A 144,179-nucleotide genomic window follows, 5' to 3' on the forward strand; every position below is an offset into this window, starting at 1 on the left:
CAGCGCTGCATACACTGACCTTATTGTTGCTTGAAGGAGAGGTATGCAGGGGACCCGGACCACACAGCCACCAGCATCAGCGTCCAGCAGCGCTTGCACATTACTAATAAAATGGCCGCTGAGGAGCAGAGAGGAGGCGAGCACCGGGGGAGGAACGCTGAACACAGCCCGTCAGACCGCTGTGGAGGCACTGTGCAGCGGGGGAGGCGCCGGCTGTAAACAGGGAAGGCGCACTCCCCTGGCATGCATTTAACCCCAGGGACGCCGGACGTTTTCCGCTCAGTCGCGGCCCGCTGTCCCTGGGGTTTGTGGAAGCGCAGGTTAATACCTGGCTCCACTCGCAAGCCAGTCCCCAGGGAGCCCCCTGGTCCCCTTAGATCTGGCCACAGTCCACCGCTAGCCGTGACCCCAGACCCCCACCAGCAACCCCGGATCGGTACCGGCGTTCTGGTACCGGCGGGGTGAAGGAGCGACAGCATGGACGTCTGTACAGACTGTCCATGCTGTACTGCTCAAGATGTGCAGCAACAGCTGCTTTTGGAAGTCTTCAGGGGCTGTAAGAGCCCCACTCTGCTACATGTGCTCCGACTCCTGGCCGGGCACTGAAAAAACTGATGGCCTTGGCTGGGGGGCGGGATATAGAGGAGGGACCCCAGTGCACCCTGGGAGGCTGAAGTTTTAACTCTGTGGTGCCCGTGCTGCTGCCGCATCGCCTATACCCCAAGGTATCCTGTGGATACCCTATGGACCCTGAAGTAGAAAAATAAATCACAATGATTACAAGTATTTTGTCAAATTATTGCCAAACCTATGTTTAATGGTGCGTATCCACTAGTAGACTGAAACGATTGAACGATTAGGACATTGTAATCGTGCAGTCGTTTCAGTCTGTGCTGTGCCTAGACTGAACGATCAGTTGTTCAGTGTAGGCACCCTCCCTCATCCCCGAACATGGCTAATCTGTCATTATTGGCAGATTGACCAGCATGTTCTGGCGATGATAAATGTCAAAATCGAACAGGGGGAGCGCACAACACTGGTCATTTTCGACATGAAACTGCCCAATTTGTGTCCAATTAACAATTAAGTTATCGTTCAATCGCTCTGTTTATTCAGGTAGGGGATACCCGCCTTAAGTTTCAGATATTTTCCAATGTCAGCAGACATTACTTTTTTATCTTTATAGTCTTTATTTCTTTTTTGGGGTGCTGGAGGGCAACAAAGCAGTCTATATTTTGGTAGAGATTTTAAATTACTTATTTTATATGAGCAAAAAAATGAGAAGTTAGTTTTCATGATGGTTTCCAAAATTATTTTCATGTAATCACTGCAGTTTTCTGAGTGGCTACCCAATGCTTGTGCTTTTTGCAAATGTTTACAATTTTCACCACAGTTCTAAGAAAACTATATAATATTTTATTATTTTAGTCCCAGTGTAATTGTAACTAAAGGTGATTCTAATCTTAAAATTAAAACCACGGGGGCGAATACATGTTATAACCAATTATTGATAGATTGTAAGCTTGCAAGCAGGGCCCTCTTACCTCTATGTCTGTCTGTTATTACCCTGTTTTGTTCTATCAATGTTTCCAATTGTAAAGCGCAACGGAATATGCTGCGCTATATAAGAAACTGTTAATAAATAAATAGTTTTGACATGTAGCTAATGGAAAAAATATTTTAACACCTTTAACATTACTTGTTGATCAGTGGCAAGAATGTGTTATTCCACAGAGCACAATTATCATTTTTCATGTGATGTCTTATGCTTGGTGCACCCTTGAAAGATGAGACGATGATCTAGCGATGACCAGTTACTATAGAATGATATATAGTGTCTGCATACACACTACACAAGCTCCCATATGATCACATGATATCACACGCGGGGAAAAACGTTACAGTACCGCATTGATTTATCTAATGTGCAGCACATCAGATAGGACGATGCGATATACTGTGTGTGAACCACAAATTGGGAGTACACACTACTTATATGATGGTAGTGCAGAGTGGTCACAAGTACCTTATTGCACGACAGATCGTGTAGTGTGTACCTAGTTTAAGGTGCATTTGGCAAGTGACTGATGCATTCCAACCGAACTGCACCACAGAATCTGCATTGGTACCTTCTGTACACAGTCTAATGAATCTACAAGCAGACTTGCAACAATAAATGAACTAATCTATAGGTTACTCTTGTCGTCGTTAGCACATTTAATGTAAGCTAAAGGCCCCCATACATCAGCAATTGATCGCAGCAATCGATTGAAAAAGGGAAAGATTTTTTTAAACAATCGATTGAAAAAGGGAAAGATTTTTATAAACAATCGATGTGCTTTTCCTTTTATGGTGTGTTGTAATATGCTTCTGTGGTGTCTCTACATAATGTAATTGTACAGTTCCTCTGCAGATCATATCTTTACACACAATGTACTGCACTAAACTAATAACATGTTTAGATGAGGATGTCCAACTAAACTCAAGAGGAAAAACATTAACATCTGTATAAAGGTCAATGGAAATGACTAATATCAGGGTATCCATTTCCTTCAATGATCTTGAAATAGCTTCAATCGCCTGTTTTGTTTGGATCACAAAACAATAAGTAATGTTTGCATTTTAAGTTATTAAAATTACGTAAGTATCTTAAAAAGAAGGTTGTAAAAGAGAGCTGATAGTGAGTGTGCAACATACTTGAATTTTTTTTTGTTTTATCAGGTCCCCTGGGAGATGCTGGATGTGGAGTCCATGGTAAGAGAATTAAGGGGCCTATCCATTAGCAGATCTTTCTCTACGATGAAAGACAAAAGATTTATCCCTTGAAAACTCCTGGGGCTGCGGTGACAGATATCTGTCAGGTACATGACAGATTTTTGCAAACGACGAACGATATTGCATGACATCATCCAGGGAGTGGATTTTTTTTTTCTTTAGGTTTCTATTAATTTTCATTAAAAATATCGTTCGTCGTTTACAGATTATAAACTGACAGATATTTCTAATATCCGCCAGTGATAAGCGATAATTGACCAACATGTTGGAGAGACGAAAGACACAATTTGTCGGCCGCAGGAGTGCGCAACTGTCATCGTTCAGGGCAGATACATTTGAATATATCATTCAGTCGTTCAATTTATCTGCTAATGGATAGGCCCTGAACGATATATCATTCAAATTTATCTGCAAATGGATAGGCCCCTTTAAGCCCCCGGACTGCTCACTTTTCTGGGGATGTGTGCAAATTCAGGAGACTAGTCTACTTTCTCAAAAGTTTGTGAAAGCTACACATAATTTAAGCGTCTCCCAGAAATTCCTGGAAAGTGTTAGAACAGTGCTACCTAGTTACAGATACACAGATATGCACCAGTCTAGGAAGAGTTCCAGGGGGTAGATGTATTAAATCTTTACTGGAAAAGTAGCGCTGTAACTAATCGGTTTCTAGATATTTTCTCTTTTTTTTTTTTTTAAAGTTTTTTTTAAACCCCTTCACTGCTGAAACTACTCTGACACGCTTCACATTCCAACATCAGCAATTATTCATACAGTACCATAGCAATTTTTTTCCCAAAAAGCTTCCAGAAAATACCAATAGTATGAAAGTGAACTCTAACTCTCACTAACTGCCACCAAGAAATACTTTGTGGTTCTAACTCTGATAACAGCAGAAAGCAAGATTCTAGACATAGGTTTCATAATAAAATCTGCTCTTGAGAATTGAGAACGAAAACACAGATAATGTGTAGTAATAATAAAGCACAGCATTTTAAAAACTAGAAATCTGCTGCATCAAATAATAGGCACCCCAAAATGTATTCAGGTTACAGAGGGGAAGTTCTGGGCATTTACTACTAGGAGGAAGATCATTTGAAAGAGTGGACTCCCCTCTTTCAAATTGGGGGAGCCACAAAGTGCACAGCTGGCATGATGGGGCGATTGGGGCATTAAGTTCACTCCCCATCCCCTGGCACTACTAGTATTTTGGCAGTGCTGTGTAGAATGGCACAACAAACACAAAAAGGGATCACATCATTTGAAAGAGGACAATACCTGCTCCAAGTGACTCACACCTGTTACACTTCTGAGCACCATGTGTCATTAAGTCCCATTCCTTCATCAAATGCAGCCAGCAAGGGTGGACTTTCAGATAAAGAATACAAATGAGGATAATTTTAAGTGATTAAGACCAGTAGTCCTTAGCATTACAAGGGCATTGTTTCAAGTTCGAAATGAACAGGGCTGATAGTGTCCTTATAACTTGAATGAATTACCTTGGTTACATCCATGACTTCTAAATAAACATGACTTCATTCTCCGGTTAGATTGACCTCCAGATCATATCTTCAATAGCACAGCTATAGCTGCAGAGGTCGATCATTCATACACACTGAACGACCATTATCGGCATCTGGCCGTGGGTCCCGCTGGCTGGGGGGCTGCTCCCTGCGGCCTCTGCTGCATGTGGACGGGCGGTTGGTTGACCGCCAGTACACACTTGCCGATGGACAGATATCTGCCATCGGCTGTACAGCACAGCCGACACGATAGGTCTGTGAACGACGTCGTTCACAGACATATCGCTGGTACACACTGGTCGACGAGCACCAGATATATTGGCCGGTCAATTGATCATCCAATATATCCATCACTGTGTACCCAGCTTTAGGGGGATGTGTACATCTGGATTAGGGATAGGTAGAGATGGACTAATACTGTTGTAATAACAAGGCACAGCATCACAAAGGAGGGTTAAGGATCTTTCAAAATGACTATTTGAGGTTTTGATGGCCTAGGCCAGGGGTGGGCAATAAGCGGCCCTCCAGCTGTTGAACAGTTTTAGCATGGCCACATAGCAAAACTTTAGAAAGGCATGCTGGGATGTGTTGTTCTACAATGGCTGGGGGGCTGCTAATTGCCCACCCCTAGCCTAGAGTGACTGATGTTGGAAGTTAAGTTAGTTGTAAACTGTATTTCTGACACGAATGGTTATTGTAATAGTTTGTACTGAATAATTTTAAATGTTTTGTAGCGTTAACATACAGTAGTGGAGCACTACAGAGATATAGAAGGCGCTAGTTCAGTATAAAAAAACAAAACAAAAAAAACCTTGATGTGCTCAGAGAGAGAACAGTTCTTGATAGGAGGGGAAAAAAATAAAAAAAACATAATATCCCTTTGTATAAAGTGATGCTGTTCCTATTTTAGGAAATGGTGTGAATCAGTAGTGGAACTTAAAATTATACCTAGCTGTAACAAAGCCCAACCATTGGGGCACTGGAACCAAACTTTGATCAAAAGCATGCACAGGACATGTGCAGAGGTTATTTTAGTTATCTACTACATTTATTTCACATAGTCAAAGCTAAATTGTAATGGTACTAGTCATCTTTTATGCCCCCTTCAGTTAAAAAGGCAAATAAATAAAAAAGTTCCAGGACATCTGAACTGTGCTTCATTTGTGTGAGATCTGGTGACTGTGGTGGCCACTGGAGTAGAAGGACCTCATTGTTATTGTTGAGGAAGCTGCTTTAAAAGCTGTGTTTTTTGACATGGTGCATTCTCCTGTTGGACATGGCAATTAGAGGATTGTTGACTGTGGTCATAAAGGGATGTGCATGTCAGCAATAATACTTGGGTAAGCTGTAGTATTTAAGTGCTGCTCAGTTTTTATGAAGGGGCCTAATGTATGCAAAGAACACATTTCCCACACCATCAGCTTGACCCTTTGACACAAGACAGGATGGATGTTTATGCCAAAGGCTGACCTCACCCTATACATGTTACAGCAGAAATTGATTAGACAGACCAGGCAATATTTTTCCAAAAATCAACTGTCCAGTTTTGGCAAGCCTGTAGCGTCAGTGTCATTTTTGTAGTGGACAAAAAACAAACCCATGAGGTCTTCTGCTGCTGTACCCATCCACTTTAAAGTTCAACTTAATCTGCCCTCAGACAGAGATGCTCTTCTACATACCATTATTTAAACACATGTTATTTCCATTACAGACATACTAATATATGATAGAGTTTTAGATGAATGTAGTCTACATATGGTTAGCTTTAATCTGAACGTTGTATAATTTTTAGTGGCTATAACAGATTGCTATATACTGTAGTTACAGACATGTCAAATTTACTTGATTTCCTACTGTACAGATTTCTATACTTTGTGTGGCTCCAAATGAAACCATTATTCCTATACATTTCTCTTTAAAGAAAGGTGGGCTGAAAAAGCCATTTACAAAAGGAAACCATTTCTCTAGCTGTAACTGCATCTTTTTCAGACTTAAACCGTATATTGACTACCTAGTGGGCAATGTCTTAAGAAAATTTATGTAGGAACAATTCTATATAGTAAATTTAGTAATATGACTGTACAGTATAGAGTACAACAAAACTTACTAACACCAATAAGTACTTCCCATGGATACAATTTTATTTTGTTACTGAAAATTGTACCAGAGTGGTCAGGCAGTTATTTAGGATATATACTTCCTGAAAAGAGACAAGTTGATGGTTTTCCTAACCATTAGGGACATTTTTCAAATGGAGACAATCCATGTATGGAGTCAGGAGGACAATCAAGGAAGTTTGCTTATTATTAACAGTATTAAAGGTTTGTAATGAGCTCAAGTTATAATTAATATCTTTGTAAAGGATTGTCATCAGACCTGTGACCCTACAGAAGAGAAAGGCCTTAAGCTGGCCACACACTAGACCAACTTACATCCAACCAGCCAACTTGTTGATTGGTTGGAATGAAAAACTGGTAAGGTATGGGAGTAAATGATGATCAGCAATTTGCTCATAAATGACAGAAAACAGATGAAAATGGTCGTTCAGACAAGTTTGTTAAATGTTTGATCTAAACTATTTATTCAAACAACAGTTTTGGTCCATTTTCCAGCATTTGGGAGCAAATTGCTGATTGTATTCCTTACCAGATTTTCATTCCAACCAATCAACAAGTTGGCTGGTTGGACAGATAATCTTTAGATGTGTGGCCAGCTTTAGACTAGCCATGAAAGGTAGCATGTGCCCAAAATGGTAAGGAATGCTGTGTCTATAGTGCAGATCTTTAACAAGATGCATTTTATCATACTAAACATATCAAAAGTAGTAGGAAAAACTCAAGGAATTACAGGCTTGTGGTTGCTTAGGTACATTCATACGTTCGTTTATTTGGTCATGTATTAGTATGTCATGTCAACTGTAGTTTTAGTCATATGTGCAGTAAAGCACCATATAATTCTGTACCTTTTTTTTTTTTTTTTTAAAGTATGCAAGTTACACATTTGTGGATATAAACATTTATGTAAAGTTATACAGTTGAGCTGACAGGCTTAAAAAGATGAGAATATAGTAGTGGTCTTAAAAGCTTGCACTCAAGTAGTTAAAGAAATCCCTTTTAAGTGTGCTGAAAAATAATTATTGGTGTCTGCAAGAATAGTGATCTTGGCTTCATACCTATAGGTGTAGTAAACAAAGAATGGGTTTAATATATTTAAAATAAAGTTAAACTTCTGCTTTGAGATTTGTGTAATTACCAAGATGAGTTTTCACAGCTAAACCTTGTCTGTGTTTGTGTAAATATACACATTTGAATAATATATAAAGTGTAAAGGTGGCCATACACTATGAGATTCAAAAGTTGGTCAGACCAGTTGTACAATTTCCCTTCAGATACCAGACAATTTGTATTTAAAACGGAACTATTTCACATTAGACCATACGATTTGATCAATCACATAAAAAGGACCTCATTCAGTGGCGGTCGTTAGATGCAAGCGGTCACTTCGGCCGCTTGCATCCTGTAGTGCCGCCTCTTGATAGATCGCTAAGCTGTGGGTTACCACCCACAGCTCTAGCGACCGACCAAGGTGATGGTCAAGAACATCGGGACCATCGGGGCTTGCGATGAGACCCCAAGGTTGGGTCTCAGCACTTGCAAGCCCCAGGGAGCTTCCTGCTCTGATCGAGCAGGAAGCTCCCCACTGACATCACTGCTGATGTCAGTGGGGCCGCCCCCAAACAGCAGGCGTTCCTTCGGGAACGTCTCCATTTGGTCAGCCACGCCCCCTGCCCGCCTCCCAAACGGGGCGAGCTGTCACTCACCATCGACAGCTCGCCCCCTTTGGTGCGAGACCCCTAGCGACAGAGTGCCAGTCACTAGCCGGGACTCGCGCATGCGCACGTCATAGCCGGCTCTGACGTGCGCATGCCCAGTGGGGGAACATCGATTCCGGGTTGCGAGCTATCAACGCTTGCGACCGGGTTTGAATGAACCCCAATCAGTTGATATCTCTCTGCAAAACCATCTGATCTGCAATCCAACTAGACGACGGCGGGGACACGCATCGGGGTCACAGAAGACTAAAAATACAACTATTTTCAAATGATTGGTCTGTCCAACCTGTAGAAACTGCTCAAATCGTGTGATCAATTGTCCCGTGAATGGCCAGCATTAGAGTGTAAAATGTGTGTAATTCTGCAAGGGATGCATGGTGAATCCATGTTCGTGTGAAGGCTTTGACCATTATGTGCCAGATTCGTAAATGAACTTCACTGTTCACTAGAATAGGGGTTTAACTGTGCATTGCCGACTCCATAGCCAAATTTGCATATGCCACAGAGTAAAGGCCTCCATTTGCTTCTTGTCAGAGCAGAGAGGGAAGTGCCATAGTGGCCACAGCATTCAACATAGTTCCGCCACTGCTGGTCGGTCTTATTTCACAGAATTCTCCAGGTCTCTATTTCTCCCATCTACAGTACTAAACTCTCAGAAACCACCTCTACCAAAGTAAATTAAGATGTATAAAACATGCTGACAAACTTTCACTACATGTGTTGAATTGGACATTCCCTACACCATATACTGTACATCATTAACATTGATCACATAGAAAGTTTTATCCTCATTTAGCATCTGTAAAAAATACTATATCACACTGTACTGCAACTCAGATTTCAGGTGCATTCATGAGCCAGACAAATAAGACTATGAATTAGGTTAAACAACATTTGTGCCTAATCATCCTATAGCTGTGTGGACTTTTGCTACTGCTGCCTTTAAAAGTAAAGTCTGATGTGAATTTGTTTTTTGTTAAACAGGTACAAGAATAGGTTGGATAATACACACAATTAGTTTTCACTATTGCAGAGTCTATTTCAAGGCTTATTTGGCTTAAGGGAAGTCAGTAATGATGAACAGTTACATTTCTTAAAAAAGTTAAACCATATGGTGCAGCAGAACACTACGGGGTATACTTACTAGAGCTTGATTTTAATATCGATGAAAATCTATCAACATTAATTTTGTATCTGGAGCTAAAATCACACATTTGCCAATACTTGTACGAACAGACAATTTTTGTTTTTATGTGCGATTTATCCCCAGAAACTATGATTTTGCATCAATCAAAATCAACCTTTAGTAAATATACCCCTACATACATTTCAGTAGTTCTAAAAATGTTTGTCATTTTGTGGTTTGGCCCATTTTAAAAATAAATAGCTGAAAAGCCTGATTTTTAATATGGACACAGCAACTGACAAAAAAAAGTGCAACATGTATAGTCGATATAGATTTTACTGGGTAACATCTAAACCAATGCAAGTCTTTATAATACATATTAAAACTGTATACAATCCCAGACAGCCACAACAGTTATTACACTAAATAAGGCCTTTATATGTATCCACAGTGTATTATCCATTCACAATTGTACTACATACCATTAAATTGTAGTTGCATTCATCATTGACATTTTAAGTAAATTTAAGTTGAAGGACAGGCAACTTCATGAAAACAGACAAAAAACACTCACATTACTGTGTTGATAAAAAAAAAAAAAAAAAATGACCTTAGTCTGTAAATTGATATGAAAAGAAAAAATGAAATGGAAAAAAAACAAACAAACAAAAAAAAAAACCATACACCTCCTATAATTTATATAGTATGCAACTTTTATGAAAGAAAAAAAAAAAAAAAAAAAGTCTGTTATGTTAGAATCAATAAATGTTTTAAAGGCCAGTGAGGTCAACAAAATCTGCCTTGTACTGCACGAGTGATCTACACAAGGTGAGCATGTAGAGGCTCTGTGGCAGCAATTGTACAGACTTGGCCAGTTGTCAGTGATATCAGAACAGGTTATTAAGTTTATGCCCTCCCCCCATCCCAACATTTGCTATAAAAACAGCAGCTTATTGTCACGTTTGGTTTCAGTGCAAGCACACTGGGCTGTAGTCCAAACGTCAAAGGCTGCATGAAAACCCCTACCAGCTGTAATGAGAGTTTTTGGCCAAATGAGTTTGGTCTGCCAGTGTAGGAATTCAGCACGTTGTTGCTCAGCAACAGCAGTTACAAAGAGTTTATATTCCCTATAAGATTACTCTAGCATAGTGGCAGCAGAGAGATCCTAGCACTCACAGGGCGAGAAAGTCTCTCTTATACAAGATATCCAGGTCTGTGGTGTAAGATTAATATAACAGAAAAAACAACATTACAAAAACAAACCAAAAAAAAAACCAAACAAAAAAAAAAAAAACACTTAAACCAGCAGTTTTGTTAATAAAAATAACACTGCCAGGATGACACTGTTATTTGTGTACAATAGTAAAAAAGTGCAATCAAGACAATGTATGTGAAAGCTTACTAAGAAAAAAAAAAAAAAAAATTGTCCACTCAAGTAATTTCAGTATTGTACTAGTGGTAATGATCGTATGTGGGCTACACCGTCCCATAAGACAGTTGTTCATAGTTCAGTATATGAAATCACAGCATCTAGTGTAGTATTTTCAATGTCAGTGCCAAGTGGATCTTGCAGTGCTTCCTAGAGCAGAAAATCTTGGAACGGCTAGTAGGAAATACCTGGAAGAATTTGGCAACAAGTTTCTGCTCACTTGATATGTTTTACAAAATGATTAAAAAGAAAATCAAAGCTCCTACAACAGGCGTTTTAAAGTACATTTGATAAAATTAACTTCTTTATTTTAAAGCCTGCACAATTTTTAGATGGGCTATCCTTCTGAACATGATGATAGAGTGATTACAAGAATCAGCATGCCATCAAATAAGTAACACTAAATCTAGTACCAGTTGGTATGGCTGTATCAAGTTGATACAATGAGCTACTTCATAGACCTCATAGTAAAACTGTACACATACCAAAATAAAAATTAGATTATATACTATACACAAATGTACAGAGGCCTGACCTGCACAATAAGTGTAATTCCACATTCTAATACTGGAATAAAATAAAAAAAAAACCAAACCCTTCATTGCCGGTGTGAAAAGGGGATTTCTATTCAGAGGTAATTTTCCTCATTGCTAAGGCACACCTCTGCATCTGTGGTGGTCGCTCTTGGTTAGCAATATCCACTATTACCAGCGGGACCACTATGACGATTGGCAAATCTGAAATGGTCTGGACAACATGCAGTAGTGTTGAGACTGGTGTTGAAGCAATGGCAGTAGTCTATATGGTGGTTTTCAATGGTAGACTTGCATATAACAGTGGTCTCGCTGGCTTTAACTATGGTAATGTCGGGGTACAAAGGAGCTTTCGTTATAATACAAATCAGGACCAGGACAACATTGTGAAAAATATCCTCATTAGTAGTCCCTAGATAACATTTCCCTTAATGATTTACCTGTAATCTGTTAAGCACCCTACATGATTTACAAAAAGGACCAGGTTTATAACAGAACGCTCTTCTATGGCTCACAGTCCAGGAGAGAGAGAGTGGGGAAAAGAGAAAACATGGTCGTCTAAGCCATTTGGTGGCCAAGGAGAACTGCAATGCACTGCTGTGAAACTTGATACAGACCTTCAGGATTGTGTTTTATCAAAGTTGTAGTTTACAAATTTACAAGCTCTTGTGTGACAAACTGTTTCAATCGCTCAAGGTATTGTCCATAAAGTTCCACATCATTATGTCCTGCTCCTTCCACCCAGAGTGGTTCCACCGGCCTCTGGCAACGCTCAAACAGTGCCAGGCCATGTGAAAAGTCAATGACTTCATCTTCTGTGCCGTGGATTATCAGGACTGGGGAAGTTATTTTGGATATTTTGTCAATGCTGTAAAAAAGAAAAAGGAGAGCACTACTTGTCAAGCACAAAACATTTACAATTCATAACATTAAATTTACAATTCACAAGATCAAAAAACACATGAAATTGAATGATTACAAGTCATAATGTGAGGCATACTAACTACAAACCTAAGTGCAAAAATATTGTGGGGTTCTCCCCAATTAAATCACCATTGGGCAAGTCTCTACCAACCAAAACGTAAAGGGTGGATAGCACTGCACTGGCATTGGTGGCTGTAATTTTACCACCTGAAAATATGCGAAACAATTCATCAAAGATTCCAAAAGAGCAATACTCACTTTGGGAATGCATCAAAACAATAGGTTTTCTTTGTGTCTGGAAAGGCTACCCTCATTCCAGACGTCAGGGGTGAATGGAGAATCACAGCAGCACTTTCATATCGAGCAGCAAGATCCACAGACGGGACAGTTCCTATGCTCTGGCCATATATAATAACATGCTCTGGACGTATACCATACCTAAAAAAAAAATTAAATAAAAATTATTTTTCTTTTACTTTTCATGGTTTAATCAAGTCAAAGTGAGCCATTTATTATCAAACCACTGCAATGCAAAGGTTATCTTCAACACCATGGGCCAAATGTAATTGGGTGAAAGTTTAGAAAATGTGACAGTTTAGCAATAAACTCACTTTTTAAACTCTGCTAACGAAATAGAGTCAGAGAACAGGCAAACTCACATGTTTTTCAGGCTAAAAAAACCTCACGATTTAAAAAAAAACTCATCCAGATGTTTTCCCATTTTGAAGATAAAACTCAACCAATTTGAGTTTACAGCTAACCTCTCACATTTCCTAAACGCTCATCCTATTACATTTAGCCCCAGGTCTTAAATAAAGCTACAAAACTGCAACACACTGAGATCTACCAGAGTGTACTTAAAACAATGTTGAAAAATCTATACATGCCTTTAGCCTATACCACAGATCACACTGTCAACAGACAGTGCTAGTAGCATTTATACCTCTGTGTAGCTAGAGAACATGATGCCCCGGCTCAACATTTAAAATTCTATAGTACATGCATTCTGCAAGTTATAAGTGTGGCAGCGCTGGCATGAAAAAGGGTATAAGATCTGTATAAAGAACAATGATTCCATACATATTATGACTTCTAACAAATCTTAAACTATAAAACATGTAGATATTGTTTTTGGTAAAAATGTTCACCAGTTAGAGAAATTGAGGAATTTTCCCCTCTCATCCAAAGACGCCCCAGCTTTTTGCCATTTGGGAAACAAAAATCTATGGGGTAAATGTAACAGTCTGCGGACTGCAGGCATCGCAGAGTTCTGTGCGAGTCTGCCCGATGTTTTAAAATAGCAGTCATTTCAAAGGCAAAATTAACCAGGTTTTGCCTTTTAAGTGACTGCTACTTTAAAAAGTATTGCATGAAAAAACGCTGATGCCAGGCTATTACAATTACCCCATGCATTTTTGTATTTACTTTTAATTTTTAGGGCAGGCATCCACAATATCTAGGTTTATTATTTTTTTTAGTACACATACAATACACAGAAAAAAAACTTGTACATAAAATACTAGATTAATAAAATAAAATAGTAAAATTGCTGTGAGGCTGCCAGCCCTTCCCGCAAGAGGAGGAAGTTAAGAGGATGCATCAAGTACAGTGGATACATCAAGTACAGTGGATACAAAGTAGCTTATGCAATTTTGTAAACTTAAAGCTAAACTAAAGCTGGGTACACAGACAATGTCGTTACGATTTGGCCAAATCATAACGACATATCTTGCAGTGTATGCACGATATGCGCCTTCCTACGGGTCACATGCAATATGGTTTCTGAAAGACGAAGACCATCTCCTGGATCCACTTTTTCAGGAGGATATTATCCATCTCGCTAGGATTGGTTTGCAGAGCACCAGACTGACGTGCCAAATCTCACGTGGCACTCAATTCGCCAGATCTCAATGTGATTGAAAAAATTTGGGACATGTTGGAATGGGTTGTGAAGAAGAAACAAAACACCCTCCGAATTTGGCTGCATTGAAGGACCACTTAGTCGTTGAATGGGCGCAATGCGTTATGAATGTGATGCAGAGTCATATTGATAGCATGCCTCGGAAAATCCAAGCTGTCATTAAAGCAGGTGGTGATGTAACGCCATATTTTAACATCTAATGTGAGCATTCCATATTATTTTGTTTTTATATTAACTAATCTCTTTACATTGGGTTAAAAATAATTTTTTTCCTTATTCTGGAATATAAATTCATGTGAATACATCTGTATCTTCGATAGCTTGTCACAGTTCTGACAAGTGGCTGATGCTTTGCATAGGTGTGTATGCCAGTGTGACTAGAGACCAATTTATATAAGTCAGGTTAATTTGTGTTGAAGCAAATCTTAATTTCCAGATGGCTACTGCCAATATGACTTTAGCTAGAGGAATAAAATGATCTGTTAATAAGATCAACAAAACCAACATAGTTTTAAAGCCACTTTGTGACCATAACATTCACTGACAAAATGAATAAAATATTACATTTCTACATTTTCAATATAAAATGCATTTAATTTCATGCCATATATCTTTTTTGCACTTAAATTCTGTATTAAGCTCAGGCTGTCCATGGATACTACTGAAGCAGGATTTAATGTTAAATTGTAATAAGAAATCTGAGCGATCAAAGCCAACCAGATGCCCGATGGAGGTATATAGTGGGCGGCCGTACACAGCACGATTTGGTGTATGGCCATGCAATATACCCTTCCATCCCGCATTCACCTGCATGCCGTGGTTGGGCCACCTGCACGCAGCACTTCAGATGGGACGACCCAGTTGACGCACGTAAACACATGATTGAGGGCGCACAGTGAGCGGTATGGACGACATTCTACCCCGCATTGGAACGACATATTGTCCAATATATAGCTTGATGTGTACCCTGCCTAACATGAAGTAGCCAGAGAGACATGTAATGGCATGAGAACAGTGGAAGTGAACGCAGGCAGTACAGAGAGGGGGAGATGCAGAGGATGTATTTAGAGCAAATGTGGAAAGTCCACTTTTACTGTATTTTGAAAGAGTTTCAGATCTTTAGAACAAACTAATTTGATTTAATTCATACTAGCATCCCAGTTTTCAAGGATGTTTAGTACTAAACTTGGGGGGGGGGGGGCGGATTACTGTATACTCCACACAAAAAATAAAAAAATTACACCACACACTATTTCTGTGTTCATCTTTTAAATATTTTAAAACAAGTTCCATTAAGCTGGGTAGACACCCATCAGATATATCTGCAGATGATGGTCGTTCATATACACTAAACAATCTGTCATCTGTCCGCGAGTACCACAGGCCGGGGGTTGTGCGGCGACACCCTCCCCGCGGCCTCCCCTGCAGGTATATTGGGCATCAGCTGTGCAGCACAGCTAACGCGATATGTCTGAACGACGTCATTCACAGACATACGCTGGCCAACGCACACAAGATATATTGGCCGATCAGTTGATTGGCCAATATATCTGCCAGCATATACCCAGCGTAACAACAAAACAATCGTAAAGTTTAATTATTTTAAAATACAAGTAGTACAGTAACAGGAAATAGGGGTTGGACCACTTACCAGAAATACTAAACGCTTGCAGATAGATTAGCAGGGACGTTCTGCTCAGCAAAACTTGAAGGATCAGGATGGCAGATTTTAGCTCAGGACCTGCACTATCCTGCTTTCGACACCAGCACAGCAGTGTTTGTATGGTGTGGGAAGCACTGTGGTGAAGGTCATGGCTAGAGCTGGTATTTTTATGTAGTATGTTAAAAAATATGCACAAAAATGTAATATCAATTAGCATAAAACTGGGTACACACTATACGATGTATACCCAGTGACTGAACGTCACTATGTAACAATATATCGAGTGTGCAGTATACACAAGATCCGGTGTACAACGGCGCAATATATTGTTACATGCTGCATGTAGCACCATGGTGCCGTTCCATCTACTGAGCAGCACAGGAGATGGAACGATGCAATGAGCAACCCCTGTGCATGCGCAGTCGGGTGTACACACTATACAATCCACAATATATCGTTCTAATCCACATCGGAGCGATATATCGTATTATTATCATCATCCTTTATTTATAAAGCACCTTACACAGTATATAAATGAGCACACAAGAAAAACAGTTAATAGTAACACAAAACAATGTGGGACAAGGACATGGTTTATAAACATAGCTGCATAATACAAGCAGCAGGACATGAGCAACCAGGTGTTAGGTGCCGTTGTGGAGAGTTAGGAGTAAATTATACTATAAGTAGGGGGAGGAGAAGCACATGAGGGACGAGGGATCGTATGATATGTCTTCTAGTGTGTACCCAGCTTAAATTTAATAGTAACCACTAAATATTTATTTAAATATTTGCAGAAAAATTCCAGCTCTATCGTGAGCTGTTCTGTCACTTGGGCAGACACGTTTCATTAAGGAAGCACAGTACAGGCTGTCACTGAAGTGAAAATGCCACAAAAGTTCTCAATGTATTTAGAGTTTAAAATAGAAAAAAATGGAATCCCTAAAAATTAAATTAAAACAGATCATTTACCCTTGTACTTGAAGATATGTTTAACCATTTAACAGACCATTTAAAAAAAAAAAAAAACTAAATGTTACTGAAAAAAAATATGTTGATTTCTTAATAAGATGAACTTTTTTTTTTCCTAAATGAATGTAAATATTTTATTGGAAAGAGAACGCCTCTCCCCCTCGTGTTCAAAGCACCCATAGTAAAATTACCTCCCATTGGCAATATACCCCTCTCCACTCAGCAATTGTTATCCATTAACATTACGCCTCACCCCTAGTGGTAAAATACACCTTGTTGTATAAACCCCCACACGTGGTGTAATACATCTGTTCTGTACCACTCACTTGCCCCAGAGTCCAATGACTAATTGGGCAATACCACCCCTCCCCCATCCTCCACACTCAAGTAGATGGGGCATTATCACTTTCTTTCCAACACAGGCAAAGCAGCGAAGGGTGTGTCAGGGGAACTGAATCTGTACCCCCCCTGCGCACATGTGCAAAACGGATTTCCTTTCTAAAAGCCAGGAGTCACAGCAGGGTGGCATGGTTGCATGGGATGTGACCAGGTTAGCTAAAGCCCAGCTTGTTGCAGTGGCATCCCATGCGACCATACCAGTTAAGTGATAATAGGAGACAAGAAGCAATTTTTATGTTTGGCCTATTTTGAACACAAGACAAACCCATTTTTGTAACCAGACTTCTGTAACTGCTCCATGAGGGAGTATAGTAATCAATAAGGGGAAAGGACATTGTTCCCTTATTCAGAGATTATCTTCAGCAGCATTTTATTAAGTTGTATTTTGCAGCATTTAGCATGTATAGTGGATCCTAAGATTTTTGTTAATCCTAACTATTTAGTACAGAGGAGCACAACCTGAGGGCCATAATGTATAATTACTTTTGAGTGTCACGTACAGTTCTGGTCAACATTATTGAAACCCTTGAATTTTAAGTACATCATGCTTTTATTACCAGTTATTTATATCACATCAGTCCGTGCCTCAGTAGAGTTTACAATCTATGGGGTTGATGCATCAAGTAAAGAAATCAGTGGAGAAGCTCCCCATAGCAACCAATCAGCATCTTTCATTTTATAGAATGTACTCTTCAGCCGATTGGTTGCTATAGGCAACGTTTCCACTCTTAATTGGTTGATACATCAACCACATGTACCCACACCATATTCCCACTGATATCTGTGGTGCTGACGGGAAGGTAAGTTTTGTGAATGGGTACAAGGTGCGTGGTGTGTGTTAACTACACACCCTGCACCCATTATAGATACGCTGGCAACAGTCAATTTTATAGAAGATCAATAAACTTATATATATAAAAAAAAAAAAAAAAAAGTAGAAGGACTTTACAGTCAGGTTTAAAATGGTTTTACAAAAGTCAAAGAGTGGGTACAACATCTAACTTGCCTCCGGGCAACGGAGATGAAATTATGACACTGAATGCAGCTGTTATTTTATAAAAGTCTCATATTTGATGCCATTTTTTTCCCATACACTATCTTCGTTCTTTGTTGAACTACAGATTTTTGTTTTTAAACAAAAAAATAAATAAAATATAATTCTCTTTCTGCTACTACAATCACACTTTTTTTTTTTTTTTTAAAACACACCGGAACGCGGTACGTTTGGGTGCAAAGTACAGTGTTTCCCCGATAAGACCTACCCCGAAAATAAGCCCTAACAAAATCCCCATCTTGTCCGAGCCCTGCGCTACACTAAAATGCCCCCAGCTCCGCTCCCCCCGCATGAAATGGATGCCACTGTTAAAGATTTAACAGTGGCATCCAATCACAGCTGCAGTGTCACTCTCACAGTGAGCGCGCGGCAGTTGGCGTGCGTGGCAGCGCCATTTACAGCAGCGCCAGAGGAGAGTAGAGAAAAAGAGGAAAAAAAATACAGGTAAGTAAAGAATTGTAAAGCAGGACGGAGGGCATGATGGGGATGAAAACAGGACTGAGAATTGGGATATGGACACTTATGATGTTGTTGAAGATGAAGATTGAATAAAGGTAGATTTCTTTGTTCACACTTACCTGTTTATTGAAATTGCTGTCAATATTAATTAAAATAAGCCCTACCCCAAAAATAAGCCCTATGGAGTTTTTTTGACCCAAAAAAAAAAAAAAAAAAGAGACTGTCTTATTATCGGGGAAACACGGTAGTTTCTGCTCCGGGAGGTGAAGAGGTAGGATCTCGAACTTGCTATGGTTGATTCTATAACCTAATTTGGATAATTCTCTAAATAGATTGGGAAGGGAAGTGAATGGTTTAGTCAGAGTAAGGAGCACATCATCAGCGTATAGAGAAAGTGTATGCTGGGAATCACCAACAGTGACACCGGTGATGTCCAGGTTAGCGTTAACTCGCCTGGAAAGGGGTTCAATGGTAAGTGCAAATATAAGGGATGAGAGAGTGCAGCCCTGCATGATCCAGTTTGTAATGTCAAAAGAATCTGAAAGCAACCCCTCTGCAAGAACAGCGGTAGAAGGATTATGGTAAAAGGACTTTAATCAACTGTAGAAATGTAACCGGAAACCAAATCTGAGGAGTGTTTGAATTATGAGTGGCCAAGAAACCCTGTCAAGAGACTTCTTTTATAAGGTAAGCACCAGTGAAAGTAGATTACGCACATTAATACGATGAACGTCTATTGTGCACCAAGCATTATCGAGTGCCTGTCTGGACGGGATAAAGCCCATCTAATCAGGGTGAAGAGAGCTGAAAGCCTATTCACAAGAATTTTGGCAAAATTTTTTTAAATCTTCACACAGTAATGAGATAGGAACCAGAGTGTATTTCCTGTGGTTCGCAGAGGAAAACGTAAACAGAAGTTAGCACAATAGTGTCCAAAGACGGGTTAGGAAGTAAACCTGAAACACCTCTAGGTGATGAAGAAGGAACAAGAGAATGTGCAGAGTAAAAAAAATACTTTAAAAAAAAAAAAGAATGGAGGCTAGATTAAGTACAGAGAACTGTGTAACCGAAACCTCCTGAATGTGACCCAATAATCAAAGGTGAGCAATAAAATTGATAAAGTGGAATACCTATAAGACCATGGAGAAGGGAGAGTAGCCCAATACGGGGGCCTAAACTAAAAAAGGTTGAACATTTGGATAATTAGAAAACTAAAAATAACAAAAATTACTTAAGCGTGTAAAAACCCAAAAGACTTCTATGAAACAGAAAATATCAAGATGACAGCAAATCAATATAGGTAAAATGTAGTGCGTATCTTGTACAATATGGAGAGTGCTATTGCAAAAGGGAGAGCGATTTACCCACGGTGAAAGGGTAAATACATAGAGTACCCGTGGCATCTCAGGGACATTGATAAAAAGAGCAAGGGTAAGGGGTTTAATATCCCATACATGACAGCACTCCAGTGCTCTCCACAATTATTATTGATATAGATATAGCCAGACCAAATGAAGATGGAGATGGTTTACCAGTTCATAGTAGGTCTCATCAAGTTTTAGCAAGATGTCCTCGTAGAGGATTGTATGGTTATACTGGCTGAATAGAATCACTTTAAAACAAGCCAAAACCCTTTTGCTTTCAAAGTGCAGTGCAGGGATATCCAATCCTGGTGGCTGTCAGGGTATTGTAGTCTTTGCTTAATGCTTTTCGCTGAGTAGCGCTCAGCTCCTTCAGAGAAAAGGTAAAGGCCTAGCAGTAGTTGGCTGTAACATCCCAAACAGGTACAACAGTCAGGTCATAGGGAGCACGAATGTGAGCAACAAAACAAGGGCAATAGGTCTCTGGAGACTTCAGGGGTCAGAGCAAAAGGAGAGATCCAATTCTTCAAGATGAGTCAGGAGGTCCTTGTCATCCCTGGGGTCTCTGATGATTGACTTGCCACCAAGGCAAACCATAAGCTTGAATGGGAACTAAAGATAGTGGATACATCTAGCTCGCAGGGCCCTGGTTAAATCTGAGATCTTTGCTTAACTATTGTTAAAGGAGCGAGGTCCTGATATATGCCAAACTTCAGTTCTATCATATAGGATGTGAGGTTTACCTGGTGTTTGAGCCAAGCGGAGTTCTGCATCTATATAGGAGAAGACATTTAAAAAAATAAACCCATCTCTTGGAGGTTGGCTCTCTCGAAATTTACGTCTGAGAGCCCGGTGGGCTCGATCATAATGGTAGCTTACATGAGCATGATGGTGAAAGTAAGTTTCAAAGCTGTATGGAAACAAAGAAAGCAGTAGTGTGATGCAAGTTGCAGGGAGCAGTAATGAAAAATGAGAGTTATGGTAAAACTTACCTTTGTTAACTCATTTTTCAAAGTCCATAGGTAGACCTTGGGGTGTAGGTGGTGGTCGAGGACCGGGCACCACTCAGTTAAAGCTTTCAGCTCCCAGGATGCACTGGTCCAACCCCCTAAACCCTTCCCCGAGCCAGAGGCACCTCAGTTCATGACAAGCCAAAGGCCGGAAGAGGAGAAGAGAGAAGGAAGACTAGCAGACACGAGAATCACTCACGTAGGAGACTGGAAAACGGTGACCAGAAACAGCCCATATGAAGCCGGGTGCGTCAGGGTGGGTGCCCTGTGGACCCTATGGACTGCAAAGAAAGTTAAAAAGGTAAGTTTTACCACAACTCATTTTCTTTTTCAGGGTCTATGGGGCCCTAAAGGGAGACCTTGGAGATGTCCCAAAGGAGTCATTTAAGGGTGGGGACGCTCCTAAGCCGAGAGGAGAATCTGGCGCCCAAATGAAGTATCCTGAGAGGCAAATGTATCAAAGGCATAAAACCTCTGAAATGTATGGACAGAGGACCACGTGGCCGCCTTACAAAGCGGTTCAGCTGAGGCGCCACAGCGAGCTGCCCACAAAGGACCCACAGAGCGAGCAGAAACAGTAGCCGGTACAGGAAGGCCTGCCTGCATGTAAGCTTGTGAAATAGTCATGCGAAGCCATCTAGCCAATGTCTTCTTGTGAAATCCAGAGCGCACAAATAAGGAGTCGAATCTCCGAAGGTAACTGGTACGGTCCACTTATATCCTGAAGGCACGGACCACATCCAAGGAGGCCTCACCTACCGATAGGTCTGGTGATTGAAAGGCCGGGACTAAAATTTCCTCATTAATGTGGAAACTAAAACTACTTTAGGAAGGAAGCCAGGGTGAATCCGAAGCACAGCCCTGTCCTGATGGAATATCGGAAATGGGGAGAGACAGGAGAGCGCCCCTAAATCTGACACCCTTCTGGCAGACACCATAGCCAGAAGAAAAGGTCTTCGCTGTGAGCCACTTGAGTTCCATAGAATCCAGGGGTTCAAACGGAGGACCCTGGAGGGTGCAAAGCACTACTGTCAAATCCCATGGAGCCACTTGAGGGACAAAGGGAGGTTGTATACGGAGGACACCCTGGAAGTAGGTGTGGATATTCGGAAGTGGAGCAAGTCTACGCTGGAACCAAATGGCTAGATCAGAGACATGCACTTTCAGTGAGGCCAGGCGGAGTCCAAGGTCCAATCCAGCTTGAAGGAAGGCCAGGACTCTGGAAATCATGAACACTTGGGGGGGGGGGGGGGGGTCGTAGCTTCTGTTACGACACCATTGGAAATATGTATGCCACACCCTGTGGTAGATCCGAGCAGAGGCTGGCTTACGCGCTCTGAGAATAGTTGTCACTACGGAGTTAGAGAATCACTTGGACCTTAGGAGGGATGTCTCAAGAGCTACGCCGTCAAAGACAGACGACCCAGGTCCGGGTAAAGGCAAGGGAAGGGAATAGGTACGCAAACTGGAAGGTCCACTTCACTGATAATGCGTCTACAAAAGGTTGCCTGGGCATCTCTTGTTCTGGACCCGTACACTGGCAGTTTGTGATTGTGTCGGGAGGCCATGAGGTCCACCTCTGGGAGGCCCCATCTGCTCACTAGGAGTTGAAAAACCGCATGGTGAAGAGACCATTCCCCGGGATGGACGTCGTGACGGCTGAGGAAGTCTGCTTCCCAATTGAGAACTCCCGGAATGAACACAGCAGAGATGGGCGGGAGGTGACCATCGGCCAATGTCAGAATGCGTGACACTCCTGTCATTGCTGCCTGACTTGAGTGCCTCCTTGATGATTGATGTAAGCCACTGTTGTGACATTTGTCTGACTGTACTTGTACAGGTTTTCCGTTAAGTATGTTCTGGGCCAGTATGAGGGCCCTGTAGACAGCTCGAAGTTCTCATGTTGATTGGTAGGTTGATTCGACCGATGTCCAGCGACCCTGAAAGGAGTGTGGACCGGGCACTGCGCCCCAGAGACTGTTGTCCGTTGTTAGAAGTACCCAGTCCAGGATCCAAAAGGGGCGACCCATGGTTAGACGAGATGTCTGTAGCCACCAAGAGAGGGACAGATGCACCTCTGGAGAAAGTACCATTGTTTGAGCTTTGATCCGATGGGGTAACCCTTTCCAACTGGAGAGGATCAGCCTTTGCAAAGGCCTGGAATGGAACTGAGCATACAGCACAATGTCAAAAGTGGACACTATGGATCCCAGAACCTGCATTGCTGAGTGGATCGACACCCGGCGACTGTGGAGGCATCTGCGCACTCGTAGTGTAAGTTTGGAGATGTCTGATCTCAGAATCAGTGAATCTTTCTGACAATCCAGCAGGGCTCCCAGATGAATCATTCTCTGTGAGGGATTCAGGGAGGACTTTTTCCAGTTGACTAACCATCCATGATTGTGAAGGAAAGCAATGGTTAAAAGCTAAAAGCAGGAGGTCGTCCAGATATGACAACAGTCGGACACCCTGATCACACAGGTGGGCCGCCACGATTAGCAAATTTATGGCTAACACCCGTGGAGCTGTGGGCAATCCAAAGGGCAGAGCCTGAAATTGGAAGTGTTGCTATAGTATAGCAAACCGGAGCTATCGCTGATAGTACATGTAGGTACGCGTCCTGAATATCCAGAGATACCATAAAGTCCCCAGGCTCCATAGCTAGAATGATAGAGCGTAGGGTTTCCAGCCTGAACCTGGGTACCCTGAGGAATTTGTTCAGGGATTTGAAGTTGAGTATAGGCCGATGAGACCCATTAGGCTTTTGAACCAGAAAGAGGGTAGAATAGTAACCGGTCCCCCGCTGAGATAGCGGGACTGGCACAATTACTCCTGCTTGCAGCAAGGACTGTATGGTTTTCCGGATTTGTAAGGCCATGCTTGGGTCTGAAGGAGTGCCTGTGTAGAAAGACTGGTGGGGTGACAGTCGAAGAAATGAGATGGCGTACCCATGGGAGACCACTTCTCTTACCCAAGCATCCGTGGTGGTTTGACACCAGCACTGGGCAAACTGAAGAAGTCAGCCTCCCACTCTGGGATCCCCCAGAGGGAGGCCCGTCCAGTCAGGCTGAGGGCTTATACTCGGATTTTGAAGCAGGGTGCTTGGTGGTCCAGGGCTTGGCGGCCCTAGTGGAAGCAGACTGCCAAGGAAAGGACTGACCTTTAGGTTTTCCTTGAGGACGAAAAGGACCTAAAAAGATGTAGTCCGAGGATTTGCAGTAGTAGTTGCTGAAGGCAGAAATGCAGTTTTTGATGCTGCCAATGTGGTTACAATCTTGTCAAGGTCTAGGCCAAACAAGATCTCCCCATTGTAGGGTAACACTTCTAGGTCTTTCTTTGAGTCCGCGTCTGCCTTCCACGAGCGCAGCCACAGGAAGGACTGGCAGACACTGCCACAGTCGAGACTATGGAGGTTAGGAGACTGGCATCCAATCTTGCTTCTCCAATATAGGATGCTGCATCTCATATGTGAGTGTCGAAAGACATCTGATCCCTAGAAGCATCTGAGGGAAAGAGTCTTCAAGTGCTTCAAGCCCAGCTCTCTAAAGCTTTAGCCACCTATGCAATAGCCATGGTCGGACGGGCAATAGCCCCTGAAAGAGTATATCAATTTAAGACAAGATTCAACCTTTCTATCCGTAGGGTTCTTCAAAGAGGATAATGCATGGATAGGTAACGTATTGATTTTTAATTAAACGCGTAACATGCGAATCTACCGCAGGGGGGAGTCTCCCATTTTGAACAGTGAGCCACAGGAATTGGATAACAGGAGGTCAGACGTTTTTGAGGCTGAAATCTCTTACCAGGAGTTTGCCAGGCTGCCGCCATGTGTTCAGCTGATTGATCCGAAAGAGGGAATTCTGCTGAAGCTATTGTCGTTTAAACAGTGTGTGTGCTTTGATTTAGGGGCTGGCTCGTCATCTTCTATTAGTAAGTTGGATCTAGCAGCTCGCACAAAGGCAGGAATATTAATTTTAGACTGACTCATCCTCCCCGAGGGGAGTCAGTGTTCGAGAGATCAGCAACTTCTGCCTCCTCAGATGACACTTCAGAATCTGAGAGCTGTGTGGACTGTGAAGATAACACGACGCTTAGGTGGTTTACTGGGTACGGGCTTTCCACCTTGCAACATAGTTTGAAAGGCTGCAGAGAAATCCACCAGGCTCTCTACCGAGCTAGAGAGTACATCTACACATGGAGGGGGCACAGGAGGTACCTGTATTGCCTGAACCTCTTGTGGCAACACCAGAGGCGGAATTAGGGCCTGTTGTGGTAACCCCATAGGGGGAATTACAGTTGGAACCGCTAGGTGGTCCGCAATAGTAACCAGCACCTGAGAAAAGGAAGCCCAGGGGGCTCTTGTGCAGGAGCTTGGGGGGGGGGGGGGGGGGGGGGTCTGATAGGCCTGGTGGAGTAGAACACTTAGCACAACCCATCTTGTATCAAATACTCCTCACTTAAGCCTGCAACACTTGAAATGCACGAAAGCAGTATGGGTGCAGATGTTTGCTTGCGACTCTTGCCTTTGCTAGACATAGCTGTAGAGTAGAATAGCACACAATATGGCACTGGGTATAATGCAACCACTGGGTATGTAGGATACAAGTAGGAATGCAATATACTGATCCTGTCTTAGGCTTGGGCAAGCTGCAGGAGTGCACAGCATAAATATGGCACTGTGCAGTAACCAACTGTATGTGACATCCCTCACAAATACATTTATTGTAGAAATGTGAGGTACTAGGAAAAACCCTGAATACACCTGTATGTTAGGGCTAAGTCAGAAAGAAAGGGAAAGATATATACTGACAGTATAGAGAAATAGACAGGCAACACTAGCATAAATCACACACAATGCAGAAATGCAATAGAACTGCAGAACAGCACTACAATCAACTACACAGATTCTGTGGTCAGTGACTCAACCTCGGTTAGGCTATAGCGCTACATAACCAGACTCCAGGGAGAGGTATGTAGGGGGACCGGACCCTGCATTTCCCTGAAAGAGCTGTGGCTGAGCCTGGAGAAAACGGCTGCCGGAGATCTGACGGGGCGTGGTCAGAGAAGGAGAGCAGTTCAGGGAAGCAAGACCTCAGAGAGGAGGGGCCGCTTTAAAGAAGGAAGCCGACCTCCCCATGCTGATTTTTAACCACCGGGACGCTAGATTCCTGCTCCATCTGTACCCTGGTGGTCTAGTGGATCACTTTGGACAAAACCTGTGTTCACTCTCAGCGCCTCTGGTCTGTCCTGAGATCGGAGGTATGACTGCCGTCCGCGGGTCACCGCAAGCGATGACCCGCCTTACCTGTCCCCTGGAGTCCGGGCTGCAGTCTGGGTCCGTCTGCTGGGCCGGCTAGCGATTACCCCGGGATGCCCACCGAAATCTCCAGCCGAAGCTGCCGTTGCGATACCCAGAGGGGTGACTGAGCGGCAGCTGAGACGTCCTGTGGACAGTCTGCTGCTGCGCGCTCAGCAGAAACCATAAAAAAAAAAAAAAAAAAAAAAATAATCATAAAATAAAAGCTTTTTGGGATGCCTAAGCAGCACACTGCATAATTGTGATCCGACTCCGGCCGGGCACCGACGAAACGGAGGTGGCTCAGAGGCGGGGTATAGGGGGTTGGACCAGTGCATCCTGGGAGCTGAAAGCTGTGTGGTGCCAGGTCTTCAACCACCACCTACACCCCAGGTTCTCCCTGTGGAGGCCTATGGACCCTGAAGAAGAAAATGTAGAGTAAGGGTATTCACAGTACACAAAGAGGCCAACTTATAGACACCCAAGGAGTATAGAGCCAGTTATTTAAACAGTCAAGATTGAGAAATTAAAAGACAGTCCCGCAGAACAAGGTGGCCTATCACAATGAGGGTGGCTGGAGTCTCCGTTTAGGTGTTCAGAGGCATACGAAACAGTAATTACATGAGAGCAGAAGTACAATATGGGCACCTATCGGCTCAGACAGTGGTGGTCAGAGGTAGGGCACAGCCCAGGATACCCACAGGTTCCAAAGAATCAGAGCGCCCAGTAGAAAGGACCCTAGTGTCCCTCTTCTCACTAGGTCCTTTGGGTAGAAGGGTTCCAGAAATCTCAAAGCTGTAGTATGGAGCAACCAGTTATAGGTTTCTGGTGAATGAAATGAGCAGCTCCAGATCAGGGGTATAGGTGCCACGGCAACGAGGTCCAGCTCAGGTTGAGTGTAGGGGAGGGGGAAAATCTAGAGGCAGCAGGCTATGGAGTGGGAGTGATGAAGGCAGCTGCTGGCAGCCCAGGAAGGCAAGAACACAGTTGAAACAAAATTGTAGCCAGACACCTCACAGCAACCCCGTCAGAGTGCTCAATCCAGCGCCAGCCGACCAGATCTCAATGGAGTCCAACAACGAATGAAAGTGGTGTCAGGCGTTCAATGCTTGACAACTCCGCAGGTGTAACTGGCAAGTAGGCTTAACGCATGGTAGGCAACCGGTACAGCAGAAATACACAGGAGCCACCGAGACACAGGTCTTGAAACCGTGGGACCTTTGCAAGCAGAAAGGTCAGAGGGGTGGAACACTCAACAAAGTGACAGTCCCGGACCGCAGCTTAGCCATGCCCCCGACGGAGTAGTTATTTTAAGGTGTTGAAAGCAACATTTATTATGACTACATATGAACTCTCATTTTTGTGGCTTACATTCTACTGCATGACAATCAATACACTTCTTTACGAGACCCATAATTTAATTATATTGATTAACCAATACAATAAAACACAGGATGTGACATATCTATGCATTCTTGATGCAGTGTATGAGCTGGAGCCTGACTTCCTAATTCGTCTGCAACAGTCCACTTCTTTTTCTATCATACCAGATGCAGGCTGGGAGATTTCACAATGAGAGTGCTGCATGACGACATCAGTGTTTACTGCTATATTTTACTTTGTAAAGGCCCCTTATTTTATTGAAAGGGAAACGGAACATGATGCGCTGCGTAATCATCACATAAGTTTGCAGTGAATTACTAAAACAAAGACTGTAAAATGGAGTATTAAAGAAACATTTTTATCCAACATCAGACCTGCTGCTGTGACCCTAGTCCCTTGAAGTGTCCATCAAGCAGTAGGAAGCCATAGAAGCTGAATAACAGAACAGGTGATAAAAGGGCTACCTACAAGTGAATGAAATGTAGCCTTGTTTCAGTGTGCAGTTTATGGTGTGCATATACACACAAAAACCTCAACCAGCCTCAGCATGGCCGGACTGTTACCAACACAGAATGAAACAGATGCACTGAAGAAAACTTCAAGGAATCTGGATATGATCACTCAATTTTTTCATAAGAATTCAACCTTAAGCAACTACTGGAAGACTTCTCACACCAATAGTAGCACAGCTTTATTTATTTCACCTGCTCTACCAGTCACACAGACATGTGGGACTGGTGGACAGAAACTGAACATAGCTCCAGTGTCCGGCCTACTCATCTGTACACGCGTCTCCAGTCATCCGCTGCCAAAAGCCTCAGACACCAGCGTGCAGTTATTAAGGCTTGCTGCATTGGACAAAGGAGAGTTGAGGACGGAGGAAAACTGAGCTGAAACAAAGCTTACATATTCGGCCCCCTTAACTGTACATCCGATTTTCTCTGGATGCTGTATTCAATCTCCAAGTTTATATTGCATAAAAACAGACTGAGCATACCGGGGATCCAAGTAACAAGAGTTTTAGATAAGCACCAAATTAAGCAAACTACTGTACATAAGACATAACAGGCAGTTTTTACAAAACTAGTATGATAGAAGGACACAACAATGAAAGTAGACAAAACAGCTCAAAGGTTTACCATCTAATGGGGAGGGACAAAGTGGAGACCAGATTGGAGCCCACAGGGTTGGGAATAAAATGGCCAAAAGGCTGTATGCGGCCCAGCAGGGAAATCAGGTTTGAGCAGTTGCTTTAAGCTGTAATGGAAGAGCTGAGAGCACATGGCTCAGATGTCCTGATGAAAAGTGTCAGATGCTACAGTGGCATCAGGAAATGTATTTACACAGCAGAGATTGGGCATTGGTTGTTACTAGATCCAAGTTGGAGAAAGGACCTCTGACGTCACAACCACATGACCACTACGGCAGAGCCAATCAGCTACCTGTGTTACTATCCACGTGGGCATTGAGGAGGGAATATAAACCTGTAGCGAGCCACTATGCCCGAAGCGCAGCAAGTCCGTGAGGGGAGACACGGTCCCGTTCTAAACCTTGCTCCTCCCCTTGTTGTCACCAGTCACATGGGTGTGATGTCAGAGGTCCTGTAAACCACTTCACTTTAGACCTACCCATTGGGCGTTTAGTTGTACTTCACATAACAAAAGCTGGATTCATATGCTGGTATGTTCGAGACCACACACTCTGCTCTAGGAACCACTATACTAAATGGGACTCCCATTGTCATAAAAAATTTTAAAAAATGGAAAAGGGGATTATTTCCTCAAGGACTGGTCATTTTTAATAACCAAGAATAATTTAAATGAAACTTCTCTGTATTTTCCCTGGTATTTACTGGTTTTACAGAATCTATAATTCTATCAATTGTATTAACAAATCAGTACAAGTATATTCAAGGTATATGTTTTTCAATGTGAATTTTAATAAAATAACTACCGTACTAGAAGTTGAGCCTTTTTGGAATTTTGTCACCACAAGAGGGTCTTATTGCAGCACGGTTATCACCACTTAATTTATTTAGGTAGATATAGGTTTGACATCACTAACAGCCACAGCAATTACACTAGCACGTGTCTTTTCTGGGTTTAATTCTTTTGCTGAGCATTGCCTCCAAAATATCTATCACTGTGAATAAAATAGGATTCGAGAGCACGCAAAAGCGTGTGAGGTATGACAGTTTAATACAACTTGTCAAGTCTCCCCGATCCCGGAAATGAAATAATAGCCCACCACTTGGATTGCAGGTTGGAGAATTTGTCCAATATGAACAAAGATAATTGTAAAGATTGTCACACTCAGACAGATTATTATAATTGCAGATACACTCACTCCTGTACTACATCGTGCACAACATAGCCACAGGCATGGCAATAGAAACAAGTCTGTAGTATAGGATGCTAGGGAACATTTGGCAATCTAGAATAGATGGTTTAATATTGTGTAACTATTGCTGCTCATTATACTTTCATAGACACAGGTTATCCAGCTGGATTGTCCTTACAGCGGAAATGCCAAAATGTTCTATGAATTTGGTATGACAAAGCCATGACACATAATAAACATTTAGCAAGTGCAGGAAGTGGGTACAAACCTCAGAAATGTATGCAGAGAGAAATATTGATATCAATTGCATTCATTATGATTAATAAAGAAATTCTGAGTACCGTATATACTCGAGTATAAGTCGACCCGAATATAAGCCGAGGTACCTACTTTTACCCCACAAAACCTGGGAAAACTTACTGACTCCAGTATAAGCCTAGTGTGGGAAATGGCAGCAGCTGGTAGTGCCCCCAGTAGTAATCCCTCCTGGTAGTGCCCCCAGTGGTAATCCTCCCTTTCAGTGCCTCCAGTAGTAATCCCCCCCTGGTAGTACCCCCAGTAGTAATCCCCCCTTTTAGTGCCCCCTATAGTAATCCCCCCCTGGTAGTGCCCCCTGTAGTAATCCCCCCCCCTTGTAGTTCCCCCAGTGGAAATCCCCCCCCCTTGTAGTGCCCCCTGTAGTAATCGCCCCCTGATAATGCCCCCTGGTAGTGCCCCCTGTAGTCAACGCCCCCTGGTAGTGGCCCCTGTAGTCAATGCCCCCTGTAGTCCCCTCCCCCCCCCCCCCCCCCCAGTAGAGAGACGTGAAAAGAATAAAAAAAAATAATCACTTACCTGAAACTCCCGCTCCTGGTCCCGCCGCTGTCCGCTCCTCCGGCCGCTTTGCATGGGAGAGACGTCGTCATGACGACGTGTCTCCCATCACCCACTGCGGGAGCCGCTGAGAGTCTGACAGACTCTCAGCGGCTGCTTATTACACCAAACACGCAGCTGCCGGCTTCGGTGGCTGTGTGTTTGGCAGTGTGTAGCGCTGACCGAATTCTGTCCGGTCAGCGCTACACTTGACTCGAGTATAAGCCGAGGGGGTACTTTTTCAGCACATTTTTTGTGCTGAAAAACTCAGCTTATACTCGAGTATATACGGTAATAAGGACATTAAAATGCATCTTTATAAAAAGCAAACTAAATAATAACTAAATAAATAACCCCTTGCCTGTGTTCAACAAAACAAGCACACTCATACTGAAAGTTGTAATTTTCATGACAGAGGGCCTGATTCAGAGCCGGACGCTATTTGCGAATGGACGTTCAGAAAAAGGGGCCGGATATTTAAAGAGAGCGCTCGCTCTTTGAGGTCTGTTGACGCCTCTATGTCTGAACGAGCGAACGAAATATGCGCTCACTATTTTGTAAAGACGCCCCCTGGCCGCTCGCATCCTACGTCATCTCCGCTATTTATTTGATTAATCGAGTACTTGGAAAGACATCTGAACTGCTCGCAGAGCTTGTGGTTGGATTTTCCTACCGCAATCATGCGAGCAGTTCAGGCTAAGAAACCACCAAGTGACGTTGTCGATGACGCTGCTTTGTTAATTATGCACACCCTTAAAACGCCCGTTTTGACCTTTGGCACGCCTGCGTTCGGATCTCCACTCCCCATTTTCAAGCACCTTCCCCTGTTACCACCCACAAACGCCTCATTCTGTCACTCAAATTAGCAGGCATTCGCTATTTTGCGAACACATGGAATTCGACCGCACTGACTGGTTCGCGCATGCGTATTACGAGCCGTACGCATGAGCAGTTGTGCTAACATCGCTCGGAGCGAATGAGCGGCCGTTTACGAGCGGCTCTGAATCAGGCCCAGAGTTCCACACAGCTCCCGTACAGAGGCAAAAAGGACAGCTCAACAATAGACTCCAATGGAATAGCCCCTCTGAGTTTCATTTTATAACAGGAGGTGGAAGACTATATGCTTGGTTTTACAAAGTAATTATTTGTAAATGAAGCTTATCTCAAGCATGGAAATAAAAAGGAAGAATTCAGTACAATTCCACACAGCATATTTATGTAGTGATGATAGTTTAAAATCATTACTTCATGGTAGGTGTAAACGGTGCCTGTGTGGTTACAGCTAGATCCCCTTCTGTAGATTGACCCTGACATTATCAGCCAGTGTCCAACGTCATTTCCTAACATCCAAGTGGGCATAGAGGGGGGCATATAATCTTGTGGAGAGTGCAGCAAGCCACCGAGCCCACGAGGGGCCAACTTTTTTTTGGAGGACTTTGTGGGCAGGAAACTGCACTTCCACCCTCAGTCCACGTCACTTCCAGGTACAATATCTGAAGGGGAAATATGCCTTTCCGTATATCCAGCTTGAAGTACAGTAGATTTCCTAGTGGCTGGTTCCTCCCTCAGGAGCTGTCACTTACATCTTGCAGTTGCGATCATCCAATCCTCCCTTCTCTCCATCGGTTCTCCCCCCACTCCCCACTTTCATTATGTCTCATGTTTGTCAGTGGCAGGATAGAAGTATATGCAAGATACAGCACTGGACGAAAGTGATAAGCAGTGGGGATTGCGGTGAGGTGGCTATAAGCAAATTTTAAGAGTGTTTCAACCAGGCAAAGTGGGCTGCTCTTGATTTGATGTACTGTGGGGTTGTCTACTGTTCATTGCATGGTAGAGTTAATCATTTAATAGTGAAAGGGAGCTTTGTTTATTGGATGTAGCCATTTAGATGATGGCAGGGATTATTTAATTTGAATAATGGAGTTATGGTGGCACATTCATTTAAGGAGGGGTGATGGGGATTAATTTAATGCTTGGGGGGGTTTGGGCTATAAATGGAATGTATTGGTAAGCTTTCTTAAATGTGAATTCATTTTTGGGAGAATTTTTTTTTTTTTTTTTAAAGGAGGATACAGGTTTATTTATTAAATGTTAAAGCTATTATATGTTGGGACTAGTTGCAGGAAAGAAACCCTAAATTAATATTAGTAATTTAATTTTCATTTCAACACTTAAATTTCATGTATCCATCTTTATTCCAAACAGGGTCCCAACATGCCAGGACCAAAAGAGCAGCTACTGAACTTAAGACTCATGGAAGAATAGGTAGTGAAAGCTACAAGAACTGGGAGTATTCAGACTGCCTGGCTTTTGGTGTGTTGTTCTCCTAATTGCAAGGAGAGTCAGGATCTATATCCAACTTTACAATGCTGTGCCCCTAAAGGGGAATCTGCGTGCTCTACTGTTAGGTACATGCAACACCCCATTCGTGACGAATGCAATGTGAAGCAATACATACCTCCCAACTGTCCTTGCAGTTGGGACAAGGTATTGAATGAGTGGTATACCCAAAATTGGCCTGACCCATCATTGCCTGTGTATTTAAAGCAGGTGGGAAGAGTTGTAGAGCAACCCAGCAATGTCTATAAATGCTTGCCAAACCACTTCCATGCTGATCATGTCCACTCTGGCAGCGTGTCGTTGAAATTCCCCTCTAGAAATCCTGTAGTTTCCACTGCAGGTCAGTATCTTGCTTTTCAGGATATAAAATCACAACATTTCAAAAAAACACCCATGTGCCACCAGCCTACTATATGTCATTGAAAGAATATTGAACAAAAAAAAAAAAAGACAGTAAGACATTGATAAAATTGTAACTCAATTCATTAGGAAATTGAACCTATTCAGTAGTGGAACTGCATTTTCTTTTGACAGAACAAATAATGCATTCAAATTAAATATGGGATAGAATGTAAAAGTGAACAGGTTTGCCAATACTAATGAGAGGTTTACCATACCAGGGCAGATTCTGACTGCACAGAGGTGTTCAATCCCCGTTCAAACAAAGCAGATGCATCTTTTGACCTAAATTTGGCAAGGTTAGGAGATGATCACACACAGGTCAATGAAGTTCCTCTTCCAATACTGAGTAACCTGAATTATTGCAGTCATATAGGGCCATGATATGGGATTTGAGACATAGAATGTGGACAGCTTAAATACCAGCACTTCAGTCACTTACCTCGTTCTAAGAGCAATCCAAGCAGCATCAATGTCGGCATACAAATTCTTCTCCGTTGGCTTCCCAGAGCTTGACCCGTATCCAGAATAATCGTAAGAAAATATGTTACAATTAATCCGAGATCCCAGTCCTATGTAAAAGCTGCTCATCTGACCGAGATCTACAGCATTTCCGTGAGAAAACAGAAGTGTGTACTTTGCATTAGGAGAGCAGCGTACAAACATGCAGGCAATGCGATTTCCCCGACTGGTTCTAGTCATGAAGCACTCTATTGCATCTTTTTCTCTGGAGGAATACTGCCAGTCCGCTCGCTCCGAAAGATGAAGAGTCCAGCGGCTCCCGCTCTCATCACATATAAGAGTGTAAGTTGGATCAGGAGGTAAAAATGCAAGCTTTGAGGCAATTTTCCCTGGGCATGGTGGGCAGCAGAAGAGGCAGCACAGCTCACTAAATGAGAGATTATTCATCTTTGTCTCTGGGAAGAAAAAGACAGACATTTAATTTAGTGTCCAACATTATTGCTTGAGGTTAAATGGATTTACTTTGTCAGTATATTAAAATCGTTAGGGGACGGGACCCTCCGATACATATGAATAGTTTATATAGCTTTGTTCCCATGTAATAAGATTACTGGTAACCCATGGTCCATGTGCAAAGGAGACAACGCCATCAGTTGTATGGTGCACCAATGGCATGTATCTGACATTCTAAAAAGGAACGAAGGAACATTTTAAACACAAGAATAGTATTGAATAGAATAGTATTGTTACATCAGATTAAAAAAAAAAAAGCATTAATGAGTTAAGCCAACTCAAATAAAAGTGAATAAAAGCTAGAAATCGGTGGTTTGCTACCATAGTGTATAGAACACAAATTTGATTTGGTGACTAACATCTGGCAAGTGTATGGGAAATACACTTGTCATGGAATTGTATGCAGTAGTCCTTAATTTAGGTCATTCAAACATTTAAAATCTACATAAGAAGTGTGCTGCATCAGGCATTAGGTGTGAACAAACCTTAATATGAAATAGGAGAAGACTGTTTATAAGTATTCTCTCCTATTTTAGATGCAGGGTCACAGTCACGGCTAAAGCATTATATTACAACCTTTCAGCATGTATGTTTTAAAAACTTATGTTTAAAATCAATGCAAGTACATCGTGAAAGTAAGCATTTGAAATGCCTTCACAGGTTGCAATAGGTTTTATCCACATCCTAGGCAGATGTGTGCCACAAAATCACATTTTTATTTCATGCGGATTCAATGGTTTCCTTTCTGTAGGACAAAGAAGCAGCACAAACCAGATTATTATTATTATTATTATTACCAGTTATTTATATAGCACACACATATTCCGCAGCGCTTTACAGAGAGAATATTTGGCCATTCACATCTGTCCCTGCCCCAGTGGAGCTTACAATCTATATTCCCTAACACATGCTCACACACATACACACTTATGGTCAATTCTGAGGGTAGCCAATTAACCTACCAGTATATTTTTGGAGTGTGGGAGGAAAGCGGAGTACCCGGAGGAAACCCACGCAAGCACAGGGAGAATATACAAACTCCACACAGTTAGGGCCATGGTGGGAATTGAACCCATGACCTCATTGCTGTGAGGCAGTAACGCTAACCATTACACCGTCTGTGCTGCCCACACGGCAAAGAAGTCAATACATAGAGAAACAGATTCCATCTGTCGAGACAGGTCATCACGGACACAATCCTTGTTTGGCAAAGAGCAGTTTAATATGCGGACATATGTCCAGAAGTTTTTTTTTTTTTTTTTAAATACGGTGTTCTCATTAAACATAAATGGAACAATAGTGAAGTCAAGTCAATTGTTTCCAACCTACTCTCTTCCATATGCCCAATTCTATCTTGACAACTTGAAAGCTGGCCGCAAGCACCATGGGTAGCACTGCTGTCTCACAGATCTGTAGTCATGCGTTTATTTCACACCAAAGCCCCTCCAGGTGCACTGGATTTATCCATCACTCCAAAAGGGGTTGGGTACAGGATGCTGACGCTTGGGATCCCAGTGGTCAGAATCCTGACGCCCGACAAGTTTAGGATACTGACACCTGTCGGAAGGTATCCTAACCCTCCCACTCCCTGCACCCTAAACCCTCCCCCCCAGTACCTAACCCTAACCTTCCTCCTAACCCCACCACTTACTATCGGAATGCCTGCGCTGGGATTTCAACTACATCCCCTCCAAAGACATTGGTTTCTGTCCAAAAAATAAAACTGTACTTTTAAGTTATGGTGCATACACACGGTCACAACAATTTCATCAACGATGAACGATTTCGGACAGTATTAAAATGAATAAAATAGTCAAAATTTAACTGCAAACAGTGTCTGTGAGATCGTTATCTGACCTGCGGGAAAACGCATCGTTCGTCAATGCATGCCCTACATGTCAAAGATATGAACGATTTTTACAATAGTTATCGTTCATATCTGATCGTGTGCATGCACCATTAGAGGTGTGTTACAGAATTTATACTAATCTCCACTGGGGCAGAGTGTGATGTAAAGGACAAAATATACTCTGCACGCTACGGTGTAAATTGGTGATGCTATATGAAATAATAATCCAAGTCTCATTAACTGTAGTTAATGCAGGGTGTGAAAATGGTTTGTGTGCACTTTCAGTAGGTGAAAGTTTAACTCCACCTATAGTTATGTGGAACGTATATCTGCACCACATGGCGGATGCAAATCAGTGATCACGCTATAAAGCTGCAGAAAACGCATATGTACAAAAAACAGATCGTGACGAAAAACTTAAGGTGTGAATCCACTACACGAGAGTGGAACGACTGTACAATTATAACAATGTAATCATTCACCATCCTGTGCAGTGGATAATGTGCCCACACTGAACGATATGTCGTTCAGTGTCGGAACCCTCCCTCATCCCCGAACATGCACAAAATGACGATCTTGTCAGGTTGGCCTGCATGTTCCGGCGATGACAAATGCCAACAACGACCAGCGGGAATGCGCAACGCTGGTCATTGCCGGAATTTTACTGCACGATTAATGAATGATAATGATGTCGTAATCGTTCAATCGCTTATTTTTCTTGTCTAGTGGATACACTCCTTAAGAAGCTGAAAGCAGATTAGGTCACCTATCTTGTTAATTTTACTTCAAAACAAATCTTGCCAATTCCAAGCATCAACTTTTATAAAAGTAGAAATAAAAAGGAGAAACCGCACATAAAATTAGGGAATCCAATCCTGGGATGCTGGACAGTTTCAGGCACCCAAATTCCCATTGTGGACTTTACTTGTGGACTTAGGGCCTGATTCATTAAAGATCGCTATTGCGATCACAGCTGCGATTACACACGCAATTCAGCTGCGCAAATATGCGAATGTTTGCAACTGCTCAACCAGCATAGACACGTCCACTACCGCTTTCTCACATATGTGAGACCGTGTAATCCTGCGCATACATTGGTAAAATAGGACCCTCGTGCAGAATTATAACAGGTCTGACCTGTCTCAGAATTGCAACTGTCGTTGCACGCAGTGTGCACTCTGCGAATGCCATTGCAGTGGATAATTTATGCACGCAGAGGTAACGCCGTTCAAACGGACCTGCATGCCTGTGTTTCTCCAGCCACTCCCCCGTCACCACTCCCCAAACGACGATGTCCCGTCACTCACTCTGCAATGGCTTTGTCAGAGTGTGTGATCGCAATTGTAACCTGTGCAGTACGCTCCATGGGCCGATCTGCGCACACTGTTGCAATTGCGTTCCATAATGAATCAGGCCCACAGTGCACTGTTTGGTGCTCAACAGCCACAAATTAAAAAAAAAAAAAACTGCCTTACGGTACAGTTAACATACCATTCGTACTTACGGTCTAATATAAATAAAGGTGTGTCACTGTAAAAAAAAATAAAAAAAAAATTGCAATCTTAATTCTTCTTTTCGAAGTGCCACCTTGGAATTTTATAGTATCTTAACACAAAATAGAAAAAAATAAGTTACTTAATAAAAAAAAAAAAAAAAAAAAAGTACAAGACATCTGTTTTTAGGTTTTTGAAAGCAGATGATAATCAAACAACAAAATGCAAAACTTTTAGTGCTATTCTAAAAACCTCAGGTGCTTCTATAAAATGTTTGCATACACATTTAACTGTCAAACATAAAATAAAAGTACGCCCTAAAGAGACCAAGGTCATACCAAGTTCAAGTCAAATGAATATTGAACAATGTCCACCTATGGAACAAAAAAGTTCCTATTATTTTGGGCCTTCAGAAGATACATCACTAGATGCAACATTTTCTACATCACAGTATTTAAAGGCAATTATCAATTACTAAAGGGTATGCTGATTAACCTTCTACCCTGACTGCCATACAAAATAGTGTGAATTATGTCCTGAAAATTAAATCAAGTCATCCAGGAAATAAGTAACTTTAAAGCGTGTGTGGGGGGTGTGTTTCTGCTGCAATTGATGAATGGACACCTACTGCTAACACACAGTGCCTTGCAAAAGTATTCATCCCTCTTTGCATTTTTCATGTTTTGTTGCCTCACAACCTGGAATTAAAATGGATTGTGTGAAGGTGTGCATCATTTCATTCACAGAACATGCCTACAACTGTGACCTTGTGTTTTTTTATATTGTGAATCAAACAACATTTAGGACAACATGCACGCTGAAGTTTCCTGTTTTAAATATTCACCCCCTAAATTTAGTACTTTGTGGAGCTACCTTTTGCGGCAATTACAGCTGCAAGTCGCTTTGTATAAGTCTCTATGAGCTTGCCACATCTTGCCCCTGGGATTTTTGCCCATTCCTCAAGGCAAACTGCTCCAGCTAGTTCATGTTGGATGGGTTCTGCTTGTGAACAGCAATCTTCAAGTCTGACTACAGATTCTTAAATGGATTGAGATTTGGGCTTTGACTAGGCCATTCCAACCCATTTAAAGGTTTCCCCTTAAACCACTTGAGTGTTGCTTTACAACAGGGGTTCCCAACCACGGTCCTCAAGGCACACTAACAGTCCTGGTTTTAAGGATAGCCATACTTGAGCACAGGTGACTTAATTAATATCCCAGTTAATTTGATTTAACCATCTGTGCTGAAGCCTGGATATCACTAGAACCAGGACTGTTAGTGTGCCTTGAGGACCGAGGTTGGGAATGACTGATTTAGCAGTATGCTTCGGGTCATTGTCCTGCTGGAAGGTGACCCCCTGTCCCAGTCTCAAATCACAGGCAGACTGAAACAGGTTTTGCTCAAGAATATCCCTGTGTTTAGCACCATCCATCTTTCCCTCAATCAGTTTCCCAGTCCCTGCTGCTCAAAAACATCCCCACAGCATGATGCTGCCACCACCATGTTACACTGTGGGGATGGTGTTCTTGGGTTGATGGGATGTGTTGGGTTTGCGCCAGACATAGCATTTTCCTGGGTGGCCGAAAAGTTAAATTTTAGTCTCATCTGACCAGAGCACCTTCCTCAATACATTTGGGGAGTCGCCCACATGCCTTTTGGCAAACTCAAATCGTGTCTTATTTTTATCACTAAGTAATGGCTTTTTTCTGGCCACTCTTCCATAAAGCCCAGCTCTATGGAGTGTACGGCTTATTACGGTCACATGCACATATACACCAGTCTCTGCTGTGGAACTCTGCAGCTCCTTCAGGGTTACCTTTGGTCTCTGTGCTGCCTCTCTGATTAATGCCCTCCTTGCCCAGTCTGAGTTTTGGTGGGCAGCTCTCTTGGCAGGTTTGTTCTGGTACCATGTTCTTTGCATTTGATGATAGATTTTTGAAGGTGCTCCAGAGGATCATCAAAGATCTGGATATTTTTTTTTTTTTTATAACCCAACCCAAGATTTGTACTTCTCAACAACTTTGTCGCTGACTTTTTTGGAGAGCTTCATGCTGTGATGCCTCTTGCTTAGTGGTGTTGCAGCCTCTGGGACCTTTCAGAAAAGGTGTGTTTATACTGACAGATCATGTGACACTTAGATTTCACACAGGTAGACTTCATTTCAGTAATTATGTGACTTCTGAAGGTAATTGGTTGCACCAGAATTTGAGGGGCTTCATAGCAAAGGGGGTGATTACATACACATGCCAATTTTCAGAATTTTATTTAAGAAGATTTTCACACACACGCCAAAGTTAATTCTGGAGTTTGGGTCTGTACAGAGTTCACTGATCAAAGACTGCAGAAGAATATCTTGAAATTTTGAAGACACGATTAATAAGGAGTTTCATGTGATGCTTAATAATTATATTGTTGCGATCAGCACAGATGGTTCAAATGGAAATGTGCAAAAAATTTTAGTTGCTGAACACCAGTTTGAAGGCCGTACACCAGGCTACATGCCCTTCACTTTGCAGTATGTGATGTTCTCTACAAAAAAGGGCTCTACTGAACAGTCACAATCTACAAGCCCTCTTCATCCATAACAATGGCTGATCAGTTTCCTCTTTTATAGATTACGATAGAGGATGATGTTGATGAGTGAACACAGGCACAGCTGAATTAGCAGGTGATATCACAGCTGAAGCTATGGCCATGGGCTTAACCGTACTTAAAGTCTGTACGTGCTTTTTCTGCAATCGGGTATGTAGGGAAGAATACCTAAAGAGGAGTTAGCAATGACACAGGATGCCCTGCTTTTTCTTATGTAGCATTTTTAGCAAAAAACCTTCATTTTTCTTAAAATATTGCAGATTCCATTCCATCAGTCTAGTCAACTAACTTTCAACTTCCTGTGTTGAGATTTCAGCTGTTTTACAATTTTTTCCAACATTTTAATTCTTAAACCCAACCCCGAGATTAATTCCTGTATAGTGGCCCGGTAATCCCTAATTCCCAGAATTTTTAAATAATTTCAGGACTGGAATCCCTACATATAATAGAGCAACATTACCTTTCATACCAGTTATGTGTTTATTTAGCAAACCTTTCCAGAGCTACATTATTATGCCCCATCTAAGCAAGGGGAATTTAATAAGGTACAAATCTATGAAACCTGCTTTGTTCGGAGACACAGTTTATGTGTGGGGTGAACCTGTCTCAGCAGAGGGATGGTAATCAAGGCCACTAATGATTCCGCTTTTATTTTGTATTTTAAACATTACAAGGACTAAAGATGAAAATGGTTTGTTTTTTTACTTTGGAACCCTGGTTGCATAACAAATAGGTCTAAAAAGCTCAAATTCTTCTCTGCACACTGGGGAAACCTTGGTAAGGCTGGAGGTTTGAAATGAAATTAGTCAGCTGTAGAATTTAAAACAAAGCCAGGACAAACTACACCTCAAGGCCCCACGTACATCAGCAATGATTGCAGCAATCGTGCAATTTGCAATCGATTGTGTATAAAGATCTTTCCCTTTTTCAATTGATTGTGGCAATTCTGCAATGCAAATATTTTTATACACAATCGATTGCTGATGTATGGGGGCCTTCAGATATTGCCATTCAGTTGTTCACACTGCAGGTATTCAGGAGAGGGGGATAGAAAAAAAAACCTATATATTTACACATTAAAGTGCACAGCAAAATGTATTGCATCTATGTATGGGCTTACAAGTGTGCTCAATTTGTTTGTTATCTAGTTTATGCCAACGGGATATGTAAATGCTACTTAACTGCAAATCATTGTCGTTACTCTGTGCTCCTGTTGAGCTGCATGGAAATGTTCCAATGCACTGGACAAGCGACAGATGCCAGAAATGGAACAAGAGTTCAAATAAGAAAATTTCAATACAAACATGTACTGTCTCACTATATGTAAAATTTCTGTGTATGTAACTTGGGTTATCAAATGTTAAATGCACAATTTTAAACAAGTGTAGATTTGGCCCAGCTCTTCGATCACGTGCATAACTTACTAAGAAACAGACCAGCTAAACGTGTGGGTGGTGGAAACTATTCACTAGTCTCTGCACATCTGTTGTGTGTACATAAACAAAAGGCTATACAACAAAGGCGGAAACACAAAGGTTATACCTAGGGCAAAAATTCAAGACAATGTATAGTTTGCTGCAAAACTAAAAGCTGGGTACACACTAAACATGTGTACCCACCTTAACAGACGCTTATAAAAACATTTGCGTGACCAGTTCACAATGTTAGGTTCATAGATCTGTAAAGTCATTGGTGTACAGATGCTTCACCCTTCAATCCTGTTCTTATATCAAGTAAAAGGTGTAATTAATGCATTAATACCTGGGACACATTTTATGCTGGTTATGAGGTCGCTCAAGCACAAAGTTAAACAGTTATAGAAAACAAAACAAGAGATTGTACAGAAACCTCAGTATGCACTGTATACAATAAAAACCCCAATAGAGAAAACAATGGTTTCTAGCATAACCCCCGTATCTGTCCTTAACATGCAATACAACTTTACTAGTACAAACCCACACTGAGGGCAGATGCAGTGTGGGCAAGGGATGGGAAGAGTCTGCTAACAGCTTGGAAATTATGAGACTTCACATAAAGTAGTGGCAGAAACAACCACCTAACCCCTAAGCTGGGTTCACACCAACTGTATGCACCTATCTGACCGATTTCAGCTACAAACACTCCTGCAGCAGTCTGAACGGGAGGTCAGAATTTTTAATCCTGCTTAAAAATTGAGATCCTTTAAAAGGAAAGCACACACAGAGTCAAGAATAGCTCAGTGTGTACAGGGTGCATGCATACTGATCTTAGACAATCCGATCATCGGTGCGATTATCTGAACTGCAAAGTATTTACACAGCTCTACTCTATTTTTATCTAGCATACATACTTCTCTATGCTAATCACTAAGGAAATTCAAGATTACAGATCCTGCAATTTTGTTGAGAGTTAGGCAGTGGTGGTAGTGACTCTGAAGCGTTGTACTTAGTCATATCCTTTAAAAGGGATCTGATCGATAGATGTGAAGTATAATGCAGACTTTGCAAATAATTCCTGCTAACAAAGGGAGCTCAATTTCAGTTTTGAGCTGCAGGCAAAATAATTCTGAACTTTCCGCAGACATTGTGTTCCTATATTTGGAGCATGATTTCACCACTAGGACGTAAAAAGTACAGTTTCAAGACATTCTAATGAAAAATTAAACCTTAATAATGCTATTACGGTGATCACAAACCACCTTTTGTTTCCAAACTTTTTGCCCCTCCATTAGGCAATTTGACAGCTAAAGCATTACCAAATATCATTACTCTGAAAATACATTTTATATACTTGTAATTATGAGAAAAGTAAAACACATTTCACAGTTTCCACAACAAATATAGTTTACTGCAACAAAATAATGTTGGAACATGTGTAAATTTGTTGGGTGAAGTGCAAGTGAAAACAAAGCTCTGATTCATTTCAGCAATGCTCAGGGTCATTCCACAGTGATTATCCAAACTGTAAATTAATCTCCATGCAGAACATAAGCTCTTAGGGTCAAGGGTTTAACCATTGGTCAAGTTCTGCAAAATGAAGGGATAGATGGAGACATTTTTTTTTTTTATGTAATAGAGATAGATAGATAGATATATCTATATCTCTATAGTGTTCACTCTAGCTCTGGCGGCAGGCAGGGTGCCGAAGCTAGAGAGGGCAATTTTGTGCGAGCGCGCCCGAAAAGGGGGCGTGGCTATAAGACGCGTCCCCTTTTTCATCATACTTGGGGGCGTGCCCGGCACTTACGGACATGCCGGGCTGCCCCCAAGCGCTGCAGACAGGGAGAATAGATGCCGGGCGCATGCACCCGGCGTCTATTCTCCAGCGGTGACCGGGTCACCGCACACTTCTCCACCCGCGGGACACTGCGTCCCACGGGTGAAGACGGCACCCGCAGGCTGTGAGGGCAGGGCACTTTTTGCGCCGCGCCCCGCTAAAACAGCCTAGCGGGAACGCATATACATACATACACATAACACACACAAAAACACACACACATTGATGTTAAAGTGACAAAATGAGATTATGGAACCCACAGTGTATAAATAGTCTCAACTTACAAAGTCAAACCATTTACAGGTACACACTGGAGCAATGTAGTTACACGATATGCACGCTCCCGCAGTCATACGAGTGTTCGTTGCATCCTTCATTAGTCGCTGCAGTGTGTAGAGTCACAAGTGCCGGTCGCACCAGAGTGTACCCGGCATTACAGAGAGAAATGGCTCAATTGTGGCACAACAGCAATTGATACTACAGTGGGCGTTATGTGAATGATATCTAGCTCACAAAGGGGAAGATGCAAGAAAGGGCAATATGGGGAAACCGGTAACTGCGCACGTTAAGTGCTGCAGTAACCGCTTCCCTGCATGTAGTACTGCAAGGAAGCGAGCAAAAAGACAGGAGAACTATGCATCCCTGTCATTATCAGCGCTCCTATACTCAAGAACGCTGATATGCTGCAGCTATTAGTGCCTCACTGACCCTGTGCATACAAACCCCCCCCCCCCCCCCCAAAAAAACCCACTTCTCTTCAATTTTATGCGGGTGCCGCTGGGAGGAAGTTGACTGGCACATGTGCAGTATGCATGCAAGTGCCGGTCAGTGCAAACGAGCCTCCCAAAACAGGGAGAGCGCAATTCACCAAACACGTAAATTAACACTCTCCCTCTGTGGCAACAGATAGTGGAGTAGATGTATGAAGCCCAGAAACGGTATCAGCGCACGTTATGCGTGCGGATACCGCTTCTCCCCGATGTATGATCGGGGATCTGGGCGGTAAATGACAGGGGCGCTATCCGCCCCTGTCATTATCAGAGCTGCTATCTACAAGATAGCAGCAACAAAAGCCTTGGCTATGTACGAACGGTCAGATCGTCTGACCGTTCGTCCGGCTGTAGCTGTCATTATCAACAGCTACAGCCTGGCGCTAGCCTATCCCCACAGCAGGGATAGCGCTGTCCCTGCTGCGTCGGCTGCCGGCTGCCCGTGGGGCTCTCGTGATACTTGTGAGATCCCGCGCATGCTCAGTGGAGCCGGCCGGGACAAAGACACAGTGCATCAGCACTAGGCTGATGCGCTGCTGTCTCTAACGGGTAGCGCCGGAGGGGGGAGTTAATGCTTCCCCCGCTACGGCCGATGAGATGTTCTTACATCTCATCGGTAGTGCTTCCTGCTTCGCCTCGGTAAAGAGGTGAAGCAGGAAGCAGTATAGCGGCACGCTAAGTGCTGCTATTATACATCTACTCCAATATACGATGCAAGGACCTGCTTCGCCATGCTAAATGGGTGAAGCAGGTCCTGACAAAATGCCCGGAGCCTTCCACTTCATACATCTCCCCAAAAGTAAGACCAAAGGCTTTGGGCACAATTTAAAAACTGCAACAATACCAATTGCACATAAAGGTGGGTTCTGCATTTAGTATTATTGCAGTTTTAAAATTTTATAGTGAAATCCGCCACTTAGTAATTAGAGTGGCAGATGTCGAATTTAAAAGGAGTAAAAAAAGAAAACCAAGCACAAGCTACAAGTCATACAAGTCAATTAAAAGTATAGTAATGAAAAAAAACAAGAATTCATTAAGAGCAATTTAAGATAAAAAAAGTAACCAAATATCTGGCAACGTTGATGTTAAAACAAAAGCAAATAAAACATCTGTTTAGATCACAAATAGTTCTCAAAAACAGCATAAAGGTATATTACGTCAATCAAAGCTGTTTACACTCATGAATTCCATTACTTTTTAAATTATGACGTGAACCACCAAAAACTATTTGATCCTGAAGATACAGTAGATCAGGCAGGTCTTACCTTCAGTAATTACACGCTTTTTGAACAAGATCATTCAGCAACATTTTTGAATGTAATACTTCAGCAATATTAAAAAAGAAAATGTACAATATTGCAGATTTGTGAAATAAATGTGGGACCACCAGATGAAAAGGAAAAACCCAGTTAGTACATTTTTTTGTTGAACACAGATTACTTACACCTTCTCCAATGTACTGCACATGAGAAAGGTACAGGAAAGTCTATGAATAAAAGGCTGCACCCATTAGCCCAAAGGGAAATATTCAGTCATTTAAATATATGTCACATTGCTCATGCTCACTGACATCCATGATCTTAGCTTTTACGAAATTAAGTGACACAGATTCCTTCCCCAGGCTACCATACAAGAGAAGCAGCATAAATAAAATAAAAAAAATAGTACAAATAGAAACTAGGTTTTCCTGTTAAAACATGTATTGATTTGTAAATAAAAAATGAGTGTTGGGTCTCATGAGCATCTGATAAATATTAAGCATTGATTTGTTGTTTACCTAATGCTGCATACACACTACACGATGTGTGTATGCGGCGATATCGTACTCGGCATCGGCAAGTGTATACACACATGCCGATGGGCGGAGGCGGGGGGGAAGCGGGTCCATGGCATCACTCACGATAACCCCAGATTGGGCTGCATGTACAGCCAACTGGGGTTATCGTAAATGACCAGCAGGAGTGCGCATCGCTGGTCGTTTTTAGCATAAGCACTAGCTAATATTTTGAACGATGTAGTTATAGATCGTTCAAAAATAGCGGCTGAAATTCTGCCATCAAATATTTCACGGATATTAATTTTTCAGGCGATTGCTACAGCTTTTATCAGGTTCCCCCTAACAAGTTCAATCACAGCGAGGGGAAATCTATGCACCCAAATTTGACAAGGTAAAAGTGGGGAGTACATGGTGGATATTATCGTCATGGGCCTCACCCTTTTTAACATACATCTTTTTGGACAAACCCATCTTGACTTCCATGGCATGTGCAGCTTCAGCCATGTACCATAGACATGAAAAAACGGTCACTCCGCATTAAAGAATTTACGGCTACTATAAATGGTAAAAGCTGCCTATTTTAAGAGTTAAAACAACTTTCATTCTTGAAGCCTCTTACAATAAGTTGATTACAGATAAATGCAAAACCGTTGTCTTGAAATAAAACAGTGTCATAGCTTACTTTTTTTGGCATAATCTGCTGCCAGGAGAAGGTTAGCAGGTATTGATAATTAATAAATTACTATGGGCATGAGTGACATAGTAAAAACGTTGATCTGAAAACGGCTAAAGCCGCCTAAATGTACAGCATATTTCCTACTCACCATTAACTCTGCCATCACAAAGATTTTGTTTAAACTGCAGTAGAATCCTAAATTAATCAGTACACTGTAAACCAGTGGTTCTCAAACTTGGTCCTCAGGACCTCACACAGGTCAACAGCAGGTGCAAACTATATTCATTACTTACTGACACATTTAAAAAAAATCCACAGCTGAACACACGTATCTACAGGTGATTAGGAGTTGTACACAACTCAGCAGCATCTCCACTTTGGACTACAGAGGCATAACTGGGTGGTAATTAGGGGTGTGCACCGGCCACTTTTCGTGTTTTGGATCTGGATTGGTTTTGCCAAAACCACCCTTCGGTGTTTTGGATCTGTATTTTTTTTTTTAAAAAAGCATAAAAACAGCTAAAATCACAGAATGTGTTGATTTTTCTGCTCCTATGCTATTATTAACCTCAAAAACCTTAATTTCCACTCATTTCCAATTTATTCTGAACACCTCACAATAGTGTTTTTATGTCCAAAAGGTTGCACCGAGGTAGATGGATGACTATACTAAGCGACACGAGTGGGTGGCACAAACACGTGGCCCATCTAGGAGTGACACTGCAGTGGCAGACAGGATGGCAGTTTGAAAAACTAGGCCCCAAACAGTACATAATGCAAAGAAAAAAAGGAGGTGCAAGATGGAATTGTCCTTGGGCCCTCCCACCCACCCTTATATTGTATAAACAGGACATGCACACTTTAACAAACCAATCATTTCAGCGCCAGGGTCTGCCACACGACTGTGGCTGAAATTATTGGTTCGTTTGGGCCTCCACAAAACAAGCTGGCAATTAATCTGTCCCTGCACAAACTGGCTCTACGGAGGCAAGATGTCGTCCTCATCCTCCTCATCCACCGATTCCTCACCCTCTTCAGTGTTGTGTACATCCTCATCCTCACAGAGTATTAACTCGTCCCCACTGGAATCCACCACCACAGGTCCCTCTGTACGCTCTGGAGGCTGGTCTCCCTGGAAAAGTTGATAATTCATTTTTATGAACATCATCTTCTCCACATTTTGTGGAAGCAACCTCCTACGCCTTTCGCTGACAAGGTTCCCGGCTGCACTAACACTCTTTCGGAGTGCACACTGGAGGGGGGGCAACTCAGGTAAAATAGAGCCTCCAAACTGCCTCTTTTTCCTGCCAGTACATGTACGGACTGTCTGACATGCCTACTTGGATGCGGTCACCGATGTAATCCTTTAACAGACAGACGCACGCTTGTCGCTGCTGCTTTGAGGATGCAGATGCGGCTACAGCCCACACAATTCACAAAGACAGGAAAAAAAAGAAGAATTTTTTTATTGTTTGTGGAGCGCACTTTGAGGGTTACACCACCCTTTAACAGACAGACACAGGCGCACGCTTGGCGCTGCTACTGTGTTGGTGCACGTGCGGCTACATCGCACACAAGTCAAACATAAAAAAAATAGATTTTTATTTTATGGAGCACTTTGAGGGTTACACCACCCTTTAACAGACAGACGCACGCTTGTCGCTGCTGTTTTGAGGATGCAGGTGGAATCTAGACGGGATTTGGAACCGGGGACACACTACCTCCATCAATTGTCTAAATCCCACTGCACTAATGGCGGATACCGGACGCACGTCTAACACCAACATAGCAGTCAAGGCCTCAGTTATACGTTTTGCTTCAGGATGACTGCTGTCGTACTTCATCCTCCTCGCTAGGGACTGTTGGAGGGTCAATTATTTAGTAAACGTAGTGGTGTTCCTACTTCCTCTCTGGGATGATGAACAACTCCCAGCAGCAGCAACAGCACTAGGAGGAAGTGGTTCTTGATCTTTCCCTATTTTATTTTTATCGGAGAAAGTTTGGTCCTCCATTTATGTTATATTGATATATATGTGCGGCTAAGGCACACACAGACACAGAAAATATTTTTTGATTTTTGCTGGAGAGTAGTGCACTTTGTGGGTTACACCACCCTTTAAGAAATGAGCCAGCCGGCTCTTTACTTATGGGACACAGGCGCACGCTTGGCGCTGCTCATTTGTTGATGCACGTGCGGCTACAGTGCACACAATTCACAAACACAGAAAATATTTTTTTTATTTTGTTTGGAGTGCCCTTTGGGGGTTACAGCACCCTTTAGCGGTCAATCCAGCCGGCCCTTTATTTATGGGACACAGGCGCACGCTTGGCACTACTTTGTTGATGCACGTGCGGCTACTGCGCACACAATTCACAAACAGAAATTTTTTTTTTTTTTTTTTTTAGCACTTGGGGGGAGCACCCCTGACGGACAGAGCACCCCCTGGACAACACTACAGCACCCCTTTAGGACTGGGACACTGCACAGGACTTTGGAGTGGACACAGCCCCTATGGACATCTGACTGCACAACACAGTCCAGCCAGCCCCTATGGACTTTGAAGTAGTGGACACAGCCCCTATGGACAACAGCAGCACAGCACAGCACTACACTACACTACACAGCCCTAACTCCCACCCTCCCTCTTCACTGTCCACAGCCGAGTGAGAAAATGGCGCCGACGTGGGTACCTTATATAGGATCCAAAACCCGCGAGACCTGGAAGGCGGGATGATGACGTTTTGCCTCGATTTCAGATCCGAGTCAGGCGGGAAAAGTCGAGCCGGACTCGGATCGGCCTCGGATCGGGGGGGCTCGGATTTCAGAAATCCGAACCCGCTCACCCCTAGTGGTAATGAGGTGATAACTAGGGAGACTCATAGCAACGGCAGGCTATGCAGAGTTGAGTGTATACAAGATATGCCTGTTTTCAGATGGATCTCTTGCACCAAAGTTGGGACAGGCGTAAGTGCATTATCATCAGGGCAATGAAACCAAATAGGGCTGGTGTTGTCACATAGATTCATAAAACCCCACACACGGGTGAAGACGCACATTGTTTTCCTCAAACACAATGCAGTGTAATTACAGCCGTCTTGTTTTCACTGCCGCATCAGCCCAATATTCTCTATAGCTACATTACGGGCTGGTGTCTGCAGATGACACATTCATGCGGCTGGGTCCAATACAGGGGTATCCCCAAATGTGGACTACGAAAGGTCATGTTTTGATATATTTTCCCAGACATGGAATTTTTCTGCATTGGGAGAGACTGCATTTCTAGCCAAAGAAATTTGACTGGCCTCTAACACCAGGCAACCCTGATAAACAGGCCTCTAAAGTATGCAAGCATCAACATGACTTAACCCCTTTTGTTTACTTAGTGATTAACTTGAATCCATATAATCTAGCACACTGATTTTTTTTTGAAGCAATCTTGACCAAATCTGTATATTATTTTCCTAATTAGTCTGATTTTGCAATAATCGTGACTAGACCACACAATGTAGAGTGGATGGCAAGTTTGGCTAAAAACTACCAAAGTAGCTAACAAGTTCTGTAAGCGTATGGCTGGCATAGAATATTTACAATACTGTCACTGCAATTCCATCAATTTGGGAATTTAAGAACAGTTAAAGCCCCACCTTCTATTCATTTGGTCACCGCTAGTTTTCATGTCACTCTTGCGGTATAAAGTATTTGTAAAAACATAAAAAAAAAACTTTTGTAAAAGATGGAACTTGAGTGGAAAGTTATCTTACAGATTTAGGTAGCTATCAAACTTATTGTAGATAAATATGTGGGTAATATATATAGGATCACCTCATAGGAGAAGCCATGTAGGAGGAACAAGAAACATGTAAAGATAGCTCAATACTCCTATTCCTTTTAGCAAAAGGAACTTTGCTGCTTGCTTATACAAATCCATAGTCAAAAGAGGAACTGTATCAAATTTACTGTTCGTACCTTGGTTACATCAGCAAGTTGAGAATTGACAAACCGTAAGTGTATCGAGCTAGTGGAGGGAGAGATGCTACTACATATTAGCCCAGTGGTTCCCAAACTGGGTGCCTCGTAGCACTCTCAGGGGTGCTTCAAGTTTATGGTCAACTTAAAGGTGCGTATCCACTATGCGATTAAAATGAGTGATTGAACAATATCGTTATCGCTCAATAATCGGTCAAAAATGGAGCATTACAATGTTGAAAACGACCAGCGATGCGCGATCCGGCAGGTCGTTTGACATGTCTGAACATGTAGGTCAATCTGCCGATAACGACAGATTGTGCATGTTCGGGGACGACAGAGGGTGCCTGCACTGAACAACATATCATTCAGCGTAGGCATAGAACAGGATGAGGAACGACTGTACGATTACAATGATGTAATTGTACAGTCGCTCCTCTATCGGCAAGTGGATACACACCGTAAGAGGCAAAAACAAATGATGTGGACAAACAGAAACACAACAATGTCCACAACCACATAACTCAACCTATGGATGTCAGGTATGTAGTGTTCCCGCTAGGCTGTTTTAGCGGGGCGCTGCGCCCTGCGCTCCTTCCAGAGCATCCTGATCTCCCTCCGGAGGGCAAAAAGCGCTTTTACCGTGCAGTGCCCCGCTAAGACAGCCTGCAGGTCGCAGTGTCCCGCAGATGGGGAAATGTGCGGTGACCCGGTCACCGCTGGTGAATAGACGCTGGGCACATGCGCCCGGCATCTATTCTACCTGTCAACCGTGTCCATAAGTGCCGGGCACGCCCCCAAGTGTGACTGAAAGGGGACGCATCTTATAGACATGCCCCTTTTCAAAGCCCTGCCTGGCGCCGAAGCTAGAGTGAACACTATGTATGCACAATTTACTTAATCATTTTTTTCAGAAATTCTTAACAAACCTTCGCTAAGGAATGCCATGAAAAAAAAATGCTGATACTCTAGGGTGCCGTGATTAAAGAAAGTTCGGGAACCACTGTACTAGCCACCAGAGATTGGGGGTTGGTTTTATACTTTACAAGAATGGAATCTGCTTGGTATACTAGCCTAAAAAGCTTGTAGGAAACACTTATTTTTGAGATGGTGCTTGTTTTGATGTTGAAGAACTGCAAGTGTTTGCTTTCCTGGCCCTTAATGGTGGAGAAGGTTAAGTATGGTCAACCAAACTTCTATTAAATTACCACTTAGAAATAAAAAAAAACACATTCATTATATGGGGTAAATGTATTAGCGTTTAGTCCTAAATGTAAAACAGCAATAATTAAGACAAAACCAGTTTGGCGAAATGTGGCTGCTGGCTGTGAATCACAGGCTATTACATTTACATTACATGGACTCCTAACTATAAATACAAAGACGCAATCTCATAGTTTGACACCACTTGTCACTAATTTTTGGACATTATGGAAATGTTTGCACAGTCTGGTAGAATATTATGAAAAGCCCATTCAGAAGGATGACAATGCAGTAATGTTTGCTGGGAAGGCTCGCTAATTTCAAGATGCATTTGGTTTCACCATTGTCTGAGTTTGTGTTTGGATGAAAGACAGCAATGCTAAGCTTATAAACAAGCAGATGCAGTTTTTTTAAATGAGCCTTACCAAAAATGGTTTAGAATTATCTCAATTAAAATATAAATACATAAACAGTATGTCACACATGAAGACTTAATGTATTTATGTATGCCATAAAGTCATAAAACGCAAATGTATCTTTAATCAATTTACACAGCCAATGGTTAATATAAATGACTAAATGCCCCCATACATCAGAGATTGATCGCAGCAATCGTGCAATTTGCAATCGATTGTGTATAAAAATCTTTTTTCAATCGATTGCAGAATTGCCACAATCGATTGAAAAAGGGAAAGATTTTTATACACAATCGATTGCAAATTGCACGATTGCTGCAATCAATCTCTGATGTATGGGGGCCTTCAGATTGCCATTTGCTGTTCATGTTAAGCAACGTGTGCCGTCACATGACTCACCACATTCCGGAAAGTATTTTATAGAGTTCTAATAGGGATGTCTGTGCAACAAGACTTGATGCAGACATAAGAGTAGAGGGTGGATCAGTCTGTGCCTACCACCCACACTACATCCGCCACCTCATCCCAGCCCATGGATACTAATACCAGGCAAAGTAGCTCCATGGGGGAGGGTGCAGTAATACTTCAGAGCGGTGTATACAATGTGGAAAACATAAACCTGCAACTAATGCTGCCATCAGGCAACATACACTGCAGACAGTATTTTTAAATACTATTCCAAATCATTACATGTTCAATGTGATTTAAAGGGATAGGAATATTCAACAGCACTCATTGTGCAGGGCTAGTCAGTCGTAATCAGTGTGTAGCATAGACTATTGCGTGACCTGAAGCAACCTCAAAAGACAAATGCAGCGCTTTCCTGGATAGATGCCATTGGTCACATGAAGATAACCCAATTTCTGCAATGTCCTAATATATTCTTAAACATGCAGTATTCACAGATCCAAGGGTACAGTGTTGCAGCTAAACTGGGATACAGCCCTGAGGGAAGTATAATACTTCTTTACATAACAAAGACCCCTCTTGAGATCTTGCTATACCCAGAATTCCCAGGATTAGAAGTGAAGGGTGAAATGGGGGGAGGGGGAACAAAGCTGCTGGGATACAGAGACTGTGCTGTGTAGACTGGGAGCTTACAGTAGGGTCCTGTCCTTCCTGCCAGTAGCCCGGGGTAATAACACTTCCTGCAGCTTTCCTCACACCCCGGCGGCTGCATATACAGGTGGGAACACCACACACATGACCGAGTACACAGGGCGGTCACCTGACAACCATACACCTGACAGGCTGCTTGCAGTACTACGGGAGATCTAGCGGTCAAAGCTAATGCCGGGCACCATGGACACTGCTGGCCATATAACGCCGTGAGGAGGACGGAAGCGACTGTCACTCGCTGCCTATACCCGCTCTAAGGATAATGTGCGCCCGGTGGGAGCAATACGGGCTAGTAGTACGAGAGTGTGATCAGCAAACCGGGACATCTGCCAGTATGCTATACCCGGGCCCCCTCCATGTATTCCCGGCACTTATGATGAGCGTTATAGGACAGGCTACCCTCTGCGTACCACACTGTACATACTGACCTGGAGAGCGCGGCGACAGATGGGACGAGGGGAGCTGGGCCTCTAGTGCGCTTCCACTCCCCCACTGCTGTGCGACAGGCGGCTCTCCGGGTGATACAGCGTAGGCGCTGCCGCAGTACCACACAGCGCAGCCAGCAGCACTCACCAGCTACTGACCTGTGGGGAGGAGACGATGCAATTGAGGGGCGGGGCACTGGCGTCTCTCACATCCAATTAGGAGAAGAAGAACGTCAGGGGGCTATCATAGAGTGTGTGAGGCGGGATAATGATCTCTCTACCAATCAGATAATGGTATTGTTTTATGCCTCCAATCAGATGAGGCTTTGGCTGAACCTTGACGCAACAGTCGGGCTGTGTGTGCAGTGAGGGGCGGGCTCTGCCGAGCCTGGAATGAGCAGTGATGTCACCCGGCGATTAGCCGCACAGTCATGGGCCAGTGATCAGCCAATAGGCACAGCGGTCCTGGGGAATGCGGCTACGGGTGCTCTAGTAGCTCAAAAATTCTACAACATGAGTTCCCAGAAGGGGAACGTGCACCGCTCCCGGCCGCAGAAGCACCGGAATGTGACAGTATTTAAGAACGACAAATATGATAACAGCTCCCAAACCAAGGTGAGACGGAACGCCGCTTTCACAGGGCTCACATCGTGCATGGGAAGCGCTGGCTCAGCCCAATTCGTGCTTTAGAGATGCTGATGAACCTTCTAGAGTGGAGAAGTTGTCCGTAGCAACCAATCCGCTTCTAGCTATTATTTATCAAGTACATTTTATAATGTGTAGGCAACATGTGGCACTCTGCTGTGGAACTACACATCCCAGCATGGCCTTCCACAGTTTTGCTGTTAGAGCATCCTAGAACTGTACCAGTGGAATGGGTATGAAATACCGCGGGCCGATTCCCGTCAGCGGCAGCCCGACAAGAGCAGAGTTAGAAGCAGCGGAAGCCCGACAGCGCTGGAAATCCCGATCGTGGATAGGTAAGTATGTACTAACCTAACCTTACCCCCCTAACCCTAACCCTCCTTAGGGGTGCCTAACCCTAACTTCCCCCCCAAGTGCCTAACCCTAATCCCCCCCTTCCCCGCTGCCTAAACCTAAGTCCCCCGGGGGGGTGCCTAACCCTAAGTCCCCCCCGGGGGTGCCTAACTCTCCCTCCCCCTAGCCTAACCCTCCCGGGGGGGTGCCTAACCCTCCCGGGGGGGTGCCTAACCCTAAGTCCCCCCCGGGAGCCCTAAACCTAACCCTCCCCCTCCGCGGCTGTCCGCTTGCGGCGCCCGGCATCACTACGATCGGGATGCCGGGCGCCGGTCTCCCGGCGTAGGGGAAATGCGGGCGTCTACATCTAGACGCCCGGGATTTCACCCTTGCCGGGATATGACAGTCGGGAAGCCGGCTGCCGGTATTTAGGCAGTCGGCTTCCCGATTGCTTCCCGTACCAGTGCATTCTGAGATTTGAAGTTCCACTGCAGCTAGAGTGCTGCACATTACCTACCCCTGTTCTATAAAATAATAGGAAGAAGCTGATTGGTTGCTATGGGCAACTTGTCCACTTCTTCACTCTTTAGATTGCTTGATACATCTCCCCATGGCATACCTCCCAACTGTCCAGATTTCAGAGGAAAAGTACCATTTTACAAGCACTGTCCCGCTGTCCCACCCGCGGGCCGCCGTGTCCCGCGGGCGGTGGTAAGTTGGGGAGGACACTCACACCGCTGCTCTGCATAGCATGCGTGCGTCATCCATATACTCATTGCAATGCAGGCTCTTGAAGAGTCTGTGGGACTGTCCAGCAGCTCCTGGAGCTCCCAGTATGATGAAAATGGGGGCGTTGCTCGCGGGTGTATCATTTCCCATTAGACAACGCCCCCTATTTTTTGTCCAGATGTCCCTCTTTCCATTGTTAAAAAGTTGGGAGGTATGCCATGGTGGCATTATGCCTATGTGTGTGGGGGTGGTTCTTTTAAAATCCTAATATATACCTCCTCCAATCCCACAGTCACACAGACCTGTGTATACAAACCAGTTTACTATATTACATCAGACATGCATAGGGACTAGTTTGGAATGGATACCCATAATCTATATAAGGGGTGGCTAACCTGGCCCTCGAGTACCCCTAACGGTTCATGTTTTCCAGACCACCTAGCTGGTGCATAGGTGTAGCCGTTCCTATCACATTTTAAACAATGTGCCTTCATTCATAACTCATTCTACAGATCCACAAGTAGCCTGAAAAACATGAACCATTAGGGGTCCTTGGGGCCACCTCTGGTCTATATAATAATGCACTATAATCTGTCATCAGACTGACATGCAGTGGGAACGTGCACCTCCGTCTCCAACAGCTTCCACTGCCACGCCAGACAGGATAGACCATAGTGTATCAGACAGGGTAACGGCAAGTCCGCAGTGGACAACGGGTTCAAAACGTACTAGTCTGTATAATAAAATCACTTGCTGGCATGTAGTGATAGTTGGTCTGACCTCTGACCACACCCATCGGTGTCAGTGATGTCACTTCCAGAGAGTCTGTCATAGCACACATATACAGTCTCTTCTGTTATTTCCCTTACTTTTTCATGACATACATCCTGCTGACAAATCACCCAATCACAACATTATCCACAATCACAAATATATAATAGTATAGAAAGGAAAATGGCACAGGCCACCTGCATAAAGAAAAACACTCTGTAGCAGAGAAAAAGCAAGGTTGTCCCAAAAAGTACAATAGTAAAAATGAAGGAAAAAAGTTAATGCTAATGATGATCCATATCAGTATTTCCCAAACTTTTTGAATCACTGTGCCCTATAATATCAGTATTTTTTTCTTGGCACACCTAGACTAAAAGTTTCTTATACCTATTTTCCACCAAAAACACAGGTCCGACCTGGGTTTTTGGACATTGTTCCAACCCTGGTCAGACCCAGGTCAGACCCATTTACACTGCACCTTCGATCTGGACTACTCCCAGGTCAGCCCTGTTCACACTGAACTCAGGTCTGCCCTGCTAAACCTGTGTGGTCATAAAAAGTGGGAGGTGAATGCTCCACAACCACCAATCAGCTCATTTTAGACATGACCCAGGTCAGATAACCCTGGTTGCACCGTTTACACTGCACCATCCGGGGTTGCACCGTTTACACTGCACCATCCGGGGTCCAACCCTGGTAGCTACCTGGGTTGGATTGCTGGGTCACTTGACCTGGGTTATTTTTCAGGAACCCTTTTACACAGCTGCGACCCGGGTAGACCCAGCAAAAACCCAGGTTTTTGCTCTGGTGTAAAAGGGGTATAATTGAGAAATTCAGCAAAAATTATTAAATGAAGTAAATTGTGCTTACCTGTAATCCTTAAGTTCATTTTTTTGGTGGTGGTCAGGGTTGCGATTCTGTTTGCCCACATATTTTCTATTTGAATGCCAGCAGCACTTGTTTTGCTTATCACATGGATCATACATAATTTAATTAGTTCCTGAACCACCAACCCGTGGCATCCCTGCAAGTGCCCCAAGGAAACCCAGGGTGCTACGTCTCCTAATTTGGGAACCACTGATCTATAATATGAAATCAAGTGGTGTGCACAGCGCACTCCTTACAGTGTCTGGTCGCTATGATAACAACAGGAAGAACTGAAGATGGGCCTGCGGAGGAGTAGGAGGCCAAGTTTAAAAATCACATAGAGGGGACAGAAGGGCAAGAAACAGGGCAGGAGAGAGACACAGAGGCAGAAGAGTGAGAAGGTAAGATGAGAAATACATGAAGGATGAAGAGAGGGGATGTAGTTAGCATCCTGGCAGTTGGGATGCCAGAGCTCAGATTACTAACACTGGCATCCCGACAGCAGTTGGAATACCGGCAGCAAAATCCCAACCTCTGGCATGCCGACAAGTTTTATGGTTAAGGGTAGGGTTAGGTTGTGGGGGGAGGTTACGGTTAGGCTGCTGGAGGGGAGGGCTAGGTTGCAGGGAAGGAGGCTAGGGAGAGGGTTAGGGTACTTACCTAGTTGGTCCGGATTCTGACTGTCGGGATGCCACTGTCTTTATTGTGACCGCCGGGATACCGTACCCAACCCAAAGAAAATGAGGAATAGAGAGAGCGAGTAGTAGGAGAGAAAGAAAGATGGAAATAGAAAAAGGGAGAAAAAGAAATGGACAAATGAGGGTGGAAGAGAGGTGAGAAAGAGAGTGTGAAGTAGTGCGAAAGACAGGGAAAAGGGAAAAAAAAACGGGACAACAGCTAGTAATAACTATGCATGTTTGCACCTCCAGAGGAGCTAATAGAAATGAGTGTTAACTGCTGCATTGTTTCTGCTCGTGGCTCTTTAATTAAATAGCTCCAGGGACTTTTGTAAGGGGAACAGATCGGACAAGTCAACCCACAGATTATTGAATTTGTCCCACACAGCAAGTAAACTAGTGACCGCATTAGTGCTGATTACACTTTTATGGGGAGGGGTGTCACTCTCTGCTCTTGTGCTTCTAGCACACTCAGCTGATGCAACAAACCTCTGATATACAGACCAGAGTGCGCCAGAGCGTGACACCCCAGACAGGAAAGAAGAACTGCGCTGGTTATGACAGGTGCAGGGTGCTAGAATGAACACTATTTACATGTTACTGCATCAGATCACCCAGCTGGGGATCAACAGTGTGCATGTTTTGTTGCCATCTTTTCCTAATTTCCAGGGACAATCTAAGTTTGAGAAGATATGCTTCCATCTCCTTTATTTATAACTGTACACTACAATTACTATTCTGTTAGTGGATTAAACTGTTGTTATGCTTATTTTTGCAATTATGAATCAATATTCATTGAAGATAAGAATACAAAACAGGAAACTGCTACATGAGACATGGCCTACTTCAAATAGATTGTGATTTACTTTTATTTGTCAAAGCTAGCAGTGACCTTCTACACATGTCTGTCTGTGTGTGTGTGTGTGTGTGTGTATATATATATATATATATATATATATATATATACACTCATACTACAAGTGATTACCTGATGCGCCCCAGCTGAATTCACGCGGTGTCTGATGCCTCCTGATGTCTGTGAGAACATGACTCCAGGCTGTTGGTGATGTCATCTGTCCGCACTCATCAGACGGACCATAGCGTGCTCAACCTGGTGAATCAAAGAAACAGTACAAAGTATTACCATAAAACCCTAGTACATAAATACATTTAAAAACAAAGATGACTTATATATCATAAGCAAATCACTTCCTTATATATTATTGTATATAAAAGAGTATATAGAAATCAATTCTCTATCAAATGTTTCAGAGTGTATAATATGCTGATACTTTTAAAGACACTCTAATTATACTTTTATACTTTTTGGGTACCAATTAAACAGAACAATTATATAAAACCATATTGAAACTTTACAACCTAGACAGGACAATCCGTTATCTAATTCAGTCATATCCTGGGTTAATAAATGTACAACCAGAAGTATGCAAACTAGAAAAGTAGCTAAACACTACTGGCCAATCATTAACACAGATAGAGATTTAAGGTGCGTACACACGGTACGATTAAAATGCACGATATGAACGATAACGATATCGATCATATCGTTATCATTCATATCGTGCATTTTTCGTTGCCTCCAACCCACCAATGACCTGTGATGCGCGGGCACGGATGGATGATAACGATATCGTCCATGTCCCGTGCATGCAGGCCAACCTGGTCGATATCGACCAGGTTACTATTGTTGGCCATCGTTGGTGGTGTGCTGGATGATTGATATCGATCATCCAGCACACACGGGAGATCGTTCAACGATTATCGTTGACTATCGTCCCGTGTGTATGCACCATTATCTTTTGTTGTTAAATACCAGATTGATGTCCAGTTATACTAGAGGCCAAAATTGAAATGATCTACTGGTCACACAATATATATCCACGTTAAAAAAGAAGAAAGTGCAGCATTTTTGGGGGTCCCAGGCAATATACAGACAGTAATTACTTAGATAGACAATGTCTAGATGGACAACAGATGTTAGATCGGCAAAAGGTTGACAGAGACAAATAGGCAACATGGATTAAGGTCAATAGGCTTAAAAGGTCGACACACAAAACATTTTGACACAAAAATGGTCGACACATGTTTTTTTTTTTTTTGTTTGGTTAGGCACTTACCGGAGGGTTAGAGTGTTAGGCACTAGAAGGGATGGTTAGGGTTAGGCACCAAGGGGAGGGTTTGGGTGAGGATTAGGGCTAGAAAACAAACAAAAAACATGTTGCCCATTTTTTGTAATCCATTTCTGTGTCGGCCTTTTGACCCTGTCGACCTTTCTGTGTCTGTCTTTTGTCCTGTTGACCTATTCCCTCTCTACCATCTGTTGTCTAGCTAGACATTTTCTATCTGAGTGCTTCTCAAACTCGGTCCCACGGACCCCACACAGTTCATGTTTTCCAGGTTACCCAGCAGATGCTCAGGTGTATTCATTACTCACTGACACATTTTAAAAGATTCACAGGTGGAGCTAATTATTTAACTTGTGATTCTGAGAGGAGACATAGAAATGTGCACTGTTTGAGGTCCTGAGGACAGGGGGTTTATGCAGGGCATTAAAATATTTCTTTGGCTGGGTGCATATCTAAACATTTTTGTTAAATATATACAGTGACACATGGGGAGGGGGGACTAAATTGGGCACCCATTGTCCCTGCGGGTGAAGGATGGGGGTTCTTTCACAGGGACCTATTACCACTAGGAGGGTGGGGTTTGTTATTGCAGGGGATCTTTTGACACTGGGGGGGCTATTTTTGATGGGGGGTGGGATGTTATATATTAATGGGGTCCTATGGACAGGGTGGTTGGGGGGATGCAAAACATCCCCTAGGTATATGTTATTAAAATAAAATATTTAAAATACTTTTTAAACATAATTTCTGTGTGGTTTTGACGAAAAAAATTGTCAGTTAAGTGGTTATGGAATGTATGGCGCTCCATAAGTCTGCCATACATGCAGCTTTGGACACGGCCCACGGTGACCAGCCTGTGGCCCGACATTGGTGGCGATTCAATTGATCGGGATGTTAATAGCACCAGGATGTTGGTCCCGGAGCTATTCAATTCTAGTACGACTATAAGTCACCAAATGCGTGTTCTTGCGACTAATGCAGCGAAAGTGCTGGCTGCAAGGCTGTTAGCGCTGATCCGGAAAACAGCCTTGTGGGTGGAACTTTAGTTAGATTTCTCCACCATTTAGTTGCCCTAACAGCGTCCTGAATTGAGTAGCTCCGGAAGCTCCTTCCCGGTGCTATCAACAGCATGCTGAATTGAATTACCACCATTGTTTGTTAGCAAAGCATGGGATAGCTAGTATTAGATCAAAAATTATTGACCACCTTCAGTGTTCTCCCCAGGCTGTTTTTGGCGGGTGCACCAACCGGCAAGAAACAGCCTATGACCCGGCACTTTGGTAGCCTCCAAGTGGGGACAGTATCTGGGAGCTGTATAAAAAGGACCAGATCCTACAGACTTTGCAGCTTTTTCATAATTGGGCGACTGGGCCTCTAATAAGAAGAGGAGAATTAATATATAAAATCTTATTTCAAATCATTATAGGGTCAAGGTTTAAAACATTTTATTATTGCGAAGGCCCCCACCCGGCTACTTCTTGATGCCACACGGCTGGAAAAATTTTCTGTGGAGAACACTGACCTTCTAATTAACATCAGAGGGGGCAAGAGAGGTAAAAAACTACTACAGCTAGAAAGCAGATGGATTTTCCAACTTGACACATTGGCCCCCAGGGGCATTAATGAATCTCTGGGATTGCAATGTTTTCTATAATTGTTTAATTGGTACACAAAAAGTATAAAAGTTTAATTAGAGTGCCCTTATAAGTATCAGTATATTATATACTTTGAAACATTTGGAATTGATTTTTATATACTTTGTCATATACCGTAATATACAGTCAGGTGCATAAATATTGGGACATTGACAGAATTTTCATATTTTGGCCTCTATTCACCACCACAATGGCTTTGAAATGAAACAAACAAGATGTGCTTTAACTGCAGACTTTCAGATTTAATTTGAGGGTAATTACATCCAAATCAGGTGAACGGTGTAGGAATTAAAACGGTTTCTATATGTGCCTCCCACTTTTTAAGGGGCCAAAAGTAATGGGACAAACTAAACAATCCTAAATCTAACTTTCACTTTTTAATACTTTGTTGCAAATCCTTTGCAGGCAATTACAAAGTGGGAGGCACATATAGAAACCTTTGTAATGCCTTCACCTGATTTGGATGTAATTACCATCAAATTAAATCTGAAAGTCTGCAGTTAAAGCACATCTTGTTTGTTTCATTTCAAAGCCATTGTGGTGGTGAACAGAGGCCAAAATATGAAAATTCTGTCAATGTCCCAGTATTTATGCACCTGACTGTATAAGGAAGTTGAATGATTATAATATATAGCAGTCATCTTTGTATTTACATTTATTTATGTACTAGGATTTTATGATAATACTTTGTACTGTTTCTCTGATTCACAAGGTTGAGCACGCTATGTTGTCTAGGTAAAGATAAACAAAGATCCCGTATGGTCCGTCTGATGAGTGCGGCCTGATGACGTCACTGACAGCCCAGAGTCGCATTCCAACATTCCTGACAAGGGGTACCAAATGTAATAGCCTGCGAACTCCCACAAGTATAACCAGCCCTGGGTCCTGTTGAGCCTGCCCTGGTTCTTTAAAAGACATGGAACGAGCCCACGGACAGATACCGTCCTCTAAGGACTGCACCTCGTGAATGAGGGCTCAGCCGCTGCATTACCCATAGAAATGCATGGGCTGAGCGTTCATTGGCTGACAGAATCGGGCTCCGTCTCTCTCAGCCAAAGAGCGGTTCCCACTATAGACTTACTAAAGGTTACCTAGTGGTACCCGCCATTGAAGTCAGTGGTGGGAACTGCTCATTGGCTGAGAGGCCCGCCTCTCTCACCAAATAATCGCTCAGTACACTGAGCCTGGTACTGGTTGATGAAAATACGGGGTACCCCTACATCATTTTTCCCCCGTATATTCTCATCTAGGACCGGTTTTTGAAATCCAGGGAAACCCAACACATTTTTTTACCTGTATTTTAAGAACCAGGACAGGCTCAACAGAGCCCAGGTCTGGTGATGCTTTTAAAGGGGAATCCCACATCTAGACTCGCTATCCTGAAGCAGGTCTGTTTTTTTTTCTTCCAGATTTTCAGTCAGTAATAGTGTGTGAGTAAAACGCTCGCACTCTATTATATTGCCCTAGTTGTATCCTCACAATGGCAATACATCTGGATGCGTGTTTTGCCATTGCAATTTGTGGGGGTGTGAGACACATGTGAGTTTGTAAGTTCTCGCACCCTTGCACATTTTCAAAACTCGGACCCTATTACATCTCACCCAAGTTCTGTGTGTGGTACCCAAATCTCCATTATCTGACGGTAAGTATTAGGGTTAGGGGTTAGGATTAGGCTGTGGTGGGGGAGGGTTAGGGTTAGGCTGTGGGAGGGGAGTGTTAGGTTTAGAGGAAGGGTTAGAAAACTTACCTCCAAGTGTCGGTATTGCAAACTAGTCGGCATAGCAGCATCGGCATTGAGACCGCCGGTATCCTGTACCCAACCCATGACAGACTAAAAGGGCACATACAGCATCAATCAAAAAAAATAATTCACAGATTCCGTGATTTCCTTCCCCCCCCTCCCCAAATTTAAAGATTCCTCAATTCTCCAATCTGTGCCCATACATTACGGAAATTTTTCAGTGATTTGCAAATCATTTTCCAGAAGACAGATCTGCCAATCTTGAAAGACTCATCATTTACTAGTAACGGTCTGCAAATCGTCTGATTGTTACCATACACTAGCAATCTACAGCCCCGATTGGTCTGTGAAATCCAACATGTTGGGCAACATAAGTAACCAATTCCAATATTTTTTTTTGTCGGAATCTGAGATGTGTAGTTCCCATACATTACAGATTTTTTTTACAAAATCAGAATTGTCCCAATTGATTGCTACTGCATGGGGGTTTTAACTTTGGGCAAAATTTAGTTCACCGTATGCAATACCTGTAGTAGCAAAACAGTGCCCTCAAAAGTGGAGTGGGTGCAACTGTCACTGACTCCGTGTGCACAATCAGCAGGTGTGGACGACCTTCAAAATTGGCCCACTTGACATGGAATGACCCTATGTATTTTTTTTTTTTATTAATGATATGGATGTTTTTATTCTATCGTGTCTTTTTATGATTTGTTTTTGAAAAGTACGAAGTGCTGAAGCGCTTTTATTTTCAGAATTGTTTTTTTAATCAGCCTTGACTGTCAAACAGGGATAAAAGTGGAAATGATGATAAAATAAGTGCTTCATTCCATTTGTATACAATAATATGCAGATTAAAAATATTATACCAGAACAGTTTTAGAACAGTGCACGTTTTGTAGGGCTGTTTTTGCTGCAAAATGGTTCTTTCACTGTTGAGACACTGTACTGTACATCCCACACACAAGGAGTACTATTGTACTCCCTTACACAACTCTGGATACATCTCTGATTGCTCTTAGCTCTTCATTGTGTCAGCTACTGTAAGTGTGACTTGTCATTACTCCTCTCCCCTCCAGGGGTTTATTCTAGATGCCATGAAGTATCTGATCTTTAGCCAGCTGTTTAGAAGTGCATGGAATACATGTCATTTTGTAAACACATACAAATCAGTTACCACAGGAACATAATTAGTGTTGTATGCAATCCGCTGCTAGTGGGTTTTCTTTCTGATAGAGGTTGTTATAAAATCATGTTAACTTGCTCTCTGTGGGGGCGATTCAATTGTTTTCACCCATAGTTCTGAGCAATAGGCGCCTGATGGAGCAATTCAATTGTTAGGTAAAAGAAGGTGGAGACTGTGCTGGTCCAAGGTGGGTTGATCTAAGGGATAGAGTCAGGGGCGTATCTATAATGGGTGCAGGGTGTGCGGGGCCCACGGGCCCTTGGGCCCATAGCATACTTACCTCTCAGGAGTCCCACGTAATTTTCCCGTCGTTTGCGCATGCGTAGTACAGGGAAAATGGCCACCACGGCCATTTTCCCGGTGACCTGTGCATACTGTATAGACTCTGGGCGCACTCTAGTGCCCAGAGTCTATAACCCCGGCACTGGCCACGCACAGCTCAGTGCACTGCCGTCCGCCGTATAGAGAGGAGGGGGCCCATGTCGGAGACTGCACACAGGCCCACTCCACTCCAGAAACGCCCCTGGATAGAGTGGGGGGAAATGAGTAATAGGAGTAGGTAGGAGGGTGAAGAGTGAACCCGTGGGGCTGAAGGGAACTGGGGGGTGTGGCAAACTGAGTGTGAGAATGAATAAAAAAAAAGGGGCGGGGGAGAGAGAGAGAAGTGCTGCTCCTTCTTACAGGAGTACCTAGTCCTGTCTCTGATACGTATGGTGATGGTGGTCAGGTGCGCTCTTCAATTGTGTATGGGTTGTGGTGTTGTAGATATAGTGGTCGACCTCGTTGTGTGTGAAATAAAGACAAAAACCAATGTAGGGTTTGGGCACCCAAAAGCAGGACTTTTCAGCGATTTCTGCACGCCAGCGGCATTCGCACCCGGACGTAACAATTAAATTGATGATGGCGGTCAGGTGCGTTCAATGTGTGTGGGTGGTGGTATTGTAGTGGTCGACCTCGCTGTGTGCAAAATAAAGACAAACAACAGTGTAGGGGCCAAACCGTTTATTGGAGAGGTCACAATGCTGGTCTGGAATGGTCGGGAGATAGGGGATAAGAGCGTTGGGCTGGCATGCGGTGGGTATATCGGGGGGTGTTGGGATTGGAGGGTGGAAAGAGATAGTGTAGTGTACTGGGAAGATCTGCTCTGGGTGGGAGCATTGGTAGACCCTTTGAGGGGGCTCCTTACCATGCGGTTCTTGACCAGCACGTATTTCCTGCTGGACCTATGGTTTACAGTCTTGGGAGCAGTCTGTATGTGTGCACTGCCAGTGAAGTGTGTACAGTCTCGATGATAGTCCTGAGGATAGTGGTGTCCCGCACGGTGGTTTGGCAGCAATCTTACCCACCGGTAGTTTCTTGCGAGGAGTGATGTTTTGTTCGGCAGTTGTTGTACTGCGATTCGGTGCAGCTCTTCGCAGTTGATGAGTGGATGTGGTGGATGCCCCAGCGTGAAGGAACGCCTCTTGGAGCGTCTGTCCATCTCTTGTTATCGTGGGGTCCTTTGCGGGCTGATGGTTGTGCAGGTGTCTGCGCAGGGTGGGGGAAGTCTCTAACTCCCTGGGCCTGGAGGGTGCCTTCAGCTTGTTGTGCTGATGGCTGGCCTGGGGTTAGTGGGTGACTTTACCCTCTATCGGGCCTCTGAGGGCTCGGTCTCCATGCTGGTGGGCTGACTTTGACCTGTAATGTGTGTGTGGCCAGACCAGCGCTGGGTGCCATCTGCAGGTGTTGTTCGCGGCTTGCTGGGCTGGTAGGCACTCACACAGTGTTCAGGTTGGGAGAAGTCTCCGCCTACGCTCTGGTGTGCGAGAGGCGCGGGTCTGGCTCACCATTGTTAAATCAATCACCATAATACATAAATAATGGGGTTTTGGTTCATGGATTGATCAAAGCATTTAAGCCTGCAGCTTAGATATCTATCTATCTATCTATCTATCTATCTATCTATCTATCTATCTATCTATCTATCTATCGACTTATACACATTAGAAAATGATTTACAACATGAGCACAAATGGGAAGTAAGTGCCTGTGTTGTGTGTGAATTGGATGTATACAGTATGCCACTGTTGCTGACTGGATGAACCAAACACACACACAAACACTTTTTATAAGTATTGAAGTCCTTTATTATACAAAGGTACACAATTACAATCCATGCAAATTGGAAGGTTGTGAACCACAGAATCATAACCATGCAAATAGTTTGAGAAGAGGTGGCCTGTTAATATAGTTCATCTTCACATATTCAACACCATTTATGGGAGCATATACATATGAAGATTTTGCTATGGTGTCTAATTTAAGTAGCGGCTGTGGAAGCAGAGTAACAACACATTTTTGGTTTGGGTTTGTCTAGGTGACTGTTAGGAGCAAAATATTGTTGTTATTATTTGTCTGTCCTATTTTAAAGCAGTTTGGCAGGATTTATTTTCATACTATTAAAATGCACCTGAATTTTGTATTTTGGCCTAGTTACAGTTTATATGCAACTGTAAGTAGGAAAGAAAGAAAGAATGTTTAAGCAAAAACAAAATAAGACATTCTGGAGATGGATGGAAAGTACTAACTAGACATGCAGCCTATAAGCATTCTCCAAATAATAATTTATTATATGGTATAAATAAAATTCAATTAATCACAAGTAAATACAGTAGCTCCCGGGAGTGAAAAAATAAATTACAATATAAATTGCATGAATAAGAAAACGAAATAAATGATAGAATAAAAATGAAAATAAATATTTAAACCAGTCAATTCTATAAAAATACACAAATAACAATGTTGAAGATGAATGTATTCATATGTAGCAAAAATAGAATTAGACACAGTAGTAGAAAGTCTCTAGCACCAATCTGGAAACATAGGACCTGATTCAGAGCCGGACGCTCTGACCAGAGCGCTCGCTCTGAATCAGGGCCCTCCTCCATTAAAATGGAGCGTCCTCCTGGACGCTCATATAGCTGTGGGTGACCACCCACAGCATATACGAGCGTCCAAAAAGATGGTCGCGATGGTCTTGACCATCGGACTTGCGACGGAAACCCTGCGATAGGGTTTCCCAGCCACAAGTCCTGGAGTGATTTTGGCTCTCAGAGCCATGCGCAGTGGGGAACATCGACCCACTTGCGAGCGTACTGCCGATTGCGAGTGGGTCTGAATGACCCCCATAGTTCTCAAAATATGCCTTTAGTTGTCATTCCATATTTGTATTGTGTAAAGAAACACTGTAATGATGAAAATTCAAAGTCTCTGAACTAATACCCACTTGGGTAAAAAATAGGGAATACTCACAAATAAAGGGTAGGTGAGTATCAAGCTCCAACTGAACCTCTGACTGTAAATGATCAGCGGATAGCGGGAGCTACAGTGAGCTCGCACTGCCGAATATGTCTTAATGGAGAGCTGCAGACTCACCCAACAAGATATCAGACCGATAGGCTTCTCAAGTGTCTGTAGTAATGGACACCAGTCTCCGGTTCAATAGTCCCGCCAGCGGCAGATGTAGAAACAGCCAGTATCACGCTTTATACAGGGTCTCTTTCACAGATGGCTGGTTGTGTAATGACTAGCCAGGCAGCACACCGCAGCACTCCAGCTGACGTGCGGTCATAGGGTGAATACCATGGGCTGTAAAACGGCAATCATCCCACAGTGACAAAGGGATCCACGCTGACAGAACCCAAAGTGTAATGTCCGGTCCGGAAAACAGTCAGAGCAGTCAGGATAAAGTGCAGCACAGTGTGGCAGGGATAGTACCACGGTTTTCTTTACACCATAAAAATATGGAATGACAACTATAGGCATATTTTGAGAACTATGGGGGTCATTCAGGACGCTCGCAAGCGGGTCGATGTTCCCCCAATGCGCATGCGCACGACGGAGGGAGCTCCGTCGTGCGCATGCGCGAGACCCGAATAACGACGGCCAAGCCGTCGTTATGGGTCTCGCACTAAAGGAGGCGTGCTGTCGATGGTGACTGACAGCACGCCCCCTTTAGTGGGCGTGCCGGGGGCGTGGTTGCCAGACGGAGGCGTTCCCATGGGAACGCCTACCGTCTGAGTCCGGCCCCACTCACAAGGGTCTCGTCGCAAGCCCGATGGTCGCGATGGTCTTGACCATCGCGACCATCTTTTTGGCCGCTCGCATATGCTGTGGGTGGTCACCCACAGCTATGCGAGCGGCCAGGAGGCCGCTCCATTTTAAGGTAGGAGGGCACTGATTCAGAGCGAGCGCTCTGGTCAGAGCGTCCGGCTCTGAATCAGGCCCTATGTTTCCAGATTGGTGCTAGAGACTTTCTACTACTGTCTAATTCTATTTTTGCTACATATGAATACATTCATCTTCAACATTGTTGTTTGTGTATTTTTATAGAATTGACTGGCTTAAATATTTATTTTCATTTTCATTTTTATTCTATCATTTATTTCTTTTTCTTATTCATGCAATTTATATTGTAATTTATTTTTTCACTCCCGGGAGCTATTTACTTGTGATTTCATTGAATTTTATTTATACCATATATTTAATAAATTGTTATTATTTGGAGTTTGTATATCTTGTATTTTTGAGCGCCACTGAGCACTAAACATGTTTTCTGGTTTTTCATTTTTATGTGTGGAGTCTGGCATTCTCCACGTGGTTAGTGCTTTGGCTGCTAGAGGTACTTGATATAATCACCAACAGGTGCTTCCTTTTAGCGCAAGATACATTTCTTTGTATAAGCATTCATAGGACATGTGTATGCCACTTCTTTGCCTGACCTCTGTAATATTGTGTTTACCTTTCTGCACATGGCAATGTCTGTTGTGTTGTGCTTCTTTGATGGTCACTCTACACCAGGGGTCTTCAACCTTGACCCTCCAGCTGCTGTGGAACTATACATCCCAGCATGCACTGCCATAGTTTTAGCATGCTGTTATATAAAAAATTGTGGCAGTGCATTCTGATGTGTATAGTTCCACAGCAGCTGGAGGGCCAAGGTTGAAGACCCCTGCTCTACACGATCCTCGGGAACCTCTAACTTAATGTTTACCAGACCACCTAGCTGGAGCACAGGTGTAATCATTCCTAACTGACCATCCTAAGGATCCACAGGTGGTCTGGAAACATGAACTGTTCGTTAGCATACCTTGAGAACTGGTTTGGCCACCCTTGTTATTCTTCACCTCCCAGTGATGTTACACATGCCCCTTGTCATGAAGTAACCAGCTTCAAGTTGTTGCATTGTGAGAGAATTCTCACACCTCAATCAGATTTTCTGGGAAATTATAGGAGGCAATATAAAAAAAAATAATACCATCAAATAGCAATCATAACATATGGGTAAACTCTTTATTCAGCTGAGTAGAAATAGTAAAAATAAACACCTTGGGAAGGAATTGTATGTTACTTTTCCTTTAGGATTTGAGGATCTTCCCAAGCTGTCTTACAAAACAAAAATACAACATGGGTGGGTATATTCAGCTACTGTGGAGTATTTCAGGGAAACGTAAATAAATTTTAATAATTCTTCTATTTCCTTTTCAAGTCCATGGCAGCTATAATGTGCAGGAAATATTCATACAGTGGGCGGAATTCAATTGTTTTCGCGGCCCGGATCTCCCGTCTAAAGTGACGGGATATCGCGGGCCGCTATTCATTTGTTCCAGCTTTTCGTGTTGATCGCACCCAAAGTGGTAGGGTTTAGCCGCATAAATCGGCTAACCCCGACCAAAGTGCTGGGCGCGATTGCGAAAAGTGCCGTTTGGGTGCCCAAACAGGTCACTTTTCGCAGATTTCAGATCGCACCCCTCTGGGGCTGCGAGCTGAAATGGAGCGCTGGTAGCTGATCGCAACAATTGAATAGCTCCGTCGGGCGCGATGGGGGCTGGAAACAATTGAATTCTGCCCAGTATATAAAAGAAGATGGTGAATTAAATATAATCAACAGTATAAGTGAAAAATAATTGCAACAATAGACTTCATGACTACACCGTTATTACTGCTGGCACTTCACATCGTTCTCCTTGTAAGCTTGCACAATGACATTCCATCAGTCTTGCAAGAATTTGTTTGGATGTGAAATGTTAATCCGTGTCCCTGCATTCTTTTGTTCTGGACAGAAATTGCCCTGACAAATTCCATGGTATGTAAGCATTCTTTGTGGAAAATTCAATAGTTTTGTCGTGATCTCCTGTCTAAAGTGATGGGGCGATATTCAATTGTGCTGGCGGGCGCTAGTAACTGGGCCCCCATTACTTATCGCACATCTTGCACCAATTTTAGGAGTGTAAAGCTGCTAAACCCATCTAAAGTACTGTGTGCAATGCATTTGGATGCCCCAAAAGTTGGACATTTTCACAGATTTTTGCTCGCAACCCCAGGAGAGTGTGAAATATTGGGCACCCGTGGCACTCGTGCCCATTGGCAGAAACAATTGAATGGCTCCTATCGGGTGCCCATTACTTATGTACACGCAAAAAACAATTGATAACCCCCCTTTATTGTTGGTTGCAGGCTGAGAGAAGAAATTATGATTTCCTGGGGACCATTCAATTGTTGCGTGGGTGGCGATAATTAATGAGCGTCTAATTTTGCAATTCAGTTGTTCTGTGCGCTCATTATTTATCGCTCTCTTCATGCTAATGCCCTCTAAAGTCCAAGTTAAGGCGCCCTAACCACGGGTTTCTCGCACTCAGGAGGGTGCAAGCAAAAATGCCGGCACGGCGGCTATCACGCTCAGACAGAGCAACAATTGAATTGCTCATTCAGGCGACTTAATAAAAAATAGCCACCGGCTAAACAATTGAATCGCCCCCACTAACTGATATCAAATAGGTAGGAAAGAAGACTCCAGAAAGACTCCTTACATATTGGAGTGTTCATTCTAGCACCCTGCACCTGTCACAACCTGTGCAGTTCCTCTTTCCTGTCTGGGGTGTCGCTCTTTGATCTGGTTCTTCTAGCACACTCAGCTAACGCAAAAAAAATGCTGAGATACTGACCATAGTGTGGTAGAAGCACCAGAGCAGAGAGCGACACCTCATGCAGGAAAGAGGAATTGCACAGGTTGTGACTGGTGCAGGGTGCTAGAATGAGCACTAAGCCATTATAGGACATGTAGTTCTCCCACTTGATGTTCAGACTGGATTGGTACCTGAAACAACACCTTAATGGTAAGCCACTTGAGAGAGATCTCTTGCAGGATCAGCCGTTCAGTTATCTGCTACCAGATTAAGATTCCATTGTGCCATGAAAGGCTTGATACCAGGCCGAATTGTCTTTATAGCTTGAAAAAAGATCATTATGCCTAAAGAAGTGAGAGCAAGACCATTGTCTAATGCATCCTGAAGACAATCCGGAATCTATGGAATGGAATCTGAAGCAAGTGAAATTGTGTAGGTTTGGACCACAGAATAAATATTTTCCAAATCATGTAGTAGATAAATAGGGGAGGAATTTAGTTTCCTTTAAGATGTCAATTAATGACTTTGTCAGGGACTCTGTTGCATCTTGGCAACAATTGCTCAGCCCCCGTGCTCAACAATAGAGCACATGTGAGTTTGGATAAAGAATTGGTCTGTGGTGCAAGAGATCTGGCTGAAGTGGCAAAGGCTGTTCTACAGTAGAAACTTTACCCAAGCTACTCAAACATAGACTCAACAAAGCCTATAGGGTGAATTATTATTACCAGTGAATCAACATTTTAAAATGTAATTTGTTAAAACAAGCTTTAAACTTCGTAGCCAATCATAACAAGTTTCTCATTTTAGGGTTAGGGTCACATTGTTCATTCCCTGTTCACGACAGATCGGGGGCAGGGGCGCTAAGGTGCGGGTAGGGCTCTCGTAAAGGGTGCGTGGCCAACCTGGGAGGGGTCGTGTCCTCATGACATGTCCCCAGTTCATCACTCTTGGGGGCATGCCCAGCATTTACAGAGGTGCTGGGCTTCCCCCAAGCACACTCCCCTCACTGTGAACAGTGATCGGAAATCGCAACTTTTCCCACCTGCGGAACAATGCAGCCTGTAGTTGGGGACGGCACAGGGCAGCCTGCTTTAGCGTGGCGCTGCTATAAGGGCAGGACACATTTTGCCACTTTAAAATCAGACAGGGTGAATTTTACCACTTTAAAATTGGGCAGGAGGCGGGACCCTGCTAAAACAGCCTAGTGAGAACACTACACTGTACTTGTGTGTTCCTTTGCTGGCTTTGGGCCTGATTCAGAGATTTACGCATTTCCAGCCACTCTGTGCACACGCAGTGATTGTTTTGCATTTGCGCTCGCACAGAGGATTGATTCACAAAAGTGGGCGACAGGTAGCATTTGTATTAGGTAACATGGGATAGATAGGCAGACGCAGGCGTGTCTGACCGTTTAAACGCTGTTTCATGGGCCTGCATATGTTAGCTATTGTGATCTCCTTCGCAGCATGACAGCTCTCTGCGTGTCAGGAGAGATTTGTGCTGGTATATGAGAGGGCAGCAGTGAGCATCCCAATGCTCGGCTCAGCTTTGGAAACATTTGCATATTTTCGCAGCTGCATTCTGTGTGAATTCGGAGCTGCGTTTGCATTAGCGTACTGAAGCAGGCCCTTTGTGCACTCAGTCACTGGTCATTTCTGCACCTCTCCTGTTTTTCGGTTGTAAAATTCTATATTATTTAATCTTTGAACCAAAAATTTTCTTTTAAAAGTAGACATTGAAATGATGATGGTATATGCTTTAAAATAGAACTGATTCAGAGATGGACGCAGTACACACAGCAGCTGTGTCTTTGGGCCTGATTCAGAGCCGCTCGTAAGCGGCCGCTCGTTCGTTCTGACCGATGTTCGCACATCTGCGCATGCGTACGGTTTGTAATACGCATGCGCGAACCAGTCAGTGTGGCCGAAAATCGTTTGTTCGCTAAATAGCGAATGCCAGCTATTTTGAGTGACAGGAGGAGGCATATGTGGGTGGTAACAGGGGAAGGTGCTTGAAAACGGGGAGAGGAGATCAGAACGCAGGCGTGGTTAAAGGTCAAAACGGGCGTTTTAAGGGAGTGCATAATTAATAAAGCAGCGTCATCGACCACGTCACTTGGTTGTTTTATAGTCAGAACTGCTCGCATTATAGTGGTAGGAAAAACCAACCACAAGAATAGCGAGCAGTTCATACGCTGTTCGATGTACTCGATTAATCTAATAAATAGCGGACATGACGTATGGTGCGAGCGGCCAGGGGGCGTCTTTTTCAAAATTCCGACCGCAAGTTTTGCTCGCTCGTTCAGACTTATAGGCGTGAACAGACCGCAAAGAGCGAACGGTTCATTTGAATAGCCACCCCTTTTTCCAGAACGAACGACCGCAAATAGCGACCGGCTCTGAATCAGGCCCTTTGTGTGTAAATATGCTAATGCTGCCGGATGCGTCTTGAGTAAATAGACGCCTCCTGCAAGCTTCTGTGATCTGCTGGGGACGCAGTATCTGCTCATCAGTGAAAACATTGGCTATCCGAGTAACTTTCAGGTTAGATAGAATCTAACCATATATTCGTATGCAACTGGAGGGAGGATGCACCTGGTAAAAAGTGCAAACCCACAGAATAAAAAACCAGAGAGTTTCAAGCAAGCAGATGAGGGTCCGAAGGCGCCATCTGAGCCCACGCCACTCAAACGCTGTCTAAAATTAATCCAAATAGGTTAAAATTACTTAGGATCACACCAGAAATAAGACGTACTTCCCAAAATACCACCAGATACATGGATAAACATATGGAAAAGATAAATCGCCCAGCTGAAAATCTATATAGAGACAAACATCCAACAATAGTCTGCACCACAAGTAGAATCCTATAGCCTAATAAAACAATACAAGTGCTGTGCCATAAACAGTAGAATAAACTAAATATACAAGAAGGATATACGTAAAAACCCTATCTAAATAAAGACCCACCCTGTATACCTATACCCAACTGCAGCACTCCTTAGAAACCCCAAACAGTCAACCATACTCCTCTACCTAGGCAACACCTCCAACCCCCCCTTTTTAAAACAGAAAAAAGACAAGACATGGCAAAAGTAAATCAGAAAAGTCAACAAACACACACATGGGGGCAAACGACCTGTGCAGACAGGAACATGCACTTGAAGTGCAATACGATAAGGAACCCTCCAGCTAAACTGAAGCCCAAGAAAACTGACCGGATAAGAAGCCAACACAATGGAGCACATAATCGTGAAAAGCAGTAAAAAAAATATTGGCTGTGAGACAAAGAGGTCGATATTACATTGTGTAGCAAAGAAAAGGCACTATGCTGGCATTGCCTTCATTATTCTTTTCTATCTTGTATTAAGTTTTCAGACTTTCGAGAGAGAGAAGTTACCCATAGCAACCAATCAGCTTCTAGCTATCTAAAAGTCTATAAAATGACAGAAGCTATTTGTCCTCTTCTTCAGAATGTGGATTCATCTTTTGGTGTTTGTAAAATTGGGAATGCAGCACTCCATACAATTTTACACTTTTGCTATTACAGAAGACATTTAATTCCATAATTATTAAAGAAAAGTGAGTGTGTATATATTTGTCATATATGAGACATTTATATGAAAGTGTGTATGTGAGACCATATATTATCAAAGACTGAGAATGGGGATGTCGCTTACATAATAGCCTTCCATTATTAACTAAACTGATGCTCTACTGCGCTAATTTCCTACCTATCAAGATCATTAGCGTATAATAATTATAATACACACCTCTTTCCTCCCTGCTGCCTCACAGCCCTCATTGCTTTTTACAAATTAAAAGACAATCTTTTTTGTTGTAGTACAAGTGTTATGCCATACACTTTGTGCATATATGTTCTTGCTCTCAATGAGTAAACATATAGTACTCCCTCCTATCCTGCTTTCAGCAAGTAGAACTGAAGGGTTCTATTGCTCAGGAGTCCTGTAGGGATTCTCTCATCCTGCTTCTGCTGTCACTCTTGGGTCTGATTAAGAGTTGCATGTACAGTAGCTACATATGCATGCTCAGAAATAACCCATATCTGCTTGTGAAAGTGGCCAACATCGCTGTCACTGTGCATTTGCATCAGCCTTATCCTTGGTACACGGGATCCACCTGTAACCAGCTGCATCTCTATGTACGTTCATCTCTATATAGACTGCAATTCCATCAGCACACCCCTCTAAGATGTGTCCTACATGCATGCACACCATTACACCCACTAAGCTGCAAGTGGAGATGTAGCTGAGAAGTGTACTCCACTGAATCACTTGTGGTTGCTCAAAATTGCATATGCTTGGCTATGGATCATGCACAGTTTGATGAATAGTAAGAACCGTATGCAAAACGAACTTGCGTTCAACTCTGGTCTGCCCCTTTGTGTCTGAAGTGACTCAGTTTGTTAAAGAGAAATAACATTTGTTGCTGCTGGTGGGAAATGTGTGTGTAGTTACTTTAAGACTGAAGCATTGCCACCAGTAATAAAGGAGCCATTGTCTGGTTTTGCTGTGCAGCTACTATAGGTGCATCAGTGTTGGAATGAGGAAAGACAACAGTAAGCAGAAACATGAACCAGTCACTGTGAAATCTTAAAACAACTGATGTCAACCATAATTGTACTTGGCTATTTATGTTAACAGAACCTCCTTCCTCTTCTGTGTACATGCTGCACATACTATTGTAGTTATGCCCCAGTTTGGCATAGCTGTGTGCCTGGTGGTGATTCCTTACTATCATTCTTACAGCTGGAAACAGCTATGACTGTTGATCTCCATACTGTTCAACAGCAGCTGCTGGCATAAAGGATCTAGCAGAGGCCATCATGAGTTGAGATGGAAACGGCAATAACTGTTGAGCTCAGTGGGTCCAGCAACTAAGCTGAGATTTGTATTCATTAGATCTTCTGTACAGTACAACCATGTCCTTGGTTCGGTGAATCATTGGTATTACCTGTAATTTCCCACTGCCCTTACAAATTTTAGTGATTTTAATTGTGTGGTCCTCCAGATGTTTGGGCATCCATAGTTTCTACTTCAGGGTCCATAGGGTATCCACAGGATACCTTGGGGTATAGGTGTGACGTCAGTCGCAGGGCACCAAAGAGTTAAGCTTTCAGCCTCCCAGGATGCACTAGGTCCCCCTCCTATACCCCGCCCCCGAGCCAAGGCACCTCAGTTTAGTTTGGTGCCCGGCCGGAGTCGGGTGCACCTGTTGGAGTGGGGGCTAGAAGAGCCCCTGAAGCTTTTTCTTCATGCAGCTGTGGCTGCACATCTGGATGAACAGCATGGACAGTCAGTCCTGACGTCCATGCTGTCTTCCCTACACCCCTCCGGTACCAGAACGCCGGTACTGATCCGGGGATGCTGGTGGGCATCTGGGGTCACAGCTAGCGGTGACCCCAGATGTTCCGGACCATGGCCGGATTCAAGGGGGACAGAGGTAAGCAGCGGGGTCCTGTGGTGGGTCCCCGCTGATCACATGGTCCTAAGTCCCCAGGCAGGGGGCTCCCTGGGGACTGGCTGCAGCGTGGAGCCAGGCGACCAACCTGCGCTTCCACTACCCCCTGGGACAGCGGACCGCAGCAGAGCGGTAGCGCTGCGGCGTCCCAGGGGTTAAATGCATGCCAGGGGAGCGCGCCTTCCCTGTCTCACAGCCGGCGCCTCCCCCGCTGCACACAGCCCTCTCTGCACTGTGCTGACTGGCCCTGTGTCAGCGCTCCTCCCCCAGGCCAGCCTTCTTTCTGCTCCTCGGCGGCCATCTTTTCAGAAGCATGGTGAACGCTGCTGGAAGCCTGCATTGGAAGCATCGTGGTCTGGGTCCCCCCGCATACCTCTCCTCCGCTGTGGTCAGATCTGTGTATGCAGCACTGTGTCCTACCAGGCCCTGTGTCTGTGTAGTTGAGTGATCAGCGCTGTTAGTGCAGGAATTGATTTTCTTTGCATTGTATGTGACTGTGCTAGCGCTGCTGCCTGTAACTTTTCTTCTCAAGACTGTCAGCTTTATTACTGTCCCTGTTCTTTCTGCTAAGCCCTTGCGGTGCGGTGCTGCAGGGTGGTCTCTCGCCTATTTAATATATAATTGGTGAGAGGGGTCACATACGTGGTGCCATCATGTCTGAAAGTGATTTTCCCCTCCGGCTACAGTGTACCACGTGTAAAGTACCGTTAGCGGAGGGGGAGGGTAGCGCGGAGGGCCTTTGCCGGCAGTGTTTGTCCATGGCGCGGCCTCTTACGGTTACAGCACTGGTACAGGAGCCGCCCTGGGCTTGTTTCGCTCAGGCGCTAACAGCTTTAGTGGGCCAGTTAGCTCCGCAGCCCGCGTTTACTCCGATGGGTTTGTCCCAGCAGTCTGTGGTGTCGTCACCCATGCAGGGTTTCCCACGACAATTGGTGGTACTCCACAGTCTCCCTATTTCCCCGCTCCCGGTTTCTCAGGAGCCAGCGTGGGTTAACTCCCTGACGAGTTCTGTACAGCACTTGTTGGATGTGTTGAAGGGGAGTCTGTGATGCGGCCTCATAAACGGCCGGTGGCGTCTCTGTCCGCTCCTTATGAGGATGACGAAGGGACGTCTGATGATGGGGAGATTCTGGATCCTTACGATCAGGAACCTCTCCATACTAAGGACGCTGATGCTAAGTCCAAAGTATATATTCCTGGACTAATTCGGGCGGTCCGCACAGCCTTGGTGATTGAGGACGAAGTTCCCCCAGCGGCTAAGTCTAAGTTTGCCTTTTTCAAAGACGTGAAGGGCGATGCCACAGTCTTTCCTCTTTCGGGTCAGTTGGTGGACCATTTAGAGGAGGCGTGGAAACAGCCTGGCAAAAGATACCAGCCGCAGCGACGCCTGGCGGTGGCTTATCCGTTCGCGGATAATTATTTTGCTAAGTGGGAATCCCCTCCACAGGTGGATTCTCACGTGACCCGTCTTGTCCGTAGTGCCACATTGCCGATGCCATCCATGTCCTCCCTTAAGGATGCTACGGACCGCAAGGTGGAAATCTGCCTGAAGTCCGCTTATTCCCTTGCGGGGGGGGCAGCACGGCCGGCTATGGCCATTTGCTGGGTTGCCAGAGCGATGGAGCGCTGGGCGGATTCATTAGAGGCTTCTTTTGATTCCGACTGTCCGGCCGAACAGGCGGAGTTGATTGGCAATCTCCGTGATTCGGCCAGCTACATCAACGAGGCGGCTCTAGACATTAGTACTCTGGTGTCTAGAATTTCTTCAGCAGCGGTAGCTGCTCGTCGCACCTTGTGGCTGCGATCCTGGAAGGCGGACGCAGATTCCAAGAAGGGTCTGGAAGCGTTGCCGTTTACTGGAGAAGTTCTCTTCGGTCCGGATCTGGATAAGATTGTGGCCACGCTGGCGGCAGCCAAATCGGCTTGTCTCCCGTCGGCCGCTGCTCCTTCTGGTTCTGGACCATCGTCCTTTCGGTCATCTAGGGCCCAGGGCAGGCCCAAACCACAGTCGTTTCCTCGTCAGGCTGGCCCTAGGAAATCGGTCAAGCCCCGGAAGCAGGCATGGAGTACCAGACGTCCGGCCCCCAAGCCAGATGACAAGCCTGCGGCCTGACAGTCCGGGCCTCCCTTTGGGGGATCCCAGGGTGGGAGGCCGCCTGCTGCAGTTCGCCCAGTGTTGGTCGGTCACTACGACAGACACTTGGGTTCTGGAGGTGGTCTCCCACGGGTACGCCCTCTCCTTCCGGCACAGATCCCCGGCTCGATTCTTCACCACGGGTCTACCATCAGACCGGAACAAGACTACGGAGCTGCGGAAGGTATTGCACACTATGCTCCAGGCTGGAGTTATAGTGCCTGTTCCATTCTCCCAGAGGAGCCAGGGTTTCTATTCAAATCTTTTTTTGGTACAGAAACCCAATGGGTCGTATCGTCCGATTCTCAACCTCAAAGCACTCAACAAGTCTTTGCGGGTGCCGATGTTTCGGATGGAGACCCTACGGTCCATCATTCTGGCGCTGGAACCTGGGGACTACATGGTGTCATTGGACATACAGGACGCTTACCTGCATGTCCCTATTCTTTTGCGCCATCAACAGTTCCTCAGGTTTGCAATCCGCAGCGACCACTTCCAGTTTCGGGCGTTACCTTTTGGCCTGGCGACAGCACCACGTGTTTTCACCAAGGTGATGGCGGTCATGGCGGCTTCTCTGCGGCTGCAGGGAGTCCGCATGTTGCCGTACTTGGACGACCTGTTATTGGTGGCGGGATCTCCAGAGCTCCTGTTACGCCACTTGGACCTGACCATTGCCCTACTGCAACGGCACGGCTGGTTAATAAACTGGCAGAAGTCCACTCTAATCCCGTCTCGGCGGATTCTGCACCTCGGAGCCTTATTGGACTCGGGATACCAAAGGATCTTTGTGACGGGGGAAAAGATCTCTGCTTTACAGTCGAGGGTGCGCAGTTGTCTGCACAGCCGCCGGGTGTCTCTACACTCGGCGATGAGGTTACTGGGCTCCATGGTGTCGGTGTTCGACATGGTGGAATATGCCCAGTTTCACTCCAGACCTCTGCAACACCTGATCCTGTCCAAGTGGAACGGGCTGCCTCAGTCTCTGAAGTCCCAGACGATTGTGTTCACCCCGGAGGTTCGCCTGTCCCTTGCTTGGTGGTTACAGACGACCCACCTCAGCGAGGGACGTCCGTTCTGGGTTCCAAATTGGGTCCTGTTGACAACGGACGCCAGTCTTCGGGGCTGGGGAGCAGTTTCGGGTCCACATCTGTTCCAGGGCAGGTGGACGCCGACAGAAGCGGAGCTTCCAATCAATATCTTGGAACTCCGTGCGGTCTTCAATGCTCTCCAGCAGGCACATCGGTTTCTCCAGGGTCACCCGGTACAGGTCCAGTCGGACAACGCTACCACCGTGGCCTACATAAATAGGCAAGGAGGAACCCGAAGCCGGGTGGCTCTCGTAGAGGTGTCTCGGATCCTGGTTTGGGCAGTGCGCAATCTTCCGGCCATATCAGCGGTCTTCATCCCGGGAGTGCTCAATTGGGAGGCGGACTTTCTAAGTCGCCAGGACGTTCATCCGGGGGAATGGTCCCTGCACCCGGACGTTTTTAAACTACTGGTGGACAGATGGGGTCTTCCAGAGATCGACCTCATGGCGTCCCGGCACAACAACAAGTTGCCGGTGTACGGGTCTCGCACAAGAGACGAAGGGGCGTCTCTGGTGGATGCTCTGTCCGTCCGGTGGACGTTCCGGTTCGCATACCTGTTCCCTCCGGTCTCCCTTCTTCCACGGGTAATCCGGAAATTCAAACAGGAAGGAGGGACGCTCCAGTTGATAGCTCCCGCGTGGCCCAGACGGCACTTGTTCTCAGACCTTCAGGGTCTGTCCGTGGACAGTCCTCTGCGGTTGCCGCTACGACCGGACCTCCTGTCTCAGGGTCCTTGTCGTCAACCGGACCTGACTCGGCTGTCTTTGACGGCATGGCTGTTGAGACGGCCATGCAGAGGTCCCGGGGGTTTTCCAGCTCTGTGGTGCGTACCATGTTGCGAGCTCGGAAACCGTCTTCCGCGAGGATATACCATCGCGTGTGGCATACGTTCTTCCAGTGGTGTCGACCGAGAGGTTATGCACCGCGGGAGTGTCGTCTGTCTCGGATTCTCGCCTTCCTGCAAGCGGGACTAGATCATGGGCTTCGCCTTGCTTCTTTGAAGGTACAGGTTTCGGCCCTGTCTGTCGGGTTTCACCGTAGGATTGCTACAATCCCGGATGTGCGCACCTTTATGCAAGGTGTTGTCCGCATTCAGCCGCCCTTTGTTCCACCTGTGGCGCCTTGGGATTTGGCTGTGGTCCTGAGGGCTCTCCAGGGACCGCCGTTTGAACCACTGGGATCAGTGGATCTTAAATGGCTAACAGCTAAGACTGTTTTCCTTCTGGCCATTGCTTCGGCCAGACGTGTTTCTGAGTTAGGGGCTCTTTCTTGTAGACCCCCTTTCTTGGTTTTTCATGGGAACAGGGCAGTACTCCGCACTCGGCCCGAGTTTCTTCCCAAAGTTGTTTCCCAGTTTCATGTTAACGAGGAAATCGTTGTTCCGGCCTTTAACTCACCTGGTCTTTCCGTGGGTGAGGCCTCTTTGGATGTTGTGCGGGTCTTAAGGACTTATGTTGACCGCACTTCTTCGTTTAGGAAGTCGGACGCTTTGTTTGTCCTCTATGGCTTCCGTAAAAAGGGTTGGCCTGCTTCAAAGCAAACTTTGGCAGCCTGGATCCGTATGGCTATTTCTGAAGCTTATCTTCATGAAGGCCTACCGGTTCCTCCTTCTCTGAAGGCTCATTCCACTAGGTCTGTGGGTCCTTCGTGGGCAGCTCGACGTGGTGCCTCTGCAGTCCAGATCTGCAAGGCTGCTACGTGGTCCTCTGTCCATACCTTCATGAGGTATTACAGGTTTGACACCTTCGCCTCTCAGGATGCTTCCTTCGGGCGGCGGATTCTCCTTTCTGCACAGGAGCGTCCCCACCCTTAAAGGATACTGCTTTGGGACATCCCCAAGGTATCCTGTGGATACCCTATGGACCCTGAAGTAGAAAATATGAGATATGGTAAGAACTTACCCTTGTTATCTCTATTTCTACGAAGTCCATAGGGTTCCACAGGACTCCCGCCCTGTCGCACCTGTGCTGCAGATGGGCTTTGCTCTGGTCACCGGTTTTCCCTCTCCCTCTGGTGAGAATGTGATTCTTGTATGTATCCAGATCTTTGTTCTCTCTCTTCCTTCTCCTCCACCGGCCTATGGCTTGGTAACTAACTGAGGTGCCTTGGCTCGGGGGCGGGGTATAGGAGGGGGACCTAGTGCATCCTGGGAGGCTGAAAGCTTAACTCTTTGGTGCCCTGCGACTGACGTCACACCTATACCCCCAAGGTATCCTGTGGAACCCTATGGACTTCGTAGAAATAGAGATAACAAGGGTAAGTTCTTACCATATCTCATATTTTCTACGCTTCTTATCGGCCTGGGTCTTATAGCGAGAGGATGCCTTCAACAAATCAGACCGTACTTGAGTCCAGATGGCAGCAAAATTCTGCACCGTGTCCTCCACGGCCGGATCATCGAAAACAGGCAGGCTTCGGAATTCGGGAACACGAGGATGAAGGCCATATACAACCTGAAATGGCGTTTGGTTAGTTGACGAGTGGTGGGAAGCATTATGTGCAAACTCAGCCCACGGCAGCAAGGCAGCCCAATTGTCCTGGGAAGATGACATAAAAATTCTTAAGAAAGTCTCTAGATCTTGATTAACTCTCTCGGTGGAGCCGTTGCTTTGCGGATGGTAGGCTGTGGAAAAGTTTAACTTCACTTGAAGAACAGAACACAAAGCCCTCCAGAATTTTGCAGTAAACTGCACACCACGGTCAGAGACAATTTCAGCAGGAAGGCCATGTAGACAAAATATGTGTTGGACAAACAACTGTGCCAGGTCAGGGGCAGAAGGTAACTTCTTCAGCGGTATATAGTGGACCATCTTAGAAAATCGGTCTATTACAACCCAGTTAGTGTTGAAACCTTGAGAGACTGGCAGGTCTGTGACGAAATCCATGGAGAGATGCGTCCATGGACGTGATGGAGTAGGTAATGGAAGCAAGTCCCCAGCTGGAGTTTGTCTTGATGATTTATGCTGGGCACAGGAGGAGCAGGAAGAGATAAACTCCATTATATCTACCTTCATAGAAGGCCACCAATAGTGTCTTTTCAGGAACTCCAAGGTCTTCCGAGTGCCTGAGTGCCCTGCGAAGCGAGAGGAATGTGTCCAAGTGAGAAGCTGCTTCCTTAATTCCGGGGCCACAAATGATTTTCCCGTAGGAGGCTGAAGTTGTAATGCGGCGAAAACTCTTGATTCCAAGACAGGGGTATTGCTTTGATTTTCAGATTGATCATCACAGAGGAGAGATCTCGATAGGGCATCAGCCTTCTGATTAAGTGCTCCAGACCGGAAGGTCAGGGTGAACTGAAACCTGGCAAAGAATATTGCCCAGCGGGCCAAACGAGGACTCTCTTTCTATGGTCCATAAATACAATAAATGGAAACTTGGCGCCTTCTAGCAAATATCTCCATTCCTTCAACGCCAACTTTATAGCTAGTAGTTCTTGCTCACCTATGGCGTAGTTCCTTTCCGCAGGAGAGAATTTTTTAGAAAAGAACCCACACGGATGGACTCGGTTGTCCTCATAACGTTGAGACAAGACTGCTCCCACAGCTACAGATGATGCGTCTACTTCCAACAAAAAAGGCCGGTCCAGATCGGGTTGTCGAAGAACTGGTGCTGAGATAAAGGCCTGTTTTAGAAGATGAAAGCAGACTCTGCCTCAGGTGACCATTGGGCAGGATTAGCACCTTTGCGAGTCAAGGCTGTAATGGGAGCCAGCAGTGTAGAAAATCCCTTAATGAAGCGTCTATAATAATTTGCGAAGCCCAACAATCTCTGGATGGCCTTCAGTGTTTGAGGTCGGGTCCAATCCAGAATTGCCTGTACCTTCTTGGGGTCCATTTCTAAACTGGAGCCAGATATTACATAGCCGAGAAAAGGTACACTGGGCACTCCAAAGACGCACTTCTCCAGTTTGCAGTAAAGGTGGTTTTCTCTCAAACGGGTCAAAACTTCTTTAACATGTTCTTGATGTTTAGCCACAGAGAGTGAAAAAATCAGTATATCATCCAGATAGACAACAACCGAAACATATAACAGATCCCGGAAAATCTCATTAACGAAACTTTGAAAGACAGCAGGGGCGTTACACAATCCAAAAGGCATTACTAAATACTCGAAATGTCCATCTCTGGTATTAAAAGCGGTCTTCCATTCATCGCCAGCTCGGATACGAATGAGGTTGTAAGCCCCTCTTAGATCTAATTTCGAAAAAATGACAGAGCCCTTGACCCTATCAAACTACTCAGTAATCAGGGGAAGAGGGTATCGATTCTTTACAGTAATGTCATTAAGGCCTCGATAATCAATACATGGTCTTAGACCACCGTCCTTCTTGCCAACTAAGAAAAACCCAGCTCCGGCAGGTGAAGTAGAGGGGCGAATGAACCCCTTTGCCAGGTTGTCCCGATGTATTCGGTCATGGCTTGAGTCTTAGGCAAGGACAGCGGATAGGTACGACCACGAGGTGATATCTTATCAGGTATCAATTCAATTGGACAGTCCCATTCCCTATGAGGGGGTAAGATATTTGCTTGTTGTTCAGAGAAAACGTCGGCGAACATCTGATATTCCTTGGGAATGGCAGAAGAAACTAATGGAACTGTCTTTCTCACAGGTCGAATTTTTGGAAGACAGGATTTCTGACAGTCCATACCCCATGACAGAATCTGCATAGAACTCCAATCAATCCTGGGATTATGTTGACGTAACCAGGGTAGACCAAGAACAATTTCTTGAGAGGCCTCTGATATCACCAGGAATTTTAAGGACTCAGAATGAAGTGCCCCAATTCGGAACAATACTGGTTGAGTCTCTTTGGTGACTATCCCGTTAGTTAGAGGGCGTACGTCTATAGAGGTCAGAGAGATGGCATGGTTGAGAGACAAACAAGGAATCTGAAATTTATCTATGAAATTAGACGTTATGAAATTTCCGGCTGCTCCCGAGTTGAGTAGAGCAGTAGCAAAGACAGGTTTGGGTTTAAGATCCAAGGCTAGGGTAGATCAGCAGGTGACCTCCACAGTACAGACAGAGGTTCTTTTGCATTCTTCTCTGACGTTCGTCTTTAGAGAGGTGTGTATGATTCACCTGCATAGGCCCCTCTTCAGTAGGGGAAGGAATGGGACGGGTAGAAATGGACGGGGTAAATGACCTTTGCCGGTCAGTTCTGTGTTTTTCAGCCTGACGTTCCCTGAAGCGTAGGTCAACTTTGATACACAACGAAATCATGTCATTCAGATTAGTAGGAAGCTCTCGAGTGACTAGATCGTCCTTTAGTCGGTCTGACAACCCATGCCAGAAGGTCGAGGTGAGGGCTTCCTCATTCCATTTGAGCTCTGATGCTAAAATTTGAAATTGCACGGCATATTGACTTACAGGACGGACCCCTTGTCTCAGTGTCATGATGTTTGATGATGCTGATACAGTACGCCCAGGTTCATCGAAAATCCTCCTGAAGGATGACACAAAGCCTGCGTAATTATCCAGCAGCGGATCTGAGCGCTCCCAAAGTGGGGAAGCCCATTCCAAGGCCTGGCCGGATAACAGAGAGACTATATAAGCCACTTTAGTTCTTGCAGTTAGAAAGTTGTCAGGCTGCAGGGTAAAATGTATGTCACACTGATTTAGGAATCCTCGGCAGAGTTTAGGATTGCCGTCAAATTTATTTGGTAAAGGAAGACGTAAGCAGGGAGATGATCTGCCTCCTGTATTCCCAGACGCTGATGCGGATGTAGATGCTGGTACTTCAGGGGTAGAAAAGGAAGTTTGCAAACTATCCTGTCGCTTGGACATCTCTTGCAGAAATTTAGCCATCTGATGCTGCACGTTTTCCAGATTTTCTAAACGACCAGAAATGCTCCTGAACAAATCCACTCCTGACTCCTGATCCGTGGCCGGCTCCATGGACCAGTGCAAACTGTTATGTTCTGGGATGTTTGTGGACCCGGGGTGGTAGCAGGAGCAATCACAGAAGCAGATTTGTAAATAAAAATAGGATTTTTAATAAGTGCTTGAGTAGACATATAATGTCGCAGTAAATAAAAGTCCAGGAAAATATAAATGTGCACAAGAGTTCTGTGGTGGGAGCAAAAGGGTTAATGTCCAGGTAGAAACAATTAGAGCTGTCCAGCTGTGCAGGTAGTGAAACTGAAAATAATCAAGCCAGGTTTGCAGGTAGTGAACTGAAAATAATCAAGCCAGGTATGCAGGTTGTGAACTGAAGCACAGGATGTCAGCAGGCTCAGGCACTCAGGTATGGGCAAGGGTGGTGGAGGTAGCGGGGTAGTCCAGTGGGAACTAGGAGCTGACAGGCAGACTGGCAGACAGCGAATTCACAGGAACAGGAAAGCACAGAGAACTCCCTCTCAGCTAGGCTGAGATACACATTGCACTGGCAAAGAAGGAAGGCACTGACCCTTCCTAAATACCCCATGCCGTGCTGTTACTGGCCGGAGGGAACATGTGACTCACCAGGATTGGCCAGCCGCATCACATGGCCAGAAGGCAAGATGGCGGCGCCCATGCCAAACGGAACGGAGACGCCGCCAGGCCTCACCAGCGCAGAGTGACAACAGGGCCGCACAACAACGCGCGCAGCCAAAGCCCCCCGCCAGACACCAGCTCCGCCACCAGACAGCCCGCGCCACATCGACCTCACAGGTAACACCCGCCTAGCGCCATGCTGAAATACCCTGGCCGTGACAGTCTTGTTCATGACCTCTATATTTGTCAATAACAAATTAATGGTAGAGAGTCCGACTGCTACACAAACACAGGTTCACAGCTCTCATCGTGTCGTTTGATTGCAGAGAGGAAAAAGGAGTGGGTCACAGTGCATACAGAGCTCAAAGGGGTGCTCCAAATCCTGGTTACCATGGAAGTCTAGAATTATTATTAGTAGCTTGTAGGAAAAATAAATACAAGGGAACATGGTAAATATATATGGTAAATACCAACATTTTTTTCATGGGATTGTTGCTTGTATTGCTGTACTTTCTAGCATAACCCTTGAGAAGAGCAGGACTTCCAGCATTTAGACTAAATATTCAACAATATGACATTGATGTTGTAAGGATATTAATCTATTTACCAAAAATCTGCTCTCTTCTTACAGCCCTTTTCTTATTTCCTGTGGCTCCTTTTGTTAATCTCACATTGTCTTTGGTTAGGGGGCATTGTGAGATGAATGACCCAATACAAACCACAAGCTTCCAGCTTTTTGTTGTTGTCACTTCCCCCCCCTTTTGAAACAGTGAACAATTACTACAACTAATTTTAACTGTAGATTTAAAGAGTTAAAGGCATCCAGTAGGCACCATTTACATGTTTTTACCAAAAATTCTTCAGTGTGGTTTTTCCTTGTGAATACTGTAAGTGAGTATGTGGCTTGGGAAGTATTCCATGTGTTACAATTGTGCACATCTATCTTTAAAAAAAAAAAAAAACTTTCTGAACCTCAGTTGTATGATTAAGTATCTTCAAAGCAGTAAGGGTGTGTTAAACTTGTAATTTCGTCCTGTATAATCCATCCAATGTTTGTTCTTTACTGAATCTTTTTGTTCTATGAAATGATAAAAAATAAATTCATGAAACCTGAGCTAGATCATTGTGACACAAAATAATCCACAAAGATGTAACTTCAATTAATTATTTAAGAATGTTCATTATTGAAACAGTTTTTTCACCTTCAGTTGGTTTTAATTCTTTTAGTATATTGTATATTCTACAACTTTAAGTAAATACGTAAGTTAAGTAAATTCTTTTTGGATGCCATTTGTGCTATTCAGCCATCTCTTTATAAGAGCAGACAGCCATGTTTTTTTTATTTGTTGCCCTGGGATAAACTAATTTCTGGATGCAAGTATATAAAAAGCAAAAAGCACAGTTGAGCTGTAATAAATATAGATAGTTATATGTTCGTCACAGAGGCATAATATAATATAATGGGTGAGCTCTTATTTTTATTATTCCTATTTAATAATTATTTGACTTTTATATCTTCATTTGTTTACATTAATATATACACTCTCATTTAAATCCTGTCATTATTTTTTAGTTATTTATCCAATGACAATGAAAAGTCTGTGAATCTTTTGCAATTACCTGGATTTCTGTAAAGCTTGTTTATAAAATGTGATCTGATCTTCATCACAAGAATAGGCAAATACTGGCTGCCTAAACTAGCATTGCACAAATGACAGTACTTTTCTTGTCTATGTTGAGCATATCATAACATTCAAAGTGTAGATTGACTTCTAAGAAAGCTAATTGGAACCTGGAGTTAGCTAACCAAGAGTTCAATCAATGAGACAAGATTGTAGGTGATGGCTATAGTTGCCCTGATCTATAAAACCACACAAAAAATGGAATTTCTGTTCACAGAAAGCATTGCCTGATGTGACTCATGGCTCGAATAAGTGAGATCTTAGTAGTATTAAAATTAAAAATTATTGACTTGCATAAAGCTGGAAAGGGTTAGAAAAGTATCCCTAAAAGTCTTGATGTTCATCAGTCTACGGTAAGACAAAATGTCTATAAATGGAGTAAGTTCAGCACCGTTGCCACTTTCCCTAGGCGAGGCACAGCACACAAGCAACAAAACCTCATGCCAACTGTAAAGGATGTGGAGGGAGCATATTGGTTTGGGGCTGCTTCCACAGAGCCTTGACCGCTTGCTATCATTAACGACGAATTTAATTCCAAAGTTTATTAAGACATTTGGCAGGAGAATATAAGCTTGCTGTCCACCAAATGAAGCTGAACAGAAGTTGGTTGATGCAACAGGACAACAACTCAGACCACAATGAACAACTGATTGGCTTCAACAGTCAGTTTGTATGGTGGGGCTGTTAGAAGATGAGAAAAGAGGTAGCCAGGCAGATAATGAATCAAGGAACTGTTGGTGTAATCTAGAGGGTGGTGATGGTCAGTTAAAAATGTGGGTGGTATGTACTTCAAAAGATTGGAATGTCTGTTTTGTCGCAGCACTCACTCATCTTGTTTGACGCTTTAATATATTGGACATAACTGATTTATTATTCTACATCTTGAATTCCTTACCTTTTCCTTTTCTCTTATTTTAAAAAAGTTCCCATCTTCGATCAGCTTACATTATGGGGCTCATGCTGCGTTTGAACTTATTTGTGTGTAAAGCACATACGTAAAATGCATTCACTAAAGTGCACTCCATTCCGCTCATATGCTAAGCTGGATGCAACAGAAGATGTGCGCAGCTCAGCACCGGTTATGCGCCAGGTTTCCATCAGGCGTACATCAGATACATTTATGTACAACCAGGTCATAAGCACAAGAAAAGGTTAGATTTAAATACATTTTAAAATAACTTTTATCCAGCAGATAATATCATCTCTCTCATGTGTTAATAGAACTCTGTATCATCCCCTAAATGTTGTCTTTTTCTAGTTGATTTGCCGTATGCAATTGTAATTCTAATTTGATGTAATTTTAAACGAATTACCAACATTAATGTTTGGGTACATTATTACTGAATTATATTTTGTGTCTTACAAGACAAATTCTCTCCTATTGCTGACTTTTTATAACCTAGTGTAGAATGACATGGCCTTAATATTCTGCATATGATTCCTATGTTACATAAGGAAGTCAGTTTTCAAATAAAGAAAAATAAAGATCCACTTAAGGAAATTCTAATGAAAAAAAGAAATAAAATTAGATTGGTTTTGTTACCTGCATACAGAAATCTTTGTGAGAGTTTTCCAAATTCCAAGCATATTCTTATGAAGCAATGATGGATGCAAGACCAGAAATTAATTTATGATTATCCAGGAAGAAATGCTTTATCACTCTTTATTTAATTACAATGAATGCTTGACCTAAAGATTGATTCACACAGAGTCACTTAAACAGAGTTTCTTGGCAGTAACCTAAATGCCTTATATGTGTCACCTAGATCCTATTACATGTTAATGACTAGACTTTGCATATCAGAATAGAGGAACTTAACAACACTACCATCTGGCCTGGTGATACTGAAACATAATTTATTTTTCCCTCTAATACCCCTTTTCCACCTAAATTCCGGGTCTGACCCTGAGTTGGAACAAAGTTCCTATCCGGATCAGACCCGGAATTTTGCCGGCGCTGACTCGGGATATTCCCGAGTCAGCGCCGCTCACACCGCAGTCGGGTCTGCATAGACCCGGCTTTTGCGGAGTGAAAGTGGACGCTTGGAGATTACGTCATCTCCAAGCGCCACTGAAGCCGGACCAATCGGCCGGCTAGCAGCGCACTCCAGGTCTTCGTGACCCAGAGTGCGCTGTTCCCATAGCAGGGTTTCACGGGCTACGCCCGTGTTAAACCCTGCTAGTTACCTGGGTTGGATTGCCGGGTCACTCGACCCGGCGATCCAACCCTCTGCCCTTTTACACCAGGGAGCTGCCCGGGTTAACCCTTCAAAAACCCGGGTATTAGCTCCGGTGTAAAAGGGGTATTAGATTAAAATGTTTGAATCTTAGTATGAGTGTAGTCCCTATGAAATGAATGAATATTTTGAAACAAAATATTCACCTTATTCTACATTTCGCCACACAATTTTGTAAGTTTCACTTCCTGAATTTGATCTAAGTGTTTCCAGTCCTACCCCAGTCTCACCAAACAGCAGAATGAATGGGCATTGTCTCCCTAGCTCTACTAATAGTCTCATTTCTGTGTTATGTGATAGTACAAATAGAGTAGGGTGCAGAATGGGGAGACATGAGCAGAACCTGATGATTATGTCCCCTGAAATAAGAGCCTATGTGAAACGATCTACAGGTTTCGACTTGTTTGTATTTTTACCGTAATTTACTCTCTTTTGGAATCATCCCTGTGTTAGAAAGTGAAATTATATAGATAGCATATGCTTTTTCTAAGGAAATACTACAATATATAGATACACACAATACTGATATATATATGTCTGGTTCGACGGCACTCTGGATTGAATAAATACAATTCAGTACAGCATCATGTTATGTTCAATGTTTCAGCTCCCTTTATTAAGTGCTTTCGTCATGAACAGTAAATATTGTTTTCTAACCTTAATCTAGACCCTAACCCTCCCTTCTGGTGCCCAACCCTAACTATCGGGGGGTAGGTGCCTGGTCCTAACCGTCCCTTCTAGTGCCTAACCCTCTGGTAAGCTCCTAATCCTAACCGTCAGGGTAAGTAAATCACGTGTCAACCAAATTTTTGTGTCGACCAGTTGTACCTGTCGACCTTCTTACAGTGCGACATTTAGTGTGTCGACTTTTTGTCACTGTCGACCTTTTGTCCCAGTCAACCTATTGACTGTCTAACATCTGGTGTCTATCTAGACATTGTCGACCTTTTTACTGACTATCTATAGTCCGGAACCCACACCAGGTTCACCGCTCACTGCCGCACCTTGTCGTCGAGGGAAAGTGACCTCATCACTATGCAATCAGTAACCATGGTGACCAAACCACACACCAAAAAAATGCTATATTGTTACTAATGAAAAAAGTCTCTAATGAAGGAAAATTACATTGCACATGAAGAAGGAAAAATAAATAGGCCATGTGCAATAATGTGTCTGGTTATATCACATGGAAGATTTTTGCTGAGTTTATAATGTGGGTTCTATATTGGTTAGTTGTCTTTGACTAAAATGGACATTAATCATGTGCTATATCTTGGTGTCATATATTAGGTTGGCTCCCATGTGATATAACCATTTACAATATTGCAACATTCCCTATCTATGTTTTCTTCTTCATGGGCAATATTATTTCCCTTAATTAGGGACTTTTGAAATAAGTAGCGACAGCACTTTTTTTGTTGTGTGATTTGGCCAACATGGTTATGGACTGCATGGTGATGACGTTACTTACCAGCAACGGCCAGGTGCGGCAGTCAGCGGTGAAGGTGGTGTACATCTCCAATGGTGGCTGGGGTTATTTAAAGTAATATGTTCACTTTGTATGTTTACTGTTACTGACGAAAACACTTAATAAAGGGTGCTGAAACATTGAACATACTGTGATGCTGTACCGAATTCTGTTTATTCAGTCCGGAGTGCCACCGAACCAGAATTGTATTTATCCTTCACCAGCTGCTGTCATTTTGGAAGGTACCCGATACGATTAGACAAGCTCTACTGTTTAGAAGTGAATTGGTTTCTCTGTTCGAGAAGACATGACAGAAGATGTGCAGATAGATTTTTAGCCATAAATATATACCAATATAAAAACAAAATAATACAAAAAATTCTTCATCTGTGTACTGGGTCTAATTTTCTTACAATGACCTATAAATAACAAAATAACTAGCAAAAAATGGAAATTGTAAATTCACAGTTGTTGCATTTTTTTTTTTTTTAAATCTCTTTAGTATCGGCAATTCATAATCAGCAGGGCCATTTACTCCTGCTATTATCTGAAGAACACTGACTGACTATGGGCCTGATTCAGAGCCGGACGCTATTTGCGGTCGTTCGTTCTGAAAAAAGGGGTGGCTATTCAAATGAACCGTTCGCTCTTTGCGGTCTTTTCACGCCTCTAGGTCTGAACGAGCGAACAAAACTTGCGGTCTTTTTTTGGAGACTACGCCCCCTGGCCGCTCGCATCCTACGTCATGTCCGCTATTTATTAGATTAATCGAGTACATCGACCAGCGTATGAACTGCTCGCTATTCTTGTGGTTGGTTTTTCCTACCGCAATCATGCGAGCAGTTCTGACTATAAAATAACCCAGTGACGTGGTCAATGACGCTGCTGTATTAATTATGCACACCCATAAAACGCCCGTTTTGACCTTTAAGCACGCCTGCGTTCGGATCTCCACTCCTTGTTTTCAAGCACCTTCCCCTGTTACCACCCACATATGCCTCCTCCTGTCACTCAAAATAGCAGGCATTCGCTATTTAGCGAACAAACGATTTTCGGCCGCACTGACTGGTTCGCGCATGCGTATTACAATCCGTACGCATGCGCAGTTGGGCAAACATCGCTCGGAACGAGCGGCCGCTTACGAGCGGCTCTGAATCAGGCCCTATGATCATAAGGGATTGTAAATCTCATTGCATGAAAGAGTGTTTTACCTTTTATTAATTGTGATGTAGTTTTAAAGTAAGAGGCTTGGTTGTTTTTAATTGTTGTTGTTGGTTAATGTAAGCACACAGAATATCAGCATTAAGTGTTTGTCTGTGTTTATCTCCATACACCAGATCACAAATGAAATATATTTTAATGTTTTATTTTGGTTAAAAACATTATTTGGAGGTTATCTGTGCATGTAAATGATTATTTAAGGTTAAACACAGATTGGCAGCCATATGAACCCATTCCTCTCTTTTATTTTTATCTTTTGTCTTCTAGAAGATAAACTCCAAGCAGCACGATGGAGTATGCCAACACTGCAAGGACGTGCTGGAGTGGCGTGTGAAATTCAGCAAGTACAAGCCGCTATCTCAGCCTAAGAAATGGTAAGTTCCAGCGCTGTTGTGACTCGCTGATACAGCTGGATAATTTACGCACTGTGTCATCAAGCTTCCTGTTAATGCCTTTGGGGAGAATATGAATGAGTAGGAAAACAATAAAGCTTTTATCTGAAATCTGAGACTTCTCCCATAAAGAGCATGGCTGGAACATTAACAGTGGTGAATAAAATCTTTCTTGAAAGTCATCCATCATTAAAACTGTCTGTGATGTAACTTTACACACAAGCTAAAATGGAAACTGCACCTGAAGGATATATGAGGCTTACCTTCTCGCACCAGTTCCATTCATGTATTTGATAATTACAGTGTACTTACATTTATTAGGAGCTTTTTAGAGCCTTCAGTGATGGAATTGTTTACATGCGTCTGAAGTTTTCAATAAACCATTACAATAGTTTACTCTATTCCCCCATGTTACTGTGTTACGAGTAAGCATCACATACAGTATATACAGTATTCTTGCCTTTCCTGGAAGATGTCCTCACTGTTTATTCTTAAGCCGCATACACACTAGACAATGTGCTGTATGAACGATATTGGTGAAAGACTTCCCTTGAACTTTCTGTAATGCAGGACAAACGAGATTGGGTGTACACACGTAAAGATATATTTAAAGATATCTGTCAGTGTAGTCATCCTGCCACATCTCTGATCAGGCAATTCTTGACGATATCGTCTGAATTAGTGTCATGACCAGAGCTGTGTGTGTCCGGGGCCAGCGAGCCTTACCTGTTCGGACACTGTGGCGGGTTCCCTGGCGGGGGCGCGGGCATCTGGAGTTCAGTGCTGCATACCTCAGGGTCACGCAGGCACAGAAGGCCTGATTCAGAGCCGGACGCTCTGACCAGAGCGCTCGCTCTGAATCAGGGCCCTCCTCCATGAAAATGGAGCGGCCTCCTGGCTGCTCGTATAGCTGTGGGTGACCACCCACAGCATATGCGAGCGGCCAAAAAGATGGTCGCGATGGTCTTGACCATCGCGACCATCGGACTTGCGACGGAGACCCTGCGGTAGGGTCTCCCTGCCACAAGCCCTGGAGTGATTTTGGCTCTATCAGAGCCAAAATCACTCCCACTGACATCACTAGTGATGTCAGTGGGGCCGGCTTCAGACGGTAGGCATTCCCATGGGAACGCCTCAGTCTGGCAGGCACGCCCCCTTTGGTGAGAGACCCGGAGCGATGGAAAGCCCGTCGCTCCCTGGGTCTCGCACATGCGCACGACGGAGCTCCCTCCGTCGTGCGCATGCGCAGTGGGAAACATCGACCCGCTTGCGAGCGGGTCTGAATGACCCCCAGAGTCCTGAATGCAGGTGTCAGTTTGGGTCACTTTAGGCTGCAGCACAACATGGGCGTCGCCATCTTAGATTTCATCAGGTGACTCATTTCAGCCAATTCAGCCAGAACATTATCAGGAATCCTAGCAACCATGCACTTCCTTTGGTATTTAAGGGCCGCTGAGCAGTCCTTTCTTTGCCAGTGCAACGTTAATCCCAGTGCAAGCTGGGTACTAGTTCTCTGTGCGCCCTTGCTGTTACCTGTTCCTAGCTGTTATCCTCAGACCCTGCTTTCCAGACTCCAGTCACCCTCGTCAGACAATTAGACTGCATGTACGGATGACAAAAGACATTGTTAATGACCCGCGGGAGTGCGTATCATTGGTCGTTCACTGCATACACACTGAACGATATATCGTTCAGAAAAATAGTCTAGTGTGTATGCAGTTTTACTCCAGTAGCTTTTACAATGTGTTTGTTTTAGTGTACTGAGGACTACAGTTTACTGTATATGTGTAGCAGCAAGTATTTATGTCTCCCTCCCTTATCAGGGTAAATATACAGATGGAGTTGATAATGAAATTGTGTGGAGAAGAGGATGATGGAAAATGAGCAAAGCCAATGAGTGGGTTATGATGATCCTATGGGTCTTGATGACAGATGGGGGCTGATTCTGATTTGGACGCTACCGTGTACATTTCACCTATGAGTCATTTACGTTGAAACGGACATCGGGTGAATCCTCTGATCAGGGCCGGTGCTAGGGTGTTCGGCGCCCCACTGCAAACTATAAATTTGTGCCCTCCCACTCATATTCTTTAAGGTACAGCGCACCCCGAAAAGCTGGGTCTCACAAGTAAGGAGCTTGACAATGCATTCGGACCCCCAAATTAAATTACACCACACACCGCACAATCTTATTCAAATTACACCACTTAGTGCCCGATTCACTTTACACCACATAGTAGTGTCCCTTATTCACATTATGACAAATAGTAGTGTCCCTTATTCACATTATGACAAATAGTAGTGCCCCTTATTCACATTACGCTACACAGTAGTGCCCCTTATACACATATTGCCACAGTAGTAGTGCCCCTTATACACATAATGCCACAGTACTAGTGCCCTTTATACACATAATGCCATAGTAGTAGTGCCCCTTAAACATGTCACAGTAGTACTGATAATAAACCAGATCCCCAGCTGCATCCAAATAATTGTAGGGGGCTCATACTGTATGTCAGTGGAGCGTCATCCTAGGACAGAATTTAAGCAAATCATTTGACATGCGCTTTCAGTCATGTGATCCTGTGCTTCCACTGCATCGCAGCTTTTCCTTCGATTTACTTGTTTGTTGCCCATGGTGTCTAGATTGCCAAATAAAAACACTTAGAATTAATGTCAATGCCGGCAGTGCATTCAGCAGCATGGCCCCCGCTGACGATATAGCCCGTCAGACCTGTATGTAGGTGTGATGGGCGTTGTCGCTGACGAAGCACGAAAACACGCAAAGTCAGTGAGATATCGGGTACACACTGGCTGATGTGCCTGTTATGTACATATCTTCTAGTGTATACCTGGCATTAGGTTTAGGGTGCGGGGAGGTTAGGTTTAGGCACTAGGGGGGAGGGTTAGGGTGCAGGGAGGGGGAGGTTAGGTTTAGACACTAGGGGGAGGGTTGGGTTTAGGCACTGGGAAGGGAGAGTTAGGGGTAGGGAGAGGGGAGGGATTGGATACCGACTGAGAGGTGTAGGTATCCTAACCCTGTCAGGATGCTGGTGTCGGGATTTTGACCGCAGCGCTGGCATCCCATACCCATCCCAAAGGAAATGCTAGGTTAGATAAGCAAGACATAGTAATGGGCAAAGGGAATGTAAACAGTACTCCGCACAGACCAGGCAGTAAAGGCAATGCGAATAAGCGATGAGGTTTATGTAAAAAAAAATAAGGACAATATTTCTCCTCCAGAAGTAATTAAAGAGATTTAGTTTAGTTAACTTGGTAAAACAATGCATCACTAAATAGGGCTTCCCTGTGACTGAAATTTCATAGCCATCCGAAAGATAAAGCATAGGGAGAACACAGCCCCTGCGGGCACAGGTATAATGGACACATACACAATGACAGGTAATGCTCCCACCCCTCCACCTCAATGATTTATTTACTGCCCATTACACCCATACACCCATACATTCATAATAGAAAATTTCCTGTGCTGGCTGCTGCACTCCAGTGCTGTCTCCCTTCTCTACATTCAACTCTGACTGCAAGTGCGAGGTCAGGAGGAGGACTCAGGAGTCACACTGGGCACAAGCAGGGACAGTGTACAAACTACTAGCCACTATTCAAGTGTAAGCAACAGTGTTTGATTACCTTGTAAAGTGGCAAATGTGTTGTAGACTCACCCTGCTTGCTCCCAGCGTGACGGATGATCTTTCAGACCGGGAGCGAGCACTGCAATGAAGAAAGAGAGAAGGAGCAGAAGCTCAGCTGCCAGTCCACCCCTGCGGCTTCAGTTCAGGCTGATCATCTTAGTTAATCAGCACCCTGCCTCTGGCCCCCCTACCCCCCCCATGGATGGGACTGTGTGAAGAGTTCAGCCGCACTTTTTTTTAACAGTAGCAGGCTGCCGCTGCCTGTCATAGTGTGTGATAGGCGCAGCGCCAGCCGGCAGCATGTAACAAGTGTCTCAGCAGCAGCTGCAGGTAGAGCGCCTCTCCAGCCTGGAGCCTCCCTGCAATGCAGGAACTGCTGAACTGGCTGCGGCGGCCTTGCCTCTGATGTATTTGATTTCTGAACAAACCCTTATTAGTTTCACAATAGTCAGTGCTGGTTCTTCATTAGGGGTGAGTGAGATTACTTTAGCTTTATTTACCTTTATATGACGATGGCGGCCATTTTTGTATCATGGTGCCTTTTTCACTGCTGCGGACGTTTGGGCTAAATGCAATATCTCAGCTCAGAAAAGTCATAGAAAACTGGGATAAAAACCATTATTTTCAGCACATTTCAAGCTACAATTTTGTCATATTTCCCTACCTCACTTCCTTATGACTGAAATTTAAGCCCAAATTTAATTGTAAGATTTTTTTTAAAAAAAGTCTTATTTTTTTTTTTTTATTGTATTTCAGTGGGAAGGAATAACATTTCAGAGCTGTTTTTGAGTTATATATCTTGTCTACTTTTTTTTATTTGAGCACTTTGAAATTGCTTGTTTGTTTTGGTTTTTCACCTAAGTTGAACTCTACTATCTCTGGTGGGGGACCTGATAAAAATGCCAAATTCACAGCATACACAGTACTCTGAGGGTGTAAAAAAAATTTGGAGTTTGATATTTCATGTGGAACAAATGGTCTACTTATTTTTTTTAATATTTACCTGCAGAGGAATTACTTGTAATATTAGGGATTTCCAAGGTTTCAGCTTGGGGTAACTTTGTTCTACATGGAATATCAAACTCCAAATTCTTTTATAGTTACCCCTCATAGAGTACTGTGTATGCCGTGAACTGTGTACAACTCTTTATAGCTCTCACCCAGGTGCTCACAGCATCAGGGATCCCGCCCATGCAGTCATCGGGTGTTTTCCTGCATCCGCGGGATCCATGATGCTGTGAGCACCTGGGAGAAAGCTATGAAGAGCTGTAACTTTGTACATGTTTGTATCCTGACAAAAGAACCAAAGTAAACGAGTTCAGAAAAGCTGGCCACACACAGCCAGATAAAATGCCTGTCAGACCGAGAGACGTTTTATCTGGCCGACGGCCAGCCGCAGATGTCCCTCACAGTGTATTAGCCGACATCTGCGCTCCACCCCCGGGGGAGGAGACATTTCCCTGTTCCTTCCATGGGAAGAAACACAGGAAATGTTTGTCTGTCAGCCGCGGCTGGGCATACACTGCCCGATGCGGCCGACAGTTTACCGGTAAAAATCTCATCGGACGGGCATGCTGGACAATCCGGCATGCCCGACCGAGCAATATTTAACCCTCGGTCGCCCTCCCGCACTCTACAATTATCGGGGCGATCCGCGGATATCGGGCGGATCGCCCCGATAATTGTAGCGTGTATGGCCAGCTAAAGATTGACATTTATTTGGGGTCTAACAAACATTTATTTCAAGTCGTCTGAGTGCCGCCTACACATATCCTTTTTTATATATATAGATGACAAAGAGGGACTTTGCAATTAATTGCAATTCAGATGATCACTCATCATGACATTCTGGAGTATATGCAAACTGCCATCATAAAAACACTGAAGCAGCAGACTTAGTGAAAACCAATACTTGTGTCATTCTCAAAACCTTTGGCCATGGCTGTAATATATATATATATATATTATAATAATCTCACTCAGCACTGACTATTATGAAACCATTAACATTTGCCCAGGTACCAATAAGGGTGCTGTGCTAATGTTTTAGGAAGGTACAGCAGGTAGGAATGCTTTCAAAAATAGAAGTTTTCATAGTTTCTTTTTTTTATCAATTAACAAAATGCAAAGTGAATGAAAAGAAGAGAAATCTAAATCAAATCAATATTTGGTGTGACTTTGTAGGATTATATTCAGGAGTATGATTAAGCAAACATACCAAACAGGGGAGCAGATGCCCAACAGCCATTTCAACTGATCACCATCAGTCTTCCTCAGGGGCCTATGAGGAAGACTGACGGTGATCAGTTGACACCGCTGTTGGGCATCTGCCCCCCTGTCATTGCCTGTATCATGATGTTATACTTAGTAAAGCCTTCCATTATCAATTGAAACTGTGCGTGCTGGTCGTACACTTTGTCTATGAGGGATGAGGTGGGTGTTGCTATAATATATATATATATATATATATATATATATATATATATATATAGTCTAACAAGAAGACAGCGGCACTCCCAGACTATTATACCAAATCGTTGATTTTAATGCATGCCTAGTAGATGACGTTTCAGGGCCATGCAAGACCCTTTTCTCAAGGCTGGCACTGCAACAATGTAACTATAAAAGACAAAAAGAAACACACTCGTTTCTTACCTTTTAATTAGAAGAGTCCTTCCTGCACGCTGTAGCAGACCGGGCAGGCAGGCGGAGGAGATGCCGTGCACGCGGCAAATCTGTCCCCCTCTGATGATGTCACTCCGATGCTGGTGGGCTGTCATAGAAACAGCAAACGAGTCGGTTATGCTGTCTCCCCGGCCCACTGATAGCTGCACACAAGGAGAAGGACATATTAAAAACACAATAACAGATTAAGGGAAAATCAATAAACACAGTTAGTTTGATGCAGGTTGAAACATCGTAACTTGAATACTACGGCTCCAATCTGACAGTGTATATTACCGTGATAGGGTACATAAATGAATAAATCGATCACACTTTAGAATATGTGGATTCCCTATGTGTATAACAGATCATCCAGATGCACCTGTAGATGCCCTAGATATACATCAATAAGGGGTACTATAGACGGAGAAATCAGATAGTAAATTTAAAGTAGCAGACTGTTTAGTGTACATTTACTACAAAAATACATTTAGGGCTAATTTCTCATTTAATCCTCTGTTTGTTTTCGATTTTGCATTTGGGTATTTACTAATGTAAAATCGAATTTCAAATTGAACATCGGGAAAACATTGGTACTTTTACGTAGCACAACACACAAAACCCTTATTTACTATCATTCGTTTTGAAATCGACCTCAAAATCGGACCAAAACGAACTTCAAATCACCAAATGAATAGACCTGCTTCATGCTTTCGATTTGAGCATGAGCAGGTCGGATTGACACAGATACATGCATACATCAGTGAGATGCCTGCATGTATCTGACTGTAAAAAGCAAATAAAGAGTTAAATGTTAAAAAAAAATGACGTGAGGAACACCCCCAAAACACAACCAGCCCCGGACTGTTCAAACCCAGTCCTGGTTGACTAAGTACATGGAAAAAATTGCGTAGGGTCTCCCTGTACTTAGTTCAACCAGCACTGGGCTATGGGAACCAGTCCTGGTTCTGGAATGGAGGGAGCCATTAATTGGCTGAGAGAGGCGGGGATTGACCTCTTTAAGCAAAATGAATGCTCAGACACGGACCTTCAAAGGAGGAAGCCGCGTCTGAGTACTTCATTCGAGAAGTAATAACCATCCTGGTTAGGATGGTTATTGCTTAGTGCGAGGGTCTGGTTTTTCGTGTTGTTATTTTAAGAAGACCAATGGATGCCTACTGGACAAGGGGACCAATCTAGGTAATATAGGTGAGTATGTGTGAGTGTGTATGTATGTATTTATTAAACTTATACTGTGTAAGGTGTGTGTGTTTATTTCAGCAGTTCTTTAAAGGTAAACTACAGGTCCCAGTGGGCCCTTAATGCCCCGCATGCTGGTACTTGTGGTTCTCCAAGTACCAGCATCCGTGGGATGCTTGCTGGGACCTGCAGTTCTAGTAAAGACAATGGGCCTGATTCAGACCCACTCGCAAGCGGCTGTCCGCTCGCAAGTGGGTCGATGTTGTGCGCATGCGCCAGACGCGACGAGCGAAGGACTGTCCTTCGCTCGTTGTGTCTGATCAAAGGGGGCGTGCTGTCGATGTTGATTGACAGCACGCCCCCTTTGGTGGGCATGCCGGGGGCGTGCCTCCCTGACGGGGGCGTTCCCAAGGGAACGCTTACCGTCAGAAGCCGGCCCACTGACATCACTAGTGATGTCAGTGGGAGTGATTTTGGCTCTGATAGAGCCAAAATCACTCCGGGCCTTGCGGTTGAAAAACTCAACCGCAGGCTCCGGCTCGCAGTGGCGATGGTCGCGATGGTCAAGACCATCTCGGCCATCAAACTGCACGCTCGTACAGGCTGTGGGTGGTGACCCACAGCTATACGAGCGTCCAGGAGGACGCTCCATAATTATGGAGGGCGGCCCTCATTCAGAGCGTGCGCTCTGCTCAGAGCGTACGGCTCTGAATGAGGGCCAATGTTTTTTTTCTTCTATTTTTACACTACATTGACACAATCAACCCACCACCCACCACCCAGGGGTGGTGGGGATAGCCCCAGGCTGTCAGCCCAGGCTAGAGGTGCCCTGGAGAGGGAGACCCCTTTATTGGAGGGGTCTCCAACTCTCCAGGGATCCCTGGCCTGGGCTGACTAGCAGTCAGGGCTGATGCTGCGGCTGGGGGCCCCGATGATAGGGCTCCCCTGGCTGTGGCATCAGACCCCCGTTAGAAAAGGTCCAGGGCTGGTTCTGTGAATTACAGGGAGACCCTATGCAAAATTTTCCCTGTAATTCCAGAACCAGGACTGGTTCCCATAGCCCAGTGCTGGTTGAACTAAGTACAGGGAGACCCTACGCAATTTTTTCCCTCTACTTAGTCAACCAGGACTGGGTTTGAAAAGTCCGGGGCTGGTTATGTTTTGGAGGGGTACCTCACATCATTATTTTTTAACATTTAACTATTTGTTTACTTTTTGCAGTCAGATACATGCAGGCATCTCACTGATGTCTGCATGTATCTGTGTGAGAGCGAACTGATCATGCTGAAAGTGAAAGCATGAAGCAGTTCAATGCAGTTGGGGATTTGCAGCTCGGTTTGAAGTGGGATTTGCCGTTCGATTTGTACATGAACATGTCAAATCGAACTGCAAATCACTGTTCAAAACCTAATCAAATCGAATTTGTTTTGCAAATCGCAAAACAAATCGAACATTAGTAAATCTTGTAAAAAAAACGGGGTTGTCACATTTCGATTTGAGTCTGTTTGAGGTGAGCTAAATCATACTTCAAATCGACCATCAAATCGATCTTTGATAAATTTACCCCTTAGTCTATAACTCCTATATTTAAAATCTTAAAGTGGTGAAGCAGCGAACACTGCTATGTAATCTGGAAGTGGATTGTGATCTATTTTTTCACCTTCAGCTTCCTTGAGTATGTTTGTTATTGTTTGTGTTTGGTATTTCATGTCCCTTAAATAGTCACAAGTAGGTATGTTGGATCAGGGCTTTTATTCATAATGTTCCACAAAGATTATTACGTAAATCTTAGAATAATCCATACTGTCCCCGCAAAGGTCATTCTGATCTTCTCTTTGCATGTTAATGACGTTACATGTATCAAATGATCAGTTTCTTAGGATGATCAATCCGAGTATAGCATTTCATCTGCTGCTGATACATTACTAAAGGTGCCTAAACACTTGGCAATATTTTACCCGATCTGGCCGATTCCGACGCATTGGAACGACAGATCGTGTAAAATATGCCCAAATCGTGAGTCCCCACTCATGATCACGATGCGATGCGCGTCCCCGCTAGTCACACATCGCATCGTCCGATCTGCCGTGCTGTAGGGCAGATCTGCCAATCTGGGACACAATGCACTGGAAAAAGTCTGGATGCACGATAGATCCTTTGTAAATTGGACACTTTAAACACCAAATCGTGTGCAGTGCTGCCGGGAAGGAGTTTCAAGGGAAATCATACACATCGTGGGATCGTGTGCAGGTCGCAAAGTGTGTAGGCACCTTAAGTCTGGACATGACATGTTTTGTTTATGTTGACAGCCGCTATACATGCTGTATTGAAAGAAATATGTTTTGAAGTTTTATTATTTATTTATGCTTGGTATATTCAATGTGTTCAGCAATGACCTTTGGTATTTAGGTAATAACTAAAGAATAATATATTAAACTTTGATAAATTGCAGAAATGTGTACCAGTAAGCTCCACCTCTTCTGCTTCCATACCATTGGTCTCTGGTTCCCTTCTTAGCATTGTGTTCTCTTAAACATGATGGATCTGAGAGGTTAATTGGACGGTTAGGAGAGCAGTTTGCAGGACCAAAAGGTGTGTTCCCATTCTTTATTTAACAGTGTAGTGCAGGGCTGTATCACTTGTATGATCCCAGAAATTTGTTTGTCTCATATTTGTGAGAGATCCTATCCATTCTTTCTCCTTCGGAATCCCAGAACATTGGCAGGGGTCTCTGCAAAAACTATTGAACCCTACCAACTTATTTTACATCGCTTCCCAATATTGCATTGCTATTACTTTTGTATTTTATTGTAACGACTATTTACACAGTAACTACAGTACAGTTGCAGCCTGTATTCCTGATGGACGAAGATCAAAGCAGGATCCCGACTAAGGCTTGATTTGCTGTAAAACAAGACTGTACCATCTCTATGCATACTCTAGTAATACATGTTCATGTAGTCCACTTTTTCGTAGAGCCATCGGATCCTGCTTGGTTGTAACTCCTATTGCAGCAGGGGGTGAGAGGTGAACAGTTTTATGTTAGTGTTTTGCTGTGAGTACCAATATCTTCTTTCATTTTCATCAGAGGCTTGATTTAGGGCTGTCCATTACCAGTTTAGTAGATGAAATTTACTAGGGGGTTGAGTTAAAGAGAATTTTCCATAGGTAGTGAAAAGGATCAAGTGAGTGCATAGTATAGGGACGAAGATTTGTAGAGATTTATGTGGACTAATCCCGAGAAAAGTTGTTAAAGAGGGATTTCAGCTGCGTAAGACAATAAAAAATGAATGTGATAGTATGTCTTTTAATAATGCCATTCTGCAGAGCTGGGCATAGGCAACCTAGGTAAATACCTACTGGTGTATTTTGAATTGCTTATTGCCAATGTTTTGATATGGGGAAGCAAAGGTAACCTGGAGACTGTGTACACATACTACATCTTGCTCTGTTGCCTCGCTACATGAAAGCACCAAAACTGTGTTAAAGGGCTTTTCACAGTTTTTAAATAGAACCCTAAGACAGGCCAAATGCTGGCTGCAAATATGTTTGTTATTATTCAAATAGCCTTTTTCTGTGCAACAATCTTAAATGCATATAATGCTGGGCATACACGGCCAGATAAAATGCCTGTCAGACCGACAGACATTTTATCTGGCAGCCTGCCAGCCGCAGATGTCGCTGGCATACACTGTAAGATTTCTCACAGTGTATTAGCCCGACATCCGCGCTCCGCCCCCGGGGGAGGAGACATTTCCCTGTGTTCCTTCCGTAGGAAGGAACACAGGGAATGTCTGTCTGTCGACCGCGGTTGGGCATACACTGGCCGATGCGGCTGACAGTTTAACAGTAAATATCGCATCGGACGGGCATGCTGGACAATCCGGCATGCCCGACCGAGCAATATTTAACCCTCGGTCGCCCCCCCACACGCTACAATTATCGGGGCGATCCGCCGATATTAGGCGGATCGCCCCGATAATTGTAGCGTGTATGGCCAGCATAAGGTATATTTTCTGAATTTTTATATTCTAAATATCTTCCACACCTTAGAGAAGCAATATACCTGAAGGCTAGGAGGCTTCTGTTAGTCAGGTATTACTGTGATCTTTGAAATACACTCAGACTGTGCTGCATAAAGGGTGTGGGCTCCTCTTCAACTCAAATCTGTTTTCATCTTGTGACATCACAGTGAGTCATTATACTAACAGTGTCTAAGAATGTCATCAGGTCATTACTTAGTAAGTCTTCCAGCAGCCGTGTTAGCTGGGATTTCTCTTTGTTAAAATTCAACTTTGTTTTCTTATTTTTTTTTTACCGATCTGGAAGAACCACATTTTTGAGCGCTTGACTTGTACTTTCACCAGAGCAGTTCAGAAATAGTTATAATGTAATACCACGCTTTGTTATGTATAGCATCCGAATAGAACAGGGAATGTGCTAACAGAATAAGAAATGGGAGTTCTTTGTATGAAATGGCTATGTGTATAAATAAATAAAATGTGGCACCTGTAAAGAAAAAGGTTATACAATAAAATGTTTATAGCTCCTTTATGGATAATTTGGTGGGTCCCGCTGCAAGGTCACCTTGCCCGTAATGTTCCTGAGCAACTACCTTTCCCTTTCTTGTTTTGCCGGTATCTTCTCCTCCGGATACAAGTCGGGGTTGCGGTGGGAGCTGTCACAAAGGAGCCTGGCCTTGGCTCCCACTCCACGTGTGCCGGTGGCATCCAGGCCCGGATTGGCCGCGAGTCAGTCGGCAACGCTGGGTATTGTGAACGGCCATATGGTCGGAATGTCCAATGTAGGGGATGTCCACCTGCTGCCTCCAACGCGTTTGCGCACGTGGAGCTGGAGCTATAAACATTTTAGTGTATAGCCTTTTTCTTTACAGGTGCCACATTTTATTTATTTATTTATACACATAGCCATTTCACACAAAGAGTTCAGAAATAATGCCTACTAGTAAAATCCCAGGACCTAAAGTATATGAAATGTAATCCACTTATTAGTTGGCAAATGCTAACTTCAACATGTGTCCATCGTGCGTTCAGTACAGTGGCCGGCTAATGATTGTAGGTAGAAATAGTGGAGATATTACTTTTGCATATTTCTTTTTGTCCCTTCAATATATTTATCTAATCATCTGGGGTGTTGGGATACCAAGTATGTAAGAGATGGCACAGCTTTAGTGCCTAGAAATATCTATATAGATTTGTATTTTTTGGGTACGATAAATATTATGAAAACTTATATAACGCTCAGCCCCTCACAGCTCTCACTGGCAGCTGCCTGCTAAAAGCAACCACAGCCTCACTTCTCCCCCCAACCAGCTCTGTACATTTAAAATAGATGAAAAACAAATGCGATCCACGCCACCCTGGGCAGCTCAAGACAGAATGGTAATTTTCACGAATTACTAACAAATGACAAAATGCAAACAGAGTCTCAAGCGCTCCAAGTGTCAGGGATTATGCCAGTGTTATGTGGCCAATAGTAGATTACAAACAGTATATAGTCCGTCTCAATAAATAAAAAGTCCTCTTTTTTAGCAAGGATAAATATATGAAAGTTCTAAAAATACTCAGTCTTTATAGAAAGTGGTACTCCCAAATGCTTGTATTCTTCCAATGTGTCTGGTTATTTCGCTTCTTACTGTAGTGGTTGCCTGCTATGGCTCTCCTTCCCTTCATATAGGTTCTCAGTCCCAATATATAGAAGATACAAAAAAAGGGATGCCAACATAGCATAAAACCATAAACATTTATTGAAATAGTATAGATAAAACAGATGGCCGCGTACCGTTATAGACCTTTTAAGAAAGGTACAGTGTTAAACATATAGGGGTATTTCGCTCCCCCTATAGAGCACTACCTTTCCCAATATAGGTACTCCTCAGTCAGCAGTCACCATCAGAGTAAACACCAACGCGTTTCAACCCCTCAATCAGGTCTTTATCAAGGTGTGTGATGAGTAAAATAACCAGAACTTATATAGGGTACCAATATGCCCAACCTCCAAAGCATGGGTGTGGCTATGAAGCAATAGATGTTGCAATTTACACTAATTCCCTCTTTAAAATAATGCCACTTACTTCGTATTCCCTGCAGGATTGGACAGCTCCGTTCAATCCTGTATGTCAGTAGCACTTCCTCGTGGTGCGTTCCACCTCGTGGAGCGCATCACCCGACTTCCTGTTAGCATCCAGGACTTGTAGTTTCATGATGCGTTCCACCCATCTGGAACGCATCACATGGGTGGGCGTGTACACATGGCGTATATGACAGCCCAATAGCGCTAATGTTGCAGGCGCTTCCTTGTGGTACATTACACCCTATGGGGCGCATCATTTAGCTTCCAGTTTCCATGGAAACTATGTGCTTAACCTATTAGACCACATTACCTGGTCCCTTCTAATATCTATGTACATATATAAGGTACCGACTTTCCTATTAAATCAATACAGTCCAGGATGCTGATGCTTCTACTGTGCATGTGTGTCATTCGTTCTTTGTATAATTAAAGTTCCATATATAATGATTGATGATCGGATCCTAGATGTAGGTCTAAGGTATCCAATATAAAATCTCAATGCACTTATACTAATACTAAATACTCAGCGGGTCCTCTGTTGTACAAAATATAGCATGAGGGCATAAAAAACAAAATACAGATATACATGTACACATTAAAAGAAGATCCCATTAAAATGAAGTATAAAGTCATAGATAAGATATACCATAAGAGAAATATTCCATAAAACATAATGAATAAAATGGGTAGAGTAAAAGGTCTTAAATCCATTAAAACAGAGAGATAAAGTGATAAAAGGATAAAATAGAATATAATAAAGAAATCTCATAGGAACCATTTCAGTTCAAAATCTGCGTTCAGACCATAAGGTTCCAATGTTTTGGCCTCGTATATTAATCTCATCTCTGCTTTGGCTAAAAAGATGTCTGTGCCCTTAGTGCGCCAATTGCCCTCTACCTTTTTTACACCTATAATATGTCTAATGCCCTTCACAGAACTCTGGTGTACCTCCTGAAAGTGTTTGGAGAGGGCATGATTGGTCACACTCCTCCTAATATTACGCAGGTGTTCAGCCCATCTTTCACGTAATTTTCTTGATGTTTTGCCTATATATTGTAGGCCACATGTGCATTCAATAACATAAATACAGTTAATGCTATTGCACTTCATAAAACCCTGAATTTTTAAAGATTTTTTATTTGAGCTAGATTCAAAAGTCTCCATTTTAGTGGTCTGATTAGTATATGTGGTACACACTAAGCATGCACCACACCTGTGGAAACCCATTGTTTTGATGCGACCAGTTCTTTTTGGTGGTGACATAGGGCCTGATTCAGAGCCACTCGTAAGCGGCAGCTCGTTCGCTCCGAGCGATGTTTGGCCAACTGCGCATGCGTACGGATCGTTATACGCATGCGCGAACCAGTCAGTGCGGTCGAAATTCATGTGCTCGCAAAATAGCGAATGCCTGATAATTTGAGTGACAGAATGAGGCGTATGTGGGTGGTAATAGGGGAAGGTGCTTGAAAACGGGGAGTGGAAATTAGAACGCAGGCGTGCTTAAAGGTCAAAACGGGCGTTTTATGGGTGTGCATAATTAATACAGCAGCGTCATTAACCACGTTACTGGGTTATTTTATAGCCAGAACTGCTTGCAAAATTGTGGTAGCAAAAACCGACCACAAGAATAGCGAGCAGTTCATACCCTGTTCGATGTACTCGATTAATCTAATAAATAGTGGACATGACGTAGGATGCGAGCGGCCAGGGGGCGTAGTTTCCCAAAAAACGACCGCAAGTTTTGTTCGCTCGTTCAGACCTAGAGGCGTGAACAGACCGCAAACAGCGAACGGTTCATTTGAATAGCCACCCCTATTTTCAGGACGAGCGAGCGCTAATTGCGTCCGGCTCTGAATGAGGGCCATAGTTCTAATTTTATTGTTTTTATTTCCTTTCCCTCTTTCTCCCCTGTGTGTTCTTTTCTTTATTTTACTGGGCTCCTTCCCCTTCTGTTTCTCTCTAAAAAATCCTCCCCATCAAGTGCTTCAAATCTATTGGAGGTGCGTATCTGATAAGGAGTGTATTGTGCAGACCTTATTCGATCTTCCCTCCTTCCTCTATTCCAATTTGATTGCTCGTTATAATCCTTACGTGAGTGCTCCTTATAATTGTATTTTCTTCTCTGGTCATATAGTCCCCATTTTTCTTCCCTATCATAATTTTTTCCATATGGTCTAGCAATTCTCTCTTTTGATCTGTGATAGGGTTTCCTTTCATTTCTATATTTAAGTTTATTGTAATGGTATGGAGTGATATTGAACCTAGGTGTATGGATAGGACAAGTGGTTTGAAGGTTAGTATCTGAATTGTACGAAGTGTCCAAATTATCTATTTCATCTATTCTGGATTCCTCCTTCTTATCCCTTAAATATTTTCTCTGTTTTCTATTAATAATTTCTTTCTCTTTCCGAGTTATTCTAATTTCCATATCTCTTTCTAAATCCTTACATTCCTTTGATTCTCTGTAGGGCTCTGTACATTATCAGGACTCTTTCCGAGACCTGTCAGTGTGTAGAGCCGGCAACCCCTCCACTCACAGGTGTAAAAAAGCAGTGGCTTTATTCCAATTTCACAGAGTCCTAGGGATAAATTAAAAGGAGAGAAAGTTAAACAATGGGGGGACTTTCTAATTTACCGCGTGCTAAATGATCCCACGTGTCTATTCAATTAGCCCAGAAGGCAGCCGGCAGGCTGCACTTATCTGATTTTTTTTTTTTCTGGGTCTGATCAGATCATTAGCCAGTTAATGGGTGAAGCGAGGCACTTAACGCATAGAACTGAACTTATCACAGATTCTATGTGTTAACACCAGTTAATATGTTGATTTAACAGGCGTTAACAAGCCGCTCGAGTGAAAAAGGGACTCTAATTTAATAGCCCCGGGTGTTAAAGCTTTAAGCTCGGATATATCTGCAGATCGAGTGATCTTCAGATATATCTACGGATGATGGTTGTTCATACACACTGAACAACCATCATCTGGCCTCAGGTCCCGCTGGCCAGGGGTTTGCGCTGCGACTCCCTCCCTGTGGCCTTTGCTGCAAGAGTACGAGCAGTTGGCTGACTGCCTGTACACACAGCATGATGGACAGTTGGTATGTAGTCGAGAAGCTGACGGTCGAAATGCCGACCACCGGCTTCCCGACTGTCAAATCCCGCAAAGGGGTCTAATGATAGGCGTCGAAATCACGACGCCTATCATTATCCCTACGCCCAACACCCTTCATACCGAACGAAGGTGCGGCGGGCGCGGACAGTCTGCAGGGGGGAGGGTTAGGTTAGGGGCTCCCAAGGGGTTCTTAGGGTTAGGCTAGGGGAAGGGGGGTTAGGGTTAGGCACCTCCAGGGGGAGGTTAGGGTTAGGCACCCCCCCGGGAGGGTTAGGTTTAGGCTGCGGGGAGGGGGGTTTGGTTTAGGCACTTACGGGGGAAGTTAGGGTTAGGCACTCTTAAAGAAGGGTTACGGGGGGGAGGGTTAGGGTTAGTTAATTTACTTACCCCATCGGGATCTTCACTTCCGGTCTTCCGGCGTCGGGATTTGAACCGCCGGACTTAGGTCATATCTGCCATTGGCTGTGCAGCACAGACATATCGCTGGTACACAATACCCGACGGGCACACGATGTATTGGCCGATCAATTGATCGCCCAATTTATCTGCCATTGTGTACCCAGCAGTAGCCTATAACCCTTTTTCACCCCCATTAACTTAACGGGGCTAATTGAATTTGGCCCTTAGGGCCTGATTCAGACCTGCTTGCAAGCGGGTCGATGTTGCCCAAGTGCGCATGCGCACGATGGAGGCGGCTCCGTCGTGCGCATGTGCGAGACCCGAATAACGACGGCCAAGCCGTCATTATGGGTCTCGCACCAAAGGGGGTGTGCTGTCGATGGTGATTGACAGCACGCTCCCTTTGGTGGGCGTGTCGGGGGCATGGCTGCCCAGACGGAGGCGTTCCCATGGGAACTAGTGATGTCAGTGGGAGTGCTTTTGGCTCTGATAGAGCCAAAAGCACTTCAGGGCTTGCGGCAGCGAGACCCTACCGCAGGGTCTCGTTGCAAGCCCGATGGTCGCGATGCTCTTGACCATCGCGACCATCATTTTGGCCGCTCGCTATAGCTGTGGGTGGTCACCCACAGCTATGCGAGCGGCCAGGAGGCCGCTCCAAAAAGGAGCAGGGATGGCCCTGTCAGAGCGTCCGGCTCTAATCAGGGCCTTAGTCTTTCCAATCCAGGCATCTACAGAACCCCTTCCTTAAGAGCGGGGGTCCTCTTGGAAACATTTTTACCTTCCCCGTAAGGTATGTTATCTGTGATCACAAGTAACAGATCTTTTACAATTTAGAAAATAATTACCCAATAAACATACAAATGTGCACATGACAAATAGAAAATGTAGTTCCTTTCTGTTCAGAAGGCTTTCAGCTATTCTGCAAGTTATGACAATCACTGTTATTTTAACTTTTTACAAACTTGTATTTAATTTATGAAGAACTTTATTTATTAATTGTTTGGCTGCTTTACCACATTCTGCAACTTACAGTTCATTCCAGTCTTGGCTCATAAAAATATAAGTGGAACTTTTGTCTTGTGGGTAAAAGGATGAATTAAGCCTCAGTGATCATATCCCTCCTTAGTTTCATCTCCTGTATATGAATCTAACTCAGACAGTATATGATATTTGCGTACTTAATTAAACTACCATCGGGCACTGAGAGATTGTCTATCAAAGCAATGTAATTTTAAAGCTTTAATATTGAGGAATTATTTTTAAATCTCATATTTTTACAGTTGCCTCATCTATGAATTTAGCATCACCACTTCTTTTATGCAACTTGGGAGAATAACAACGGGTTCTATATATTTATCTAGTAAAACCTTATATGGATGCTACTGGCTCTAGTCTGGATGCACTGCTCATTTTACTGCCCTTGCTGATCTTCAAAATGGATGCAAACGCCCCATGCAACAAGGCTTATGCAGAGTTAAATGCAGTTGAATTTTGTGCACTGCACATGCATTAGAGCCAAGAAATATGCAACTTTGAGCGATGTGCATTTCAGTTGCATCCTCACTTGCATTGACTGAGTTCATAGTGTGTGTCAGTGGCTATGCACAGTTGTACATATGTGAAGACATGCCTGTTTTCAGAAGCATCTTTTGCATTAGTATAGGGCTGGTGCAAGTGTGCACTGATAATGGTGACAGCTATGAAAACCTAGTGTACTGAAGGCCTGATTCCGAGATTTATGCAAATGCAATCACAACTGCAAACTCTCACTGTTCGCAATAGCGAAAATATGCTAATGTCTTCCAAAGCTTACCCGAGTATAGGGAAGCCCACTGCTGCCTTATCATATCTGGCCGACGACGTGCAACAGAGTAAACATCGGGAATATCGACGCAGATCGGACAGCCACAGGTCTCAAATACTGCGTCTCTCCTGACGCGCTGAGAGCTCTCATGCTGTGTAGGAGATTGCAGTGGCTAACTTATGTACGCCCATAAAACGGTGTGCAAACTTTCAGACACACCTGCGTTTTCCTTAGCCAACCTCCTGTTACCTCCCCAAAACGCTGCTTTGCGAGTAAATCCTCTGTGTAAGCGCAATCGCAAACCAATCACTGCGCATGTGCAGTACGGCTTTTTCGCATGCGTAATGGCTGAAAATTGCTCAATCTATGTAAATATCGGCATTGCGTGAATCTCAGAATCAGACCCAGAGTACTCGGTTGTGTACGCGCAATGCAGGTCAATTAACTACTGCCAACTTATGTTCACCTCCCCATCGACCCCAATCTTGTACTGTGATTTATACATTGCCATACGTATTATGTTTTGTGTTTGTTCAGTGTGAAATGTCTCCAGAAGACGGTGACGGATGCCTATCATATCATATGTAAACCGTGTGCCACTCAGCTTGAAGTTTGTGCCAAGTGTGGAAATAAGGAAGACATTGTTATGCCGTAAGTGATGGCTAGATATTGCACTATAGGCTCTGCTGATTGCTCGTGTTGATAGTTTCCCTCTGTTCCTTTGTAGATGTCTGGTTACATTCTGATCTGCACCACGACAGTAAACTGACCTCTGTCCAATATTTTATAAGAATGGCTTTCAGATTTAGTGTAGCCTGTATCCAACACTCTCCGACTATCCCCTCAGAGAAGCATAGCATGCTGCGACTTGTAGTTCCATAACAGTTACAGGAAGCAGCAAATAACAATTTGCCAGTAGCCTTTGTAATTCACTATTGACAATGAGATGAACAGTATAAGTGGTCCACCATCAAGAAATCCCTTTTAGTCCACTCCCTAAATATTACACGTTTAGGCTGAAGCTGAAAGGTGACTGCGCTTTGTACTTGTACTTTCAGTATTCAGCAACTTATAAATTGAATGATACAGGGCACAGGGGAGTATCTATAATGGGTGCAGGGTGTGCACTCTATAACTCCGGCGCTGGCCGCGCACAGCTCAATGCGCTGCCGGCCACCGGGATGAGAGGAGGGGGCCCGTGTCGGAGACTGCACACGGGTCCCCTCCTGCTAGAAACGCTCCTGGCAGGGCGGGATGCAGCAATGCTGATTTTGCAGTCAAACCTCCCAAAATGACGTTTTCGGTGGTTTGGCCGCTCACTGCATATGCACCAATCTCTGGAATGAGATACAAGGGCTTGGATGCGGTGGACACTGCCATCTTTAGATGGCGCAGCCCAATAGAAGTCTACTATATCAAAGGACAGATCTAACCGGGAGAGATGTCCTTTGTGTTTCTTTTTTTCAAGGATGCAGTGTTATTAAACGCAGTTATGCTTACAATGAGTGTGGGTTGCATCGCATTTAAAATGTGATGCGTCATGCATCCCGCCTGTAATTTGCTTTTATTTTATTACGTTTCTTACAGTGTAGTTTGTGTCAGAGATAATTCCAGAAACCATTTAGTTCTGCTTTCCCCAAGAACTATTCAGAACTAGGCAATTAAAGATTATTAGGGCCTATTGTCATTATTTGATAAAAATGAGAAAGGGATTGGATTCATGGCCATCTGCCCAATATCATATTAATAACTTTATTATATGCAAAATAACTTATTTTTATAAGTTTAACATAACATGGAAAAGTTGAATATGTAGATACATTGTGCAGGTTGCCATAAATTTATATGCATATATAAAGAAATAGAACTAGACCAAGTCATGCTTATAAATAGGATATGTGTATTTTTAAAGACTAATACAGCAGTTATGTCATGTTCAGTTATTCACTGAGCTGTTGCACCCAAGTGAGCAAAACATATTGTGTAGACTATATAATACTGCTGTCTACTATATCAATGGCTGTACAATAACAGAAGGCTTAATGCACAGTAATGATAACCCTGCCGGTCGAGCATAAAAAGTTGTTTAATTATTACAGTGAGGCTGACAATAGCAGGGGGAATGGAATCACAGTTTATTCAAGTGGGTCTTTTTGCAATATTGAGCTTCGAGCAAAGCCATTTATGTATGATTCTATTCTAGCTTTGAAATAATGTACTGACTTGTGTTACAGTTTTAGTGCTCTTGAATTCTTTGCTGTACATTAGCAGCCCCTGGCTGAAGGGATAGGCCAGGGCCAGATTACCATTGGACCATTGGGTCAGATGAGACTACAGCACCAGGCCTCCATATAAAAATAGGCCCCTTCTTCTGACAGTATGACGGTGACCAGCCGCCCAACTGATTACACTGGTTGCCCATAAAGTATTACAATTGTATTTCTATTTTCCTCACAAAATGATGCAATGTTTCTACTTCGACATACTTAGGGAGACATTGTGGCTGATATTGGGATACATATGTTTTGTCAGCAGTCAAAATGTCAGCATACAATCTGTTGACTACATGTTGACACATACTGTACGTTTACAGAGTACATTTTAACATGTTCATCATACAACAGCATTGCCATAATGTCGACATGTTCACAATGTTGACATCTAATCTTAACACCTATACCATAGGTTTCCAAACTCTGCAGTTACAATCCAGGTTTTAAGGATATCCATTCTTAAGCACATGTGACTTAATTCAAATGGACTGAGGTACTAATTAACCATCTGGACTCAAGCATGGATATTCTTAAACCCTGGACTGTAATGGCAGAGTTTTGGAAAATCTGCCCTAAACCTAACCCTAACTCTCATGTCGATATAAAAACATTCAACATTCTGGTTTCAACATAGTAAATGCATACCCTTGTAGTGTAGAGGCTGTATACTTCCACATACCCACACCGTATTGGTCACAGCTCCTCTCCTCCTAACAACACATAATTTCCAGCTCCAGGCCCATGTAGCCCATGTAGTCCAGCACTGGGATAAGCTAATTGTACAGTAAATATTACGGTCGTTGTCTCCATAACCACACAAAGCACAGGGGATATATCCATTGTTCTTTAAATGTTAAATGCATTGACTCTCGTAGGTAGCAAAATGAAATCACAATAGTGATGCTATGGCTGAAATTCTATGAGCATGGTAGTTGGACATATGGATTACATATGCAGCATTAGTATACACTGACCGAGAATAAATACATCCTAACCCTGAAACAAAAATGTGTGCTCACAAACTTTTTTTTTTTTTTTTTACTTTCTAGTACAATTAATAGAAATACACCACATCCTAGTTATGAATTTGTGATGCCTCATGTCGACTTCTGTATGTTTGGAACTTTCCTTTTCATTTTAGAATCCACAAAGAACCACAAAAGGACAAAGCTACAGCTAGTGAAGAAGAGGACAGAAGCTACAAAGACGAAGACTTAGATCTCCACATTGATTTGGAGTCTTCAGACGATGAACTAACTGAGGAGACAGAAGGAGCGACCAAGAAACCTGTGTGTAAAAAGACAGAAGTGATTAGAAGTTAAAGTAATAAGTGGCTTTAGTGGTAGACTTCCTTTTTAAGACTCTGCCCTTATTCAGTATCTTTATTCTTTGCTGTTTTAAAGTGTTTACTGCAACTCCTCGGTGCTCTGTGGGTTTGCACCTATTTTGTCTGTAAAATATATAGATTTTTTTTTTTTTGTTATTAACTTGAAAAGAAGATGCGCCTGGGATACTTTATAGTGGAGTAGGCTTCTGTGTTCCACCCCAACTGTAAAGAGGGGCCAAACTTATGGTGAATAAGTATACCAGTATGTGACCACTTGAAGCAACGTGTAACCATTGTTTCCTATTTAGGGTTACCTTTGTGCAGAGAAAAGACAAGTTACCACTGCAACTGCATTCCATATAACTTTGTATGCTATCACAGGCCTTACTGCATCAGAGCACCAGTGAGCTGTGTTTACATAGAGGTCGCTGGTAACCATGTTAGCAGAATTAATAGAATTGGAGCCTGGTAGGAATCTACTGCTGCTTTTAAAGAGTACTAGACTGCTTAACATAATTATGTGGTATGGAGAGAGATCCATCATCCAACATTTACTAATGAGACTGTCACAATCCATTTTTGGTGTTTTTGAAAGATAGTCTTAAAATATGTATAAATAGGGGGACTGTTCAACTACATCTCGACATATCCTCCTATACAGGCTCATTATTTTGTAATTAATAGGTGATAAAAATATCTGACAGCTTTGTTCCAACCTCACACTTTATTTCTATCCTCTCACATTTGTTTCCTTCATGGTACCAGGAAAACCGTTGCTAGGGAAAAAGGAGACTGCAGATAAGTTTTATTTATGAAGTTAACTAATTAAATAGTCTTTGTATCCTTCAAAAATGGTTTGTATTGCATTTGAGCTCATTAATTGAATTACATTTTTTTTTTCCTGGTTTGTCACTAACTCATCCTTGCTTCAAGATTCTTGGACACGTGTAATTAAAATGATATTACTGATCTTTAATATTATTTTTTTTTTTTTTGGTCTAACCTGGAATGGCTTCCGTATGAGTTGCATCTAGTAATGGTAATATGCTAATGATGATGCAAGACTATCTACTTGCGAAAGTTCTGGAGCGTTATAACACCCCCACACCCATTGACTTCTTAGATATACTTTAATTTCTATTTTATTTTTGCAGACTATGAATTTTAAATTTGGGTGTATGGATGCATAAGAGAGATCTTTAATTTGATTGAAATATGTCATGCTTCATGCCGAAAGGAAAAACAGAACATTTGTTTAAAATTCTTTCTGTTGTGAACTTTGTTTTGTTACATATATTGTTGGTGGTGTCAACTTTTTTCATACTGAATTTTGATTTTACAAAAGAGAAAAATAAAGCTAACACGTTTCTGACAAGTTTAAGCTTCCTGCTAAGGTTTTTAGAAGAACTTGATACATTTGTCACAACGTTTTTCTTTTTATTCATCTACTTAATACAGTGTGTGTAGAAATAATTGGGTGGGTTTTTTTGTTTTGTGTTTTGAGAGAGAATTACAGTTAAACAAATGTTTCTTTTGGCCACATAATTTTTAAACTGACTTAGAGTGACCTCTTCTGGCCATTTTGTTTTATTTTACGTAACTGTAATGGGAAATATTGGATTTCATAACAAATAAGATACCTGAAGTGAAATAATTGTAATTTAAATTACTCTTGTCATCTATACACAGGGGAGACAGTATAATTTCAACTACTGGATGTTGCTAATTCCTAATTAAGTTATCTGTTGCGTTCTCATAAGCATTAGTGGAGCCCACAGATCATCCACCTCCTCTGTCCATATGTGACTGGTTCACATTCACTTTACTTTTCCAGAAAATATAAATTATACAATGTGGTTTAAAGAGGAATGAAACTTAGTAATACAAAGTGCTGAACCCTTATTTCCTGTCTCCTATCCTCAGAGACCTTTAAATATAATTGTTATTGTGTTGCCAGCTCCAGCATTTTACTACCTTAGGCTGCCAATCAGGCACTGCCACATTCACAAAGGGGCTGATTCAATCACCCGTGCGGGTATAGCTTGAACGGCTTCCGATGGCTTAACAGTATATTTCAGAGGCTGATTTCTGCTCGCGTCCTATTGAGGTGTGAGCAGAGACCAGCCTACCATACCATCCCTATATAGGCACAGTGCGCGTGTAATTGAATCAGCCTCACACTGTTACATTTTAGTACTGTACTCCAGGTTGTAGTTTTTGGTCTTTGTTATTTTCCTACTTGCTCTTTGCTTTCTGTTGCTTCCCACTAACTATCACTACAGTACTACAGTATAGTGAATTCTAACTGATTACCGGAGGATTGCCACAATAACATTGGTACAGTTTATGTGAGAGATCTTGGCTGCCGCTAATACATCGCTCTTTCCCGGTGGGGAAGTTTAAAACGAGCCCGACACACTCTCAGGCAGGCGCTACTTATTGTTTACAACCTCTGCAGTGAACGGCTCCTGTTGTGGCCGCATCTAACAGCCAGCGGGTCACGGAGTTACAACAAGCCAAACAGGGACCGATGTATAGAGCGGCTTGAAAACTGACAGGCACTGCCGAAAGGCTGCATTGAAGTCCAGGGGCCAAATGTAACAGGGTGTGAATTTAGCAGTAAAATCACATTGGTTGAGTTTTATCTTCAAAATGGGAAAACATCTGGATGAGATTTTAAATCGTGAGAGTTTTTTTGAGTCTGATGCTTTGTTCTTGGACTCTCATACATTGGCCGAGTTTAAAAAGTGTGAGAAAGCTTTCACATTTTCTAAACTCTCACCCTATTACATTTGGCCCCAGGGGGTAAATTTACTAAGAATCGAGTTTGGTCGAGATGACAATCTCTGGTGAGTTTAGGCATGTTTTTCATCTCGCAAATTTACTAAAGACAAACTCGGGTGAGTTATAGAGAGATTTCTCTAATCTCACTTGTAAAACACGGGCGAGTTAACAAACTCGAATCTTATCACCATCGGCCAAAATCTGAAGTACTTTTCACCTAAAACATACATGTTGCAAATTTACCAAGAATCGAGATTAGAATCTCGGGTGAGATGCCTGCAAACTCGCTGCCAAATTGACGTTTTAAACACTCCTCTCCAGATCTGCGAGTTTTGCTGAAACATACACAAATCTATTTTGTTTTGTTTTTTCCCTTGTTAATTGTTATTTAATTTTCTGAAAGAAATGACGTGAGGTCCACCTCCAAAACAGTAACCCGCCCTGGACTTGCCAGTCTGTCCCTGGTACCTAAAATTACGGGGAACAAAATTAATAGGGTTCCACCGTAAATTAGGTACCAGCACCGGGCCAGTCCTGGTTTTAATTATAGGGGGTAAAAATTTGCGTAGGGGTACCCCCTATAATTAAAACCAGCCCTGGACCATTTCTAGCGGGGTGCTGATGCCACAGCCAGGGGTGCCCTTTCACCGGGCCCCCCAGCCGCAACATCAGTCCTGACCGCTAGTCAGTCCAGGGATCCCTGGGGAGTTGAGTACCTCTCCAATAAAGGGGTACCCCTCTCCAGGGCACCCCTGGCCTAGGCTGATAGCCGGGGCTATCCCCGCCACCCCTGGGCGGTGGGTGGCGGGTTGATAGTGTAGGTGTAGTGTAAAATGAGAAATAACAACACTGTCTTTACAGTGGAACTACAGCTCCCAGCAAGCCTCCCCCGCATGCTGGTACTTGGAGAACCACAAGTACCAGCATGTGGGGCATTAAGGGCACACTGGTATGTGTAGTTCACCTGTAAAGAAATGTTTAAAAAAACACAACACACACCGTGAGAATAAAGTTTTATTACATACATACACACACATACCTGCTGCCAGATGTTCACGTCCCCTTCTGAATGCAAAGTTTCCAATCAAAATACCTGTAAAAAAAAAAAGCAAATACTCACCTTTTGTCCCTCAATGTTCTCCGCAGAAATCCTATTAGGTGGCCGGACACTCTGTAACAACATGTATCAGCATGGTGTTACAGTACCATGAATGACTTTAATGTCCGGGCCGACAGCCAATCAGTGGCGGCTTCCATTAGCGGCAGCTCATTGGCTGGGACCCACGTGGAGCGGCTCCTCCACGTGGGTCCCAGCCAATGAGCGGCTTCTCCACGTGGGTACCAGCCAATGAGCGGCCGCTAATGGAAGCCGCCGCTGATTGGCTGTCGGCCCGGACACTGAAGTCATTCACCATCGAAAAACTCACTTTCAGCAAAACTCGCTTCTTAGTAAATTTGCAAAACAAAACAAAAACAATTCACCTGAGTTTTGGCGATGCAAATCGAGTTTTAAAAAAACACAACTCGACCAAACTCGATTCTTAGTAAATTTACCCCTAGGTGTCTGTTCCACCTCACTATTTATGGTTACACTTGTTTCCTGGAGCCGGGTAGAAATTGAACTATAGGAGCAGGTAATAAATTCACATATGTGCACTGGGGCTTGATACTAAGTTACTTTGATAATAACTTCTAAAGATATTTGCTTGCCCTATGCTGTAGTTCTGTGAATAATGTTTTAGGCTGAGCATCAGAACACCACTAAGGAGTGAACCTCCTGAGATTACCTTGCTTGGTTTTGATGAAACTGAACACTGAATTAATGTCATGGCATTCCACTTTGGCAAAATTGATGTGCAGGTATCACAGATATTTATTCTCAATGGTCTCATTAAATAATGTCTGGAGAATACAGATCAGACAAATATCCATTGCCTCAAAAGGAGTCCCGGAGATAGTTTCAGACAATGACAGTGTATCTGCATGACTACCTTCTTTCTACCATATCTTCTCAAGTCAATGTTGTAGCTTATTAAAGCTCACCAAATCAGGACTTATCAGGTCTGAAGATAGGTCATAATAAATCTAAAATGTCCATATGTTATTTGTGTTCGAGTATTATCCTGTATTCAGTCAGCCGCATCTATGTGACCGCACTGCCCCAATCTGTCCGCAGGGGAGAGTAGCCGTCGTCATTAGCATCGTACATTTTCACCAGCCCTATCCTTGGAGCAAGAAATCCAACTGAAAGTGGCTGGATCTCTGCTTGCCCCAGCATAGCTGGCAATTCTGTCAACACTACCATGACACACGAACACATCACTTATCCTAAATGCAAGCACCAATAATGCCCACTCCGTCGCAAGTGGAGATCTTACTGAGATATGTGTGATTCTAAATGGCATGTAATTGCTGTAGGCATATGGGGAGTCTGCTAAAAATCAGGAGATCTGGACGCAGACAGAATTGTGTGCAAATCTGCACAAGGTCCTTTGTCTCCAACCAGACAGAGATATTGCAGCTGCCTGGATACCTTGAAGCATTGATTCACTTCACCTCTGACATCTCTACTTCTGGCACAAAGTATACAATAGACTGTATACCTTGGTTTTCACATGTGGCACCATTCAAGACTGTCTTTCCATACCCACCACCTTTGCATTTTTTTTAACTCTTAGAACAAGTCTTAATATCTCGAAGTACATTTATTAGTCTTCTCTCCTCTCTGGCACAGCTGACTACTTTCTTCTGGATTACATCCTGACCATTTCCTCTGGTGTAATTACCTATGACTTTCTGCAAATGAACCTCTGTTACATTATGGCTCAATGATTTCTTACCTTTTGGGGACTGGAATTCAGTGCATGATACAATGGTTATGTCATCTATAATATAGTTCTAAACAAGATTGGACTGGGATCTTCCACCAAATTGGAACAAGGTTCTCCACTTCTCACTGTTTTCATGATTGGAATAGGGGTAAGCCACATGTGGAAATACACAGACCTTTTGGAAAGATACAATTTCCCATATAAACTAAGTCACCAGCTTTAACTTATTCCCTTCTCGTCAAGCATTGCTTAACTGAGTGTTTAGGGTATGAACAAAATTGATTTTGCCATTGTCTGATCTCTTACCCTATCAGCAAGATGTTACATTGCTTAAGCTTCCTAAGAGCAATATACCACCTATTAGTTAGATCAGTAACACAATCTGATTGATAGATTAATTGGAAGTCTTGCGTATATTTTGTACAATTGCTTTTTGCTGATCTCTCTTTTATTCTCACTTTAGTATTTTTCTCAGCCCTTATAAGATGATAATCCTACTGATGCCACTATTTCACATCTATTCCACTATTGTTATCCTCTTGTGCTTTTGGAAGTGAGCTTGTGTGGCCTGCTGCTTTGCTGCACCTAGACGTTATCACCTGACAATAATAGCAGTTACAGTTGACCAGGGCAGCCCTAGCAGTGCAGAAATTCACAATCTGTTGTGTTGGAAAGGTGACATCCTACGACAGTACAGCATAGAAAGTCGCTATGCTAAGCTTTGTCTGTGGAGATTGAATGTTTATATGCTTGATTTTATGCACCTGTTAGCAATGGATGTGGCTTAAATGGCCGAACACACTAATTAGAAGAGGTGTCCACATGTTTCATGGAGAACATTTAATCATTGACATAAGTCCATGTCCCAGTGGAGCTTACAATTTATATTCCCTACCATATGGACACCTACTATGATTCATTTTGTCAGAGATCAATTAACCTACCAATATGTTTTTAGAGTGCAGCAGAAAACGAACCCATGATTCAGGATGCGGTCAGAATGCCGACGCCGGAATCCCGATATTTGTCAATACCGGTGCCGGTATCCCGACCGCCGGAATCCCGAAGGTAAGTACTGGGGTTAGGGGGAAGGGTAAGGGGTTAGGCTGCAGGGGGGAGGTTAGGTGTTGGCTAAGAGGAGGGAGGGTTATGCTTACTTACCTGGGGGTGTCGACATTCTAACCTGGTTGGGATGCCCAACCAGGCTACTGTGCCACTGTGGTAATTTTTGCAATCCTTTTTCCTGCTGCTTGTTGTCAGAAATGCATACAGTGGACCTCTTTCAGAGCCGCTCGCAAAATGCGAGCGCTCTCTCTGAATGAGGGTGGCCTCTTCTCTGTAAAGAACCGGCCTCCTGGCCGCTCGCTAAGCTGTGGGTGACACAGCTTTAGCAAGCGGCCAGGTTGATGGTCGCGATGGTCAAGACCATCGGGGCTTGCGACGAGACCCTTGTGGTAGGCCAAAGTGAGCTTTCGGCTCTAATAGAGCCGGAAGCTCACCACTGACATCACGAGTGTTGTCAGTGGGGCCGCCCCCAAATGGCAGGCGTTCCTTCGGGAACGCCTCTGTTTGGCCAGCCACCCCCCCGCCTACAAAATGGTGCGAGCTGTCGGTCACCATCGACAGCCAACCCTTTTGTAGTGAGCCCCAGAGCGAGAGAATTTCTCTCCTGCTCCGGGGCTTGCGCATGTGCAGTGCGGCCGCTGCGCATGCGCAGGGCCTCAACATAGACCCGCTTGCGAGCGGGTCTGAATGAGACCCAGTGTACAATAGACTGGGAGTGCACATATTGTAAAGGTACATTGATCACGCTGAATTAACTTTTATGTAAAAGTGCTATACAGTATATCAAGATTTATGTAGTATTGATTTTCCAGACATTTCCTAGTTCTAGTGACTTACTTTAGAAAACAGCTACAAACTACATCTATGGATCATCTAGCAGTTTAAAAAGAAAAGATATCCTTGCTACTGTACCTTTTTTGATAAAGAATTAAAAAATTTAATTGCCATTCATTTTTTAAATCGGAGCTGAATGCACAAAACTTCGCTTTTGCAAACTGCAGCCATGAATATTTTTGGAAATGTAAATACAATCTATCATGTCTGGGAAACGATTGTGAAGAGCCAGCTACTGTGTCACCATGCATAGGGTGGAGAGAGATAGCACTTGACTTCCAGCATGAGAACTGTATCTATGGAACTACGTCCAACAGGAGACCTTGATATACAATTGTTGCTGATTTGGTCTTGAACCTAAAGGAGAAAAGGAAATTGTACAGCAGAATAAAATATTAAAAGGAAGGAGGTGACATCACATAGCTGTCTGCGACTGTAAGGTCCCCTGATATGCAGTGCCTCGGCTGTTTGTTGAAAGATTCAGAGACGTTGAGTTGGTGACATAAAGTTCCATTATCCTCATGTGATATCTAGCAGACAGTACATTGTGCATAAATGACGTTAAACGATACAGCAAACAGGAAAGCGTCTCTGTTTTTGAATGACCTTTATTTTATTATTTCAGCATGTCTTTCAGCGTTCAGGATATTTCTAATATGAATCACTTTTTTTTCCATCTTTGGACACGTTTTTTCCATGTAGGGTAAAGCGAGGCAAAGTTTTATTACCGGTTTCAGATTTGAATGTCTCCTGTATTGCACTTTGTCGTTTGAATATATGTTTTATATTACTTGTTTGTTGGAAATAATGGGAAAAACCATAATGTGGACCACCTGCTACAGGTGCATAACATTTAAGGTCACAGTCCAAGACCCATAGAGTGATGTGTAAATAAGCACCTGCCTATTGTTTCTGCCTCTGTTCTATTGCCACTGTTCTCCATGAGACCGGAGTCATCCCTTCCGTGTTCATCCCAAGTGATTTCCTCAGAGACTTCCTGCACTTTACAGCTTTCACGTTGAAATGTTCCTAGTACAGAGAAGGATGGATCTATTCCAGTATGACCAGTGACAGAGTTAAAAGTGAAAATGACAAACTTCCATCAAACTGGTATGGGAATAGAGGTCATCAGAAAGGATTTTCATCAGACCCAAATCTTCAATAGATATCACTCAGTGAACTCAAAGCAGCCTTGAGAGCGGCTTTGTGTTGTGTGCAGGATCAAATCTGTATTATGTGGGGGGGAGTGCTATTATATATATTTACATGTATAATATCAGTGACCACCCTACATATAACTGATATTTGTCAGATATGTTTAGCCTGGTATTATCATAATTGATTGCATACGCAAACACAGATTTGATTGGAAATCACAGCTTAACTATTCCCTGCCATGTTGCATATAAACGCATGTAAGACTGATGTCAGTTTTGGATGATCTCTCTCTTTAGCCCAATATACAGACTTTTACTATTAAAAGTACCTGTTTGTCAAAGGTCCTAGGGCCCAGGGCTGTATCACCCATATTCCATGACTCATGCATTTCCCCACATACGTGAAAATGCACACGTGTCATGCAGAATGATACCAAACTTTAAATAGTCACCTTCACCCTTAGTTTTGTACCACCACTACTGGCCCTATACTGATTTGCTCATACCTATAGAATTTACAACATGCCTTCAGTGTTTGTATTGTTACATTAGCATGAATTACTTGATATTTTAATTTAGATGCAAATTGTTCATGGGCCTCTAAGGGAGTCAATCCTATTATTATTACACTTTATTTATATGGCGCCACAAGTTTTCCACAGCGCCACACAAAGGAAAACTGTACAGGGTAAAACCGAACATTACAGTAGCTGAAACATAAACAGAGCACAAGTAACAATCAGCACCACAGATCTCAGTGCACAATCCAGCTGGGGAGCAAGGTGAGTGAGGGAGTAATCGGCAAAGGCCTGTCACCAATAGGAACGTCCCGATTAGCAGGATGAGTGCCGCTGGTCGAGATCAACAGCTATGAGCTAGAGGAGTTTCTGGCTAAAAGGCCACTGTGTAGGTGAAGGCTGTAATTGATGTGCAAGAGAAAAGGGCTGAGAGAACAGGAGAGAAGGAGCACCCTGCTCTTAGGAGCTTACAATCGAAGGGGATGGGGGAGACAGACAGATGACATGAGGTGTGACCAGAGGGAAATTTGGATGAGATTTTGTGACTACCTCAATTTTGGAAGAGAAGAAGGAGGCAAAGACAGGGGCAGTGAAAGAGAATGGAAGGTGGAGGTGAAAGAGATTGTTGAAAGTATTGAAGAGGTGGGGATTGGAGGAATGCTGTAAAAAGGATTGCTTAGCGAGAGAGAGGGCGGAGCTGTAGGAATAGAAGATATACTTGAGGTGGAGGATGTCCGCCCGAGAGCGAGATTTCATCCAGAGGTGTTTCGTGGAGCGCAACCATTTTTGCAGGAACCCAGTAAGTTTGGAGTGCCAGGGTTGGGGTTTGGAATGGTGGAGGGGGACAAGGGGGCACAGAATCAAGGGATGGAGGAGAGGGTGTTGTTGTACAAGACGACTGCCTGGTTGGCGCATATTGGAGAGTATCGAGGGAGGATAGGACAGCGGGGTCAGGAGTATTGAAGTTACGTTTAGTGACTGGATTTAGGTGTGGGGAGGTATTGAAAGATGAGTCAACAAAAGTAAATGGTGGTTAGAGGGGGGGGAGGGAGAGTTGGAGAAGTCAGGACAAAGATAGGTGAAGACGAGGTCGAGGGAGGGGTTGAGACAGTGGGTCTATTAAGAAAGGCTAAAGGATGATATCAGTAGGGATGTTAAAGTCGCCGAGGATGATAGGGGGAGGTGCGAGGATAGAAAGTGGGGAAGCCAGGCAGCGGAGTTGCATTCAAGAGGCACACGAGAATGGGAGGGAGGGGACGGGAGATTTGGATGAGATTAGCTGGGTTGCGGGTGAGGGGGTTAGGCTGTATCTGGGGGAAAGGTGAGAGCTGGTATGGGACAGCGCTGAGGAGCCATAGTGGCCAACTCAGGGAATAGAGAGTGGGGGGTGAGAGGTGGAGGATGTGCTAGGTGGGGGTTCTGGGGCAGAGAGAAGGGACTGTGCGAGTTGCCATTGCAAAGACATGGAAACGCCAGCAGCAGCACCACAACTTGGCCCCCTCCAGCCTGATCTTGCCCTGCAAGTGCTGTATATAACTGCACTTACTCTCACCGTGAGCACACTCGCGGGTATTAGAGGTGCACTTAAACTGTGCAACTAAAATATTTTATACTTAAAGATACAAATATTATTTATTTTGGTAAAGCGGTGGTTGGTTAAATGTTCAGGTGCTTCTTCTACAAGCATACTGTTGTATGTTTAGTATTGTGTAGCTGTATATTGTGTTCTGCAATTACCAGTAGCTGTGTCTGTTCTCACCAACACAAGTAGAAACAATTACAGTAGATCAAAAGATGTGTACGTATATGAAAGTGGTGAATGGAATGAAGGAAATCCTCTTTAGCAGTAATTGCTTCCTGAAATTAATTATAATAGAAAATAAGAGACTAATATATAATACAATAGACACATAATATTGAATTATTTGCAGTGGTATTGGAAATTTGCCAGTATTTTTCATTGAAATGCGGAAATTCTTATTCTGTCTATCTAATTACTACAACTTCTTTGGGAAGCACATCATTTTGAAATAAAATCCCAGGACAGTCATGTGACTTAATCTTTGCTTTTCATTTAGCACATCATAAAAAGCAGAAGGGCAATCCTAGGATGGCATCTTACATGGTAAAAAAAATATCTATATGAGCAGCATGTATTAATAATCAATAAGCTAAATATTCAATACTTTTGCACAAATATACCTAATTAATCTTTGGTACAATCAGTAATACTCAGAAGTTCCATGATTCATAGTTTAGACCCCACTTCTGTAGAAAGTAAGTTTTTAAATTGATTTTAAAATAAATACATTTAACTTTAAAAATTCCCGGATTTGGGAATTTCCAAAGAGAACTTCATCATAAAGATCAAAGAACATTTAACATAAATCCAAGAAAGGTTTATTGAAAGGAATAGGGCAAGGTAATAAGATTTCATGGGCTTTTACTATTCCCCAAAACAATGTCATAAAAAATAGAGAAAACATGGCAAAGCAGTGAATTTATCTAAAGGCTGGTATCCACTACCTGATTAAACAGAGTGATTGAATGATAACGACATCGTTATCGTTCAATCATTTGTTAATCCGGCACAAATCAGGCAGCTTAATGTAAAAAACGACCAGCGATGCGCACTCCCATCGCCTGAACATGCTGGTCAATCTGCAGATAACGACAGATTGGCCATATTCGGGGGAGAGGGAGGTGTCTGCATTGAACGACTGATCGTTCAGTGCAGGCAGCACAGGATGTGAAACGACTGCACAATTACAATGTCGGAATCGTTCAATTGTTTCACTTTCTGCTAGTGGGTGTGCCCCTTAAGATTCGTTCTCCAAAACTGAGCAGTCTTGTTAGAAGGGCGCTTGATAGAATGTTACCAAGATGCATATAGCAACTGTGACATATACTTTAGAATGTAAGCTTTCACGAGCAGGGCCCTCTTCCCTCATGTGCTTTTCCTTTTCTTACTCATACGATCATCTACTCCAAACTCCCTACAAGGGCACTTAACACTTGGTTGCTAATGTCCTGTTGCTTTTGAGTGTTATGATCGCTATTGCAGCAATGTTTATAAACTATCTCCTTGTCCTGCATTGTAAGTTGCTATTTTCTTGTTTGCTCATTTGTTTATGTACTTTGTCAGGTGCTCCAGAACTCTTGTGGCACCATATAAATAAAGGATAACAATAAATAATAATTAAATGTTTGCAACAGTGAGGAAGATCACATACCGAATGTTTGATGTAATTTTAACACTGTGCTTTTTTTATCCAGTTTCCAGTATCCCACCAAATTTTCCATAATCAGCTCTAAGCATTATCAGCTTAGAGACAATTATTACAATAAATATGAATGGATAGACTCTCATTGGTCAGGCATTTCTATGACAATGGGCAAAATTTACTAAACGGCGGGTTCTAAATTTCGGCGGTTTAGTGTTGGCTTTGCTATCTGCAGATTTACTAAGGCCAAAACCGCAGTCAAAACACATTTTAGAATACAATAGAACAGGGCCAGGGTTACAAATTACTAAGCGGCGGTTTTGGTTTTTGGAGTCATTTAGAAACCGCCGCTAATCCACCAGGGTTTAGAACCTGCCACTTAGTAAACGTTTCCCAATGACTGGCTATAAGCTGGTCATTCTTTACAGGGTACAAGTTATGTGCAGCTCGAGTCAGGTGGTTACTCTTTTGCCAAGCTAGGACACGTATGCTACATTGACCGAAGGGGACATTCCCAATAAATCATCTGACTGAGTATTAAATGGGTAAAAGAGTTATGTGTGTGGGGGTTCTCCTTATTTTCGTTAAAATACTTTCTACTTCAGGGTCCATAGGGTATCCACAGGATACCTTGGGTATAGGTGTGACGTCAGTCATCGGGCACCATAGAGTTAAGCTTTCAGCCTCCCAGGATGCACTAGGGTCCCCCTCCTATACCCGCCCCCGAGCCAAGGCACCTCAGTTTAGTTTGGTGCCCGGCCGGAGTCGGGTGCACCTGTTGGAGTGGGGGCTAAGAAGAGCCCCTGAAGTTTTCTGCAATGCAGCTGTGGCTGCACATCTGGATGTACAGCATGGACAGTCAGTTCTGACGTCCATGCTGTCTTCCCTACACCCCCGCCGGTACCAGAACGCCAGTACCGATCCGGGAATGCTGGTGAGCATCTGGGGTCACAGCTAGCGGTGACCCCAGATGTTCCGGACCATGGCCGGAATCAAGGGGGACAGCAAGGTAAGCAGCGGGGTCCCGCGGTGGGTCCCCGCTGTTACATGGTCCAGAGTCCCCAGCCAGGGGGCTCCCTGGGGACTGGCTGCAGCGTGGAGCCAGGTATAAAACCTGCGCTTCCACTACCCCCCTGGGGCAGCGGACCGCAGCAGAGCGGTAGCACTGCGGTGTCCCAGGGGTTAAATGCATGCCAGGGGAGTGCGCCTTCCCTGTCTCACAGCCGGCGCCTCCCCCGCTGCACACAGCCCTCTCTGCACACTGCCGACTGGCCCTGTGGCAGAGCTCCTCCCCCAGGCCAGCCTCCTCTAAACGCTCCTCGGTGGCCATCTTAACAACGCATGGTGAACGCTGCTGGAAGCCTGGAATCAGAGGCATCGTGGTCTGGGTCCCCCCGCATACCTCTCCTCCGATTTGGTCCAGGTCTGTGTATGCAGCGCTGTGTCCTACCAGACTCTGTGTCTGATCAGCGCTGGTTAGTGCAGGAATTGAGTTTCTTTTCATTTTATGTGACTGTGCTAGCGCTGCTGCCTGTACTTTCCATTTCTGACTGTCAGCTTTATTACTGTCCCTGTTCTTTCTGCTAAAATCCCTTGCGGTGCGGTGCTGCAGGGTGGTCTCTCGCCTTTTTAAAAAAAACAATTGGTGAGAGGGGTCACATACTTTGTATCATCATGTCTGAAAGTGACTTTCCTCTCCGGCTACAGTGTACTACGTGTAAAGTACCTTTAGCGGAGGGGGAGGGTAGCGCGGAGGGCCTTTGCCGGCAGTGTTTGTCAATGGCGCGGCCTATTATGGTTACAACACCGGTACAGGAGCCGCCCTGGGCTTGTTTCGCTCAGGTGCTTACAACCTTAGTGGGCCAGTTAGCTCCGCAGCCCGCATTTACGCAGATGGGTTTGTCCCAGCAGTCAGTGGTGTCGTCACCCATGCAGGGTTTCCCAAGACAATTGGTGGTACCCCGCAGTCTCCCTATTTCCCCTGTCCCGGTTTCTCAGCAGCCGGCGTGGGTTAACTCCCTGACGAGTTCTGTACAGCACTTGTTGGATGTGTTGCAGGGGGAGGCTGTGATGCGGCCAAATAAACGGCCGGTGGCGTCTCTGTCGGCTCCTTATGAGGATGACGAAGGGACGTCTGATGATGGGGAGATTCTGGAACCTTACGATCAGGAACCTCTCCATACTAAGGACGCAGACGCTAGGTCCAAGGTGTATATTCCTGGACTTATTCGGGCAGTCCGCACAGCCTCGGTGATTGAGGACGAAGTTCCCCCAGCGGCTAAATCCAAGTATGCCTTTTTTAAGGATATGAAGGGTGACGCCACAGTCTTTCCTCTTTCGGGTCAGTTGGTGGACCATTTAGAGGAGGCGTGGAAACAGCCTGGCAAGCGATACCAGCCGCAGAGGCGCCTGGCGGTAGCTTATCCGTTCGCGGATAATTATTTTGCTAAGTGGGAATCCCCTCCACAGGTCGATTCTCATGTGACACGTCTTGTCCGTAGTGCCACATTACCAATGCCATCCATGTCCTCCCTTAAGGATGCTACGGACCGCAAGGTGGAGATCTGCCTGAAGTCCGCTTATTCCCTTGCGGGGGGGGCAGCGCGGCTGGCTATGGCCATTTGCTGGGTTGCCAGAGCTATGGAGCGCTGGGCGGATTCGTTGGAGGCGTCCTTCGATTCCAACTGTCCGGCTGAACAGGCGGAGTTGATTGGTAATCTCCGTGATTCGGCCACTTATATCAATGAGGCGGCCTTAGACATTAGTACCCTGGTGTCTCGAATTTCTTCAGCAGTGGTGGCTGCTCGTCGCACCTTGTGGTTGGGATCCTGGAAGGCGGACGCTGATTCCAAAAAGGGTTTGGAGGCGTTGGCCTTTAACGGAGAAGTTCTCTTCGGTCCAGATCTGGACAAGATTGTGGCCATGCTGGCGGCAGCCAAATCGGCATGTCTCCCGTCGGCCGCTGTTCCTTCTGGTTCAGGACCATCGTCCTTTCGGTCTTATAGGGCCCAGGGCAGGCCCAAACCACAGTCTTTTCCCCGACAGGCTGGTCCCAAGAAATCGGCCAAGCCCCGGAAGCAGGCATGGAGTACCAGACGTCCGGCCCTTAAGCCAGATGACAAGCCTGCGGCCTGACGGTCCGGGCCTCCCTTTGGGGGATCCCAAAGTGGGAGGCCGCCTGCTGCAGTTCGCCTGGTGTTGGTCGGTCACCACGACAGACACTTGGGTTCTCGAGGTGGTCTCCCACGGGTACGCCCTCTCTTTCCGGCACAAACCCCCGGCTCGATTTTTCACCACGGGTCTACCATCAGACCGGAACAAGGCCACGGAGCTGCGGAAGGTCTTGCACACTATGCTCCAGGCTGGAGTTATAGTGCCTGTTCCATTCTCCCAGAGGGGCCAGGGTTTCTATTCCAACCTTTTTTTGGTGCAGAAACCCAATGGGTCGTATCGTCCGATTCTCAACCTCAAAGCTCTCAACAAGTCTTTGCGGGTGCCGAAGTTTCGGATGGAGACCCTACGGTCCATCATTCTGGCGCTGGAACCTGGGGACTACATGGTGTCATTGGACATACAGGACGCTTACCTGCATGTCCCTATTCTTTTGCACCATCAACAGTTCCTCAGGTTTGCAATCCGCAGCGACCACTTTCAGTTTCGGGCATTGCCTTTTGGCCTGGCGACAGCACCGCGTGTGTTCACCAAGGTGATGGCGGTCATGGCGGCTTCTCTGCGGCTGCAGGGAGTCCGCATGTTGCCGTACTTGGACGACCTTTTATTATCTGCAGGATCTCCGGAGCTCCTTCTGCGTCACTTGGACCTGACCATTGTGCTACTGCAACGGCACGGCTGGTTAATAAACTGGCAGAAGTCCACTCTAATCCCGTCTCGGCGGATTCTGCACCTCGGAGCCTTATTGGACTCTGGACAGCAAAGGATCTTTGTGACGGGGGAAAAGATCTCTGCTTTACAGTCGAGGGTGCGCAGTTGTCTGCACAGCCGCCGGGTGTCTCTACACTCGGCGATGAGGTTACTGGCCTCCATGGTGTCGGTGTTCGACATGGTGGAATATGCCCAGTTTCACTCCAGACCTCTGCAACACCTGATCCTGTCCAAGTGGAACGGGCTGCCTCAGTCTCTAAAGTCCCAGACGATAGTACTCATCCCGGAGGTTCGCCTGTCCCTTGCCTGGTGGTTGCAGACGACCCATCTCAGCAAGGGACGTCCGTTCTGGGTACCAAATTGGGTCCTGTTGACAACGGACGCCAGTCTTCGGGGCTGGGGAGCAGTTTCAGGTCCACACTTGTTCCAGGGCAGGTGGACTCCGACAGAAGCGGAGCTTCCAATAAATATCTTGGAACTCCGTGCGGTCTTCAATGCCCTCCAGCAGGCACATCGGGTTCTCCAGGGTCGCCCAGTACAGGTCCAGGACAACGCTACTACCGTGGCCTACATAAATAGGCAAGGAGGAACCCGAAGTCGAACGGCTCTCGTAGAGGTGTCTCGGATCCTGGTATGGGCGGAGCTCAATCTTCCGGCCATATCAGCTGTCTTCATCCCGGGAGTGCTAAATTGGGAGGCGGACTTTCTCAGTCGCCAGGACGTTCATCCGGGGGAATGGTCCCTGCACCCGGACGTTTTTCAACTGCTGGTGGACAAGTGGGGTCTTCCAGAGATCGACCTCATGGCGTCCCGGTACAACAACAAGTTGCCGGTGTACGGGTCTCGCACAAGAGACGAAGAGGCGTCTCTGGTGGATGCTCTGTCCGTCCGGTGGACGTTCCGGTTCGCTTACCTGTTTCCTCCAGTTTCCCTTCTTCCACGGGTAATCCGGAAATTCAAACAGGAAGGAGGGACGCTCCTGTTGATAGCTCCCGCGTGGCCCAGACGGCACTGGTTCTCAGACCTTCAGGGTCTGTCCGTGGACAGTCCTCTGCGGTTGCCGCTACGACCGGACCTTCTGTCGCAGGGTCCTTGTCTTCACCCGGACCTGACTCGGCTGTCTTTGACGGCGTGGCTGTTGAGACAGCCATGTTGAGGTCCAGGGGGTTTTCCAGTTCTGTAGTGCGTACCATGTTACGAGCTCGGAAACCGTCTTCCGCGAGGATATACCATCGCGTGTGGCATACGTTCTTCCAGTGGTGTCGAACGAGAGGTTATGCACCGCGGGAGTTTCGTCTGTCTAGGATACTCGCCTTCCTACAAGCGGGACTAGATCATGGGCTTCGCCTTGCTTCTTTGAAGGTACAGGTTTCGGCCCTGTCTGTCTCGTTTCACCGTAGGATTGCTACAATCCCGGATGTGCGCACCTTTATGCAAGGTGTTATCCGCATTCAGCCGCCCTTTGTTCCACCTGTGGCGCCTTGGGATTTGGCTGTGGTCCTGAGGGCTCTCCAGGGACCGCTGTTTGAACCACTGGGCTCAGTGGATCTTAAATGGCTAACAGCTAAGACTGTTTTCCTTCTGGCCATAGCTTCGGCCAGACGTGTTTCTGATTTAGGGGCTCTTTCTTGTAGACCCCCTTTCTTGATTTTTCATGGGAACAGGGCAGTGCTCCGCACTCGGCCTAAATTTCTTCCCAAAGTTGTTTCCCAGTTTCATGTTAACGAGGAAATAGTTGTTCCGGCCTTTAACTCACCTGGTCTTTCAGTGGGTGAGGCCACTTTGGATGTTGTGCGGGCCTTAAGGACTTATGTTGACCGCACTTCTTCGTTTAGGAAGTCGGACGCCTTGTTTGTCCTCTATGGCTTCCGTAAAAAGGGTTGGCCTGCTTCAAAGCAAACTTTGGCAGCCTGGATCCGTATGGCTATTTCTGAAGCTTATCTTCTTGAAGGTCTGCCGGTTCCTCCTTCTCTGAAGGCTCATTCCACTAGGTCTGTGGGTCCTTCGTGGGCAGCTCGACGTGGTGCCTCTGCAGTCCAGATCTGCAAGGCTGCTACGTGGTCCTCTGTCCATACCTTCGTGAGGTATTACAGGTTTGACACCTTCGCCTCTCAGGATGCTTCCTTCGGGCGGCGGATTCTCCTTTCAGCACAGGAGCGTCCCCACCCTTAAAGGATACTGCTTTTGGGACATCCCCAAGGTATCCTGTGGATACCCTATGGACCCTGAAGTAGAAAATATGAGATATGGTAAGAACTTACCTTTGTTATCTCTATTTCTACGAAGTCCATAGGGTTCCACAGGACTCCTGCCCTGTCGCACCTGTGCTGCAGATGGGCTTTGTTCTGGTCACCGGTTTTTCTGTCTCCCTCTGGTGAGAGTGTGATTCTTGTGTGTATCCAGATCTTCTTTCTCTCTCTTCCTTCTCCTCCTCCGGCCTATGGCTTGGTAACTAACTGAGGTGCCTTGGCTCGGGGGCGGGGTATAGGAGGGGGACCCTAGTGCATCCTGGGAGGCTGAAAGCTTAACTCTATGGTGCCCCATGACTGACGTCACACCTATACCCAAGGTATCCTGTGGAAATAGAGATAACAAAGGTAAGTTCTCACCATATCTCATATTTTTGCATTTGGTGCCCGAAACCTGTCTTTGTTTTAATTATTTTTTTACAGGGCCACTGCAGGTGTCAGCGGGCCCTGGATATAAGGGCACAAAATTGGCATAAAAGTACTTGCTAGGGCCTGTAGTGCACCAGCAAATTAACATTATTTCTGATACTGCACAATATTAATTACCCTAACACCCAAAGCACAGGAATGTTTAGACGAGACTTAGGGTCTGATTCAGCAAGGAACGTAAGTGTGCGCAGTGTGTATATGCTAATCAATGCATACGCACGGCAACCATAGAATAACATGCAGACGCTCTGCACTACACAATGACGCCCACTTTCCTTTGCTCAAAGCCTGAGCAGTCTGCAAGACACCGGAAACACCCTGCACCCATTATTTAATATTTTCTATTTTAAAGCACATTGCCAGAGTTACCTCTACTGTTGTCGACGTTTTCTGGCAAGTTGAAAAGGCGCAGGCTATTACATCTGATACCCTGTATTTTAACATTAGAAAAAATTGCAAAGTCAACTTGTACTAGGCGTGTTTCATGCTGGCATGTTTCAGGTGACATTAAAAGTCACCAGCTATCACATTCCCTACTCTGTCTTGATACGGAGAGCGTGCCATCTGAATCCAATTTCACTGTCCATGTCTGTTTGACTGTGCAGTATATAAATCACACCCTGGTAGATATACTAACCTGCTGTTTGTCAAAGCATCCAATGATCAGCAGCTTTGATCGATTGATTTAAAGTGGCAACAAAAATAAATTCTAAACTGTAATAATGCTAATAAGAATACCCTTAGGTGCTCACCTAATAGTGGTAGTAATGAAATGCTTAAAACCTTAGTGGTCTTCAATAGTGGTAGAAGACCACTATCTAGTCAGTCTTCTAGGCCAGTCTTTCACTTCTATTGCAGAACAATGCGTAGGTTTTAAATTCCTCATTAATACCACAGTTAAGGGCCTAATAGAATAAGTAACCGTGCATCTTGGTAAAACCATGCTGCACTACAGGAGAGAGAGATGTAAAATCATGTGCAGAGACTTAAGCTGGGTACACACTAGACGATGTGTGTACCCAGTGATGGCAGATGCGATGGTGCAATATATCTGGCGGTCTATACACACCGCCCGATCTGGTGTACGACCACCCGATATATCGTCCCCCTGCCGCATCCAGAAGCATGGTGTCAGCCGTCAGATCTTCAGATTGGTCTGCACTGCAGGCAGATCTGAAGATGCGATGAACATACACACTGGCTGATGTGGATGATTTGTTGTTCCGAAACGCCTAAACGGCAAATTGATCAATATATTGTCGTATGTACCTAGCTTTAGATATGTGAGGGGTGTGTCCAAACTCAAATCTAAATTGCAGTGTAAAAATAAAGTTGCCCAGCATTTGTGAGCTACATTGCAACATGGTTTGTTCCAGATATAAAGTTACTTGCTTCTTTTGCTTTCCTCCCATCTCAGAGTCTGCCCATAGGTTATCAAATAAGTGTATTCTTATTAGTTTAGTAATTGTGGGACACATTATCACATGAAGGTCTTTGAGGTGTAAAAACATATATACCATAGAGCAAGGGTCTCAAACTCAGCCATAAGGGCCACACAAGGACAGCTTAATTTGCTGAGGGTCACATCTTCTCCCATTTTAACGTATACATATATATATATTTGTAGTGATTTTGACCAATTTTCTATACCCCACCTCACCTGATATATTTTGTAGATGATTTTAGCAACATTTTTCCCCGCTAATAATTTGTCCCTCCCTTCCCCTGCCCATAATTGTTTTTTTTCATTATGCCTAGTTCTTTAGCCTATCCCCCTTCCTTTCATGGGCTTCTATCTTATCTTCTATTCTCTTTTCTTTTGTCTTCTGTTCTTCTCTGTCTCCTGCTGAGCCGCTTCTCTACTCACAGCAATGCGACATTGTGATGTCACGTGCGCTGAAGAGAGAAGCAGGAAGATGGATCTCTTATTTTGCGGGGAGCTCCTGTAAAAACAAAGTGTTTGCTTAGAGACCCAGCACAATAAAGGACACATCAGGGACCCATCTTTATAATCACTGTACAAATTATGGGCCTGATTCAGACCCACTCGCGAGCGGCTGTCCGCTCGCAAGTGGGTCGATGGTGTGCACTGGAAGGAGCTCCGTCGTGCGCATGCGCGAGACGCGACGAGCGAAGGACTTTCCTTCGCTCGTTGTGTCTGATCAAAGGGGGCGTGCTGTCGATGTTGATTGACAGCATGCCCCATTTGGTGGGCGTGCCGGGGGCGTGCCTCCCAGACGGGGGCGTTCCCAAGGGAACGCCTACCGTCAGAAGCCGGCCCACTGACATCACTAGTGATGTCAGTGGGAGTGATTTTGGCTCTGATAGAGCCAAAATCACTCCGGGCCTTGCCGTTGAGAAACTCAACCACAGGCTCCGGCTCGCAGTGGCGATGGTTGCGATGGTCAAGACCATCGCGACCATCAACCTGCACGCTCGTATATGCTGTGGGTGGTAACCCACAGCTATACGAGCGTCCAGGAGGACGCTCCATAATTATGGAGGTGGGCCCTGATTCAGAGCGAGCGCTCTGGTCAGAGCGTCCGGCTCTGAATCAGGGCCTATGCTCCATGTTTGAGACCCCTGCTATAGGGATTTACAAACACCACAATTATATCACATAGAAGAGGGGTGTGTACGTAGCACGTACAATTAATTCACCTTAAGCACATTCCAAGAGCAAGCAAAATGTTTAACAACTTTTACACGTCACACTTTATACATCTGTGCCTAAGCAGGGATTCTTACTATGGCCTCACACCTTGGTTGGCTGATTGAAATTAAAATTTGCTAATGTATAGTATACAACTGCTCATTTTCTCCCAGATTTTCATTCCAACCAACCAACTAGATAATCTTAAGGTGTGTGACCAGCTGTAGTCACATATGTTAATATATGTTAAGATTGTTTTACCACTTTGTCCAATTTAAATGTCCATTACATAAAATCAAAATGTAATTATATTCAGATGTATGTGAATGGCAGGAAAGTGTAAATACTAAGCACCCAAGTCACTTGGACCGTGTTAACTGCAAATCCAACAAGACACAAATATAAACTGTTTACATCACTAATCAGCAGTCTTCCCCTTCACTGAGTAGGATACTTTTTTTATTATTAAATTGCAGCCACAGCAGTTTGAATACTGTTGCATAATTAGGTATATCTAAGAATTGTTCTGTGAATCAGACGTTACCAGCGGTAGCTATCATTTCGCAACTTGCTCCAGCATTGAGTACCAAACAGGCTAATTTCTGCCTTTTAGTTGGTCACATTGGGCACATTTCACATCAACACACCTATAATGTACTATAGGAGCGTTACAAGCCACCCTCCAACTCTGCCCCAGCCCTCTTGGCATAGGGAAGTGTAAGGCTAGGTCACTATGGAAAATAAGATGAACACACAAACACAGCAACTTGCGTTTATGTCCAACTCTGAAATTTATAATACATTATTAAAAATAGGGAACACACAATACATAGAACCATGCTCAGCACACCACCCTAGGTACCCGATATCAAGCAGGGGTTATCTGGCAACAGCCTCAAGTACTCCTGCCAACAAGGTAGTGATCAAACCCAAATGTCAACCATTTTGGTAGGTACATACAAGAACAGTAATCAGTGATTATTCTGAAAGGATCATTACAGCTTTTTATATCAGATTACCTTTCACTTCTCGACAGTCCAGCAAGGACCTTAAAACCCAGTCAGTCCTGCCAATCCAATTATCCCCTTAACTTATGCCATATTTGCCTACTCTCCCAGAACCTGCGATAGGCTTACAATTTTTCAGGTAGCCCCTCGCACCCCGGAAGAGTGGGCACTTCTCCCGCATTTCCTAATGAAATGAGCAGAATCTTACCAGGAATCTGCAGTCCATTAAGAGGAAGTCACGATTCTATGATAATTGTGTCATTTGGTCCCACCACTATTCAAATATGCGCGATTCACAGAATTTTGCCGCTATGTGGTGGAGCCTAATGGCGCAAATAGATCGACTCTGCCCCCATCACCGCCCAAGTCGGTAAGTATGACTTATGCTACCTATGGTTCCAGCGGGATGCCGTCTGTCGGAACGCCGGCATTGGAATCCCGAACTCTGAGACAACACCGGCGCTGAAATCCTGACATGACTCGGGATCCTGGCAGACGGCATCCCAATCGTAAGGTGTCACGGCCAGGGTTTCTCGGCATGGTAGTCACCGGGCATTACCTGTGAGGTCGTTATGGCGGGAGGGCTCTGGCAGCGGTGCTGGTGTTTGGTGAGGGGCATTGGCTGTGCGTGGTTCTGTGCGGGCACATTGTCACTAGGCCTGGTGAGGTCTGGCGGTGTTTCTGTTCCGTTGGCATGGGCGCCGCCATCTTGCCTGCGGCCATGTGATTCCGGCTGTCCAATCCTGGTAGGTCATGTGCTCATTCCAGCCAGTCACAGCACGGCACTGAGTATTTAGGAAGGTCCAGAGCCTTCCTTCCTTTGCCAGTGCAACGTGTTTCTCAGCTGCGGCTGAGAGAGAGTACCTGTGCCTTACCTGCCTGCCTGTTACGCTACTAGCCTGAACCTTGCCTGCTCCAACCTGCTGGATTTACCCTGCACCCTCCACATACCTTTCACCTGCCTGAGTACCTGAACCTGCTGTTCCCTGCACCTTGCCTCCCTTCACTCCCAGCTGGACTGAATTACCTCAACCTGCATTCAGTTACAGCTCATCATATCTGCATTCGGTTTCAGCTCACCATACTTGTTTACTGGACTGTTCCTGCCTGTAACTATCTGGACATTTTTCCATTAACCCCCACTACAGTTATCAAGTGCACTTTAGTGCTATACCTGGACTTTTCATTTGCCATTCCCATGTCTTCTAAGTCACCTATTAAAAATCCCACTTTTTCATTTAAGTCTGCTTCTGTGTCTGCTCCTATCACCACCCCGGGTACACAACAAATTCAGAACCTCACATAAGGACACCATGGAAGGGTGAGTATCAGCCGCACGGGGGGGGGGACTTAGGTTTAGGTGCCCCACGGGGTATTAGCATTAGTCTGCGGGAGGGGGGTAGTTAGGGTTAGGCTCTGGGCAGGGGGGATTAGGTTCAGGCACCACCTGGGGGGTTTAGGGTTAGGCACTAAGTGGGGAGGGTTAGGTTTAGGCACTTACCGGGGGGGTTAGGGTGCAGGGTAGGGAGGGTTAGCATTAGGGTACAGGTGAGGAGGTTTAGGGTTAGAGGGTAAATAGGACAGGGGAACAGTACTCACCATTCCCCTGTCGGGATTTGAACCTTCAGGATGCCACTGTCAGTATACTGATAGCCGGCATCCAGTCCATCGGTATTTCATACCGATTCCGTTCCCGCAATATTGGGTTCTGAGTATGAAGGTGACCCACATGCCTGACAGCCCCTATTGGTGACAAATATCTAGTGGACATGGTATGTGTCTCTTATCCATCCAGATGCCCTGGTAAAGATGGCTTTCTGAAGTCTGAAGATAAGGGGTATGCACAATGGTCTTCAACCTTAATCCACAAAGTATCTTAATAATCTAGGCTTGCTGACCTTTTCTTTCTCCACTTTATCTCTCTCCAATGCTTAGTACCACAATGTATGAATAAGCAAGAAAGAAGCACCTATCAGCATGAGCCATACATTTGCAGTTAGCCAATCCAAATTGGTTCACTGGTGTTGGCGACGGTCATCATCATTGTGTATTTGCTGCTGCTCTCGACCACCCGCAAATGTTACAGCTTGCACAGGCTTGGTTTAATAGTTTTTTTCTTATTTCTTTGTTCTACGTGTGGGTCTATAAAGCATATCTCCCAAAAAGTCTGACTTTGAGCTGATAGTCCAGGTTGTCGAAGCCCAAAGGTCCCAGAATATAAGAAAGTGATGCTTTTGCAGGAATGTGAACTGGTTGCGTGGATTAGAGAACTATTTGCTTCGGCCGTGGGTGTGGCTGGTTATGCACAAATTTAGCATTTATTAAGTATTGGGAATGTATGATAAAGGTCTTTCTATTATTTATCACTCAGGAATGAGAAATGTCATGTCTTATGACTAATGACCGCTTATGCCCAAAACCACAAGATTCAGGGCCTCATTCAGAGGCGGTCGGAGGATGCAAGCGGTCGCTCAGAAACTGGGCGGCCGCTTGCATCCTGACCGCCCGCCTCTGTTGCGGTCGTTAGGTTGTGGGTTAACACCCACAGCTCTAATGACCGCTCGGTTGATGGTCGCGATGGTCAGAGACCATCGCGACCATCGGGGCTTACGACGAGACCCTAGGGTAGGGTCTCACTTGTCGTAAGCCTCGGAGAGCTTCTGGCTCTGTCAGAGCCGGAAGCTCTCCACTGACATCACTAGTGATGTCAGTGTGGCCTCCCCCAAACGGCAGGCGTTCCCATAGGAACGTCTACGTTTGGCCTGCCACCCCCCGGCCCGCCTTCCAAACGGGGCGAGCTGTCAATCAACATCGACAGCTCGCCCCCTTTGGAAAGAGACCCGCTACGACCAGCGCTGTCAGTCGTAGTGGGTCTCACGCATGCGCACGAGGGAGCCGGCTCCCTCATGCGCATGCACACTGGCAAAACATCGAGGCGGTCGTAGACCGTACGGCCGCCTCTGAATAAGCTCCTAAGTCTCTTGCATTGTGGAGGCTGAAATCTCATACTGCATGCAATGTCTGGCAGTTTGGAAACCTCTAAATAACCACCTAATAAATATGAATAGAAAACATCTGGTTTAACCATACATAAGCTTCCAGCCCAGTGCTACTCAGTATTGCACATCTAAGGGCCATATTCAATTGCGGTACATATTTCCAGAAACAACCCAGCACCCCTTGGACTGTCCCCCAAAGGTAAACTGTCAATTTTTTTTTAACGTTACCACAGACAACCCAAAAAAGTACTTTCCTTTTGGGGGGCGGAAAAAAACAAAGTTGGGGGACAAACTTCTAAACTAGCGAAATAGATTCAGGGGGGTCCCAAAGTATGCCCCAGGTGTTTTTCTTTATTGCAGGTGGTTGCGGTAGGTGGGTTTTTCACAATTTTTAAAAATTCATATTAGCCACTTTAATATATGCTTGCACCCATTTTCATGTACCCCAAATTTACTGGGATTACCCACTTTTCCCCAAAAAACTTGGTAAATGATGCTATTCTTCATCACTTTTTCAAAGACGCTAAATAGCACCTATTGAGACCATTTAAAGATCCAAAATACCTTCAGCAGGGCTATTCGGGGGTACCCATAGTGAATCCCCATGTCACAGCATCTTTAGGGGGGGTGTCAGACTGATTTCCCTCAAAATGACAGCATTTTTCGCTCACTTCGTTTTCGCCGGGTCACGTTTTCGGAGATTTGGAATTGAATACGGGGATACGCGGGGACGAGCGCGATATTTTTTCGCATCCAAAACCTCTGATGTTGATAAAGTCCAGCAACAGACTTATCGCATCTAATTGAATATGGCCCTAAGGCAGGGCTCGACAAATCCTGGCGACCAGATTTTACAAAAGCCAAGTACTGTAAAAAAATAAAGCTAATTGGCATTAGCAGTACTAATAATGAGTCTGAGTGACTCATTATAGTATGCTGGCTGGTCAGTCACTGTGGGCATTAAGAAGGAGGCGGCATCTCGGGGCCGTGATCAACGGCACTGTCAGGCATTACAGTCACAATGAAGCCTGCCTGGCAGAGAGGTAGGATCATCCCCGTCCCATCATTGTAATGTGTGATGGTATTTGCTGAGTTGCTGCTGCTGCGCACATGGGGCCTGATTCAGAGCCGCTCGCAAGCGGCTCGATGTTTCCCCCATGCGCATGCGCAAACCCCGCCGAGCGACTGAACTTCAGTCGTTGCGGGGCTCGCTACAAGACGGGGCGGCTGTCGATGGTGAGTGACAACTCGCCCTGTTTTGTAGGCGGGGAGGGGGGGTGGCTGCACAAACGCAGGCATTCCCTTAGGAATGCCTGGCGTTTGTGGGAGGCCCTACTGACATCATTACTGATGTCAGTAGTGGACTTCCTGCTCTATTAGAGCAGGAAGTCCACTCGGCCTTACAGTAGCCGAGACCCTACCACAGGGTCTCGTCGCAAGGTCGATGGTCGCAATAATCACGACGGCCTCCTGGCTGCTCGCACAAGCTGTGGGAGGTCTCCCACAGCTTAGCGAGCTGCCAGAGAAAATAAAACAAAACACGCCCATCAGGCCAAGCGAGCAGGTCTGAGTTAGGGCCACGGTGTTTGATGTCTGCCAGACCTGTTTAGCCTAGTACCCCTGCAGCTAATGGACCCTGCCATCTGCCGGCAGGGGAGAAACAGCCGACCAGTAGAACAACAGAGGCCGCAGTGCATAGACTTCGGCTAGGACTACAAGGAGCCTTAGGATGGAGCGGAGCCGCGGGAGAGTGACTGGGAGCAGCCACAGCAGGAGGAAAAATGTTACCTATATATGTATTTCCCGGGCCTATCACTTACTGTACATGCACTGTGCCTCCTTACTGTCCCCCTGTGTATATACAGACCTCCCTCCCTGTCCCACTGTGCATATACAGTCCCCGCTCCCTGCCCTTCTGTGCATATACAGTCCCCCCTCCCTGCCCCCTGTGCATTTACAGTCCCCCCTCCCTGCCCTTCTGTGCATATACAGTCCTCCCTCCCTGCTCCCTGTGCATATACAGCCCCCCTCCCTGCCCCCTGTGCATAT

At 44.2% G+C, this 144,179-nt stretch overlaps 2 protein-coding genes across 4 annotated transcripts; one reads left to right on the plus strand and one right to left on the minus strand.

Annotated features, from left to right (window-relative positions):
- Positions 1 to 7,157: 7,157 nt before the first annotated feature.
- ABHD17B (abhydrolase domain containing 17B, depalmitoylase) lies at positions 7,158 to 54,309 on the minus strand. 2 transcript variants are annotated; one of them, XM_088464064.1, is made up of 4 exons: positions 54,112 to 54,309; positions 34,034 to 34,508; positions 12,398 to 12,577; positions 7,158 to 12,083 (listed from the first exon to the last, which is right to left on the minus strand). In XM_088464064.1, the coding sequence occupies exons 2-4, from the start codon at positions 34,498 to 34,500 to the stop codon at positions 11,864 to 11,866; spliced, it is 867 nt and encodes a 288-aa protein (XP_088320190.1). In that variant the 5' UTR covers positions 34,501 to 34,508; positions 54,112 to 54,309; the 3' UTR covers positions 7,158 to 11,863. The 2 variants fall into 2 exon arrangements, with proteins under 2 accessions (XP_088320190.1, XP_088320191.1); XM_088464065.1 differs by having other exon boundaries at positions 54,268 to 54,307.
- A 216-nt stretch (positions 54,310 to 54,525) lies between these two features.
- Positions 54,526 to 117,854, plus strand: CUNH9orf85 (chromosome unknown C9orf85 homolog). 2 transcript variants are annotated; one of them, XM_088464055.1, is made up of 4 exons: positions 54,526 to 54,723; positions 93,855 to 93,961; positions 113,436 to 113,549; positions 116,313 to 117,854. In XM_088464055.1, the coding sequence occupies exons 1-4, from the start codon at positions 54,622 to 54,624 to the stop codon at positions 116,491 to 116,493; spliced, it is 504 nt and encodes a 167-aa protein (XP_088320181.1). In that variant the 5' UTR covers positions 54,526 to 54,621; the 3' UTR covers positions 116,494 to 117,854. The 2 variants fall into 2 exon arrangements, with proteins under 2 accessions (XP_088320181.1, XP_088320182.1); XM_088464056.1 differs by having other exon boundaries at positions 93,858 to 93,961.
- Positions 117,855 to 144,179: the final 26,325 nt, after the last annotated feature.

The sequence above is a fragment of the Taudactylus pleione genome, unplaced genomic scaffold (assembly GCF_031769625.1).
Source record: "Taudactylus pleione unplaced genomic scaffold, aTauple2 ptg001573l, whole genome shotgun sequence".
Classification (NCBI taxonomy): Eukaryota; Metazoa; Chordata; class Amphibia; order Anura; family Myobatrachidae; genus Taudactylus; species Taudactylus pleione.

What these genes read in the sequence shown, in the direction of transcription:
- ABHD17B (XM_088464064.1), bottom strand. Translation starts at nt 34,500, where the DNA reads ATGAATAATCTCTCATTTAGTGAGCTGTGCTGCCTCTTCTGCTGCCCA. An exon ending in TGGATTGCTCTTAGAACGAG is followed by an intron (nt 12,578 to 34,033) that starts GTAAGTGACTGA and finishes TTTTTTTTTTAG; the next exon opens with GTATGGTATACGTCCAGAGC. An exon ending in TGTTTTGATGCATTCCCAAA is followed by an intron (nt 12,084 to 12,397) that starts GTGAGTATTGCT and finishes TCTTTTTTACAG; the next exon opens with CATTGACAAAATATCCAAAA.
- CUNH9orf85 (XM_088464055.1), top strand. Translation starts at nt 54,622, where the DNA reads ATGAGTTCCCAGAAGGGGAACGTGCACCGCTCCCGGCCGCAGAAGCAC. An exon ending in ATAACAGCTCCCAAACCAAG is followed by an intron (nt 54,724 to 93,854) that starts GTGAGACGGAAC and finishes TTTGTCTTCTAG; the next exon opens with AAGATAAACTCCAAGCAGCA. An exon ending in AAGGAAGACATTGTTATGCC is followed by an intron (nt 113,550 to 116,312) that starts GTAAGTGATGGC and finishes TTTTCATTTTAG; the next exon opens with AATCCACAAAGAACCACAAA.